Source organism: Vigna unguiculata, chromosome 5 (assembly GCF_004118075.2).
Source record: "Vigna unguiculata cultivar IT97K-499-35 chromosome 5, ASM411807v1, whole genome shotgun sequence".
In the NCBI taxonomy this organism is placed as follows: domain Eukaryota; kingdom Viridiplantae; phylum Streptophyta; class Magnoliopsida; order Fabales; family Fabaceae; genus Vigna; species Vigna unguiculata.
The window spans coordinates 4,730,039-4,836,631 of NC_040283.1; the positions used below are offsets into that span (position 1 = coordinate 4,730,039).

The following is a 106,593-nucleotide window of genomic DNA, read 5'->3' on the forward strand; positions in this document are numbered from 1 at the left end:
TGTTTTAAATAGTAAAGAATACTGTTTTTATTTAATACATTTGTTCTCAATCCTTATCTTTAAATAATTGTTAGTTAATTCAGTAACCATATCTTATTTTAATTTTCATTGACAATTTGATTCATTACAACATTTGTCTAAACTTTTTTCTTCTTTCAATATATTCTAACAGAGACCAATCATGTTCATGATATTGAGATTGTAACTGATGTATGAACTTTTGTATTTGTACACATCATACTTTTATTATTGACTAATTCTCTTCTCTTTTATAAAATAATTTTGACAAAATTTATTGGTCAAAGTTTTGGTTCCTTTTTATTTCATATTTTAAATTTGTATACTTTATGATTTGAATTGTAGTATGTGGAATGTGGGTGAGTTTTTAAATCACCATCCCTGTCTGCACTCTACCCTTACTCACAAACATTAAATATAAATAAAAGAAAGGAAGCAGCCATGGATGTGACTTTAAATAAAATCAAACCACCAACAAAACTCAACATACACATTTCATATTATTTATTCAGATAAATTTTTAATATATATTCAATTTCTTACATTGTTTTAAATTTAAATATGTTTTTCATCTTAATATATTATAAAAAATTATATTTTTCTTCAATTAGATTATGACGTTTTTCATTTTGTTTTTCATGTTGAACATTATTTTCAAAGAATAACATGTGGAGGTAATGTTATAGTTAATTGTAAAACTCTTTTGATACATAAGAACCATTTCAACTATTTTTTGTTAAAATGATATTTTACATTACTTTCGTATTACATAGATACGATGTAAGTTTTGTATCGATTCAAAATAAAATTAATTAAAAATATATAAATGATTATATATTTTTGAAATTATTTTATCTTTAAAATTTTATACTAATTTAGTTTTTCATCTTTAGAAATGTATAGAGTTAGTCTTTCTTATTAAATTTTGTTAAGTTTATTTGACATTTTAAACTCATTTTATGATTATATTTGGTTAATAGAAGCGAAAGCGAAAATGTGTCAAACAGTATAAACAATTCAAATATTATCATGAAATACGCTTGAAACGTTATACAAACTTAACAAATTTGGTTAAAATAACTAAATTCATGCACATTTTTAAAGATAAAGACTAAATTGATCAACAATTCTGAATAAGGACTAATTCCAAATTTCAGACTTGAACATATTTAAGTCAGTTATATTTAAAGTTCAATTTAGATGTTGTCTTATAAGTTTATTTTATAAAATTAAGATAAATTTAAAATTTACTTTTCAGAAAATTAACTATTTATTGACTTAGTTTAGGGATAATAAATTATATTTTATAATGATTTGAAATGAAAAAACATATTCAATTCTATTTTTTATTATAATATTTTATTTTCTCAGATTTTAATATTATGTTTTTAATTTTACTTGCCTTTTTTAAAATAATATAAAATAATATATAGAGGGTAACAATAACATACGACGGTTTCTTTCCTGTCTTTAACATAACAACTGTTTCAATTAATTATAGGTTTTCAAATCTCTGAATATCATTCAAAGTAGGTTGGTGGAGTAGTTTGGGACATAACATCGCCCTCTCACCTTCCTCAAATATGTTTCAATATTCTTATAATACTGTTTTTTCACACTACAAAGATAACATTTAACTTTCTAAGTTGTTTATGGCTATTTTAAGATTATGAATATTTTGTATAAAAATTAATATTTATATTAAGTAAATATGTTTCAACAATATATAAGTTACATTATAAATAAAATTTACAGTATAAATGTTTTAAATATTTAATTTTTTAGCAAATATTTCGGATTATGTTATAATTTATAATTAAAAAATACACTGAAATTTAATTTTGAAATTGAGATGAAAAAATAGTATATTAATACAGAAACATAGTTAAAACAATTTAATGTACAAATAAGGAGAAAAAGAGAAGCTTAACATCGTTGCAGGAAGAAAGTGATTTGACGTGTTTTAAGTACAAACACATGTTCTTTAAAAAATTCTCTTCATAATTTTTTTTGTTAATTTTTTTTGTGTGCATATATTCTACTTCAAAGCTAAGTAAAAGTGCTATTCAATATATTTTATATTACGATAATATTAATTCCTTAACTAATGACATATCATTAACTTCTGTCATTTATTACGTAGTACTGAATCACCGTCTAACGAGAAAAGAAAGGACATTGTTAACTTTAAATAATTTATTATTATTATTTAATTAATTATTTGACTGTATTTATCATTCAAATTCTGTCACATAAAAATTAAAACTTAAATATATTTTTTATCTTTAAATTATTATAAAAAATTGTTTTCACTACTAACTAAATTGTAAATTATTATATTCTATCAAAATTATGTAAAATATAATTTTTAGCAAATAATATGTGGATGTGGATGTTATATTATAAGTACCTAGTAAATAAAGAATGTAAAAAATAAATAAGAAATTTTAGGTTTAACTATAATCGTTAACATTTAACATATTTTATACAGTAATTTGCAACTGGCACCATTATTAGTGAATATAGAAGGATGATGCATCAGGGTCCCAATATCTCTATCAACCATGGCCACATTGATTCTGACATTCAAAACGTGAACCACGCATAGTATTATTTCTTTTAATGATGAAGCATCAATTAAATTATATCAATTTTTATAAGTTTAATATATTAATAAGAAGTTTCGAAAAAAAATCACTGGCTATTATAAAAAAAAATCAGATAAAATCGAAGTATATACTGTCATATTAAATTGGAATTGTACCATAGTTTTGAATATTAAATATATTTGATGTCTAAAAAATAAATGCAGATATATGGAAGGATCCCAACAGCTGTTTGATTGGATGTTTTTCTGCAATTGGTTACAGCAATATATTTCATTTTGAGTTAGATAATAGATGTAATTAGAAGATTAAATAAAAGTTAGGTTATAATAATAATAATAATAATAATAATAATAATAATAATAATAATAATAATAATAATAGTGAGTAATTTGAGGGTTAGTTTAGAATAGTATGTTGAATTATTGTGTGATAGTTTGCAAAGCATGAAACATTGCATTGAAATGGACTTATGTGACAATGAGCATGTGAAGGGAAGATAATGGTATCTTATGTTGTTTTTGGTGTCTCCAAAATAATATAATATGTATGTTTGTGTCTTATTATATATCAGGTTTCATAACCACTCATTAAAGGCATGAATGGATGTGTTCGTTGGACAGGGAAATTATGAAAATATGGTCACAATTGCATGTATTTAGTCACATTTCAAATTATCTTCGTATATTCTTAAAAGCAAATCCTTTAAGGGTTGATATGTAACGATTCCCCTCCTTCTCGGTAAACTTAAATTTTTCAACAGATTTTTTGACAGATTTTATAATTTAACTTATTGACAGATGTTTTCATCGGTTGTTGGTAGAAACTGTTGGCAAGGTTTTGTTGATAAATTATAATTTTGTATTATTCATGGATATTTTTGTTGATAACTTATAATTTCAATTAGTAACGATATGTTTTTGTTGGTTAATCTGTCGACAAATTTATATCAGTTTTTGGTGAAAAAAAAAAGTATATTAAGAGAAAATAAATGAGAAGTAACATTCATTATTTATTCAATTTAAATATCACATACAAGTATCATCTATACACCTAACCAAAGAAAATGGGATAACCATATCTATTCAAAACCAAAATATTGTCTTATATTTTGTTACTTTGATATTCACGTACTCCAATAAAAATAAAAGAATATAAAAGAAACAATCATTTTAGTTAAAGTTGTGATTTAACTCATAATATCGTAAAATCCAACGGTTTTACACAATATTTTCAATTGAGATCCTATGCATCATCTTCATACAAAGAAATTATTAGGATTCTTGAACTAAATCGTAAAATCATGTGGATTGTCATTTCTTCTAAATTGTTCATTATACCACATGTTCACCTTTTTTTTATTGAATGAATTCATTTCAAATAAGACATAAACCTAACTAAAAGTTAATATGATTAAAAATTCAACTTGTTGTGTGTTATCTACCACAACACCATACAATTAAAAATTAATGCAATTAAACTTCACTCTCTTTTTTTTGTCGTTAGAGGACTTATTCGGTTTCTTAGTGAATATGGTTTCAAGTAAAACAAAATCTAAACTCAATTAAAATGTAAAGGAGTTTTGTGTTAAACCATTCACCTTGTTAACTTAATAAATCTTAAATAAATCTCACAATAATATATATATATATATATATATATATATATATATATATATATATATATATATATATATATATATATAACATACTTTTGTAAGAAGTAATCTACTATTCTTGTTATGATTTCTTAATTTGCGATTTTATGAGTCTTTCATGATTTTAATTTTCTTAAAAACAACTTTAAAAGTTTGAAGAGAAATCAAATATTTTATATTTTAAAAAGATAACATACTTTAAATAAATCTATGTAATCTTTATTATTTTTAAATAATAAAATAATCAATACATATTTAATTTAATTTTAAATAAGCCCATGTTAGGTATAACTATCATTACATAAAGATTTTATTTAAAAAAAATAAATAAAAGGACTACATCAAACTCATGATAAAATTACATGGTACACATAGTCAAAAGAATACTCATTATGAGAAAAAACCCATGATTTATGAATACAAAGAAAAAGACACATTCCTCGCCATATTAACAAATTTATCATTAGACAATCTTCTCACATTCCAAAAAACGCTTTTAATTTATAGAGTTTTTTGCTTTGGAGGATATAGTATTAACTTTCTTTAATCTATCCTTACTAGGTTTCCTTATATTTTGAATCGGCTCATCCTCTTCGGTATTATAATCTTCATTCTCATTAAGAATATTATCCCATTTAAAAGTTATTTTCAATTTCTCTGAAAAATGAGCCTCCTTAAATGTCAAAGGATTAAGAACTATCATTGAACTACTATGAGTTGAATTTAATTATTGTAAACCTTACAAGTTATTCACAATAGAATTGACATCCTCCAAAGAAAGCACACCAGTTAAAGAATAAAATTTCACTTGCACACAACCATCTAGATTGTTAACAAGATAAGATTCATTCATAACACAAATATTATCATGATTATCCACGACTAACTCAAGTTGTGACTGAGCAACAAGTTACACCATAAAAGACTGAATTACGGGCTTCACCATAGGCTCCACCACAAGCTCTACCACTTGAACTAAAGAGCCCTTAGTCCCATCTTGTGCACCAATCACCTTTGGATGATAATGTTGTTGTATTTTTGCGGCAACTATTTTCCCCCCACTAGAAACAACATTGGCATTTTGTTGTAATCGTCTATAATTAGATGGATAATGACCAATCATTTTACAATTTGAACAAAATGGAGACACTTTCTCAAACTCCACATCAACAAATTTTAACCTTTTCACTACAATTTGATTAGGCAAATCAGATAACAAATCAACATCAATCAAGACACGTGCAATAAACCTCGAGACTTATTCTTGGTATAATCATCTAAAGATAAATGTGTACCAATTTCACATGTGATTGAGAAAATTGTTTCTGGCTGCCAATACTCTAAAAGAAGGACATAAATACGAACCTAACATTCAGTTTTCGTCTCTTGGAAGTTGTGACAAAATATTTTCTCTAAGAAAAAACACAAAGAATGTTAGAAGATAAATTCCAAGTTCCAAATGCCAAAACCTTATGCATATCTTCTAAATATGAAATAGCAAAATCATAAAACCCTTTGTTAAGTGGAATTGCCTTCCATTGACCCAAATGTTTCTTAGCCACATCAAATTTTTGTACAAGATCTAAACGTGCAAGCAATTTATCCCCTTTTATTAGTAAAATACGCATATGTAAATGACTTTTACACTCCTCCAAACCAGCAAGATAAACATCTTCATAAATCTGCACATAGACCATATATCTCTTTATACAAGGATAAGGTAATTGGAACAAAGAAATATCACACACATTATTAAGGACATGTGAAAATGTACGTCTTTGTGCCCATACATTTGAAAAGTAGTTAGAGAAAAATGATTGTTCGTGATCTTGATAATATAAACAACCCCAAAAAATATGAAATCCCAAAGAAAAAATAATACCTATCTCACCAACCACCTCAAGCATACAATCACAAACAAACACTCAGCGTGATACACGATCAACGCTTCGCGTGTATAGCCTTCACTTCTACAAGTCACCAATTCTTAATTTAATTTAATTATTCTCTTTTAAATTTATTACACAGTCTTTAAAAATTAACAATCATTTATAGAATTTACTAATAGTGATTTTATTTAAGAAAAGTAGTTAATGGATCAGACAAAAGCTAGCCAAACATTCAAAAGTTGTTTTTCAAAAAAAAAAAGTAAACTTATTAGTTGAAAACCAACTATTCTTTTCTTTGTACAACTTAGTTTGAAGCCATCAACTTATTTAATTAGAGATATTTGTTTATTTGTAGATGAAAGCGCGTGTTTAGATAATTATAGTTTGAGATTTTAGTTAATTTTGAACCCTTTTTCATTTTTTCTTTGGAAATCAAATAGTTATTTAAAAAAAATAGAAATTGCAATAATGTAAAGTAAATAGCTTAATATTAACCGGGAAGCAAATGCTAAATTTTAAGTAATAATATTAATAATACTAATAAAAAATAACTTATGCACTTACACGGTTCTTTCAATAATATCTACAAAAGTTATAAATTAGGCATATAAAGCTTAAACTAATTTTTCATCACTCTACGAACAGTATAGTTATGAAAACCACTTATTTTGAAAAAAAAAATGTTTTATCTGGTTTATCACCTGATGTTGATTTAGGCAAGAAAAAATTATACATATTCTTTTTACACAGTCTATTTATTTATTTGATTGATAGCAATTAGGATTGCTATCTTATCATGCTGAAAGAAACTTTCGTATTATATATATATATATATATATATATATATATATATATATATATATATATATATATATATATATATATATATATATATATATATATATATATATATATATATTATCAATACATATAACATTTTTGCAAAATTTAAAAAATACAAATTATAAATTATAATTGACAAAAATATACCAACTAAAAGAAACAAACAACACCTTTACTTTTTCTTTACAAATAATTTCACAAAAATCTTGAACCAAACAATTAACTTTGTCTGGCTTTTGACAAATGATGAATTGACTTCTTTAAAAAAAGTATGGTTGGAGTTAGGTGAGATTAGTTGTTCTAAATTGAATAATTATTTTATTATAAAGAATATCTACACCATCAAGAATGCACTTCATACATAAGGTAATGAAAAGAAGCACTTTTATAAAAAAATAAAAGTGCTTTTTTCTCGTGGTGGAAAACTTATTCGATGGTGAAAACTTAGAATAACTTACCCAAGAGTGTAGCGTAACCAATGAAAAGTAAAACTTATTTTTCTGTAGAACCATATTTTTAAAATGATTCAGTCAAAAGTTCAAAAAAGTTGTATTAACGTTTTGATTAATTTCAAAGTTAACTACATCACCAATAAGACTTCAATAATTACTCAATAGTAGTAATAAAACAATGGATTTAATACGTTCCCACCCACAAATATTTTATTAGGTTTAATTGGAAACATTTTAAATGGTCATTTTAATGCACTGTTCCTATCCTCTTTTATTTTTCTATTGTGTATCGCTGGATACAAATAATAATAAAACTTGTTATTTTAGGAAAATTGTATTTATCTCTGTCAAAAGGCACAATTTCTTTTCTAATTTTAAAATAAATATTCACGGCTGGGCAGTGGCTACATATATATATATATATATATATATATATATATATATATATATGAAATCTATCTCTAATAAACCTTTAATCCTAAGGAGAGAGAGAATTTCTTAACCACGTGACATGGTGTGTGAAATGTATTGAAAGTTATTGAATTCTTAAGCAGCACTGAATGATTATATTATTTAAAGATGACGTAAAATGTGAGGGAAGGATCTGAGTGCAAATGAGAAGGGAAAGCATAGAAACTTGGCTCATTCCCACAAAGATAAAGAAAGGAGAAAGGAGAAGGTACAACATTTTGTTTTAAACGTGTTGCATACCAAGTCTTCTCAATTCTACACGCTTAAAATAAAAAACTTTCTCTTAAGATATAAGCATATACTATTATATTTCAACTTTTTCTTTTCATCATCAATAATGAAACCCACCTAAAATTCACTTTCTGAAAAGCCCAATTCTATTGAAGTTTTGATATATTTTTTTCACTTGTCTCCATCAGAAATTGACCAGAGAACATTTCGCGATTACAAATCAGAATATAACGTTGTTTGGGTTGTTAAATCCACTTTAAAACTCGATCCAAGAAACTAAATTTCGAATAGATTTTATCTGAACAAAAATAGATTGAAAATTCAATATCTGAGAAGCCGAATTTGCAGCTGCTATAGGCTTGAAAAGTTAGATCCTAGTCCTACTTAAACACAAGGGGACAGTTAGGGTTTTATGATTGGAATTGGTTTGAGTCATTGATTGAGATAATAAATGTAGGAAGTAGTGGTTGCTACTTAGACCCGTCACTGCCATGATTGAGTAAACATTCACATCAATCAATGACACTTCCCGTGACCCTGGGAGTTAGGACTCCCACTTCAACCTCTGACAAATACAAGCTTTTTACCCTTTCTCAAATGTCGTCACTCTATCTATCCCTCATCATAAAGAACAACTATGTTCTATGGCTCTCAATCAGTTTACTTCAATTGTGTTCTTTTCATTGTTGGCAACACTCACAACATTATTTAGAGGGTTGAAAATCTTGCAAGTCATGTTCCTATCACTTGCCCAATATTTTATTCAACAGTATCATGATGACCCATTTAGGGCCTCCTCATGCTGCCAATAATACCAATCATAATCCACATATATAATTGCAGACATTTTCTTCAAACCCAAAAGTCGTTTAATAATACTTTTTCACTATGTTTGGATTGGGTGATCCCCATAAAAGCAGAATATTAAAATAAAATAAAAACTTCACCTTTCTTCTTTCTTTCCCTTTCCAGTTCAACTCCAATCCAAACAAAGTATATGGTCTATCTGCTACTTGTACTTTTAGAATTTGATTTACCCATTTTTTAATTTGGCATTCAATATTTACTGAAAATACCAAAATATGAAAAATCTGTGGTGTACATTCACATAAAAGAAATGAAGACACCTGATTTCAGAGGAAAAAAACAAGAGACCAAACTTGAGAAATAGATTAGTAAGAAAAGTGTAATTAAGGAGACAAGTCAAAATGGAAAACGCCAGAAAAAGAGAAAAAAAACAACATATGACATTGTTGAAGACTTGGATGAAAGTCCCTCTTAAGAAAAACAGAAGGCTTGATCAATAAACTAACAAGGTGTGACACGACAAACAGTTTTGTAGTTATATATCAAATAGTGTTACTCTTCTCTTTGAAAATACTATACAGTTAAACTAGAGGTCTCACTTGATGATGAAGACTCCCCAAGAAACTCTGATCTCAATTTCATCAACAATCTGCCAAGATAATTTAAGCCTTCTCCATCTCGCCCTCCACCCCAGAACAGATCATGTGGTGAAGCCTCAACTAGAACAGAACCAGCAGTGGATAGCAGCAATGTTTTCAAATGAGGGTAGGTTGAGAACTTGCACTTCAGTGCCTCGTACATGACATCGATCTTTATGTTCTCCCAGTCAGATCTTATCTGTGTGCCCAATGAAAAAGAAAGGTTCAGTGCTCTTACAATGAAAAGGGAAAGGAACCAAATCAGGATACATGATTTGGACATAGTGACATTAGTTAATGTATATCATAGTTCTAGGACTGACTGGTCAGAAATTCAATTTAAATTTAGAATAGATTAGTGACATAATCCATAAAGGAAATATTGTTGTCAATCAAATCCATGAGCTAGTAGGTCAAGATCCGACAAGAGTTTGAGGAAAACTTGAAAACCACAGACGATGATACCAGATCAGGTTTCTGCTTTTGCATTGACCGTCCAATTCTTGCAGCTTCTTCTGGACTTTTTGCAGATTTAATCCTTTCAACACAATCTTGAGCTATAGGATCATCCACCCCAACAAACTTGTGAGCCTACGCATTGAATTATATGTATAAGAATTACAACAAAACAGCAAAGGAAAACAGAACTAATAAAAAAAATCAAGTACCTGGTAGTAATGCTCAACACTCAACCAAGTCACAGAGTCACCGTTTTCATCACGTATTTGAATGGGATGAGGAGAGAAATTTGACAATGCACCGTAAAGATCCCATGTTTTGTAGAAAAATATGATACTTGACTCATATGGTGAGACAGTAGGATCAACAACAAAAGTTTCATCACGTGACGGGATTACCGGTATCACGTCTGGTAAGGGCTGAAGAAATCCACTAATAAGCATGTCGGGTCCAACCTGCATTACAGTATCCGGTAAAACAACCTAGTCAAAGAAATGTAAAGACATTATACATTAAATATCAAGACCAAGGCAACTCGGTTGGGAAATTACTTCGTCTAAAATATCCAATGCTAGAGATATCACAACGTTTTCCTTACATATATATATAAAAAAAAAAAAAAGATTCGCAGTAAACCATAGACCAAAGCATGTATCTTCTGAAAGGGTGACAAAACCCAGTACTTACAAGGGAAAGACAAACGGATTCCTACTAACCTGCTCGTAGCAAACATCAATTAGATTTAAAGCCTGTGTCATCTCAACCATCCCAAGATCTCCCACAGGAGATGGAGCATTCTTTCCACCAATAATTTTAGGAGCAACAAAAGCATAAACCTGAAGAGCATAAAGATCACAGCATCCGACATATCATAAAAATAATCAAAGCACGATAAGCTAACTACATCAAATAAATTCTAATTGGAATTTGCGATAAGTGCATTCATCTAAACCAATAGAATATTTGGTAAAGGTAGCAGAATACTCGTAATCGAAACCCCCTTGCAGAAACAAAACAATGACTGTGTAGAAGTACAACACAGAACGAGAAAATTTAGACAGAAATGAAGGGGGGTCATCCCATATCAAAGATTTTTTTCATTCTTGTCTGTACTTTTAATTCTAATAGAATTTTATTTTTTATTTTGTCAGTTGCAAGAAAAACAAGTAACTATCATGATCAAGTTAAGCATATAGAAAATTACTTTAGCTCAATAGTTACGCACTTCCCACTCTCAAAAGGCCAAGAAATATGGTATTACTGATCATCTGGGTCGATGATCAAAACATAGGAAAGCATTCAGTGAACGTCTCTTGACTATCCCAAAAGATTGTGTGTAACCCTTCTTTTGCCTATCAATTTTTAGCCTATAATCTACTATATGGCAGAAAATAAGTTGTAACCATTGAAAAGTATCCTAACTATGCTAATAAGTAGAACTTAAATTTTTTTCCAAAGAAAAAGAAAATGAAAGCATGAACAACACCTTGTGAATTACTCCAGATGAAATAGCCGAAGCAGCCAATGTTCCTCCACATTCCCATAAAATTGAAAGATAACCACGATCATGGAAATACTCCATAACTTCTCGGGGAGTTAATATGTCAAACTCCACAACCTCAACTCCTTTAGATGCAAGCAGCTTCTGGAAACTCCTCCTTGCACCCCTTTGTGTTACAACTATGGTAGAAACCTCAGACATGTCCCACAGGTTTGCTTCCTCTGGAAGATCAAGAGTCTGGCTCATCACAATGCGCATTGGCATATGCCCTCCTCCATGTCTGGCTGTTAGTCTTGGATCTGATTGAGTTTCAAAGGAGGTAAGCTATGAAAAAGTCAAATTCAGAGAAATTTGAAGACAATAACAATGATACCCACTGTCCCTTCGAACGGTATTTCCTCCCACAATAACAGCATCACTTCTACCCCGTAGCTCAAACACCAGATTTCTAGACTGCTTGCTGCTTATCCATGACGCATGGCCACTGCTAGCTGCAATTTTTCCTGCAGCACCAAAAGGAGAGTAAAAATTAACCAGACAAATACAAACATCATTGTTTGACTTACTTCTTCCAAGTAAGGGCAAATCAATCTCACCATCAAGGGTCATGGCATACTTGAGAACAGAAAAGGGAACACGCGAAGCAGCTCTACAAATCAAAGGTGCATTGACAAGAAGACACTCTTTCTGTGCATCCTGCAAATGAAACAAAACAATGCATGCATGACAAAAAGAAAATCAATCGACCACACTAGTCTATCAAAAAAACCTAAACATTACATAATATTCTTCACAAGATGTCCTCCTGTTAGATCAGAAGAATAAGACTATTATGTGCAACAAAAACTCTCCTTCCAATATTTTTACGCGGTTGCATGTCAGTTGATTAAGACACTTGGTCGAGCTATGTTACTTTTATTGTTAGATTGAAACAAAAAGCACAAGATATTGAAGCATGGACACACCTCAACGAGATTACCAGTGAGATCCTCTCCAAGAACATCAACATGCAGTCCTTGATTTCTGAGTGCACGCACAGCATTGCCACGGAGATGTTGCAGGGGATGCCTCATTCCAATCACAACTCTTTTGACCCCTCCCTAGTTTGGTTTCACAGACAGGGTAGGATCATTTATCAACTACAAAACACAAACTAGAGCCCAGACAACATCGTATTCGTGAGCAACAACAATATAAGACACACATGCGGGTTCGGTAACAAAGAGAAGAAAGGCAAAGAAGAACCTGGAACAGAGCAGACACGGCACTGTGGTCGCCGTGGCAGTCGCCGGGCTCCATGTTCAGGTATGCCGTGGCGCCTCGGCAGCGTTCACCGGCGGCGTCGATGGCCTGGACCTCCGCGGCTGCGGTACCCTGAGCGTAGAGGTAGCCCTCGCCGGCGACGTGGCCCGCGGGTGAGAGGATGACGCAGCCAAAATTGGGGTGGGGGGAAGTGAAGCCGGCGGATTTGTCGGCGAGGTGGGCGGCGCGTCGGATGTAGGTAGCATCGAGCGCGTGTGGTGCGGTGGGAAGGGACGCTTTGCATTTCCAGATCACTGAAGATGGGTTTACGGTGAGAGTGAGACACGACAGCGCCATTTTTCAACACTGAGTTGTTTCGTTTGCTTAGCTTTAGACTTCGGTGACCAACATGCGGATGGAAATGATGTTTGTGTTTGGATCCTGTTAACCGCTATGCCCTCCAACCCAAATCACATTACAACCTATCAACACCATGCATTTGGAACCTCCATCCTCTACCTTTTTCACCTCTTTATTATTATTATTATTATTATTATTATTATTATTATTCCTAATTCACTTAACAATAAATAGATCCTGATAGTTAGAAATTCGGACAACTGCTACTTATAAGTACGTGAAACTATGATCGATTAATTCTTTTACATTATTTTTACTTTTCTAAGATCGTCACTCATTTGTAACTTCTTATTGTTTAGATATTTAAAAGATCCACTGTTCATTTAATATAACAAAATCCATAAAAAATTAAAACTTGTAAAATATAAATTTATTACCAGTCACTTACACAGATTTTTTAAATATGCATAATATTATATTAGTAGGTGATAATATTATAATATTAATATATATTAAAATTATATATTTTAAAAATAAAGTGAAATATATCAGAACAGATAAAAGAATAATATTGATAAATAAAGAAGAAAAGAATAAGCAGAGATATTTGATTTTATAAAAAATTTGTAAAAATAATGGTCAAATTTTTAAAATTTAATAAATTATTATATTTAAAGAGTAAAATCAGTATTTTGAAAAATGAAAAGAGAAATCTCTTTTATATATTATTATAAATAATATAATTTTTTTGAAATTCCTAAAAAAATCATATGTCGGTACACTCTTATTCTCTTAAAAACAATAAAACTTTTGCAGCATATCTATGATATATTAATCTTAAATGAATTCGGCCTAAATAAATCTCTGTTTTGATATGGGGCTTTAAAATAAAATCCATTATTCCATTAGATTCATCACATGAAACTCAAAATTGAAACTGTTTTTGCGTGGTGAAATACATTCCAATTACCTTTTTACCTATCCATTTTGACAGGGTTTAAATTATATGTTTTCCTCCTCTGCCCGAGTTATTACCGATCGGAATCTGCAAACACGATCTGTGTCAATTGATTCTGTCATTTTTCATCTATAATCACCCAAAAATTGCGCCAAGCACAATTACAAAAGAATTTTCAAAACTAAGAAGCTTAATAATTCTAATACAAATGGAGGAAAATAACTTCCGAAAATAGGCGTGGAATAACTTGTAAACAAATTACTTAAATCTAAAACTATTTGCGTCTACTTATCCTTAATCAATACTAGTTGATGAAAAACTTCAACTTAAAAAATAACGGGAAAAAATAGATGGCCAAGACATTAAAACATAAAGTTAAGTGTCATTAAACATTAAAACATTATCACATTCGCATTGAATTAAAGGTAAGCAAACGTCCAACGGCTGCATTAATGATTTGATGAAACGATAAGTTAAGAGGGACAGTACACCCATTATTGAAACGACCACTCCAGATACAGTAATGCACCCGTATAACAACATATCAGAGTGGCGCAAGCACAGTGATATGTCCCCAAGGGTACAACGAAGCATAGTCAAACACAAAACATAAATAAAATTAACAGTACTACTACGAAGAATCGAGCTTGGGGCAATACGTGCTAATATCTTAGTTAATGGTACAAGAGCTGAAGACAAGGTAATATCTTCAGCCCCGAACCTCCACACAACACTTACTCCTCCTCTTCAGCCTCCTCCAGCCAAATAACAAAGGGTTCCAGCGCCTTCACAAAGGTTTGCCTGTACAAGTTCCAAATAACCACTAATAAGGAAAATTTACATACATCATAAGGAGGAACCAATAAATTACTATCTTAACAGGATACGTGTCCTCGGAAAAATTGCATACCTGCCCTTGGGGTTTGTTCCTTTTCGGAACCAATGAAGAATTGTATCTTCAGCCAGTACATCCTGGTCATAGAGAGATCTAACAATCTCAGGGAACAGCTTCATAAGTTTAGCATCCTCATAGCATTGCATTTGTACTTTGTACATCAGTTCCAGCTCAAGTTTCCCACTGGTACAGAATGTATTCAACAGTTCTGCCCAAGTTTTTACCTTCATCAATACAGAATGCTGTCGTCAACAACTTTTACACAGATAATTATATAATTAAAACAAATCCAACTGTGCATCTCTTAAAACTATATGATAACACCATATCCAGCCCTAAGAACGTGTAAGCAGTACCCAGCTAGCCTGTAATCACACAAATCCATTGGCTCATCAGCAGTTCTTTGAAACTAGGCATTGAAAGTTCACATGAGTCTCAAAAAGTTCAAAATTAAAAAACAGAGGTAAATAACTAACATACAGATTCTAATAAGAATAACCTATTAAGTTTACCAAGGCCATAATACAAGAATTTTAAAAACCCTATCATAAATGAGTCCACAGGGTCCCAAAGAACAAACATGAAAATTCTCAACCATGCAAATACAAAATTGGCATAGATGAAAAATGTCTAAAGAAAACCTGTCGGAGGGCTGCGTTTGCATTCTGTTGCTGGTTTTTCCCCGACCACTGAACAGCATCCATTAAAACATCCCACACTACCCGCACCACCTCAATGTCTGGCAATTTAGCATCCCTAACCCGCAACTTCACGGTCTCAATGACTTCAGCTGTATCAGCTTCCTCAGTTATCTGTGTTGTTAAAGCAGCCTTCATTTCCTTCAATTTCACTTCGAAAATTTTCTTTTCATTATATTCCACCAAGGCCACCAGTCCTTCCTTGCTAAAAAAGTTGACAAAAATATATAAGTTTCCATCGTAGTTAACAGAATACTAGGGAATGATAAAACACAGTGCATTATTAGTCTATCTTAACATCAAAGCTAAAATGTCAGTAAAACTGGCAATTGAATGAAAATAACATAATCAATCATCGTTAAACTGATTACAAAAACTAGCTGTACATGACAACATGCTTCAGCAGATTCAGAAACTACAACTACACACTTCAGATAAAATTGTTAATTGGCCACTAGCATTTTGCAGTATATTCAACTCCATTTCTTTGTCAAAAAGAAAAAATACAGCATGTGCTATGCTAAAGCTTGAATGTTTAACAAAACCCAGGGATAACAACCAAGGGTTGCAAGTCTTTCTAACATTATATTTAAGATTAAGTTTAACTAAGGTCATATACCAAAGACAATAGCTTTAAATTATTATATTCAGCAAAAACAGTACTCTAAGATTGAAATGAGTGCATTAGTATTCGGCAAAAAATAGTTGTTTCACAAAATGAGACCAACAAGGCTGTTGGAACTGCCAAAAGTAAAATTGAATAGAATCCAATCGCCTGTACAAGTAACACAATGATGTAAGAAGCAATAATTGTAAAGCATGTTATTTCTATATAGATACGAGACCTGAAATGCTCAGAGAAAGCTTCATTAGATCTTTTTGTAGGGGGGAAAAAGTCCAAAAGATTATCCTCTACTTTTCCCCGTTTCAGAATTGAAATAAGATCATCAAGGCTGTTGTCAATCAGATACTCCTTAAAGAAGTCAGTCATAAATGACAGAACTAGCCCTTTGGCCACAAGGTTATCTTTAAGCAGTGGTTGGAGAACAGTTTCTGGTGGGAGACCAGACAGCTTCTGGGAGAATGCAAGTGCTGTGAAGATTGCCAACTTCTTCCTCTCATTTTCCTCGAAAAGCTCCAACGACTGGAGGAATCTTCGCATGACATTTTCAAGGTTCTTGATGAGAAATGGCCTTCGCCGCAAAATCTTTTGTATATAGATTACAGATGGTAGGATGACTTCACGCTTAGGTTCACACTCTATTATGGAGTAAGGATGACGGTCCCCTTCATCAGGCTTGGTAGTTCCAGGTTGTGTACGACCCCCAGTGAAAACAACCTAAAGTGATGCAAAATTAAGCGTGAAGAACATTCGTATGTGAAATAAATCAACAGGCACTAAAAATTCAGAATGCATGAAGAACATTATAACGATATAATGATTGTATTAATGCTCTAGTAAGTATGATATCCAAAAAATTATTTAATAAAAATATCAGGACATGGATTTAATGATAACAGTGCCTTGGAACAGTGGCAGCAAAAGCCCAAATCTCCTCCCTTTCCATAGAAAAAAATAATGAAAAATAACAGTTATGTGTAAGCTCACACGATGAGAACTTTTTCGTAAAGTACAGTATCTAAACATGCCACACCATGATAGTTACAGATATCATCAACGAATGAATGCCATAATGCTTCGAATTATGCATCCAATTCATTGTAATCAAAATCCAAAGTAAAAAGATTTCCAAATCGCTCAAGAGAATGCATGGTACTGAATCGACAATTAGAGAACAGAGGTTTTCTGTTGGTTTAGGAAGCTTGCCTCAAAAAAGGTGTCACCGTATCTTGAGAAGTTAAGGTCTGAAGATTCAATGCTCTTAGCAATAAGTTCCTGCATTCACAGATTACCACATCAGTTGTATGAATAAATCAAAGCAAGACAGTGTGTATGCAATGCAGACAGGCAACAAATGAAGACTGTAAATGCACCTATAACATTACCAGATCACCAGCATTATCCAAATAAATCTGGACCACTGCATCCGAGAATGCTGCAGGGTCCAGGGGCGCTGCAATATTCCGTTTGCGGGTCTTAATCCGCGTGCCACTGGGGATGGAGATAAACAAGAAAAGGATAAGTAACCCAACAGACTTGCAAAAATGAAAAGAAAAAAATAACACAATAACAATACGTGTTACATGGATTAGCTATATATCATTGTACATGAATATCAACTGTAGATACCAGAGTCATATCATATGCACAGCACCACTTACATAACCAAGACCGCGGTTTATTAAGATGATAATAACCAAGACCGCGCTAGACGCAAATGTTAGAAAGCATCTTACGCAATAAAAAAAATTGTATGGTTTTTATGGTTCACTTTTCGTGCAACAGTATCATGAGAGAGTAAATTAGCAGTGCAAGAGCATCCGAATCAATTGAAAGATAACTCAAAAGATAGTGAAGGTAGCACAATAAATAAATAAAACTCTCACTTTTAGTTCAGCAAATATTTTACTTACGTGCTAAGGATGTCGGGAAGGTAAAAGAAGGCAAAAAAAAAAACAAAAAATTAAATGATTTTGCATATTACAAGATTAATATCATTTTCCTTCTCTTCAAGGTATGTGATATAAGCATAGTTTACATACTACATAAACATAGTTCATGCAGTAACAAAAAGAACATAACCTATATCATCCATGCAACACAAAGCATAAAACAAGAAAACAAGAAACCAAGAAAACAGGATAGTCCAGCAAAAAAAGAACACGAAACTCACCCAAGAGTGGGTCTCTCCTTCGAGCTGCAAAAAAATAAACCAGAATTAGCAACGGAAATAATTTTGATCCTTATCTAGATGCGAATAACAACAATAATTAAATAAAATAAAAAGGAGCAAGAAATCAAATCGGTGAGGGTAGATCAGACGGCGTTAGGGCAAAGGGTGAAAAGGTAAATTGAGACAATTTTCCGAAAGGAAATCGCAAAGAGGCTATGGATCTGGTTAAATCGCGATGAAAAAACAGCAGAGATTGCTGATCTAATATTTTTACCATAAAAGGCGTGGAAAGAAATTGATAAAGGGGATCGCGATGCGGTGGTTTAGATCGGTGAAATGCAAAACAAGAAACATGAAACGAGAAAGTACGAAGAAGAAAAGAAAGAGGAAGAAGATAGATACCTCATAAACCAAGACGAAAGAGGATCGAAAGATCGGTGAGTCTGTGACTCGGTGCTGGTTGGGAAGAACGGAGAGAAATTGAGAAAGGAGGAAAAGAGGAAACAGGACAGAACAGAACTCTAAGTTTGGTCTCCCACGCCTGTATTTATATTATTCATTAATTAATTAGTTAATCGATATTTATTTTTGAACAAATTATATTAATATTCATATTGACGTTGATTTTAGTGATTAGCATCTTAAACTGTTAGGTCGAAGATAAATATCAATAATCTTAAATAAACAGATATTTAAGAACGTTCAGATAATTACTTAAAAATCCTGAGTTCATGATTTTCCAATTCATGCTATATAAAATAGCTATTTTATAAAAAAAAATTAGTGGTCTTTTATTGTATTTTTTAATATAGAAATAAGTATTTTCATATTCTATTAAGATTGTTTAATTTGATTCTTAATTTGACGGTATTTGATTGAGATTTCTTTTATTTACCATAAGTTTTCTTATATTAAAAAAGATATAATATTGTGAGTTTTCTAGAGTGAATTTGGATAAATTTTATATGACTTTTAGAATACATAGAAATCACATAATTCATCCAATGATTACATTTAAACTATAAGGATTCTTTTGATGATTAGATATGAAAAAGTAATTTATAAAAATAATAAAATAAGATTAAAATGCAATATATTAAATGTAACATAAACTACAAAATGATGTAATACTGGTACATACTATATTGCAAATCAAATAACGATAAGAAGAAATCTAAATGATTTTTAAAATAGAAAATGTTTTTTTTAATATTACAGGTAATCTTCTTAAAAAATATATTTTAATCTCTGTTACTAAATTATACAAAATTATATATTCTTTATTTAAGCAAAACCTTTACTTAAAATTGTAATTACTGTTCATAAAAACTGTTACAAATATATAAAAACAATTACATATATAGTTATGTATATTGTTGTTAATCATGTAATAATCGTTTGTATCATGTTGCGTTTGTTTTTAGTTGGGACTAATTTGTATGTCAAGTTTTTGCATTCTTTTATACAAATTAAAAATACATAAGTAAACTTTTTTCTTCAAAAAGTTATTAATATTTTTTTAACCAGCAAGTCATGTTAACAAGGTTATTTATTTATTTTTCTTATTGGTATGCGAAAACCCGGTCACTCTTATTCATTAACCACTTTGTTTAGGAATCCATTGTGTGCATCATAAAAACAATGTAAAAGTTCATAACATTTTTTAATACTGTTTTTTTCTTTTGTAATGTTTATCTTGTTGAGTTTTTTAAACAAGTGCATCTATGTTCATCTCAAAGTTTATATCCTTTTAAAATTAATGCTTGGATAAAATTTGTGTAAATATATATATATATATATATATATATATATATATATATTGTCAAAAACATTATTACAAATATTAATAGAAAGAGAATTAATATCATAGATACACTTACTAATAATTACAACAATAGGTCATTATAAATCTTATTAATAAAAAAATTAAGTATTATGATTAAATTTGAATATAAAAATAAAATATATATTAATAATTTTCTATTTATAACAATTTATCATATTCAGAATAAAATGATTTTCACAATCATCAATAATCATTTCAAGTTCTTAACTTAGGGTATAAAATTTTGGTTGACACTCATTTTACCACACGATAAGGTTTGCATTTAAAAAAACGGAATTGTAAGATAAGATTTGCATGTATTTATATATTGTAAATTGATTTTGTATTTAGTTGATGTGAGACTTCTAGCACATCCCTGTGTCGATAAGAGATAGAATAATAAACAAATAAGCAAGAAACTTCGTCAAGATAGGCTCTAACTTGTGACTGTCATGTCATGTTAAGAATTGACTTTAAGTCTAACTCAACCTTGCAAGATTAGTTTGCAAGGTGAGGTTTGCACCTACTTACACACTATAATTTGGTCATCTAATTTATTTATAACTGTCAACACATCTCAATATTATTTGCTCTATAACTATTGGCACATACATAAGATCACACTACTACCACTCATATTCCATGTATAACATATCACCAGTCACACTTAGTGATTCATATATAACTTATCATGAATAACACTAAATGATTAAAAGCTTGTTATTATTCATAAAACACACAATATCTCATATCATTAATCAAATAACCTCTTTTTAGACACTGTAATCTACTTGTACACATATACATAATAGTTTTCAACTTTAAACATACTAATTTCATCATGCAAAAGTCAGTTATGCAACACAATCCAATCTTACTATCGCGAGATACAAGATTTGGTCTCTACATTATTTCTACATGAATGAAATTTTGTCACTTGAACAACAATCACTCACTTAAACAATAATATCTGATTTGAGCGAGAATATTATCATTTAAGAGAGAATATATCATTGTGAAAAGCATATTATCTATGTCTTATTTTCACTTGAATAATAGTATTTTTATTAAGTAAGAAGTATTTGAAAAAACAAGAGATACAAAAACACCTCAACTTATTTATCAGTTGAAACATTCTGTTAGGGTTGAGCATTTACCACTAGGCCAAAAGCTATAACCATTAGTCAAGGCAACTTTTTTTTTATTTAATAGTGTAACACAAGCTCAAATCCCTTGATTCGATTGTGACCCGGCTCACTTGGCCTCTACAACGGGAAAATTGATGGCACATGAAACAATCTCCCCCTCAACAATTGCAACAATCTTCCCCTCAACAATTGTCCTAGTTGGAATCTCACTCTTGGATTGTAACTTGGCCAACTTGACCTTCGCCACGTGACAATTGTGCAACTCGCAACAATCTCTCCATTAACAACTGCCCATCAAGAATCAAACTCGTGACCTGATCTCTGATACCAATTGTTAGGACCGAGTGCTTACCACTGGGCAAAAAATTACAGTCATTAGTCAGGGCGCAACTCTTTTTACTTAAGAGTGTAACACAAGCCTAAGCGCTACGATTGTGACCCGACCCACTTGGCCTCTGCCATAAGACAATTGATGGCACCTACAACAATTTCTCCCTCAACAATTGTCCAACTAGGAATCTCATTATAGGATTGTGACTTTGTCCATTTAGCCTTCGCCACAAGACAATTGTGTAACTCACAACAACAAAAAGTGTTGAACTAATGAAAATAACATGTCTTGAAAAGTTCCACATCGCTTGAGATAACCTAGGGGTGAGTGTTAGTGACTATATAAAGGGCTCTAAGTCCATGATGTTCCTTCCCCAGAGTCAAAGACACTTTATGCTTGTATTTGATTCTTCTTATTCTTATTTTTTGTACTCGTGTAATAAGAGCATGGTGATGTGTGGGTTAAATTATTGCTTTGGAGAGTGTAGGTGTACTCGGGGTCAAAACGCACGGGAGAGTTGTCTATGTGTTTCCTTGTGTTTATTTTATTTCTCTATTAAATCAAGTGATTCTCAGGGGGTTTTCCAATAGTGGTATCAAGAGATATGGTTCGGTAGGATTTTTTCTTAGTATGCTCTATAGTTGCAGCTTAGTCTGATCGTCCACATCAGAAAAAATTAATTCCTTGTTAGAGAATCATCCTTGTGTTGTTGAAGTTGCAACAAGAAATTTGATAGAAGGATCATTGTCAGCATTGTGTTGACGCGGGAAATCTGCAGTTGGGTTCGTGGAGGTGCAAGGACTATGAGTCGTGCGAGATCTACAGTGGAGTTCGTGTGTGGTGAGATGCTCCTGGATCTGCGGAGGTGTTTCGATTTTCGCATGGTGGAAGATGTCTAGTGGTAGAGTTTCGCGCGGTGCTTTGTTGGCGACGGGATGTCGTGGTTCCATGGTGGTGCTACGTCAATCGGTGTTACGTCACAATGTTTGATGGTTTTGCGTCGTGGGTTGCGGCATAGTTTCACCGAAGTGTGTATGGTGTTTATGAGCGATCATTGGATAATACTTATGCAAGGTGTGTTGTGATACACGAATATTGGTTAACATTGATATAGAGTGCATGAAAATTCTTAGGATGGTTTGATTCCAAGAGGAAATTATGGGGATGGTTTAATTCCAAGTGGAAATTCTTGGAATGGTTTGATTCCATGTGGAAATTTTTGGATGGTATGATTCCAAGTGAAAATTCTTCGAATGGTTTAATTTCAAGTGGAAATTCTTGGGATAGTTTAATTCTGAGTGAAAATTCTTGGGATTGTTTGATTACTAGTAGAAATTCTTGGGATAGTTTAATTCCAAGTGAAAATTCTCGGGACGATTCGATTCTAAGTGATACATGGTGGAGTATGATGGCTGGTATAGACAATGAAGATGTGTTTATTTTAATCAGGGTGTAGAATTTTGGATTGATGAAAATAACATGTATTGAAAAGTCCTACATCGCCTATGATAACTTAGGGGATCTGTGTTAGTGACTATATAAAAGACTATAAGTTCATGATGTTTCTTATCCCGAGTTAAAGACACTTGAAGATTGTATTTGATTTCTCTTGTAATAAAAGATTTGTGAAGTTTGTGTTAAATTATTGTTTTGAAAAGTGTAGATGTACTCAGAATCAAACGACATAAGAAAGTTATCTTTATATTTCTTTGTATTTATTTTATTTTTCTATTAATAAAGTAATTTTGGAGAGTTTTCCCAGTTCATCCTTAAAAAATTTAAAACATCAGTTAACAATACATTATTAAATTAAATTAAAGGGTTAAATATGTTTTTGGTCCCTTAACTTTCAGTGAATTTTGGAATTAGTCCATTTTAAAACTTTTGACCAATTTAGTCCTTCATCTTCCGGAATACGTGGATTTAATCATTTTAATCAAATTTTGTTAGGTTTATTTGATGTTTCGTACGCATTTTAGGATTGTATTTGAGTTGTTTATACTGTTTGACATATTTTTGCTTTAATGTTAAGTCAAATACTATTGTGAAATGCACTTAAAATGTCAAATAAACTTAACAAAATTTGATTAAAATGACTAAATCCACGTATTTCAAAAGATGAATGACTAAATTGGTTCAAAGTTTCAAAATGGACTAATTCCAAAATTCACTGAAAGTTAAGAGACCAAAAACATATTTAACCCTGAATTAAAACACTCCTGTCACCGTATTAAAATTACTACTTTAAATACAAGAATAACATAAAGGTATCGTAATCCAAAATAATTAAAGCATATAAAAATAAACAAAAATACAATTTTATTGCTAAAAGTTGACAATTCATACGTTTTCATGTTCTCAAATCATATCATATAACCATACTAATTTGTAATTTAAGCTACTCAACAACTCAAAGGTCTAACTTTATGCATCCTCATCACTTATTTTAAAAAATTCAACTTCATACTAAACGTCGACTTAGATAAACTAAGTTTACGAATTCTCTTAATCTCTGGACTTACCTTTTTAAAACATTTGATCATTTAACTTAAATTTAATTCCACACTAAGATTCCAAATCAATTGAGTTAACATAAGTTAAAGTTAATTATTCCCTTTACCTACATTTTCCACCATAAAAACATTTCAGTAGGAAAAAAAAAACGTTTTTAAAAGTTTTGATCATTTGAACAAAATTCAAAAATGCTAAGTGTAAATGACAATATGACCGAAAAATTATACAAATATTACATTAGATTTTAGAAACAATGGAAACAAATGTTTCTCCATCCATTCCAAATTATGTTCCATCTAAAGTTTGTTTTTTAAACAAAAACAACAATAAATGTATCTGTATATAAACTTTTTTAAAATATTCACAATACATCACTCAACATGACTCTTATTCTTAATATGTATATAATATTTTCAATGCATTTAGTGATATTATAAACTTTCATACACTTTTTAATTCTTTTATATCTTTAAGAATTTATTTTTAACTTCCCTTTTTTCTCATTGCTTAAACCTAATATCTTTAAGATTTTTATAACACCTTGTAGGAGTAAGAGAAGGAAGAATTATTTTCAATCCACCAATTTTTCAATAAGAGTAAGTTCCTTTATGCTTTGGATATTATTTATTTTATTTTATTTTTTATTTTTTGGAATTTGTGATCCATCAGGACGAGGTTAATTAATAAATTCTCTCAACTTTACTGAACTTTTATTATTTTTGTTCTTAATGTTTAAATATTCTGTTACAGTTCTTCTACTCGACTTGGGTGTTACTCTTTAGAGCAAAGAGTTACATTTGAGATAAATTATTTATGTTTTTTTAATAGAATATTATGACAAATGATATAGATATGAAATTTTTATCTCCATGCATGAATTATTTTGTTTGAATACCATTTAAATGTTTGAGATTGGGTGAGAGTATTAATTTGGTTATAATAAATTATCATTTTAAAATATTTTGAATATGATAGCCAGTTCTTAAATTATCGTTTTAAAATATTTTTGAATATTTTGAAATATAATTAAAAACATTAAAAATAGACTTAATTACTATTTTCATCCCATAATTTTTTTATTTGATCCATTTTTTTTTCTTTATTATTTTTTTTGTTAATTTGGTCTCTAATCCTTTAAAAAGGTTCAATTTTTTTTATTTTGTTTTAATTTTTTTAATTATTCATTCAAAAAGTTAATCTGCCGTGTTTATGTTGTGCCACGTGTCAACTTGAGAATTTTTTTAATTTTTATTGTTTTTAATTAAAAAAGTGTCACATGACAGGTCACAATTGTGTCACGTGTCAAGGGTTGTTTTCAATGTAGTCCATCTATTTACAATTTTAATTCAATTTAGTTTCCCAATTTTTTTAAATGAGTCAATTTTGTCCTATCTAATTTGAGACCAAATTATTAATTAAGTTTAATTACAACTTATATATACATGTTAAAATAATTTTTAATATATTTATAGATCAAATTACTCCACCTAACTATTGAAAATAGTATTTTTTTTGTACATGTGTACAAAATTTAAAGTGTACAATTACAAGTGAACAAATATAAGAAATAAAATAACATGAGTATTTAGGGAGTGATTTATGTATAAATGATAAAAAATTATTTTAACATGAATATATAAGTTGTAATTAAGCTTAATTAATAATAGGTTAAATATGTTGTTGGTCTCTTAACTTTCAGTAAATTTTGAAATTAGTCCATTTCGAAACTTTAGACTAATTCAGTCATTCATCTTTCGAAATACGTGAATTTTGTCCTTTTAATTAATTTTTGTTAGCTTTATTTGATGTTTCTTACGCATTTCAAGATTGTATTTGAGTTGTTTATATGATTTGTAACATTTTTGCTTTAATGTTAAGTCAAATACTATTATGATACGTGCTTGAAATGTCAAATAAACTTAACAAATTTTGATTAAAAGAACTAAATCCACGTATTTTGAAACATAAAGAACTAAATTGATCAAAAGTTTTGAAATTGACTAGTTCCAAAATCCTCTAAAGTTAAGGGACCAAAAACATATTTAACTCATCATTAATTTGGTATCAAATTGGAGATGATAAAATTGAATCATTTAAAAAGATGAGGCCTATATTGAATCAAAATTTTAAATAAAGGGACTAAATTGAATACAACCAATATGACATAATTCTGACCTGCTACGTGGCAGTATATATTTTTTTAATAAAAAACTTTCAAATTGACACATGTCACAACCATAAAGTGACACCTGACAGTTTAATTTTTTTTATAAAAAAATTAAAAAATTAAAAATTCTACAAAATGACATGTATGTCGACGGTATTAACATCAACTTAACCACATGAACCAAATTGAACCTGTTTAAAAAATTAGAAGACAAAATTAAACAAAAAAATAATAAAGGGACCAAAATGAATCAAACCAACAAATTAGGGTACTAAAATAGTAATTAAACCTTTTAAAATGTTTTACAATAGAAGATCCAGAATACAAAGTATTATATATTTCAAAATGTAAAATAAAATATATATTTTCAACACTACAATCCGAAAAACAAAAATTTGTATTTTTGGAGAAAAACAAAATTTTCTATTTTGAAATATACAATCCAAAATACATTATATAATTCGAAATGCATATGATTTATGTAGAAAATATGAAAGTGCAGGAAGAAAGTGCGCTTCTGACTTGATAAAAATGAATATGTCATCTTATAAAATGGTTAACATACCAAACTGTTCCGGTAAGTGCTCATAGTCCAAAAGTTTTTCTTTTTTTTATGCAATAAATAATTTTAAGTAGAGTATTCTATTTAATTATTATATTTCATTTATAATATTTAAATTTAAGATTTTTGTTAAAATTGATAAGAGATATTAATGTATGATTGTGGAAATTGAAAAATAACTTAAATGCACTTAAATAAAAAAAAATAATTAATTGAACCAAAACCTCATTTTCCACGAGTGCAATTTATATATTGCAAAATAGGGAAGAGAGCGTGTATCCCACGAGTCTTATCGCACCCTCGTTTCCCACGCTTACCTGGGAACGGACTCTATCGTTACCATTTCTCAGTCTTATATATTTTTAAAACCTAAAATAAGAAATTCAACTTTAAAATACCATTCAATCATAATTAGTAAGTTTTTTTAATAATTATTTACCAATAATAATTTTTTATTAATTAATAATATAACATTTTACATATCATATACACATCTTAATGTTTTTTTTTTCACATTTAATATAACTTTAATGGAGCATTTACTTTGTTATTTTCATTAATAAATAATAAAGATATTGAATTTTTATTTAAATATTTTGTAATTACTATAATTGAAATTTTTTACTTTTTGAGTAACACTTTAAAATATTCGATAAATTAAAGTCTTTTTTAAGTCCACCACCAAACTACTTATAAATCTAAGACTAATAATGAGTGTGTTTTGTGTCATATCTCAGATATGATTAAAAAGAGAATGATAATTATTTTTACATTTTAAATATAATTATCAATTGATTTCTAAACTCGTTATCAATCATTTTCTATTAGATGAAATTTGTTTGTTTCAATGCGTTACCCACTCCTATGCGAACATTTGGTTGATTTTTTATCAGATTTGAAAAATCCTTGCCAAACAAAACGCTGTCGTTTGAATGAAGGGTATTGGTTGGTTTATCCATTTTCAAACGGCTTCGGAAAAAATAAAATATTAATGTTTTTCATTAAGCAAAGTCTATTCAAGATGTTGACTTCACCCTTGTTACATTGCTACAACGCCGCCGTTGCTATAATCAACAATGTAGATATTTTTATTTTATACAAAATATTCATTAAATATAAATCATATTTTAAAATAGAAACCTCGCCTATATGTTTATAAATAAAATATATAGAACAATTTATCTATTAGATTTTATTGTACTGATTAAAAAAAAACCCAAAATTGGCTTACCATTACATTTCTCTTTTCAACTGGAGAATTACGTGTCTCGACAAAAATTATTCTCTTAAATAAGTTTTGCAAAATAAGAAATATTTTAATTATATTTCTATTTTCATGTCTGAAAATTGAATCAGCAAACCAAATGAGAAGATAGACCATATAACAAGAGTTGTTTATTACAACAATAATTTTATTGCAAAGAAGAAAATAAGAATAGATTAATGCGAATTATTTGACCATTGAATTTATTAATTTCTATAAATATGTGGTATCAATATATGAAGTGAAGTAATTATGTAGTAAAAGTTTGGTGTTTGGTATTTGGTGTTTTGGTGCGTTGCGTTTAAGGAAGAAATCGAAAATCAGAAAAATGGCACAATCATCGATCGGTTTTACTCTGAGCCAGAACCTGTTTAAAAGGAACGTTGCGGCAAGTGTGATTACGCACACTCCTTCCATTTTCAGAGGATATCGTTCTCTTTCTTCTCTCTCTTTCTCTCAGAGGAGAAGAAGACACCACACACCTCTCCTTCTCTCCGCCTCCTTCTCCTCAACGACCGCCATGGGTGAAACTCCCGCCACCACCGCCGATGCCGGCATGGACGCCGTCCAGCGCCGCCTTATGTTTGAAGACGAGTCCGTTCCTCTCTTTTAATTCCGTTTTTTCACTACTTCTTGTGATTGTGTCATTCATTGATTGGTTGATTGATCTGTGATTTGGTTGTTGAGAACGGAATGCGGTTTTCTCGGTCAACTGTTTTGTTTGTTTGATTGGGCGGCGTTAGTGTGTAATTGGACTGTTGGTATGTGTTGCGGCGCTTTGATTTCTTTAGTTTCGCTAACGTTGACCGAAACGATTTTCTGAAATTTCCATGATTCTCCTTCGTTACTGTTTTACGTGGCGAGGTGTGTACTTTGAAACGTGCTCAATCGTAGCATAACATAAAGTATTAATATGTTGAATTTTCGAACAACAGCTTTTTGTGCGTACGAGTCTCCAACAGAGAATCATCGGCGGCTACTTTTTTTTTTTTTTCAGTCACCGGACTGATTTACTCCTTCGGTGTCTATTATTTCTCATCTGAATTCAAGGAGATGAGTGAGGACTGAAACCTGCAACTTGCCATATGCATGACCTTGTCTTACTCCATTGGATCAATCCCTTGGGTCTGTTGAGGGTCTTTCTCTAATGAAGTTTCGCGATAAGAAAAAAACAGAAGGGGATGAGATGGAATCAATATGGCCGTGCAGGTATAGCTGAGTCACCCTCAACTTGAGGTGCTAACCCGATGAGTGGCCTTAGCACTTCAGGTGTGCCTTTCACTATAGTCGTCTTGCAATTGATGGCTGGGAAAAGTATGTGCATCAGTTCCGGTTAAATTATTGATTTGGAAGATGAATTAGGTTAAATCAGAGTGATTAGGATATTCTAACCTAACCTTTGGTGTTTCTTCTATTGTTCTTAGAATCCCTTCGTTGCAGGTTATGCCTCTGTTATTCAGAATCATGAATGGTTAAGGATGAACCACCATTTCATAGCCTGGGTTTTTTCTAATCTGTCCATTTAAGATTTTTGGTCCATTGAATCTGTTTCTCAATTTCATAGGCTACTTTTGAAGTTTAGAGCATAGATTTGAACAATTGAGCTTTTGAATATCTGAGATGTTTCTGTAATGGGAAGTGACTTTACTTTCTTGAGTCTTGTCTACATTCTTTTAACGAATAAGGCTTTAAAATTCTTTTAAGCGAGTGTGTTTGTGATATATTATTATTATTATTATTTGTCTTGCCTCCAATTTGTAATTGTTTTGGGTTTGGAACATCTGCAGATGCATTTTGGTGGATGAGAATGACCGCGTGGTTGGTCACGATTCCAAGTACAATTGTAAGTGGACTTTTGATGCTCTTAGTTTTCAATTGCAACGGTTCACCTCGCTTTGTGTAAAAAAAATTGTTTTGTATGTTCTTTTACTTCAATAACTTATAATTTGTGTTTTCTGAAAAATGTGCTTTTTTTTTTCTGATTTGGGTGTTTGTAAATTCTGGGATGTACTATCATTAAATTTTCTAGACATATTCTCTGATATGAAGATTTGAGATAAAAAATATTAATATTGCGGTTCATCTAGAAATATTGTGTTCTCCATGTTTGGAAACGTCTTCCTGTGATTAAAAGGAGTAAAATCTAAATCTTAAATATACTATCTAGTTTGGTTTGTAATGATTATGTTTTATCAGTTATTGTTTTGGATTGAATTAACAGCTATGCAGTAATTTTGTTTTCAGTTCTCTGGCATGCACACACATACAGAAGCATGTCAAGCGAGATCATGCTCTAGTGAGGAGGCTTATCCGGACCATATTATACACACATGGTTAGGATGAGCTTCTCTCATGATATGCACCCTACGTATAATGAATGGTTATTAATGAGAAACTTGGAAAAATTAGTAATTTATAATGTAGTAGAGAACCAAGCTATTACATTAATGCGAACAAACTACTGAATACCAATGTGGTAAGCGTTAAAGAGCTGCAAAATTTTTTTTTTGCACTATAGATTGATAGTAGATTTTGATCAACGTCATCAGTAGACAACTGAAATGGAATATAAATTTTCACTGCTTCTACGGATTTTGTCTTCCTAAAGAAATAGTCCTCGAGAATTTTTGAACATCTTTTTTAGATATCTAGTTTTCTTTTTCTGTTTTTCGGCTTCTCCTCTCTGCCTAAAGATCTGGTTAATTTATTCTTTTGAGCTTCATTGATTTTTATTAGGTCACTTGATGGAGAAGATTGAGGCTGAAAATTTGCTGCATAGAGCTTTTAGTGTATTTCTTTTCAACTCAAAGTATGAGTTGCTGCTCCAGGTATGTTTATTATTGATGTTTTTCTTGCCTCATAAGCTTGCAATTACATCTTGTTTAAACTAAACCTATTGATTTCAAAAGCATCAAGCAGAATTTGAACCTCATTTTGTTATATCATATCTCTGTTTCTGTGGATAAAATTTGTTTTTATGTACTGGTTATCAATTGTATCTATATTTCTCATTGTTGTTTCAGTGTTTTGTGCATACTGATTAGAAAGCTTTACATCTGCATGCAAAGCACGAGGTGGGCCATAGACCTAGTGGTCCTCAATATTTGAAGGGGAAATGACCTTTTGCTGTTAACTACTTGAATGTCACTCTTTGCAATTAATTTTAAGCATAAGGAAAATCAATAAAATACCAAGTCTTCAAGGTCATTCATTCACTGAAGTGACAAACAAGGTCACTAGTAACATTCATTTTTTTACCGGTTATAATTGTTCTTATTTGTAATTTGATAACACCTTCATCATGACTTGTACATTGAACTATTTATTGTGAGCAACATTGTAACATTTAATTGCCTCTTGTTTAAATTACTATTGTTGTTACAAAATCTATGTTCACTTAATGCTTGTATCTCTCGGATGACTATTTGGTGAAAAGTTCTCTATGTTGTATGTGTTTTAAAGTCTTAGATTCATGATTTAATTGGGTGTGTTGACTGAGATTCTCTGCTCTTCATGATGAAGCAACGATCTGCAACCAAGGTAACATTCCCTCTTGTGTGGACAAACACCTGTTGCAGCCATCCACTGTACCGTGAATCTGAGCTGATTGAAGAGAATGCCCTTGGTATACACTATGTACCTTTTATATTCATTCAAACGACTAGACAAATCTACTCTGTCATTGCTCCTTTTTATTTACGTTTTTCCATCTTGTGTTACCAGGAGTAAGAAATGCAGCTCAGAGGAAGCTTTTGGATGAGCTCGGTATTCCTGCTGAAGATGTACCAGTTGACCAGTTCACCTCACTGGGTCGCATACTTTACAAGGCACCTTCTGATGGCAAATGGGGAGAGCATGAACGTAAGCCAATTTAATTGTTATCAACTTTTTCAGCAAGCCGATTAAGTTGTATAACTAACCAGGGTTAATTAACAATAATTTAGGCAATGCAATCATAAATCTAAATATGCATCATTAATAGCTCTCTCAGTGCTATTTGGGGCATACGTTTTATTCCAGCTGAATAGGTCCTAATCTGCTGATATTTGTGCGTTTATGTATGTGCAAGGAATGTTAATTATTGACAACTTTTCTTTATCCTCTCCTTGATTTCAGTGGACTATCTGCTTTTTATTGTCCGGGATGTTAACGTGAATCCCAATCCTGATGAAGTGGCTGATATCAAGTATGTGAACCGCGACCAGTTGAAGGAGCTGTTGAGGAAAGCTGATGCAGGAGAAGAAGGTCTGAAACTGTCCCCATGGTTCAGACTAGTTGTGGACAATTTCTTATTCAAATGGTGGGACCATCTCGAGCAAGGAACTCTCGGTGAGATCATTGACATGAAGACCATTCACAAATTGACATAAAATCAGAGAGCAGCTTGCTGCATCATGTAATGAAGGGTACCTGTATTCCCACCCAATAAGAGTCAAAATGAAAACCTATTTTCTAAAGAATTTCGGAGCAGTACCTCAGTATTTTCAGTGATAGCCAGAACATTAAACTAGAAGAATTTGTTGTTGCATATTTCGTATTTTGGGATTTGAATAATTAAGATGGTTAGTGATTTGAATCAAACTTTATCGTGGTGTCGGTGTTTGTTAGTGGATTTTTTTGTTTACATTTTAAACATTGCAATGATTAACGATCGTATCTCTCCAAAACTGAGGATCGGAAAATCCCATGATCACGTGTGGTGCTACAGAAACACAGGATCCAGATTGCGATTCTCCATTCACAGCGAAGCATGAGTTGCACTGCACTTCCACTAGTGGCCTTTGTGATACACATAATATACAGTAAAAATTGATCACCTGCTATGTTGGACCAACTCTCAACTTCTCCATAGATAAACTTTCTCATAAGGTTTATCTATAAATTAAAGAAAATATATAAAATAATTTCTACATATTAACTTAAATGAGCTTTAAAATTATTGTGACTAATAGTCAACATAGGAGAGTTTTTTAATAAGTATGATAAAGATTTTTTTTTTTCAAAATCCATTGGAGACGGAATGTAAGAAATACATATAGTATTAGTTTTAATGAAAAAATGTGAATTAGATTTGTCTTCAATAATGGCCAATTGATGACGTAATCCACGCTTTCTCATCTGTGATACTTGGTTGTGACTCGTGACGAGGACAATAAGTCAAAAATATCAATAGCTTACCAATTTTTTGAATTGAATGAAGTGTTTACGTTTGATATTGAATTAACCAATTCTTTATACAAGAGTTATAATTACGCACTATTTTTTTAACATCTTTTTTATCCTTTTCCCGTTTTATTTTCTTATACCTCTTTATTCAGCCATTTATTTAAATGTAACATTGTTTCACAAATAATTGTTTCATTACGACTTTATTAATTAAAAATAAACAAGTTGACTTCTATATTACAAGCGTGAACTTTTGTATTTTCATTGTAATATTTTCTGTACATAGTCAAATTCATTATAAAAGTTGACAAATCATTTGTGGTAATTTATAATGTTTCGATATTTTTCTTACATTATAATGTTATGTGTGATAAATAAGAATATTTGGCGGAACTTTAATTGTATTTTATAGGTTTTCCAATTAATTTATAATATAAAAGGTAGAAAACTTTTTTCATTCATAAATAGAACGAATAAAGAAAAGGAAAAGTCAATGAAGAGATAGTAATAATTATATTATATATAAGTTAGTAGAATTAAAATTGAAATATTTATATTTATTTACTAATATGGTTAAGACTTAAGATCCGTTCACAAGTCAGAAGCATTTGAGTTGATAATATTGTGATTTTCATTTTCACTCACTATCAACTATCAAATATATTTGCAGTGAGTGGGAAGACAAGAATATCTCGCTCGTACCTCAACGCTTTTAACTCCTTCCGCGTTTTCATTCTCGCCTCTTTCCAACTTCAGATCTATTTCTCCATCGGTATGTCTCTTCATTTTCCGATTCATTCTTATTCGCAAATCGCTCTTGATTTTCGAATCCTTTTCTCGCTCTCTCTCGCTCTCTCTCGCTCTCTTTTTATAATACCTATTCAAATCGTTACTTGATCCGTGTTTTTGGAAGTTTTGAATTGGATGCTTAGGTCTAAGTGTTGATTCACTCTCTGTTTTTATTCTCCCTACGGTCTTCAGCTCTAAACCGCATTGATCCCGCTGTGTTTGTTTGGTTTCGGATTATTATTGCTAATTAACTTTTTTTTTCGTTTATTAACTCTTTGATTTTCTCTCTAGGTTTGATTTCTAATGTTAAGGTCTTGTGTGGCTGTTGATTATTATATTTATGAATTTTCCAATTTAGTTTCGATTGTAGAATGATACCAATCACGGAGAATGAGTTTTGTGATGAACTCCACAGACATATTAGTTACTTGATTACACAGATTGTTGATGGCTTTATGTGTAAATGCAAGCTTGGCTGGTAGACATGCATGTACCTATGCATTAAGAACAAATTGGTTTGGTACCCAGTGTCTTTGTTCTCGGAAACTAGTTTGCTTTGGATATTAGTTAAGGAATCAAATAGGAAATATGTATTAGCAAATTATGAAATAATATTGTTAAGATATCTTCATTTTGATCAGTAGTAAAAACCATAGGACACTCACCAGCAGGACTCCCTGTTCTGCTACTTTAATTGAGCAAATCTTCTTGGGTCATGTTTGGATTAATTTCTCACTCAAAACTGATAGGAGAAGAACACGAAGGTAAAACGAATTAAACTTCTCTCGTAAGTGAAAGTTAGCATAAATATAAGTTAATTCGTAAAATTTTTCTCAAGTAGTTTCTCTAAAAACTGATTTGAAATAGTGCATAATATAATTGTTGCTTGGGTGAGAAACTTAATTCATTTAACCTTTTTCATTATAACGAGTTTATATTAAGAAGTTTAGGCAAGTAGAGCTCTGATGAGTGTCTTGTGAGCACTCATTAAAAATTTTAGTAAAAAACATTAAAATATTCTGATACATGCTTTTAATTACTTAAAAATAGTTATTACATGTTTTTCTGTCTTTTTATATTATAAACATTGTTTTTCAATAAAAAGCAGTTGCCATGGTTAATTTAAAATAAGTTAATCGAGTAGGGGTAGAGCCGGATCTATGACACCCGTTTGTCATAATATTCAATTTCATTCGGTGAACCAGGATTGATTTCCGTTTGTTATACACTAATCTAACACATATGATATATTTTCTTTTTCCAGGTTTTTCAAGTAAATGGCCTTGGTTACTACCGCTGAAGTGTGTGATGCGAACCCACAGTTAGTTTTGAGTGGGGAGCTTCGTGCCCTTCAGCCAATTTTTCAGATTTATGGTCGTCGACAGGTATTCTCTGGACCTATAGTTACCTTGAAGGTGTTTGAAGACAATGTTTTAGTTCGTGAGTTTCTTGAAGAGAAAGGCAACGGAAGAGTTCTAGTTGTTGATGGAGGGGGGAGTTTACGCTGTGCCATATTGGGTGGCAACCCTGTCGTACAAGCTCAAAACAATGGATGGGCCGGTATTATTGTCAATGGATGTATAAGAGATGTGGATGAGATCAATGGTTGTGATATTGGGGTGAGAGCCCTAGCTTCCCATCCCATGAAAGCCAATAAGAAAGGCATGGGGGAAAAGCATGTTCCCATAAATATTGCTGGGACAAGGATCTGTGATGGGGAATGGCTCTATGCAGATACTGATGGAATTCTGATCTCTCGAACCGAGCTGTCTGTTTGATTTCAATTCATGTAAGGACTACATTTATGTGACAGCACGACCTAGTGTAGTGCTTTTGGTATCTGTGCTCATGACCCAGCTCCTGTCTTCTACAAAATTATAACCGATAAAATCCCCTTGATAATGAAAGTTGGTTGGAGTGTTTGTCCATTTCATACCAACATTATCTCTGTTTTTAATTGCTGTCACGAAAGCTTGTTTTCCCCTCATAAATTAAGTTAATGGTTGTCTGTTACCGAGTTTGGAGAGATTTAAGTACAAAAGTATATACATATCCATATTTTGACCAATGATCTTATTGTACTCCGCTGTAAAATAATGTTCCGCTCTGGAGACCCGACCAAGCATGAAAGATTGGTATCTTTTGCTATGAATTTGGTAGGATATGTCTGTCCTTGTCTCTTGTTTCCAATAGCAGATGCAGCATGTGGATATAGAACTGATATAGACATTAACAAGCATGTTCCTCCTGCCCCCCTGAATTTTCATCTTATTCCTGATTATACTAAAACTCTTTTGCATCGGTTTGTTTGCTTACATACAAAGTTTTGTCCTTTATTAAGTAAAACATAAGGATTAAGCTACGGATTTCTCTTGTTGAATGGTGGATTTGGTGTTGAGTATGAGGCATCGTGATACTGCTTGGGCATGGACATGGTCAATTATGACCCTTTTCTGTAAGTTTGCATCATTGCGTGATCTATGCAAATTAAATATTTGAATTTGACAGGGCATCACGGCCTGTGGGGATTAAAATGAGTCGCTTGAGCCAATTTTTTATTCACTGCTCTGTCCTTTTACAGAGTCCCCATCCATTGTGGTTTCTACAGCTGTAAAACTCCTTACCAATTCATGTGCCTAATTCTTAGCGCGCGCGCACACACACTGTGTGTGGGTCCAGAGTTCGTTGATCAATTGATAAATCCAGTAAGTGGTTTCCCGATCTTATTAGAAAAGAAGGTAAAAGACGCTAATTGTCGACTCAGTTTCAGACTGAAGCGAGTCTCGACAAGTGCCCTTTAAAAAGTTCTCCCGAACAAAATGAACCTGCGTTTGTATCAGATGAAAGGTCTTTTTGTTTTCATGATACACTAAAAGAAAAAAAAATTCGTGTTGACGGACCAAATTAACTGCGTCTGTCCATAACCTACCTTCAACTCTTATTTTCTGCAGCCTTCTTTTCTAGTTCATATTTTACTCCACATTCTCCGGTTTCACCATCACGCGCAACTGGCTCACCTCGCCCAAGTGTTTGATCAAATGCCTCACAATAATCAATTTTCTTGGATGGTTGTAGTTTCCTCAAAAAAATGGGTTCTTTTTGTGCCGGGGTGTCATTGTTTCAAAGCTGTTTGAACCGTGGAATTGCACCAGACAGGCTGTCAATGGATGCAGAGATAAAATGAAATAGAAACTGAAGCTGGTTGTGGGATATTGAAGGAATTGAACTTGAGTTGGAAAGATTAGTGCGAAGTGATACTATATGAGAATGCATGCAGATGTGGGAGAATGGTTTTGTTAACAAGGAATTTGGTGTTTTGGGTTGGGCATGCGTGTTTGCAGCTTACTTATACCCAGTCTGATATGGCACTGAAATATTCATTGTTTGAATTCTGAAACCCGGTTCTTCAAAAAGCTGTAGTCGACTTTTACGTGAAACGTGGGAGTCTGGTGTGTGCTACGAGATCATTTTGCAAGAAAAAAAAAACATGTAGTATGCAGACAGGAGTGGTGCTAAAATTGATTTTAACTGAAATTAATTTCATTTAAAATTTGATTTGAAAGTAATGCTGGTTATGTTTGGATGTTTTTATTGTTAAAGTAAGCTGATAATAAATCTTAATATAACTTTTTTATCCGACATAAAAGTTACACAAACGTTTCAACTCAAATAATTCGAAGATCCATAATCACTTTTCTTTATTTGAAACCAAATTACGAATTTATGTGAAATCAATTTGGGATATGGCCAAACTAGAGAAGCTCTGAAGCTACTTGATCACATACTGAGTTTGCTAAAACCTGATCGTATGACATTGATATATTTATTATGTTTTGAGGAAGGGTTAGCCGAAATTTCATTTCAGCCAACGGAAACGGATCAATGCAGTGAGAGTTTGTAACGTGTCTTTCTTTCGCATGCAAAATGACACGACACTATCTTTCATCTCATATAGATGACACGTATGCAACAATAATTCACCTGCATGTGTTTATCTCTCCCTATGAAACTCCACTCCATCATCTTCCATGGAGGAACACCAAGAAGAAGGGTTTCTTTTGCCCACACCACTGGCAAAACTTCTATCCTTTCAAACGGATTTGATCTACAATGGCCTGGTCTCGGTCTTTTCCCCTATCTTCTCTCTTTTTGCCGTGGCCTCAGAATCCTACCACCGAGCTGAGGAGACCACACACAGTGTCGAATCAGCAGTGCAACGTGTTCCTTCTCAAATCACTCACGGTGGCACACTCTTGCTGAAGAAGCTGGGACTCTGCTTTCTCAGTGTCGCCTATGTCTGCATGATTCTGATCTTCCTCCTTTTTCTGGCTACTGTGGTGGGTGTTGGTCTGGTTCGGTTCTGGGTGGAGGAACCCGTTTCCGTCAAGGAAAAATTGCATTTTGACTACACCCAACCTCACCCAACAGCTTTGTTTTTATTCAATGGATTCACAAGCTACAAGGGTCACCTAAGGAGAAAGCAAATCAGTGTTCCAGTTGGTCACACCTTTTTCGCTTCTCTTCTCCTCCTGATGCCTGAATCTGACTTCAACAGGGAGCTTGGCGTGTTTCAGGTATGATAACTTCAATTGCTGCCACTTGATCATCAATTTCTGTATATGCAAAAATAATAAAAATTTAGTTTTTTGTCTGATACTCTTTCTTTAAGAACTAATTTTGGAAAAACATTTTTGCAGTTAACTGCAGAACTAGTTTCTGTGGATGAACATGTGATAGCAAAATCTAGCCAGCCATGCATGTTGCGGTTCAGAAGCTCCGCGATTCGACTGGCCAGAAGCTTTCTGATGGGTGTGCCTCTGGTAATGGGAATCTCAGGGGAGACTCAGAACATCGATGTCGAAATACTGAGACACAAAGAAGATTACAGAAGAAGCAATGCTATCAGAGTAACTTTGCATCCAAGAGCAGGAACATGGAATCTTCCAGAGCTTTATGAAGCTGAAATTGTGATGAGATCGAATTTACCTTGGACTAAAGAGTTGGTTCGAAATTGGAAGTGGACATTTTACGTTTGGATGTCCTTGTATGTCTACATTGGTCTTCTTCTGACTCTCCTATGTTGTTACAGACCAGTTCTTTTTATGGTGACACCACAGCACTGTTCCAGTGAAGTTGCAATTGCAAGGGGAGAAGATGGAAATGAGGTTTGTGAGTTGTTGAGGAAATGGAGAAGAAGCAGAGGCAAGAGAAAAAGTAGGGTGACACATGGTGGTGTTGCAGAAAGTGTTGTTGGTTCATCAGCATCCTCCATTAGCATGACTACTACCAGAGAAGATGTAACAAGTGTGTCTGTGGAAGATGATGTTGAAGATTCTGAATCAGTTTGCTTAAGTTAGAGTGCTAATTTTACTCAGAAACAGGGGATGTAACTTCATCTTCACTTACTTTCTATATTATGGTCGATTATAAGTTTGTCAACTTTTATAATGTTTAATTGTGAACATGGTGTTTTCTATTTTTAGTGAAAAATGAGAATGAAAACTACTAGTAATTCTCTGGTTTCCATAGAGTAAGGAGAGACAGAAATAAAAGGAAATAAATGATAGTTTGACTATTTGACAAATTTTCACAAACAATTCTAAAATTTTATTATTTTACTTATGTAATTTCTAAAAAAAAATTAAAATTTTATTTTTTAACTTCCAAACAAAATTCTAAAATTTTATTATTTTATGTTTTTTAACTTTTAGTATAAAACTATTCTATTTAATAATTTTGTCAATAAAAATGTTGTCAAAAAATCATTTCCATATTTTTTTAAGTTGGCTAGGAGTCTGTCAAAATTTAGATTTTGTCTTTTTTAATTTTAATTAATAATTATAAGGTTATGAAATTTTTATTTATCTTTTATTTTACATATTTTATTTTACATACAATAGATTTGTCCGAATCATTATATGATGTATTCTTTACGAACCATCTTTTATTTTACATATAATTTTACATATAATGGATTTGTCCTGATCACTGCATGAAAGTATCTTAAAATATGAAAATTTTAAATTAATGTAATTTGAATTTTTTATTCCCTTCCTGTTTGTCAATTTTCTGCTTGTAAATTGTAATTTACTTTTTATTTTTTAGTTCATGAGCCTTTTTGTATTTCCTTATATTCTTTTAGGTTTTGTTTCTTGTAATCAAGAGTAACTGATTTTTTTATATTTAAATAAAAAAAAGAAGTTGGTATTTTTTTTCTTAACTTTCGTTGGGACTTCTTCCTGCACTCCTCCTAAAAAAAATTAAATTTTTACTTTATCCCTCGATAGATAATTTTTTTTTTTCTATTTAACTTATTCCACCTTCAGATTTGATTTGGTATTTTATTATGTTTTACGTAAGTAAATATTTGGTATTGTATTATATATATATATATATATATATATATATATATATATATTACAAAAGTCGATATTCAGTATTTTATTTTATTTTCTAATAATATTTGGTATTTTATTTTGTTTTTTAATCTTTTATCCATTATAGATATCTGACATTCAGGGTTATATATTTTTGTATCTACGATCGTATGTTTGGTTTTATTATACGGATCCTATGTTTGGTTTTAGTAAAATGATTTTTTAATACTAAATTTTAAAAAAAAATTTATTACAATTTTTGGTGTCATGGTTTTTCATCTTTTCTAATACAATTTTTTTCTATTTTTAATATTACAAAACCATTTAAAATATAACACATCGTAAAGAAAAAATGTTAATAGTCAGTAGTAAAAATATCATTATTTAATATAATTAATTAAATTAAAATTCAAACAAATAAAATATATTTTAATTCGTATTACTAGTGCCATAAAAGTTGATGAGATCCTTTTCGATGGAAAAGCCCACTTACTTTATTATTTTAGGTGAAAAGTTATAACTTGTAGTACTGTAATTGACACATATTCTTATAAAAATCAATCATTTGTAAACCTTATTTGTAAACATTTCAAGGAAACAACATACAATAAACTATATTGTTTTATAATAATTTAAATTGATCTTCGATGATAAACTTAATCAACCCTAAATATTTATAAAAACTTACTATTCATCAAATTCATCAAGTATACTAATGAAGTCACTCTAATCATGTTAAATAAAATTGCAGCATAATCATACATCTTAAAACAATAACAAAACAACTTATATAATTTATTGTTCTTTAATATATCAATAAAGAATATAAAAAATATTATCACACTGAAACAATAAATTTAATTACTGTTTTCCACTTGTTTAAGCAACTTTTACTTTAAATTTTTTAGAAAACAAATATTAAATTTTGATTTGTTTTACTTTTACAAAACATGTTAATGTTTGAATTTTGCACACGCATATCTAAAAAAGTATAATTATATCTAAATTGCTAAAAAAATATAATATTCATTTTAATTGTTGTATCTTTTTCTAATTTGTTGGTAATGTTTATGGTTTTCTCAGCTAACTAATATTTTATCGATTTTTTTTCTTGCAAATTTATCTTTTAACTAATTCTTTTAATTATATAACATAAAAATAATAAAAGTTATTAACATATTTGATTTTTATTCTCTTTAATATGCATGATACTATATGAATAGTTGATGATATTGTAATATAATTAAGTTAATAAACAAAAGAAAATTATATTTATAAAAAATGAAGTGAAATGTATGAAAAAAATATGAGAAAATAATTGTTAATGAATAGGAAAAAAAAAAGATAAGTAAATAGTTTTATAAAAATTATTAAAAATAACCGTTAATTTTTAAAAATTTAACAAATAATTATATTATAAAGGATAAAGTTGAAATTATGAAAAGTGGACACAAAAGAGGGAATCATCTTTATATATAGTTATAGATTAAATCTGAAGCAATTAGTTTTTAACTCACTATTATAATTATTTTAAATTTTGTATTGTTAATATTTACTAGTAAAAATTTGTTAAATCTGAAGAAACTGGTTTTTAGTTCACTATTATAATTATTTTAAATTTTGTATGGTTAATAATTTACTAGTAAAAATTTGTTAAATCTGAAGAAATTAGTTTTTAGTTCACTATTATAATTATTTTAACTTTTTATTGTTAATAATTTACTAGTAAAAATTTGTTTTTTAACATAAATTAAATGTATTATTTGCTGTGGTTTTAACCGTTACTATTTTTAATTCTGTAACTCTGACATAAAATGTAATGTCATACAAATTGTAATTTTGATTTAATATAGTTACTTTTAAAATTATTAAATTAAGTTTTAAATATTTCTAAATTCATTTTAAAATTTTGTAAAATATATTAAAGTATATAAAGGAAATGTCTTCTTTTGCATCAACATTTTAAAATACCAATTTTACCCTTTAAATATAATAATTTATTAAATTTTTAAAAATTGATCGTTATTTTTATAATATTTTTATAAAATTGTCTATTTCTGCTTTTTTTATTTATTTATCAACGATTGACTATTTTATATTTAACTTTATTTAATAAATATAATTATATTTTATATATTAATTTAATAACATTATAATATTGTCACCTATTAATATAATATCACGCGTAAAAATGCGTACAAGTACGGTAACATCTATATTTACGCTAGTATTACGAATAGTAATAACTTGTTGTATCGTCAACAAAACCACAATTTTAATAAATTATTAAAAACAGTTTAACCGTATGTAAACTAATTTTAAAAATTTTATATGCAATATTTGGATCATTGTAACCACAGACTTTTCTGTCTTTAAATTAGTTTAAAAATTTTACATGCATATTTGGACCGTTGTAACCAGTAATAAAATTGTGACTTTAAAAATTATTTAAGCCAATTTTAACTCCTTTTAAATTAATTTTAAAGAGCTTATGTTTAATATTTAACGACTGACTGTCCGTTAAATCGTGATTTTTTAAAATAAAAAGAAAAAAAAAATCTAGGAAAGCAAAATAAAATACAAGAAAGAAAAAATATAAATATGTATACAATAAATATATATATATATATATATATATATATTTTATATGATACTATTATATAAAGAATTTATTTTGTGTACAAATTTCGTTTTCTAATTTTATTTTTAATAATTAATTTTTATAAATTAAAATAATTATTTTATCAATTTTATTTTTTAAATTATCTTTTTTAAAATTAAACATTTATTATTTGACTGATTTTTAATTAACAACTTTTTAAAATTAAAATAACTATTTATAATAAATCTATACCATTATACAAAAGCGGTTCACTACACATTTTGTTTTTCAATTTTGTCTTTAATAACTAATTTTTTAAATTAAAATAATTATTTTACTAATTTTTTCCTTTAAATGATATTTTTAAATTTAATTATTTTCTGTTTTTATCATTTTCTTAACTGAACCATTTTTTAGAACTAAAATAACTTATTATAATAAAAAAAATGTTACAAAAATTATTTATTTTTAATTTTATAATTTTAGCAAGTATTTGCAGTAGTATATATAAAAAAATTTATTTATTTTGAGTACACCTTTATTTTTATTTTAGCCTTTAAGCAATGGTAATTTTAAACTAAAATAATTAAATTTCTATGTTACCTTTTAAATGTCCCCTAATCTAAATTTAAGCATTTTAAAAATTACCAAACTCATTTTATCTTTTCAATAATAACTATTTTTTCAATTCTTATAATTATTTATAATTAAAAACTATATAATAATAACAAATTATTTTTTAAAATTTTCTAATATTTTTTTAAAATTTAATAACTTTTTACTAAAAAAAATAGAAATACATGCACATAACATATGCATTTTTACCGATATATATAATAATAGTTATTTAGAACAGTTTTTACTCATGTGAAAGTTTTTATTGAAAAATATATAGATAAATAATTATAAACTACGTTTATCAAAGTCATTTACTTAAAGTCATTAAATTTTGTCTCACTGTATTCTAGAATGGACAACTCTTAAATTTCAAACATAAACATAATATGCAAAAGTAAAAAATAATATATTCACACATCAATTTTTTTCAAATATTCTTCTAACACTTTTATCACTATTTGAATGTACAATTTCCTCACTATATCGAATCTCTATCACTTGATAATTCAAACCAAATTTCAGGTTTAAACCAAACATAATACATTAATAACTTAACCAATCTAAATATTCCAAATTGTAATCTCAATAATTCTAAAACAAACAATATTCAACAGTGCACAAAACCAAATTGATCTATATTTCAAAATAGTTTTTTACTTTAAAGGTATTTATTTTTTAAGTAATAATAAACTGACATGGTGAAACACACAGCTAAACTTTTAAAGATTGGAGGAACATTTACTAAATCACCCAAAATACTCATCAAAAAGATAAATCAATTGAAAAATTATCTTTCTCAAATTTTGGTGAAACCTTAAAACAGTAAATACCGAGACAGTCATATTTTATTCCTTTAAATCAAAATTTAATTAATTCAAAATAATTTATACTTTGTCATTTTTTTTTTCAAAACAGTGAATCAATTCAAGAAAAGGATGAAAAAAAGTAGAGAAAAGTACGGGAAAAAAATATGTACATATAAAAAAAAGGAAAATAGAAAATGGAGAAAAAAAATAAAGAAGAAAAATCACACGATAATACGTTTCCTTAACATTTTATATGAAGAGTACCCACAGAAAGCATCATTATAAGTTATAAGATTTCAACTAGATTGTAATTTGAAAACATAACAATTACTTGTTATTAAAAAGGATAAGATATTATATATTAGTTATACAAAATATATTATATTATTAAATTATATAATTAATTCTTTTAATTTGTTAAAATATATTTTGATATAAAAAATCTAGTATACTAAAATAAAATTTTGTAAATTCCATAGGTCCAAGAGCTGGCTATAAATAAATTACCTTTGTTAGAATTATTTCGTTGCTTTATAAGTGTGGAATTTTTTGAAATAAATCACTTTTTTTAAAATTAAATATTAATAATTATTTTTATATATTTATTGTTGATATCAATGAAAAAGAGAAATAAAATACCTATAACTATTTATTAAAAATTAAAAGATATTATATTTAGTTGGTTTCTATAAAAAAAAACCATTAAATACATCAAATGACACATAAAGCCGAATAAGATAGATTTTGGTCAAGATAATATTGTATATAGTGGTCAAGACATACGTTTCTTTAATTTATTTTACCTTTTTAACCTGACTATTTCTAAAGGATATTCATTTAAGTTGATTTTGCGTTTTCAATTATATTTTATTCTAGATATCAACAGTTTTTAGAAAAAAAAAAACTAGAAAAAATTAAATGATTTTAACTACTTTTTAAAACCATAGGATAATTTCTTGATTATCTTAAATTGATTGTCTTGTATGTGAAACTGAAAAAATAAGTTATTAACTCTAAATAACAATTTCAAATACAGCTTACATTATCCTTAGGACCGATCTAACTCTCCATCCAACCAAATTTGATTTTTTTTTTAATTATTTCCACAAAAAATATGGAGTTTATGTTTGTGTAATTGTGTGACATTAAATCATTTTAAATTATAATATGTGAATTTAAGTATATGAAATTTTCAACAAAATTGATATATACATGATGATATAGGATAATGAATCATAGGAGTGGATAATGTGGACTGGTCCGGTCCGTTTAGGTCCGGCCCGTATTTGGCCCACACAAAATTATTAAAGCAAAAAAAATTGAATGATAAATTGGTAATTCAACATTTTTATCATATTTATATTCGTACTTTGACATACAGGATGTACTCTTCAAATTTTAGTACATTAAATAATACATAATATTTGTCATTTTTCGTCATACAATAAGTTAAAACATTAATACAATAGTCCGGAGGAGAGTAATTGATACACACAAGTGCAGATTTTTTTTTATGCAAGCTTGCGTGCCGGCCCGTGCGGGTCGTGGGCTAACCCGCGCGAACTGCGGACTTTGACGGACCTGTGGGTTCACTGTCTTAATCCGCCCCATGTTATTTTTTCGAATTTGTGGACTGGTCCGACGACTTATATTTCCACCCCTGATAAATTATAATCCCTATAACCCCGTACATATTATTGGATTTTTATGTATAAGATTAAAGTGTAGAAGACTCGTACCCATAATTTTCTCTTTCATTTTTCTCTATTTCTTTCTTAATCTTTTAACTAAAACTATCCACACGTGAATTGTGCATCATCTTTTTATGAATTATGTTTTCTTCAACAATAAACCGTTAAATGTAATAACAAATCTTAAAAATATTTAAAAAACAAATTATATAAAATATATTAAAATAAATTATTTTTGTATAAATATAAACAAATAGAAACCAAAGCTCTTTAGAGATACAAAACTCCTACCATAGATGCAAATACAACCTAAGTAATATGCATAAAAATATTTGTGAAGCTTATAAAAGTAAATAAATAAATGTAATTAGTTAAAATTTTGACTTGAGGAAAAAATTAAATGAAACTGTATGTAAATGAAGAAATTTAAAACATTTAACATTTTGATAATTAAAAACTTGAAATTAAATAATAATAAACCCTTTTAAAATTATAGATATGCATTCAATAAATTATTTATTATTTATATATACTCAGAATATGAAACTGATGGCAAATAAAGTTTAATATATTTCCTATTATATTATGTACGGGCTTTACATTTTACTGAACGTTTAAAATATTTCATAAACTGCCCTAAATAATTTAAATAACACTGATGATAAAATAATTTAAATAATTAATTATTTAACATGTCTCCTAAATTAATTTGTGATGTGTATAAAATAAATAATTGATAATAATTAAAATTTTGATTTAAGAAAAATAAATAAATTTTAATTAAAGAAAACTAAAGGATTTGATAAATTTGAAAATGAAAATTAACAAAAAATAATAATAAAGTTTTCGAAATTGTAAAAATATTCACGCATTAAATAAATAATTTATATTAAAAATACAAATCTGATTAAATGTAAGGGTCCGAATTTATCAATATTAGAAGAGTGAGTTTAAAATTGCTAAACAATAATAGTTTTATTTTTAAATTATATTCTAGAAGTATTAAATAGAAAATGAACCAATTTTAATTATTAACTACTAAAAAAATATGTGCCAGCATATATTTCATTTCTTAAAATAATAAAATTATTATTATTATTATTAGGATTAGATATGTTTTTGGTTTCTTAACGTTAACGTTAAGTGAATTTTGAAACGCGATTTGAAATGTCAAATAAACTTAATAAGATTTAGTTAAAAATACTAAATCTATTTGAAAGAGATAAATGACTAAATTGTTTCAAAATTTCGGAATGAACTAATTCCAAAATTCACTAACGATTGAGGGATAAAAACATATTTAACCATTATTATTAATATAATATAAAATTAAATACAAATAATTTTACAGTTTTATTGAATTTTTATTTATTTATTTTATATATAATTTATAAATAAAAAATATTAAGTTTAGAAAAATCGTTAAATAAAAAATAATGAAATTTAAAAATACAATAAAATTATAAAAAATAATTATTTAATTTGAGAAAAAAAAACTATATAAAGAATAAATTTAGAAAATACATATGAACACTGAAATGAAAAATCACTTTTATAAATGTATCTAAATTTACTATCTTTCTATAATTTTAAATTATTTTATTTTTCTTTAACTTTTGGAGATATAATATATGAAATTAATACGATCTTAACAAAGTCATCTGTTTATTGTTTTTCATTATAGTCTCTCTTTTTTTTAAGCATAACGAGAACGATCACATGCTCATAAAAAATACGTGGTTATAAATATAAAACAATATTTAGGACTTATATATATATATATATATATATATATATATATAACTTTGAAATTTAATCAATATTTTAAATATTTTATAAGTTGCTAAGGGATAATTTTAAATATTTAATCCTATGATAAAATTAAAATCTTTATGTGATTAATATCGGTTTATAAAAGACATTTGTGCTGTGTATAAACCAAATAAATAGATAGATAAATGCAAGGTTGCAAAATTTTAATTTAAGAAAAAAATATATGAAATATATGTAAATGGAAAAAGTATAAAAATTAATATTTATGAAAATGAAAAGTTAGCATGGAATAGTTAGTCTTTTTTAAAATTGTAAAAACATTCATGCATTGAATAAATTATTTAATAAATAATAAACTGAGAGTAATTAAATTTCTATTTAATTAAGAAGAAAAATATTTAAAAAGATATCATTAAATAATTAATTCTAAAATAATAAAATAATTAATATGTCATTAATATTGGTCAAGTCAAATTTTGTTATACATCTGATATATGGATATGTAGATAGGTAAGGATGAGCTATTACACGCAATATTTTAATTATTTTTTTAAGAGAAACATATTTTTATTTAAGTAAAATAAGATTATTATAAGCAATTTTTTTTTAACATTCAACGCGTATATCTATTTTTATTACTATTTAAAAAAATGACCGTTTTTATCTTTTTCAATTTAGTTGTTGCATTTTCTTTAAGGTCAAAGAAGAAAAAAAAAGGGTTTGTAGAGTATCATTTGAAATTGTGAATTTATTGCAAGAAATAAATTAAAGATAAAATAGTGTGATAAAAATGTGTAACTTCGTAACTAGTCTGAGACATTAAAGGAAAAAAAGACACAATCCATATAACAGAAAATAAAATTGGTTAGAAAATAGAATACAATAAATAGCAGATTGAGATCTAATCTAAGAATTATGATCCGAAAAATTCTGCATGTAGATTTGAAGAACAGAAACTAAATTTCGCAAAACAAAAAGTGTTTTTTTCCGATGTAACAACAACGTGTGTGGTTGTGTTAATTCGGATTTTTCGCATGTCATTTTTTTCTGAAACTAGTGATTGCAATTTTGTATTATGTTACATAACCTTCTTTACTCATCTTTACTTAAACTTTTACTTAATTCGCCCTAACCTTCATTAATTAATTTATCAACCTAACATCGTTATATATTTCTTTTTGTTTATTCCAACTAAAATCTACTATTAAATAAGCATCAATAATTAACATTGATTCATATATCTAACCATGTACTTCTTCCTTCTCGATTTATCAAACCTTTATGATAAAACAATAAATCTTTTGTTTTATTTTTTTTAGAATTGTCATTTTAAAATTCAAATAAAAATTTTCTTAATTTATTTCGTGAGTTAGAAAAAAAAACAATACGCATGAAAGAATATATCAGGAAATTAAATTTATTTATTTTTTTGTAAAAACTATGATATTAGTTTTATTTATTGATCCTTGTATAAAGACTTTAAAAATAAAATAAAATGAAATGATATTTTTTAGAACCTAAAATATTAATCAGAGTTGTTAATGTTATCCCAAAACCTTAAATGGCATGGTGCAAAAGAGCAAAACTTTAAATTAATGGAGTGCAATGATTAATACGAAGAGTATGAACTTTGTTTACTAAATTGACACTAAGATGGTAAGTTTTATTTATTAGTTTGTTTATTTATTTATTATTTAGATTTGGTTTTTGTGCAAAAAGACAAAGTTTGTGTATATAAATGCATAGAGATTAGTGTGTGTGAGAGAAATGGTGTGTATGATGGTTGGGTTGTGTGTTGTATGTGGAAGCAAAGATTTCACGGCAGAAACAACTTCAAATCTTCACTTTCATTGGTTTCAGCTCCACAGTCCTGGAGCTGAACCTAACCTTTCGTCGTATCAATCTCCATTTCCAATATAAATTCTGATTTTTGTCTTTCAAAATGGAAGAAAATGATCTAAATAATCATCACAACAACAATGGTAATGAAGAAACAGAATCAAAAGGTGCAAAGAGAAGCCTGGCTGAGAGAAGAGGTTTCAATTCAAATGCTGCAAAAATCAACACAACACTCTTTTGCAGTGAGACTTCAACCAACCCTTCTCCTTCTCCTGCTACTCATCTCACAATTCCTCCTGGCATCAGTCCCACTGCATTGTTGGACTCTCCAATCATGCTTCCAAATTCTCAGGTTTGGTTATATATATATATGTATGCGTTTTTTCATAGGTACTTTCGGTGTTGTTTTTCAATCAAAATTCCAGTTTCTACCCCAATGATCCACAAAATATGAATTTGCATTAAAGATCATAGATTTTGTCTGGGTAACATTTCAATCTTGATTGGAGAACGGTTTGCTGCATCTGGGTTTGTTGTTGTGTGATCACCCTTTTCCTTTGTTTTGAAACTTTCCATGGAGGTTTGATTTTTTGTTTTTTGTTTTTTTTTTTGTTTTCTAATTGGTGTTGTAGGCAACGCCATCATCACCCACCACGGGGAGTTTCTTCGTGATGCCAACTCTTCCTCCCTATTCTGCTCCTCTGAATCAGGTATTGTTAATTATTTTTTGTGATTATTAACGAATCCGAAATGCAATTGGGGTTGCGTAGTGCTATCTGTGTCAGAAGCATGTAAACAATTTATTAAATGGTTGATGCCGGTTTCTGTCACGGGCATGACAATGAATTTTATTAAATTGTCGATGCTTGCTGTTGCAGATGCATTACTTCTGCAATCTATTCCGCCATTTTTCTGCATGATCTGAATATTGAAAACCATTCAGTTCAGTTGGATGTGTTTGATGCAGAGAATGGGGAGTAAAAGTCTGTGCCAATTAAGTACTGTGACTCACAATAAGCTTGAAACATGCTTTGATAATGTGTGAATCCTTTTAAACAAATATCAATGAAGCCGAGTTTTTTGTGTAGTATTTGTTGACAGATCCCGAGAGCTATAATTTTTCTGAGATATTATCCTAAATGAATCTATTTAATTTATATTTTTCTGACAATACTAGTGAATTTGGTTGGTAACATTGAACTCAATAGGTTTGTAGTAATTTCCACTCGGTAAAAGGAGGGAATAGAGAAAGCCAACTACTTGCTCAAGTTCAGAAACCATTAGATTTTTCATTCCCAGCAGATTTTTCAAAAGGCCATTCTGTGAAAAATAGTGAAGTGAATTCATACAATGACATGAAAATGGTAAATGATAAGATTGTTAATGCCAATAATGTTGAGAGGCCAATCTCTGGGTCTGAAGAAGTAAGCGATGAAAGTGGTGTGCCGAAAAACGGTATGAATTGTGAGGATATTGGAGGGCAACCTGGTTCAGAAGGAGAACTGAAAGAAGTATCTCATGCAACAGGAAGTGTAAGAACCTCAGAGGATGGTTATAATTGGAGAAAATATGGACAAAAGCAGGTAAAAGGTAGTGAGTATCCCAGAAGCTATTATAAATGTACACAACCTAATTGTCAGGTCAAGAAAAAGGTGGAACGATCCCATGATGGCCAAATTACAGAAATCATCTACAAGGGTAATCATAACCATGTAAAACCACACTCTAGCCATAGGGGATCTGCACTTTCTACAGATGAGGTTTCAGACATGGCTGAAGAAGGTGGTGCATTGGCTAAAGCTGATGGTGGGTTCATGTGGAGAAATATTCAGTCAGGAGTAAAAGATTCAAAAAACAGCTTAGATTGGAAGGCTGATGGTCAGGAAAGGACATCATCAACTTCTGTTGTGACTGAGATTTCAGATCCTTTATCAACCAACAAAGCTAAATCTCTATCTATGTTTGAATCGGAAGAGACTCCAGAGCTTTCTTCTACACTTGCTAGTCATGATATGGAAGAAGATGGAGCCACTCAAGGAATTCCGATGGTTGAAGATGAAGTTGAGAATGATGAATCGGAACCTAAAAGAAGGTATTATATTCTATCTGATACTGTCTTTATGGCTCCTTCTCAAGGGGAAAGAACTAAAATTTTTGTGCATTAATTTGTCATTTCAGGAAGAAAGAGAGTTATCCAGCTGAATCAAATTTGCCTCCTAGGTCTGTTCGTGAGCCAAGAGTGGTAGTCCAAATTGAGAGTGATGTGGACATACTTGATGATGGTTATCGCTGGCGTAAGTATGGACAGAAGGTTGTCAAAGGAAATCCAAATCCTAGGTAATGATCTTGCCTTTCTTTCTGCATTCATTGTGCTCAATGGTGTCATGTGTCCAAAGACATTCAGTTCTTCATGTACCTGATTTCATTTGTAATATAAGGAGTTTGTTTTTCTCTTTGTTGGGCTATTGTGATCTCAGATGAAGTTTCAAGTTTTCTACTATTTGAAGAGTTTTAGTAGATTTAAAGAGATATGCATATTGATCAAATTATTCTAGATTCTTATTTCTTATGGTTGAATGCTGATGTTTTCTGTTTCTTGTCCACTGCTCTTTTTGAAGAGTAGACAATTTTCATTCTTAAGTTGAAAGTGTGCTAAGAAGATCAGTGGTTTATTCTGCAGATTAGCTTGATTCTTTCTCTATGTTTTTCATTCACATCACATCAAGCTTTTTCTCAATAGTAATGCATTTTTCAGTTGAGCTTATAGGCTGATATGTATTGAACATTTTCTGATGGATCTGTTGAATTTCAGGAGCTACTACAAATGCACGAGTGCTGGATGTATGGTAAGGAAACATGTGGAAAGGGCCTCACACAATCTAAAATTTGTCCTTACAACTTATGAGGGAAAGCACAATCATGAAGTGCCCACTGCAAGAACCAGCAATCAGATAAACTCAAGTGATGGTGGTTTACACCCCAATGGTGTGAATGGGCAAGTGGGTCTTGCTTTACCAGGGAGTGGAGGCATTAAGCCTGATACTCATCAAACTCTTGCACATCATTTTGACAGAAAACCTGAATTCAGCAGTGAGTTTCTGAGGCCTAGTTTGATTGGAGGTTTCAGCAGTGACATGAAGTTTCCTCCTTCTTCCCTTTGCCAAATGAAGTATCCTTCCTTGAATAACACCATGCCTTATAGCTCCTATGGACTCAACCCTGATCGTTGTGCTGCTGCACCTCAATCTGGATCCATTGCTTCAATGTTCCCTGATTTTCCAATGCCACTACCATTGAATCTTCCCTCATCTGGAAAATTTTCAATTGCTGGACTTAACTTCAACTGTGCCAAACCAATAAATCCTATCCAATCTTTCCTTTCTGGGCAGCAAGTGAAGGACATTGATACAGTGTTTCTGAGGCCTAAGCAGGAACAGAAGGATGATACTATATATGGCTCCTGCATTCCCTCACTAGATGCAAATGCTTCACTCTCTTCTTCTTCAGCACCACCATCCATTTATCAACGAGTCATGCAAAATTTCCCTTCATAAACTCCTTTTGCAGCTATTAGCAACACCAGCAGATGCTGAGTTTTTTTTTCTTTGTTTAGTATTCCAGTGTCTTCCCTCCTGTTATAATTCTTCAGTTGTTTTGTTATTGCTGAAAAAAGCTATAATCTCTTTATACAAATTGCTTACCAAAGTTCTTGGTAAGTAAATTTCATTTCCTATGGCTCCTATTGTTTCATTTCTTTCATAAACAAAATCTTAAATCTTTTACATATATTTGTAACTAGTTTTACTGGTAGGAAATTAACATTATTCCCTACTGGATTCATTTTCACCTTCTCTGTCAACCATGTCAGTCCCTTCATACAGGAATAGCATTTGTCTGAACCCTTTCCCCATGGATCACTAATGCAACACACTATTATTTGTTTTGGTTTAAATATGTTTTTAATTCTGGTAGATATAGTTAAGTTATTGAAAAACGGTTTGATGTTAGAAATTAAAGCACAACATATGTTATGACATGTTTTACATATGTTGGTCATCATTCTTACTGTTTTCTTAGTTCAAAATAGCATCCATTCAAGTTCATTTTGTACAATCAAAACATAAACATGCATAAAAATAATACTAGCTTCCCTTACCTAGACTTGGAGACTCCTAACCTCAACTGTTGTTCCTAATAGCTTTAACTTTCATAAATTGCTCTATCTACAAAAGAAAAAAACCTCATATCAATAATTGAAATATTCCCTAACGATCACAGACAAATGAAGATTCATACAGAGCTCTCTTGAACCACAGGTAAGCACCAGAGTTCTCTTGAGCCACATATAAGCACCAGAACTCTCTTGAGTAAGTATCAACAATATCACATGCAAAACAAAAGAGAAAATGATTCAAGAAAGAGACAAAAAGAAATTTACTTTGATTTGAAATTTAAGAGAAAAAAATAAATTTACTTTGATTTGAAATTTGATCAGATGCATATGTAGAAATTTTAACAATACCTCTTATCCAATCTTCAAATGAAGGATGTGGTTAGAAATTTAGAGAAAAATCTAATATGTTAATTTAACTTTGACAAAAGCTATGACTTTATTTTCTTGACTAAAAGTAATTTGGTAGAGATTATTCTACATGACAAAACTTAATTGATTATCCTATGTGAGAATTTGAAAGATTAGTTTAGTTTAGTTATATTGTTCCACTAATAATATGGTATAAATACATATTTGACCACTGAAGTGAATTAGTAGCTTGGTAAAAATGTAAGTTAATCGAGTTATATTTTTCTAATAATACAAGTATAATTTGGTAATAATTATCTTATACGTAAAATCTTAATTGACAAAAAACCTCTATATCCCCACATCAAGTCCAACCCAGAAAAAAAGTGGTTTTCGTTATTCAAATCAATTGATAACACATATAGTAATATTATAGCAACAAGCATCAACAGTTTAATAATATTATTTACGAATTATTAGCAAATAATAATAATTTAAATTTCATAAAATCATTATTTCTATAGAATTCGTGCTAAAGAAATTGTTTTCATATCTTGAGTAAACTACACACAAATAACAATGAAGTGATTCTCTTACAATAATAGTTGGTATTTTATTAGTACGTAGATTGCATAACTAATAAATTATTTTAACCTTATAATGTTAGTTATCTAAGTTTTAAAACATTTACATTCCTTTAATAAATTTTCTATGCAAAACACGTTTTTAAACGTTAAAAATTGATTTGAATGTTATTCAATGTATACAAACTTTCCCGCCATTCTTATTTGAAAGACCAAATTAATATAAAATAAATTTTAAGAAGAAAAGGAGAGACAAGGTTTAATATTTTGATCTAAAAATAAAAGCGTTAAAGTTTGAATTATAAACTATTTTATGTACATTACATTTTTATATTATAGTAATTATATATATATATATATATATATATATATATATATATATAATATTAAACAGAAAATATCATAATAAGTGTCGTTAATATTTATATTGAAAATAACGTTATTTAATATTATAATTGTGGGAGACATTACTTTTTGTTATTTTATATTTGTAAATTTGTTGATAGTAGTAATGAATAACGTGGAAGATTTGCTAATTTCAAAAAATAATCTGTCACAATTTCCTAAATGGAACTGATTCAAAAATAACTAAAAAGTGATATTAAAAAAATAATAACCAATTAAAATAAAAAATGCCTTTTTTTTAAAAATTGAATATAGTTCAGTTTGATTTGAAGTTTGATTTTAAATATTAGTATATTAGATATTATTTCATTCATATATGAATGTGTGTCCGAGAGAACTATAACGTGTTTAACGTATCAGTGTGTATGATTTTTCAAATATTTATAAATTATTTAAATTTTAAAAGTAATTAAAAAGAGTAAAATTAGAAGAAAAAAAATTCTATATAATTATAAATATACTTATAGATAAAATGTATTTCAAGTTTTAGAATAAAAAATTATAAATAATATTGTATAAATAATATTAAGAATTACTAAAATAATAAAATTGAAAAATATATTTTTGTTATAAACAATTATTTAAATTTTAAATTATAAAGATTAAGAGAATAAAAATAAAAGATGACAAAAGCTTATCTCTTCCGTATAGTTATAAATTGTTTGTCATAATATATAAATATAACATAACCACCACTCGTGTTTTTTATTTTATTTTTTATTAAGTAAAAGAAAAAGAACAAATACTTTATTATAGTACAGTAAAATAAGAATATTCATTATATAACATTAAATAAAAAATACAAATAACATACATATATTAATAAATAGTTATTTGATAAAGCCACAAAACCATCCAAATCAAGCCTCAAAAGTTAGTTTGATTTGTTCTGATTTTATTTAATTTTATGTCCAAACCAAATTGAAACAAACTAAAAACTCTAAAATAACATCCACCAACACTTATCTGAATTATTGTTAAGTTGGGAAGGCATTTTGATAGATTAAGAGATAAATATATGTAACAGTTTAGTTTTTTACATCAACTTCTGAATAATTTGAAATCTTTTATAAGTATTGAATTAAATATTTCGGATGACAAAAAAATGTATAAAATTCGTAACAAATATTAAATAAATACTTAATGAATGTCCGATTCGCGAATATTCATTACCTACTTATAATTATTTTTTTATATATTTTCTCTAATAATTATTATTAATAAGTTTTATTTTAGTATTTTTTAAATCAAATAATTAAAATAAAGTTATTAGTTGTTTATATTGAAAAAATATTAATTATTAAAAAATTCTTTAAAATTTAATTTCATATACTTGTATTTTTATTAGTCTATTAAATTTAAAATTATTTTAAAAAAATAATTTTTTGAAAGTTATATTTTGATGCAACTTATTTAATATTGCATTAAAAATTTTGCCTTAATATGTTAATGAGTGATTTTATTTGAAAAATTATACTTTAAAAATAATTTAGACATTAACATCAACATTATTATTAATAATTTGTGTCTACCATTACTATGACTCTGTTTGTTCACACAATCAGCCTTCATTGTTGACATGAGTCACCAACCTTCCTGGCAAGTAATTTTGTTGATTGTGTACAGACATGTTTTGTACTTATTTACTTAGTCTTAATCTAGGGATCCATGTCACATGACTATGGAACAATTCTTTGATATGATTGAGACATTGTAAATAAGAAATTGATATATGCAAAAATAAATCTTCTAAACTTTAGTCTTTATCAAATCTACCAAATTAAGAAAATATATATATAATAAATGCTCTCTCATAGTACGATCATGTCATATCTGAGTTTGTGATGAGTTAGATTTCCTAATGGAGGGCTCAAAGTCTGTCATGGATAATATTACTCTCTCTCTTTTAGAAAACGTCCAAACTTATAAGCAATTTATGCACTAATTTCAATTATTTTTTGTCAAAATAACAAAGAAGAAACTGGTCATGATCCCAATTTCTATGCAATGTATGGAACACTATTCTAAATCCAACCAAACAAGAGCACTCATCATAACTTAAGCCTACTGGCTACAGAGAATCTAGATATTAGATGTTGTGTGCTTCTGCTTTAGCAACATAAGCTATAACTTGTCGCTTCTGCTGTGTTGCGCTTTCTAATAGCTGAAGCATAAAAACCAAATCTATGTAATCTTTACACATTTACAATATCAATACCAACCAGAAAAAAGGATGTAAAATAAAAAGTGATATAGCCCAGTGTTGGAAGATTTCTCATTATAACCTGGCCAAGATGTAATATGATCATGAACAATAAAAACGAATGCGGCTATAGACACATAAAACTGCACAAATTCAGCATCCAACAGAATCTATCACCACAAAGAAATAGAAATTGAAAATTTGCAAGCTTCAGAGTCAAAGTCACAAGAACACAAGTATCTAAATATGGATTTTACTATTAAAACAAAACTGGTATTTTGAATTCTACTGAGGCAAGACTAAGAAAATCACTTCCTTCTATTGATATGAAATATGAAATTACTATAGCAAGGGTACACATGAATCATATCACGAGGGAATGGGAATCATTAAGATGCTTTGTACAGTTAATCTCTCATGATTAAAAAATCATATATTAAGAGTTCAAATTAATCGTTGGTAAAAGACAATAGTCTCATTGACAACCAAAGTATTTCCAGATTCGACCAGAATGTATTCAGTAAAGAATTCTTTCATGAAGGTTAGTTATTCACTTAGTCCTTCCAATCAAGTAGAGAAAACTTTCTAGCAACATGAAACCGCTGCGAAAGTCTTCCGGCGGTATCAGCAAATTACAGTTTCAGTCTTCCAAAAAATACGCCTAGAGTTAAAAATACAGTGTCTCTTTTCCAAAATCTAAGCACAATACTAACATTGTTTTTTCCGAGCTAAAACTTAAAAGAGAAAGCCACTGTAAGAACCAAATAAATTATTTTACCTTTGGCTTACCTAACTTCTGATCCTACTCGAGTAATCAAAATTACCTGTTCTGCTTCTACATTATAATGAGTCTTAAAAGAAGAGTGGCAAAAACAATCACATCACATTACCCATTCACTTGAAACCAACCCTAAACCTAAACACAATCCATAGGATAGCAGTTATTGCACCACTCCTCATTTCAACATATTCATCATAACACAAAACCAATTACCTCAAAAAACGGACAATCCAACAGAATCTATCACCACACACCACGTATTAATAATAAGTCAATAAGTCCACTTTAACTTTCAATATAGGGAACAAATATACATTCGATCATTGAAAAGAAGGGCTTCCATACAACAAAGTCAATCTCTTTCCAACAAAAAAAAACCCTTCTTTGTCCCTTCAGACACACCATCATCGCATTCATACATATTGCATCATAGTCCCTTCCCTGGATAAAACAACTAAGCATACCCACGTCCCGCAATACTCAACAACACCCTAAAAGACTTTTAACTTAGACAGATAAAAGGAAAGAAAAATAAAAACCAAAAAACAGAGCGTGAAGGGGCTATAACATAAGCGATGATAATGACCGATTGCGATCACTTTTTGTGGCTTCCGCGAACGCCTGGACGCCCCTTCGACGACTCGCTGGCGATTGTGGCGTGAAGGTTCACGACCTTGTCCTCCTCAAAGGGGATCTTAGGGTGACGCGCGTCGTGATGAATCTGCATCGATTTCACGTCAGGCGCCGTGACTTTGCAGTGCGGGCACTCGTATTTCGCGTGCCCACCTTTCTCCACCCCAGACCGGTCAGCCAGGCCCGCCTTGCCGCCGCCGCGGTTGGTAGTGGCGGCGTCGATCTTTGCCGCGATCTCCTTGGCCGTGTGCTTCTTGGGCTTCGCCTTCCCTGTCATCGCGTCGAGATGCGGCTCTCTCCTTCCGAAGATCAACGAATGATTCTCTTCCTTTTGTCCTTAACGGTTTGGATTTTGCGGTGGAAGAGAGTGATTTGGAATAGGGGAAGGTAAACCCTAGGGATGGGAGAACCCTAATTTGTGTTCGACCACCGAAAGGGGTTTGTTATGTTGTAATGCGTTGCGTTGCGTTGCGTTGCGTTGCGTTGCGCTTGCGCGTTTGTGGAATGGATTTTGGTTATTAATAGGCACGGAACGCTCGAGGCTTATCTGGAACCCATTATTTTCAGCATTTCTCATGATGTCTGAGTCCGGGACACGTGGGCCTCTCTCATTCGCTAATATTCGGAGTTTTTTGTTTGGGCCAATTGCTTTTGGACACCTCCCCTTCGTATCAACTTGGGCTTAACGCAGTGTATTGTATTAGATTCCTCACAATCTTATCACCTATCATTGCTAGGGTTCTTTATTTTTTCAATTTTTTTATACATCAGTGCGTTTCATTTTGGATGCGTCTTTAACAAATAATTTAGTGGAATTAAGCATAATTTAAAGTTTCTCTAAAAAGCTTAATTTAGAGGTGTAGTTTTCACAATGGGGTTGGATTAATAATATCGATAAAAGTACAGATATTTATCTATCATTATTTACGAATTTTGACACAAATGGATGTCAATTTTTTTCCATGGTCAATAAACTTGTATTTTAAGCTAGTTTTACTATAATAAGTTCCTTAATCAACTATATAATTTGGATATTTAAAATTATATGTTCGTCTTTATAAAAAAATATAACTTTAGGTAATCTTATAAAATTAAATACATGTTTATAAACGCTTTGAATGGATTATAAAGACTATGTAGGCTATGATGCACAGATACGATACGTGTATCGGATATGACACGTATTCCGTATTCGATACGTTTATTCTCAAAATAATAAAATTTGATAAGTGAGATATGAATATTAGAAAATGTACAATAATTCTTAAAAATATATAATAATTATATGATTGTTATTGTGTGAATCCAAATTTCCTAATTAGAGTCCAATTATTTTTGTAGTTAAAACCTAATAGCTAATATTAGTGACCAATTTAGAAACTAATTCATAATTGAAACTATAATAAATATCGATTTAAAGACCAATTATAATTTTTTAAACTATTTTACTTGTCAATTTGGTCATTATATAATTACTAATTATTTTTTGTCACTAACTTTGGTCATTATTTCAAATATTTTCTTGTAGTATACTTTGACTTTATAAATTAGATATTCATTGATAAGTATTGATAAAATATCCTAAAGTATCGGACATGATACGTGTCAGACACGGATCTGTGACCTAAATTGAAATATCGGTGTATCATAGCTTGTCAATAAAAGACAATGACTAATATAGTAATTTTGGTAATATCTTATTTTCTTAATATGTAATAGATTAATCAATATACAATTATTTGTTTTTTTCCTTTTATAATTAGTCAGTATCCAATTATTTTTTCAATAAAAAAATTTACCGAATAATTTTTTTCAATAAACAAATTTAACTGTTATTTAGAATAAAAAAATATATGGCCTATTAGTTCAATTGGTTAGAGCGTCGTGCTAATAACGCGACGGTCACAGGTTTGAGACCAACATAGGCTATTTGTTTTTTCGTATCCAATTATTTTTCCAATAAAAATGTTTATTGTTAGAGTGTCATGCTACCATTGTCTTTTTTGTTTTTTTTTCTTTTTATAATTATTCAATATATAATCTATGATGCACAATACGATACTAAAGTAAAAAAATATAAATTATTGTCATCATAAAATTACCATTATAAGAAAACTCTTAAATAATAACAAATTTTAGTAACCATAAATATGTTAGAGACCAATTTCCTGTTTAGATACCAACTATTTTGGTAGTCAAAACCTTTGTAGTTAATGTTAGTGACCAATTTAGAAACAAATTATTTTGGTAGTCAAAATCTTGGTAGCTAATGTTAGTGACCAATTTAAAAATCAATTTGTAATAGAAACTATTTTAATTATCAATTTAAAAACTAATTATATTTTCTTATAATTATTTTAGTTGTCAATAATTTGACTAATTATTTTTTGTCATTAAAATTTATCATTATTCAAAGATTTTCTTGTAGTGTACTACGATTTTATAAATCAGATACTTCATTGATAAGTACTCTAAAATATCAAACACGTATATGTGTCGGACACAAATACATGACTCAAGTTAAAGTATTGGTACATCGTAGGTTTTTTTAATTAGATAGAAAAGTTAATTTTTCTATAGTTTAAGCTTTATAATTTGAACAATAAAGTATATATCTATTGTTTACTTCTCTTTTTTTTCTTTTTTTTCTAAACTAACCCTGTGTGAGATTATTTTTAAACATTATGTTCCTTTAGTTTATTTGATAATGATGCTGTAACCTAGGGTAAAGCATTAACTTGAAAGTTTTACTCAAAGGAGTATTCATATGTATAGTTAATTAATGCAATTCTATGATTTTCACTTCAATTTTATTTTTAAGATGAAAGAGAGCTATTCTAAGAAAAAACATTGGGTAGAATCGGAGGGGATGGTCAGTGTGCCAAAGAGCAATAGATGTTTTCTTTATTTTGGGCTTTACTATATACAGCCCATACTTTATTAAGTTTACATCCTGTATTTTCGGCTTCTTTTTTTTTTGCAAAAAAATATTCACGGCAAAAAGAGAAGTAAAATGTGCTTCTCTTATTTATGAGTGCACAAACAATACAAAATGTTTTTCTACTCTGCTTTGTTTCAAAATGTAAAATAAAAACACATCTGTGTGTTGTACACTTCACAATATGAAAATACATACATATTTATTTTCGTTCACAATTAATTCAAAGTACAAAAAATGTCTTTGTTTGATATTTTAAATTATTATTATGATTATTATTATAAAATACTAATTCACATTTTCATTACGCTAAAATATATCTAATTTTAATATTTTTAAAGAATTAATTAAAAATAAAAAATAATATACTTTATATATATATATATATATATATATATATATATATATATATATATATATTATTCAATTTTATAACTGTCATTCTTTCAAAAGAGAAATTTAGTTTTTCTTTTTTTAAATAAGAAAACTTATTAAATTTTTTATTTTATTAGACAATAAGTAAAGAAATAGTTTTTATTTATTAAAATGTAAAATTATATCATCTATATTGTTTCGAATTTTATCTTCCTCTAAGTAACATTTTTTTTTTTTGGATTAAAATAATTATTTTACAAATTTCACTATTTTTTTTAGTTTAACTATTTTTTTTCAATTTGATATTTCTTACAAATTTAATATTTTTTTAAACTAAAATAACCATCTATAATAATATAAAAAATAATTTACAAAATAAACAAATAAATAAATAAAATTTATTTTTATAATTATAAAAATAATAATAATTTAATTATTTTCTTATATTAGAAAAAAAAATACTCATAGACATCCTTTTTACATAATGATGATAAATATCTTTATATCTTTATTTAATACAAATTAAAAATATGTAATAAAAATGTGATTTCAGTGTATATTTTTTTATTCCACAAAATCCTTTTTGTTTTCTGTTTACTAGCTGTGGATATTAAAATTTAATATAGTTACACGTTTTCATTTCTAAAGTTTTTGGTTAAATGATATACCAAGAAATGTTAAGAAAATGAAAAACAGGATTTGCCTAATAAAACATACAGTAGAAAAGGAGGCTAAAGTATATACAGAAACAATTCAAGAAATACGACATAATAGCATTCCTTTACATCGATCAAACACTTCTTTTCTTGCTTTGGAGTGTTTCATTGCCATCCACAAAGCAAAAGCTTATAAATCAAAAAGGAAAACGATACACTGTTTTTCTTCACGAATTCCTGTTGGACAAGCTCTTCTACCTTTTCACTTATATGGACAATAAAAACTAAACTCCAACATTCAAATATCAAACGCTAACCACTCCAAGTTGCTCCCTTCACTATGCTGCTTACCCCCTTCTTACTTCAGAAGGATCATGACAAAATATTGATGGATCCATTCCTTGGAACTATCAAATCAAATTTTCTTATACACTAACAATGGTTATTATTTGCTTACAGATACATGACCTCAGAAAACTACACTCACAATTAATGGTAGACCCGTTTCTATGAATTGCTTGCACGACTGTATTTCTATAGGTGCAAGACCATGTAAATAATAAGGGTAAATGGGAAGGTGGAAAAGAAAAAGGAAAAGAAAAGACCACACGGTTTTCTTTAGCAGTAGTAGTAGTCTTAAAAGATATTTGAAATGACGTTGAATGAATCTGAGGAAAACTATATGAAGTATGAAATCTACCAAGTAAAAGGAAAAAAATTAAAATCCCGTCACAGCTAAAATGATGTCAATCGGGGCTTCTGTAAATTCTCATCTTTGTACAACAACCGACGCTTTTTTGAACCATATCCATGGTACTGGTAGATTATGCTGTAAAGGCACTGGCTCAGGCTTAGAATGTCAAACATTTCTATAAATGTTAAGTCCATTGTCCTGGATTTAGCACCAGCAAATCGTTGGTACTCCTCAAATACAGAAGACAAACACCAATTCTGTAATTTTCGCAAGCAACCAACAAGGCAACCAGTTCTATGCTGCATAAAAGAAGAGCCGATTCATCAGAATATTTATTTAAAACAACTAAGAACAAAAAAGAATTATAGATCTGTTTTGTTTCCTTCTTATTTTTCTCCTTTTGAAATAATTTCATCCCATTGAACAACCAAATTATCCTCCAAAATCTATTAAGTTAGAAAGCTCTTTTAAAACAAATTAACAGAGAAAGCTTGGGGAATTTTTGTATGACCCTCTTCTACTTTGTTGTCCTAGTTTAAGATGATGTTCTTGGAGTGGTGAACTCGATGTGTCTGTCTTTATATTTTCTAAACAATAGAGACCGAACACACCCTAAATTTACAGTTTGTGAATCTTTTTATACCTTTCCTCGCTTGCAGTGGATCAAAACAGGGTGATTTCTCACATCTGAAACAACAACAAAAATCAGGAACTTATTAATATCAAATAAACGAGAGACAATGCAGTAACACCAAGAATACATATACACACATGGAAAAACAAATCTATGGTTGTTATATTTGAGTACCAATTAGAACTTTCAGTGCATCCATGACAGAATCCTTCAGAATAGGGGTAGAAATATCCTGCACACAGTACAAAAACTTGTTATCGCTGGAAAATAAATGAAAGGTTAACAAGGTACCAACACTGGTTCCTTAATTCAAATGCATCCATCAGCAACAGGTATCCTTGATTGACTCAAAATTCTTCCTTAACGCAGAAAGATACTCACTCGATACCGAAACTAATAGTTTAAGAAAAAACCAGATCAAGAGTCTGGCATGATAAGTACCAAAAGAAAAACTGCACATGACAGAACCAAACTTATCAAGTCTTTGCTCGAATAAATTTCACCATAAACACTTACAAGGCAAAAAAAAAATAAAAAATTACAAACTATAGTGAATCCCACTTCTCTCCTGGCTGAAATCAACTAGAACATTTCAAATTTTAAAGAAAGTAAATGAGAGAGTTTTCATAAAATTTAGACGCAAAAGTTGATTTTAATCTGTAGAAGAATTTAGTCTTTTTTATTTTTCTTATTCTGATAGTGAGAATTTATCCATCAGTATAAACCTTGACCTGACAGGCATTTCAATAAAATCTGTCACCAAAATCAAGAGAATCCAAATATCCCATATCGTAAATAGAATCACTTCAAAACAACATGAATCACATACCACGCGACAAAAACACCTTTCAACGCAATATATGAACATGAATAATAATAATAATAATAATAATAATAATAGTAATAGTAGTAGCAGTACGGGAGAATAAAAAAATTACCGTTTTCCCCTCAATTGCAAATTGAAAGAGCCGAATATTCTGCGACCGAAGGAACTCTAGATTTTCCTCAGGATAAGGCTCAGGGCACAGGTATCTGCACCAATTCGCAACCTCGTATTTAAGTTTCACGCTAAACATTAAAAAACACAACATAATCTGCGGAAAAATAAAAATATGAGACACATTACAGAATTCTTTAATTTAATTCTTTATTCAAGGAAAACGGAAGGGAAAAACCAATGACTAGAAGCGTGAAAAAGAAACTTTAAGAATGAGAATTGAAGGACGGGAGAGACGAACATGATGGAGCGAAGGTTTAGGGTTTGGAGAAAGGGTAAATTGGAGGAGGTAGGAAAGCCGGATCGGAAAATGCAGTCCTCGACCATGGCGAAGTTAGGGGGCGGAACCAGAACGGCGTCGTTGTCGTCGCCGTTCTCGACCTCCACGATCAACCCCATTGTTGTTGTTCCAGGCCTCAATGCTATGTCTGAATCTCTCTCGAAAATATGAAAGATTGGGTTTTTATTGAATGTGTGTTATATAGAAAACGGAGAAGAGACGATGGCGAAGTTATAATTTTCAGAATCTCTTGTTATTGGGATTCTTCTATTCCTCCTTTTAAGGAGGTGGGAACGTCAATACGACGCCGTTTCGAACGAATTGGGGGTTTTCCCCTTCTGATTCCAAAACGGCGTACAACTAGATTTTGCTGTTGGCGCTCTTGCGAGGAACCCGCAGTGAACTACGCTTCCTTTATTTATTATTCTTTCTTTTAATATTATTACCGTCACCCTTTCCTTACATCACATTTTCCTCCGATGTATTTTTTAATATTATAAATAATTTATTATTAATGAAATATTTTAAAATTATAAAATCATAGGACATTTTGTATGGTATGTAATAACTTTATATTTATTTTGCGTACTTCTATTAAATATTTTCGATATTTGTGTTTTGTATCAATGTTATATGTTATGTTAACAAATAGTGAGTACAAAATGTTAAACCTTATTAATAATGAAGATTAATTTGGTATATCAGTAATGGTGTTTTTAAAAATGTAATTAAAGTATTTGATTTTATTGATATGTGATGTTACAAGTGTTATGTTAAGGAATATTAGAGAGAATACATGCTAAATGTTTTATGTGATTTATAGTTTGATGGTATAAAACTACATAACTACATATTTTGTTATAATATATATAACGTTACTCGACTAAATTAAGAAGAATTTCCTTAGTTATTTTCTATATCAAAAGCTATTTTACATTTTTAGTCATCCCAAATAGTTTAATGTTGTAAATTTATTAATTTAATAATGATTGTAAAATATTATATATATAATTTGTAATATATTGCGAAATATTACAGCTGTAATTGTTTAAAAACATTTATTGCTTTCCCTTTCATCAATGATATATTAAAGCTTTCAAGGAAATAAACGCACCCATAACAATACAATATTTTAGGAACATGAAAGGGTTATTTTATTTTTTGGGTTTTTTCTTGATATGACTCACATGTAATAATTTTATTACCGCATATAAACTAATAATTTAACTTAGGGAACATTAAATCATTGAAAACGTTTTGTAAGTTTTACTAATTAAATTAGTAAAATCTTAATGAGTGAGGGTATTGCAGATAATTTTGACATATAATAGTATTAAAAGTACAAAAAATAATTATCATAAAATAAGGTATTTTAATTTTATAAATAATCTAAATCACATATTATGTTGGTTAGAAGTTTAAAGATGTTTCTTCATTAACTTCATAAAAACTGTGATATAAAGGAATTGAAGTTGAATTACCAAGATGAAAAGGAGATACAAGTAACGAGAGAAATAAAAAAAAAAAATCTTTAAAATCGTAAGAGATAATTAGCGAAAAGATATAATAAAATAGATAATTTGTTTCTCAAAATAAAATTTTATAGAAGTAATGTCTACCGCCAAATATATTATCAAAATTATTAAAATGGAGAATTTTAATTTTAAAATTATTAAAATAGTATAATTTTGAAGTTATGACTTTATTTTAAAAAGTTGTATTATTTTGGTGCGATTTTATTTTGTTGTATTTTTTTTCTAATTTTAATTGAACTCATGTCATTTTATTACAATTTTAATGTAATGAAAGCTCACAAACTTTAAAATTATACCATTTTGCATCTTTTAAGTGTTTTGCCCAAATACATCACACTTTAACCCGTGAAAAAAATATTATAAAAGAGATAATTACAAGTTTTCGTGATTAAGATAAATAAATACATAGTACTCCAAACTAGCTAACCAACAATAAAATATTATTTATTATTTATATAGTAAAATTTGAATTGAGTATGATACAAAATATTCCTCGTATTCACGTTGAGTCAAACTAAACCTACTTGTAGAAGTGTAAACCAACCAATTGTGGTAACGATTGATTGAAACGTGATGTATGAACAGATGTTACTATGCATTGAATCAAAGGTTGTTGTTCCTTTCAACAAGATCATCTAATCCATTGAACTATGTTTATTATTGGTTTATGTGATTTTTTTAATGTAAAAAATGATGAACTTTGCTAAGACTCAAAATTCAAAATGGGTAAACACGGAGTGTGAAGGGTTTTGATTCTAGCATGCAAGTATGATGTGTAGTTTTATGCTGATTTATTAGAAGTAATGCAAGAGATTGTTGTATATTATTTCGGTATTTGTCATTGGTGTTGGATTGATTTTAAAAAATGGTTTTAAACGATTGGTATTAGTTTAAAATATTCATGTTTTAACCTTTTTTCTAAGGCTAAAAAGTAATGTGAACATTTTCTTTAGCTCGAGGGAAAAGTTACTTTTTTTCTGACTTCTAAACAAATTGAACTTTCTCAAAAAATATTTTTACTTTAAAAAGTTAAGAAAACAAAGTATCAAATGCATATTCATTTAAATAAACTTATGTTAAATATAAATTTATATTTTTCAGATTTTAAGTCTAATATTTCACTTGGGTTTAGATTGGGTATATAGTGAATAAGTTTTTAGATTTTGAAAATCTCAAATTAATGATTATCTAAATCATTTTGAGTCATGTAAAATTAGGTCGAATCATATATTAAAACAAAGTAAAATCGATTTATACTTAAGTTATTGTGCTTTTTTCAGGTCAGGTTGAGCAACCAGGGATAGAGTCAAGTCAAGTTAATTTGAGCTCATTCTAATTGAGTCGGCTCAATGTCAAATATAGTTGCATTGGTCCAGGCTCGGATCAAGCCAAGTTGACTCAGGTTTAGATCGAGCAAAGTCGACTTAGACCCAAGTCTAGTCGAGTTAGAATGAGCTAACATTCAATCAAATTGGAATGGGTCTAAGTTAATTTCATTTGAGGTTGACTTACATTTAGTCAAGTTGGGTTAAGACCAAATTGTCATAATCTTATTAAGATGATCTTAGGCCATGACCTATTGAAGCCAAGTTGAGCCTACCCTAAGTCAAGTCAAAGTATGATCATGTTACGAATGATAATATGGGTCGTCATGCCCATTTCGGCTCATTCCACATTTGATCCACAAAAAGTGGGTCGAGTCAACCTTCTCTGCATAGGAAATATGGACTATTTTATTTGGTTTGTCATACATAACATTTGGCTTGTGGACCTACAAACTAGACCACATAAGGAATTATTTGTTTTATAATTTTCTCTCTTAATTACATATACAATATCAAGATGCAAAATTTTAATAACTTTTTTTATTTAAATGTATTAATATAAATAATAAATTTTTCAAGCTTATTTTCGAAAACAGGTAATATTTATAATTTTATAATTTTTAATTTTTAAGTATAAATTTGTTAGAAATTTCAAAACAAATTATATATCTAAAACAATAAAGGAAACTAAATTTCAAGTAAGTCGTAAAATTTTGCTGAGTCTCATTGAATGTCTCTTGTGCACAAATCCAACTTCATCCTTATTTTGCACTCTTCCAACGAATTTAATTACTCCTTTTGCTTTCCCTTTTATTTTTGTTTACGAACACTAAAAATACCTATTACGTTTATCACAAAAAGTACATCATATAATATAAAAACAAAATTAGAAGTAACAATAACCAAGGTGACCAAGTAAGATACTAACCTCATAATCTAATTTATACGTAATTTAAACACTCAATTGACAAATATACAATTTTTTATTGTTTAATAAACTATACAAATTTGATAAAATTCAATTGAAAATATCCAAATTTATTAAATCTCAAAACTTATTATAAAAAATATTGAAAATAAGATACAATATATCTTTAAAAATGATTTAATTTAATAAAATTAATATCTATATTTCTTAAAATATAAAATACGATTAGAAGAAAACAAAATTAAAAAAACCGAATAGAATTTGTGATAGGAAAAATATATTTTAAAAATCTAAATAAATTTCGAATTCATAAAAAAAAAGTTATAGAATTACTTTTTTAAAAAATACATATGTATTTTCTTTTCACACTCAATTTAAAAAAAAATGAATTAATAAAATAAGGAACGATTTATTTTGCATCTCAGTCAAAGTGAGTCATCGCCAACGGTGAAGTGGGACTATGAATTCTTCGTCAGCTCCTTTCAATATTTTATTAAATGAAAATGAAACTTGTCTTGTCAAATCAGTGACTTAGACTCTTCATGTTCAATCTTTTCCTCTCAATTTCGGAAACTTCGTATTTTCTATTTCTTATTTTTACACTAAAATATTTTCTTTACGTCATGAAAAGATGAATTTTTTAGTACATATAGAAGAGATGAATTTTAAAAGTCCGTTATCTTTTGAATTTCTCATCTGGTTCCAAGAATAGTTTTGTTGGATTGGATAAAAAAAAATACAAATTTGCCACCATGTTCTAAAATTTTATGACAATTTCACAAAAGTTAACCCCTAAATAACGACACACCTAAAACTGTAACATCCCATTTAATAGTTTTTCATACTATCAAACAAAACATTATATTATGGTCAAACATAGCAGATAGTAGGAGCAAACAAAACACGCGTAAAAAAAAAACATCTCTAGTACAGTCCTCCACGCGAAAACGTCTACGAACTCATATACATCAAGTAAGAGGGGGTAGAATGAATACTAGACTACACCCAAAACCTCAAAATAAAACAGTAAAGTCTAAGTACAATGGCACTCCTTGCCAATCTCCAACTTCTGCTCAAAGGGAAGCGTCTCCACTTGATTTCAGCTCTGCTCCCACCAAACATAGGTGATCATTGCAAAGGGGTAATATGCAAAAGCAGACACACAACAAGAAGGGTAAGCTAACTGAAAGAAACAAATATCAACACACTTCGCAACAAAAGATGTCATTATAGCATGTAATTCAATCATAAATTTTAAACTCTATATCCGGATTGTGTAAGTGACGTTGGAGCTCTTGGTGGCTTGCACCTGCAATGATTTCCAGACTCTGCAGAGTCAGGACACATGGAGTATTCACCAAACCGTTCCCAGGGTAAGTCCCCTCCACGTCTAAGACTTGATCAAGTCCGACGACGAGGACCTCCTGCTACTCCTCACGACATAATTCATTCTACTCTATCTGAGCTTGAATGATTATTGGAGTTTCAGGATACCAACCATTTAGATTCCTCACATCCTTACACACACTACCACCCCACTTGAATTTCCCTTGAAATTCCATTCAACTTCCTCTTTTTCAAATTTAAACTCATCTAATTAAATCATTCAACACATTAATGGTAGCATTCCAATCATACTATGTCTAAATTGCAAAAAGATGCTTTAAAACATATATTTTTACTGAGGAAAACAGATTTAAAACACTACAACTACAGTACATCTCGCTCAGGCTAGAAAGTCTAGCTTAGGCGAGGAGTCATCTCGCTTAGGCGAGGCACTAACAGGGGCAAAAAGAAAAACCTGGGCGAATTCTCGCTCAGGCTAGGCTGGTTCGCCCAGGCGAGATCGCTATCTCGCTCAGGCGACCCCAGCTCGCCTAGGCGAGTCTTCGCGCAGGAACAGAGGTGCATCTCCTAATGTTTTCGCTCAGGCGAGAGTAACTCGCCTAGGCGAAAATATCAGGTCACACATCTGTTCCCACATGCAACAAATCAGATTCTAACAAACAACGAGTAATTTTCACTAACATACGCATTACAAACACGAAATCATCACTTAATTACATAATTCATACTCATCCATGGATTTTCTACACAAATTTGAGAAGAAGAATTAGCTTCCCTTACCTCTATAGGATTTTTAACTAGTTAGAATCCTTTCAACCAAGAACTCCTCAATTGTACAACCTAATAAGCTGGAAATGCAGGTTCAGAGAATAAGAATGATTGTTGGTTCTCAAAATTGGCTCAACAGTAAGGAAATCTTTACAATTTTCGAATTGAAGAAGAAAATGTAAAGATTAGGTACAACTTACATGGAGGAGGGGAATGGCAGTTGAGATTGGGAATCACGAGCTAGCCTTAGGTCTGGGCTCTAAAATGGATGAAGAGTAAAATTTCAGAATTCTCTTCTTGGTAGAGAGAAGGTAGAGGAAAAGAAGAGAGGAGAGGTGCTGTGAAGAGTGATGAAGTTTTGAGGAGTGGTGTGGCAGAGAGAAAAAGATTAGAAGCTGAAACTTTGGGTCTCCACAAAAACAGTGAAATTTTTGCTCATTAATAGTAGTAAACAGGCTCAATCAACACGTTTATGAATTTTACCTCTTTTTTTTATATTTTATTACTATTTATTTTTTCACTTCTTTAAATTCATCTCCAATTCAAATAAAATATTACGAATTTCATCTCCCCAATAAATATTATGGACATTTTTGGAATTAGTGACAATGGTGAATAACAAATGAACCAGAACTCATTAGCTACATCCACAAAACATCTATTGAAAATGAAACCTTTAGAATCATGAATTTTGGAAAAAAATTAAAAGATTTTTACCAACATAAATTTGAATTTTTGAATGATTCACGCAAATTATTTATGAGCTAATCACACTTAAGATAACAACTAAATGCATGGAAGATGAAGACTAAAACCAAAATCACATTATAGAGAGTAAAATGATACCTTAAAAAAAAACATATTTGAAAAACTAAAAATTTGACAAACAAGAAAAATATCATTTTGTAATATTAATTTTATAATGTAAACAATTTCAAATTCTAACCTATATAAGTAAGATAGTAAATACATAAGAAAGAGAAGTGTTATTTATGTGAAAAACACAACCTAGACTCTTATATTTAGGATGTGTTTGAAAATACTTTGAGAAAATTGATTTTATTTGATGTAGGAAAATCAATTTTGGTTGATGAAGAAGTTAGAAAGAATTATTTCTCTTTAATGTAAATTTTTCATTTACAATTAGTTTTAAAAATTGATTTTAAGTGTCTCTGAACAATTTATTAACAAAAATTGATTGTAAATATTTTAAAAATAAAACCAAACATGCACTTATTCAATGTTATATCGCTGTAGAAAAATTAATATCATCACGAAAAAAATTCTGTTTTAAGTTTGAACTTTGTATGTCCTACTTTATTATTATTATTATTGAACTATTAGCGTAACATGTGAGTATACAATTTTTTAGATATGTGTGATATTATATTAATAGATGATAATATTATAATGTTATTAAGTTTATATATATATATATAAATTATATTTATTAAAAATAAAGTAAAATATATCAGAATAGATAAAAGAATAACCATTAATAAATAAAAAGGAAGAGAAAAAATAGAAATATCTGATTTTATAAAAAATTATAAAAGTAACAATCAATTTTTAAAAATTTAATAAATAATTATATTTAAAGAAATAAAATCGATATTTTAAAAAGTAGAAAAAAAAAACTGCTCTGTATATATCTTTATAGATTATTTGCATTATTTTAAACTTATGCACCATTTCCATTTCTGCTTTCACCAACGTTACTCTTCCACCGACTTCGATTATATCCAATCAATTTCAATTTTTTTATCCAAATCAATAACTACAGACACGCTTTACTTACTCACCAGCCCCTTTCAGTAGGACGTTACACTCTTCTTCTTCTTCAATCTTTTCCCTTCAAACTCCGAAGCTTCCTATTTATGTATTACATTACACTATTTTTAAATATTTTCATTAAAATGCATATTCTTATATCCCATCATACAAAAAATTAAATTTTTCGGTACATATAGAAAAATATTAACACTAACCTATCTTAACCATGACTAATAACTTGGAATGAATCTTTCAGCTATATCTTATTTATTAGGAAAATGATATTTTAATAAAGTTTTTAGATAAATTATTTATTTGGATAAAAAGTACAACTTTATTACTTTATTTTAATTAAAAATAAAATATTTATTTATTTTAATTCTATTTATAAAAATTTTACGATGAATAGTTGTTAATTTTATACTTAATGACTTTTGTACTGTGTTTCGAGTGACGTAAGGAAGAAAATCACAGGATAATTGATAGAAAAAAAAAGTAAAAGATTTAGCCATTTGTAAGAAAGTAATATGAAGGTGAAGTTAGGAATCATAAAAAAAAAGAAGGTAAAAGTGTCGGCTACTTTTTTCTCTATAATTTAGAAAACTTTTTTTTTTTCTGTGACTAGAACTTGAATCCGTGTGATGCACGGAATATTGTTTCATTTCTATATATTAGTTTCTTTTTTCTTCTAAATTTATGCATGTGATATTAGATAGATATCTTTATTTATTTATTTTTCAATGAGTATGAATACGAAAAGTATAAACGAACAAATCGATTTACAATGAAAAATATGTGAAAATTTAGATTTGCTTAAATTCTAAAGACATTAAAAAGTTTAATCTTTTTAGAGAGAAGACTATGATTTTTTTTTGTCTTAAAATATTTGGATTGAATGATGCCAGTTATTTATGTGAGTTATATTTGTATTTTTAAATAAGTGTATTAAAATCGATGATTTATCTTCTTGAAGTGATTCAAAGTTAAAGAATTATAAATGTTAAAAAGCCTTTTATTTCAAAAGAAATTTTGTCAAAAAAATTTGGACAAGTGTATCCGTTAAATTTTGAATTGGAATATTGTTAATATTCTGTGTAAGTTGAGTATTTCGTTAATATTATATTCTTTTAATGAATTATTTTGAATGACCCGTAATTTTATCATAATAAATATAAGAATATTAGTATTTTGATACTATTTTATTTTATTATCGTTTGATACTATTCTTTATAATTATTTATTTATTTTCTTTTAAAAATATAAAAGTTAATTTTTATTAAAACTATTTTATTTTTATATAAGTTGTTAAATAGTGTCAAACATTTTTTTATTAAATACAAAATTTGAAAATAGAACTATGAATAATCAACTTACCTAGTTTTATGTGTGTGATTAGTTGAGGCATATCGACGAAGTGGATGACCTAATTGCTTATGTGTAAAACTTGATGATGAAAGGAATGAGTTGTTTTGGATGGTCAAGATAATGTGGCATAACAATCAAACGTTGTTGTCACTAACTTTGTCTTTCTCTTCCCAAGAAAGCAGCCTCAACAAAAACAAATTCATAACAATGAAAAACATTAGACCGACAAAGTTGTGGGAATCCAAAAATTAAAAAAAGAAAAAAATGAAGTTTCTGGCATTGAACAAACTATGGAGTATGGAGCAAGTATTTGAATTATTGGTCACACTTTTGACTCGGTCTTCATCTTTAACTCCCTTGACTATCACTGGATAACCTACTGCTTTCATAATTTGACCGACATTTCATTTTTTTTATTTAATATTTTCTTTATCATGTTTTAAAACTTAAAAGATCAAAACTATATTCAGGTTTATTAGATTAATATATCATTATAAATAACGAACTCTTATTTTTTATATATAAATTGATTCAAATTTTTTATATAATATCTTCCGATCAAGATTTTGGAAAAGGTTTTCTGTATCACAAATATGTTATAGAAGGAGTTTCTTTTGCGAACTAATTCTCCTTCTTCCTCCTCTGTCTGAAGCAGGAATTGTGACATGATATAATGAGGAAGGGTATTGTAGTCATTGTATCTTATTAGGGGGTGCATTTACTAATAATATGGGTGCAGAAAGAAAAATCGGAGGTGGAGTTTGTTGTTGGACTGTGAAGTGTTGATGGGTTGAAAGAAGCATGAAGTGGGCCTGCAAGATGGGCCCAGGAAGCGGAAAGAGGCGATGAAGAGATAAAAATATCCAGTGAAGATTGAAAGGTTGGGTTTTGGATAAGGGATAAGGTTTTGATATGCATATCAACCAATGGGAAAAGAAGGGCTTCAAGAGCCACAACCTTGATGTTGCAGTGAGAGATGAAAGTACTTAGCCACTTCACTTCCTCAATTGGGACACTCTGTCTTCTACGAACTCTCTCTCAGAAACCCAATCATGGCAGCTTCTTCTCCAATGGCGATTCAACTCAAGTCCACCTTCACTAGGACTCTCGTCTCACCCAAGGGTCTCTCTTCCTCTTCTCCACTCCCTCTCTTCCCTTCCAGAAGGCACTCTACCTTCACCGTTAAGGCCATCCAATCAGAGAAGGTACTCTCCTTTTTAATCTTCACAATCAAAACATTCAATTTTAACTCTTTGTTGTTCTCATGTTTATGGATTTGGTGAATGAATGCACTTTTTTTTTTTTGTGGCAGCCAACGTATCAAGTGATTCAGCCCATCAACGGTGACCCATTCATCGGAAGTCTCGAGACGCCGGTAACATCCAGCCCATTGATCGCCTGGTACCTGTCCAACCTCCCTGCTTACAGGACCGCAGTGAGCCCACTCCTCAGAGGCATCGAAGTGGGCCTGGCCCACGGCTACCTCCTCGTCGGCCCATTCGTGAAGGCCGGGCCTCTCAGGAACACCGAGTACGCCGGCGCAGCGGGCTCGCTCGCGGCTGGTGGGCTTGTGGTGATTCTCAGCATCGTCCTTACTATCTATGGGATCTCATCGTTCAACGAGGGAGACGCATCCACGGCCCCTTCCCTGACCTTAACGGGCCGCAAGAAGCAGCCCGATCAGCTCCAGACCGCTGATGGATGGGCCAAGTTCACCGGGGGCTTCTTCTTCGGAGGCATTTCGGGTGTTATTTGGGCCTACTTCCTCCTCTATGTCTTGGACCTTCCTTACTACATCAAGTGATTTGTTTCTCTCTTTATTACTATTTCATTCTCTATGAAAAATGGACAATGAATGAAGAGTTATTTGTGCAATAGAGATGCATGTAAATGATGATGTATTTTATGACTCTCAACATGTTACAAATGCTAAATTCTCTCTCCTCTTCTTACCATCTCTTAATGCTATATATATATATATGCATGAAACCCTGACTTGTTAACACGAAATCGACTTCAAGTACTAACGTTTTCAACTTACAACAACTTTTGACATGTTAAACATTTCCTTTTACAACTTTGTGGTTTTATAGGATCGAACAAATTAAAACGAATGAGGATTAATTCGTGGCAAGGTTTGGTTTTTATTATTCATTTTCACACCCGTATTTATATTTTCCAAAGGTGTTCAATGCAATGTCTTTTCTGGTATTCAAGAAAAATAACACTTACGATGAGTTTATATAGAGAGATAATTGACGTTGGTTTAATTATACATTTACATAGAAACTAAAGCATGACTAACAACATAGTAAATTGAACTCACCAAAATATATATATTTTGAACGATTAATACATGAACTCACATTTCTAGTTTGACATATAAGAATATTCTTAAAAGAGTGAAACATTAATTAGGAGATGACGATGATGTTTGAAATTTTTGATGTTGAAGAGATTGAGACGATAGAGAGAGGAGTTGTGGAGGAATGAGAGGGTCATTATTAGAAGTTGCAATGCCATCCCAACCAATGTGTGTGACATGCTGCACATCTGTTGGACACCCTATTTCCATGTCTATTTCCATTTCTTCATATTCATCTTTCTCCACTGCACATCAACACAACTTTTTAACAACATTGTTCAATCAAAACTTACAAACTAAATCCAGAGATGAATTTTATGAGGTTATTACGTACCAAACAATTGAGAGAAATTCTTGAAACCCTTGAACAGTCTGTTGAAGCCATTGGAAAGGTTAGGCTTTGGAACAACGTCCAGCAACCTCAACGAGTTCTTCATGTTTTCACCAGACAAAGTCTCTGAATCCTCAACACCCTTTGCTCCTTCTACACTTGTCTCGTGCAATATATATATAATTATACAAACCACGTAATAAGATACAAATCAAACAATTCAAATAATTCATAACAGACTGAAATTTAAGAAGATAATCTTTTTCGCTCTAATTTAATTTTATAAAATTGATTTGTAAATTAAGATTTAAATTTATGTCATCTATAATTAATATAAAATTTTAAACATATATCCACACGAATGTTTTAAATTATATAGTTTATTTAAAATTATTTTTAAATAATGTCAGACAAAAATATATTCGTCATAGTAAGAAGTACAATTAGTTAAATTTGTTAAAAATCATAACAAAATCTCCTTTTATTTACAATCATACCATTCCATGACTTGTTGTAATGAATATATTACGATCATAGTCAAAAGTTGTTTTTTAACTAATCAGTCTTAACCGAGTCTAGATTCGTGGTTGAATTTTTTTTATGTTGTACTCTTCTGAATATTAAAAATATATTAATGTTGGTATTTTATATTTTTTAATATATTTAAAATATCAAAATCAATACATTTTATAAAACATAACACAAGATCAACAAATCTAGTAGAAAATCTAAATTCAACATGATTTGACTAATAAATATAATCTTTACGTTTTATGATAATGGAGAAATAGAAATAAAAATAGTAAATTTAATTGAGAGAGAGACTTATTGTAGGAGGTGATGAATTGGTGTCTGGTTTTGATCTTCTGGGTTGAGGAAGACCAACAGCAACACTGGCCTCAGAGATGCAACCAGCAGAGAAAGGAAGAATCACAAGCCTTTCCATTCTTTGTCTCATTATTCTTTCTTCGAGCAATGCAACCTTTCACCTTAGATTTCACTACTACAATATATAGCCCTACCCACCCTATATACTTCTTGTTATAATACAATTATGAACATCTTATCATTACCTCTACAAAGTCAAGCTACATCTTATAAACAAATCCGTTTGGTGAATGAAAGTGACATACACACATACGCAACATTTCAATATATATATATATATATATATATATATATATATATATATATATATATATATATATATATATATGTATTTTCTTTTAACCTAATTTGTGTCTCTAACGAACATCACCTTCAAAAAGTGGGTTTGGTTGAGTAGTGAGTGACTAAAGCGAAATCAAACACTATGAACCAAAGAAATATAATATCACATCATAATTTGCTCCTTCAAGTGCTCCTCGTTTCTTCACTTACCTCTCTTCTACAATAAGTCACCAATCATATCTTATTGTTTTATAGTTTGTTTGTAGTGTACATTCTTTTTTTCTCGTTAGAAAAATAAAAGGGCATTATCCATTTTTTTATTGCTTGTTTTGGACTCGATCTAGAAGTAGTGATTCCGAAGCGAAGCTCCGAATGAATCTTGAACTCGTGGCGATGGAGACCAAAATTGATATTTCTTGAATGCAAAGAAGAATGGCATCATTGATTGTGAGAATTGAAAGTGGATTTGTTGAAGACAGGTTGAGTTGTCTCTCTTCATACTAAATTTGATGTGAGTTCATTAACGAAAGCTTAGCAAGTTAATGAAGCTTTAATCAACTCTTACTTAGGGATCAAATTATGTCACAACCTTACCTACATTAAACTTTGTTCAAATTCAACTCATTCACAAAATCACTTAAAAGTTTCTTTAGTAAAATGGAAATATTAAACCTAACAAACTGAGTTATGAAGTTATATAAATAATAATACTAAATTTATTAGCTTACGTTAAAGGTCTTAGCCTTTGAAGAAAAGTCTACGTGAAATAAATAAATAGGACAAACCTTATATTTGAGATTTAGGTGTGAAGTATTTTAGATAAAGTATAAGTTGACTTATCTCATTTTTAACCTTACACGTTTATTCCTAATGAAAATCATGGATGGAGTCACATTTTTAATGAAAAGTAAAAGTGTAACCTATTTTGTATTCCTCATTCAATAATTTAATTAAATTACTTTAAGAATTTGATAATTAAATTAAATAAGTGAGACTCGATAAAAAAATAAATTATGTATGTTGTCTTTTGCTTTTAATCATTATGTAAATATATTATTAGGCACAAGTGTCTTTACAACACACTTTTCTTTTTCTTAAAAAGTCTACTTATCTCTCTTCTCTCCTTTTCATCTCACTTATTCCCTCTCAAAATCATTCATTATTATGAGGTAATTTGCAGCAACAGGAATAACTTAACAGATGAATGGAGACTATATGAGGGGTTACACTGCACCACGTTCTAACCAAACGACAAAAACTACTGGTCTAACAAATTCATGTTCATGATAGTAACGAACATAAACTGTTCCTGGAATGTGATTTAAAACATTCAAAATAGTGGTTATCTTATTCTTATCACTATTTGAACCAATAATAGTGTTCATTTTGTCTGTGATTAATGTAAATCTGTTAAAAACAAATGATGCGTCCATACAGTATAACTGAGAATTAACTTACCCTGTAGCCTATAGGAGACAAAAAGTGTCAAGTGGTTCTTTCTTAAGCTGTGTCTCACCTATAACGACCACAACAACTTGCACAATAAAACACGATCGAGTCCTTTTCTACCATTGCATTTTTCCCGTGAGATATAATGTTGATTAGTAGAGAAGTTAAAGCATGCACAACCACACATCGAAACAACGAATTGCCCATATAATTTATTTGTTTATTTGCCATCCAAAACAGAGAAAGAAAATATCAGTGCTGTTTCTTCTGTTTGAAATTATTAATTGTACTAACTGCTACATTTTTCATTTGCTTCGATTCAACAACTGCTTCTGTCAGTTCTATTCTACCAGAATTTGCCATTTTTGTGGTACGGAACAATGGTATTCAAGATTTTCTGATGTTAAGAACTAGATTGTGCATATATGACTCTTGCAGAACAAATTGTTAAGCCACAGAGCATCAAAGAAATTCCAATTTGCAGAATTATCGATACAAAAAAAAAGCATTGTGATTTGCATGATTATAGCAGATATGAGAATAGTGCAAGCAATAATTAAAGCGCTATTGGCCTACATAGAAGCTACGAAACCAGAACCTAGATAACTAACGAATTTTGCCAGAGCTTCCTTGATGTACAAGACCTTGAGTATCAAGATTCAGAGTTAGGTGAGTCCTATGTATGCGAGAATATGAAGAAGATAAGACATGATAGGCAAGTGTAAAAGGCTTTACCTTTCAATCAAGTGCGCAATGAAGGTTGCTTAACATGCTGGATTGAACAACGCAGACAAAAGGGGCTTAGATTCGGTTCCTGCTCGTGGTCTTCCATTAGTAGGTCATCTGTAAGTATCAAGTTCTTGCTTAGGTTTGTACCATGCAGCCTCCTTTCCCTGCTAAATTTTGTTCCACGAAAAAAACTTCAAAGTTGATTACTGAACTGGACAAAGGTGGAAAATACGAGAGATCTGAAGTACTAGTACATCAAACACTGAAACCATTCCAATAACAATGATTTATTTTTGTCAGTTTGTGACATAAAGCTAGTAACTGGGAGCTTTGGAAGTTCCACAAGTTTTTATGAAACAAATGACCAGAACCCACAAGCTGCTTCAACATGTTACTTATTTTTCATGTTTAATTTATTATGATTTTATGATACTTAGTACTGAGAATTAAACACTTCTTTAACCTGAAATATAAATTTCCCTCTGTTTACCTAAAACATTTTCTATTTTCATTATTTTTCAATTTTCATTCATTATTTTTCAATTTTCATATATATATATATATATTATTTTGGGTAGACTAAACAGAATATCAGAATATAAATTTCATTTGTTTTATCTGATCTAACGCAGTACTTCATCAATTACCTTGTAACGGCATATGGAGGATGAAACATCATAAAAGACACCAGGATTGAAATGATTGGTAAGTCTAACATGTGGTAACAAAATAAATATACAAATTAGAATCTCACAATAAAAAAAGAAATAGCTAAAAAATAGGAACCAAAAAGTTTATGTAACTTGGAACGAAAGTCTCGGAATATTCCCCGCTGTCATTTTCACTCTGTTGCAACTAGTCTCAGATGCACTGATACATGTACGTAGCACAAATGAAGACATCATGACTGGTTTCAGAACATCAAGACTATATCGTATACTTAATAATAGTAATTGTATGTTTTACCTATGTCACCAATAATCTTCACAAGAGCAACTACCATGGTTAAAATGATGGTACCTATGAATATCTCTTACAATTATTTCACGATCTAGAAGCTGAGAAACATGTTTAATGAAGTTATGGCAATCTGTACAAATGCGGAGGTTCTTTATAATTCGAATCGGGAGCCTATGGGCAGTGTTAATGATGCCAAAGACTACTGCAAGCTTTTCACTGTGATGACTAATAAGTACTTCTCCTTGCTCTTCTTCTACATCCTGCATGACCAGTTTGGCATCAGGGGAATACCCAATTTCCTTCAACCTTCCGATTAAAGTGTCCAGATATGAGTATATCTCCTTGTCTTGATGGTGAGACCTATCTCCCATGACAAAAGTATGGATTTGATCCTTTAGTTGAATCCAAGATTGACCAGGCTGCTTCTTGACTCCTCTTTGATGCATTAAACTTCTTACCCTAGCAGCCTCGTCCCAGCTATGGTTAGAAGCACACATATTTGATAGCAAAACGTAGGAGCCTGGATCAGATGGTGCAACTTGAAGCAGCATATCAGAAACCCACTTTCCCATTTCAACATTTTTATGAAGTCGACAAGATGATAAAAATGATTTCCAGACAGAAGTCAAGTGAGAGAGACCATTTTCAAAAATGAAGTTCTTTGTCTCGGTTAAGCAACCTGCTCGACCATAAAGATCAACCATAGAAGTGCAGTGCTCAACTCCAGGATTGATGCAATAAGCATCTTTCATCATCCTAAAATATTTACAACCTTCGTCAAGCAGCCCAGCATGGCTGCATGCATTTAAAACCCCTAGAAAAGTAACCTCATTTGGCCTAATACCCTGATTCAACATTTCTTCAAAAAGACTAATTGCCTGCCTTCCTTGACCCTGTAGCGAACAGCCAGATATCATTGAAGTCCACAAGATAACGTTCGGTTCATTGATTTGTCTGAAAATCATCCATGCACCATCCAAGCTACCACATTTAGAATACATATCAATTAATGAAGACCCAACATAAGCATCTACTCTGTGCCCTATTTTCTGAAAGTAGGCATGTATATGCCTTCCAAAATCCAAAATTCCAACATTAGCACAAGCAGAAATAACAGTTGTAACTGTTCGAATATCCACTACAACCAGTTCACGAACCATTAACCTGAAAGCTTTCAAACCATCTTCATACTTCCCATTCCAAACATAACCAGAAACCATTGAACCCCATGAAACTATTCCTGCCTTTGTTTCTTTGCTAGTAACTCCAACATTCCCTTTTCTCCGGAAATCCAGAGGAACATCTCTGAGAATTATAGATGCCTTATCTATTCTCCCACACTTACAATACATTTCTACAAGTGAACTCCTCGTAAAACCATCACTACCAAAGCCACGTTTAAGGACCATCCCATGGAGTTGTCTCCCAAGCTCCAAAACTGATAAAGAGGAAGCCAAAATAAGAGCTATGGAGAAAGTGACATCAGAAAACTCAGTCCCATATTCCACCATACAATGGAGTTGTTCCAATGCCCGTCGTTCATAACCACATTGCATCAACCCATCCACGATAGTATTCCAACTTACAACATCCTTACAAGGCAAACTCCTGAACATGTCAAGAGACTTCTCCACATCTCCAAAACGCAGATACGCACCGATCATTATATTCCATGACACAACATCCCTTTCATCCATCAACTCAAACAACCTTTCCGCATATTGAAAAGCATTGCATTTCAAGTAAACATCAAGAGCAGAGTTCCCCAGCACGACATCTACATCAACCCCATGTCTGAGCATCCATGCGTGAACTCCCTTGCCGAATTGAAGATTGCTGTCAAACGAACAACACTTGTAGACACTGGACAAGGTGTATTGGTTTGGGCAAGCACCCTTTGCCTGCATTTCTCTGAAAAGGTTAAAAACCATTTCTGAAGAGCCGGCTCTGGCAAAACTTGATATAAGGATGGTCCATGTGTGAGTGTTTTTGAGGGGAATTTCATCAAACAGCTTCTGGGCATGGCCCATGTTGTTGGATTTAGCATAGAGAGTTAAAAGATGGTTAACCCAGTTCAAAGTTTGAAAAGAGCCATTCTTGACGGAGAGGGCATGAAGGATACCCGGCGGTGGTGGACCATTGGATATGGTGGAACGAAAGAAGGAGCATGATTGGCGGTAACGAGGGTGAAATGGGATAGTAGTTGTAATGCGATAATTGGTCACTAAAACTAGATAAACATGGTTGCCATATATCCGATAACATGATCCAAGACCCATAAAAGTAAGTGCTTTCACCCAGTCTGAAGCCCTTTGTAAAGCTCGTGCGTTGAAACAACTTTCACCTTCATATTCGTATGGTTCGTATGATGTAAAACTTCTCAAACGAATGTTTCAGTTCCATAAGAAATAACACCACGACCGAGTTTATCCAAGAAGAATTTCTGTACGAGGAAAAAAGTTGCAAGTTAATGCAACTTTAAATAAAAGTATAAAAATAACTTCTTCAAATTAATTTATACATAAACTAATACTAAATTTGCTTTAGAGAAGTTAATTTTAATTTGTTTTTCCACTTTCTTCTCGTTAGTGGATATTTAATCTATTTAAATAATGATGTTGCTTACATTAATCAACAATTCAATTATCATTGAGTAAAAAATAAATAGAGAATAAAATATTCAATCATTGCTACAATACAAAAAATACTATCAAAGCATTTATTAATATAAAAAACTTAAATTAGTCTTCTAACTCAACTTGTCCATATTTCTCGATAGCATTGATCTTCCAATCAAGAAGGTATTAAATTGTAATGAAAATAACTACCCATGTATCCTAGATAATACGTTGACAACAACTCAACTAGCACAAGATATGCCAGTTTAATTTTCCTCTATTTTAAGTACTGGGTCTTCTATGTTGGGAGGAAAAAGCTGGCTTGAGTGCTGTATTATGTGGTACTGCTACACCTGGCAGTGGTGCAAGAATGAGATCCATTAGTACCAGAGGTAGTGTTACAACACCTTGAAGTATGGGGAAGAATTCTCTTAATGAAACTGAATGTAGATTTGACATTGGATAAAATATTGTCATACGTAGGAAGCTAATGTGAAGGCCAATGTTAGCTCTAAATCATGTGCTCTAAATTTGGAACACAGGTCATCTTTAAGTATCACATACGATGATAGACAAAGGAATGAGAAGTAATAATAAAACTATTTTACAAACACGACTCAATGGAGAAATTATAGTTCATCTTGTACTTACAAAATGGTTGAATTTGAGCATGCTTATCACGGTTAGAAGAAGGATTACGAAATTACGAAAGCAAGGAAAGTTTGATAACGTTTATAATTAGCGGTTGAGAAGATATACTTCTACACCGGATTTGTTTACTTACAATGTATCAATAAACTCTCTGCAAATTAAAATAAGTTACAAATCCAAATTATACACACACACACACACTCTTTGAACATATGAAAATACATAATCCAAAAGCAGAGTAAATTTTAAGTGATAACAAGCCATTGTTTTCATTATCGCGTTTAGCACTTTCATAGCACAAAACTAAAACGAAAACCCAGGCTCAGAAAGTAATAGCGGCAAACGAGAATAAACTTTCGAAAAAGAACACCGAGAGAACACATCAAGAAACTAACCACCGACTATTTCGAACCACTAGGAGGGTTATCCATCCTTCAAATAGTAAGCCGATCAGGCCACAAAACATTATCCTGACTATAAGCAATAAACCATTAGTCCATAGTGAAAATCCAGAATTAGGTGTCCATCAATCATTCAATCTCATGCTCAAAGCTAACCCGCAGTAAAAAGGGCCAATTGTGAAGGCACCATGAAAAGAGGGCGATACTTTCACCTTTCAAAAATAATGATAAATAACAATGGCTATCTATGGGCTATTGTGAGGAAACAAAAACGTAACATATTTTACAAAAAAGAATGGGAATCAAAATCTTATGTTCCAGTTAGTATCAAGCTTTCCTAGGGAACAAGTACAACAAAATCTACAATTGAGACAACTATGGGGAAAAATAAAGCGGGATAGGAAGGCCACAAGCCATTACGAATCAGATTAATATGCACTTATACTAATCATAGAGGCGGGTAAAAGTATGAAGATATGGAAAAGCCGAGAAAGAGCAAGCCACCAACAGTAGCTACGGAGCGTTGGGAAATTTTAGATGCCAACATGCTTCCTCCCACCACTGCCAGCGAGGTACAGAAGGTGTGACCCAAAGAGGCCCCAACTGCTACTCCCAGAGCATTTTTGTGGGTCGCCAGCTGCAGAAGGAAATTAAAGGTCACGAAATATGTAGGGGGGAAAGGCTACTAATGTTGCCGACAAAACCTAAGACATAAAATCAGTCACGAAAGCATGAAATGTTCAATGATCTACAGGGGACCAGTTTTCTTACTGCAATTGTCGCTATCTGGCTACGATCACCCCACTCAGCAAGGAATGTTAAAATAAAGGACTGCATAAAAATAAGATGGTATAACATGTGTAAATGTGACTATTGTCTGTCAAATAATTGATGCAAATCAAAAAGTGTACTTGCCTCCAAAAAAATTGGTGTACAAAATCTTGAAAAGAAACGCCGAACTGAAGTTTTCCCTTGTCCGCCTTCAAGTTTTTCTTCAACCTAGTTAACAAGAAGAATAATTCTTAGCATGTTCCATATTTGACCAGATAGTCTTTTTTTTGTTTAAAAAAAGGAACTAATTAATACATCAACTATAGAATCCTGCCAGCTGCAGCAAGATTACAGTTAAATAATTGAGCTTCCCTCCTTATGGCAGGTGTTAGGGGAAACTACGATTTAAAGAAAAAAACAAAGCAGCAACGAAACTAACTTATTTGAAGGTGTTTCCTCTTAAGTGCAAGCGATTCATACTAATACACATCTTTCAACATATTCCCTTAATTAAAATTTATTGAAAACTACAAAATCATGAGTAAAATTCATTAAACAAGGAGTAGAACCCATATACTTTTGTGATTTTCCACAAAATTTAGTCAACAGTAAAAAGTACATTAGGATAAGTGTTAGAGTGACTCGCAAGCATTTCAGGCCATCATCGGAATTTTCCTATAAAGCCTTAATAAAAAAAACATACTTCTTCCATTTCTTTCTTCTGGGAGGATTTTGAATCAGTTGATCTCCATGCAATATATAGTAACCTTAACCCAAAGAAAGCATAAAGAACTGCAAGTGACAGAGAAGAAATAGAATCAGCTTCACCTTAACAAAAATTGAACTTACAAATGACAATAACGCCATCGTTAAACACAAGATAATGAATAGAAATTTGGAAACTGGTAATCACTAAGTTATAAATGGCAATCCAAAAAGCAAATAGCTCACAAATTGTTGAGTAGCATATAATTTTGACTTATAAAGACACAAACAAATTTTCAGGCGCAAGCTAACTAGAATTCTAAAAGAGTTCATACAAGTAAAAGAAACCATATTTGGAACAGACACACAACACAAACAAACGGCCAATGAAGCTAAATCCATATAATTTATTTATACTAAACACCACCAGAAGTTTGTGTGAACCACAAAGGCTGGGCACAAATGGATGAAAAATTTGCAACCAACTAGTACTTAAGCATGGATATAAGCAGCACCACCAGTCAACTGCATCCTTAGACTCCTAAACCATTTGAACAGAACTAGTTGTAGCTTCTATAAAAAATGCAGCGTGCAGAATCTACAACCCTTGTAATTCAAAACAATTACTATGTAAACTGCGTTTTGCAATTTCACAAACTATGCTAATCAGCTCAGTAATAAGTATCAAACCGAGAAATTGTACCTGTAGCCGCACTATTTGTATGCTTCCTAGAAATCAAGTTTGGGACAATCCTGCCTAGCCCAGTAGAAAGTACCTAATTGCACGCACAATAACTTTAATCCAGATAACATTGATAAGAAAAGGAAGAGCGCCCCTTTCTGGGTGCTCTCTAGTTGCAGAAACCATTCCATCACAGTACTATGAAAAAAGCATCCCATGATGAGACAACAGAGCAAAAATACTAAACCTGCTAGTTAATTGCTGTGGCACTTACCGTCATTATAAACAGGGCACTTAGTGCACCAGACAAGACAATTGACTTAGGATGACGCATAGCCATAAGAGCTGCTATTATAAACGTCTCATCCCCGATCTAGCACAAAAAAAAAAAATCAGTTAAAACTTAAAAGGCATTACTCAAACATGAGAGAGAGGTATCATATGAAACAAGTATTCTTAATGACTTTATAGCTCCTATTTCTCATAATATAGTCTAAAAGAAAATTTGAGCTAGTTCGCAGCAATATCAATTAGCAATCAATTGGTTATTTTCTCTATATAGCCTATATAGGTCGCACACCAGCTTTCTATCACATGCTTCACTCATTCAATGAAGTTTGATTCTAGTTTATTCTCACAACACTCGTCTTCTACATTTCACTAGCTCTCACAATCCTTCACGAACCTATACAATTCTATAAACACAAAAAAATATATAAAAAGACTCTTGTTCTTGAGATCCAAATTGGATCCGCTGAAAATGCTTTACAACACACTTGCTATAAATATAGTCAGCAAAATCAAACAACGCAGTTTCGTTAAACTAACCTCGCTGACAAGGATCATCGATAAACTGGCGAAAAAAGCATCGAAGATTCCAGGACCGGTGGATTCCAAGCCAAGAGAAAGGATCGAACCATTATCTATTTCATCCAACACAATCTGTTCACAGAAAGCACACTAAAATTAATTTCCAATTTCAACACATTCGTTTGAGTTTTCTCCACAATTGAACGTCACGACAAATAACGGTGAAAAAGAAAGAAAGATTGGCAACGGAAGCTTACTTTGCCGCGGCGACCGAGATCCACAGATCCACCGACTCCTTCCTTCGCGTTCTGCAAGAGAGAATCCTACACATAGAAATAAAACACGTTGTGGCCACGATTCGAGAGAGAAAACGCAAAGAACGAAGGACGGGAAGTTGACCTGAGCGAAAGTGGATGATAAGTTGAAGAAAAGGGAGAGTAGAAGGAAAATGCGAAAAGCGGGAAGGATTCTTCGTTTGTTGAAGCTTGGAGCCATTGTGAGCCCGTGGCAGTTGAAATTGCGAGGAAGAAGGAAGCAGCAAAGAGAAAGAAGACGGAAAATTATTTTCTCGAGAAAGTGGAAAGGGGATTTGAGAAAAAATGGGATGAAAAGTGAGAGGAAGAGAATAGTGATCTCAGTTAGCGAGATCTGGTTTTTGGATCTGAATTATGCAGAGAGATCCTGTTCAGATCTCCGAACATTGAATTCATTTCACTGAGCATTTTATACGATGCAGAGAGTTTCTGCTACTACCGAGGCAAGAACCACATAACGCGCTCTTTCCTTTCTCTTTGTCTCTCTCGGGTCACCAAGGCCAAATCCCACTTCAACAAATCCACCTAAAAACTTTGACAAAGGGATACAACGCATTTTAGTAAAAAGTTATTAGAAAAATACTGTAAGAACATTAATAACGTGTTTTTGGTAAAAGTTAATTTTTTATTTTTTAACTCGTTAATATGGGGGAAATATAAAACAAGGTATCACCACATGAATAATATATATATATATATATATATATATATATATAGCAATTATGTTTTAAACTTTTTCCGTATCTTATTTTAATTGTAATGATGGTACTTTTTATATCAATTGTTAATGACTTTATTTACATATTTTTATGATTAAGCGGGTAAAGTAAAATTGTTGTTAGATTAGATATGAATAATTGAAAATTTGTGTTAGCGTTCAATTATTTAATTTAATTATTTTTATTTTAGACTCGTAAAGTTAAAGTTCTTTAAGAGAAATTGATTTTATTTTAAAGTTATGATTTGTGCATTTAGTTGTATTTCTTTTAGAGATTCATTTTATTTGTATTAATGTTTTTAAAATAATTTTATTTGGATAAAATTATCCGAGATTATGTTCTAAAAATTAAATTTATATACTTTTGTTTGAAATTCTGGCATTTACAATTTTTTAAAAATATCAGATTCTGGTAATTTTTAAATAATATTCTACGAGTAATGTGACATGTAGTGAGATAATTAAAAAAATATATATTTAGGACAGTATTAAGTTTCTTATTTGCTGCCATAACTAGTCATTTAAAAATGTTTTAATTTTTTTAATTTCAATTTTATATAGAGAACTGTATCATTTAATTTAATGTATTTTATCAATTTAGTATTTTAATATGATAAAACACTCAATTGATCTTTTTATGGTGGTAAGTTTAGTTATTTGCTTAATGAATATGTTTTGTTTAAAAGTATTAATTCTAATACATTGTATATTATAATTAACGAAGTTATCTTCTTACACGCGTTGAGTGTCTTTTTAAATTATTTTATCATAATATAATACGATACATCAATTTCATATGATTATAATATTTACTTTTATATTTTTCTTTATAGATAATATATCAATGATATTACTGGAACATTTATATCAGATGAAACATTCGTCATGACCAAACAAACATATTAACTAAAAGACTAAAATAGTATATTTATTTGTTGAACATTAAAATTAAAGTCTTCGTGGGATACCATATTACTCGTAGTATATACGGGTATCGATTAAATATATATTTTTCTTTAATTTTAATCGAAAATTGAAATTAGCTTTCCTTTAAAATTTTGGCTAGATTTAGTTATTTTAACCACATTGTGTAAATTTAATTATTTTAACCAAATTTTGTTAAGTTTATTTAATATTTTAAACGTATTTCATGATAGCATTTTAGTTGTTTATATTGTTTAATACATCTATGCTTCAACGGTAGATGAGAAACGTCAAATAAACTTAACAAAATTGGATTAAAATGACTAAATCCACACATTTTTAAATATGGGGGACTAAATTGGTTCAAAGTTAAAAAAAAAAACTAATTTCAATTTTAATAGTTATTAACACATTTAACTCATAGTAATTAATGTTAAAATAAAATTATGTTAAGATACAATGTTAGTTAAATAATCTATTTTTATAGGACTAACTTGTTCTCCTTTTATTTTTTAATATCATTTATTTACTTTTTTTCAAGCTAAGTTAAGCTCATGCATACTAAATTATGACAATGATGCTTCAACTAGGGTTTCCTCTACTCATAATACCTAAACTTTGTCGCTTGTACCATGAGAACCTCCATTTTTTCATCACTACCATACTTGTGAGAACCTCCATTATACAACTATATATGATGTGAGAACATTCACTTGGTCTTTGTCCATGTTGTGATTTGTCTTTGTTTGGTTTCTTCTTTGCTCACCTCGCCTACTATGTCATTATCTATGTCATGAGAATTCTTGTTCCTCTTTGTTAATTCTATATTAGGGATGATGCATCTTCGTAATGTGAGTTTTCCTATATTGTTTGTCTTAATTGCAATTTGATAAAACAAATTTTCCATTTTTTAAAACTCCAAATTTCAAAAAGAATGTTTTTTCACATCAATGAAACTTTGTTGATCATCAATAGTGATACTTACAAAAGATACTAGTGAAACAATGTCAACATTCATGTATGGGACTTTCATGAGTAAAAAGCATTTTTGAATTTGCAAAGAATCACAAAAATAAAGAATAATATTGACTAGTATTGTGATACATGATTAAGATTTTATCTCTATCATTATTTGATAAAAGTTGATATTATTGTTTTTAAGAGGACATGATCTTTGAGTTTGTGTTGCTTAAGAAAGACTTAAAAAGATCTCCATTGGATATTAAGATGATAGTATAATTTAAATGTGAATGTTCATTTCATAGATAATCTAAAGAAAGACAAAGGGATGGATTCAAAATAACAAATTACCAGAAAAAAGAAGAAGAATAACACAATAACAACACATGACATAACACAAGCTAAAAATGGAAATAAGAGATGGAAAATAAAGAAAATGGAAGAGTATGGAAAGGGTGACATGCCACTTGGGGGGATGACCAACTCAAGATGAGTGGTGGTTGTCATCACTTGAACCAAAGCTTAAGATAAGACTATAGATAAACTCAATCTAGAAAGAGAGGCACACCAAACATAACTATAATAACTTATTTTTTCATTCAACGACCCTTTACAAGTAGAGAGTAGGTCCTCATAAATATGTCAAGAGAAAGACCTCCTAGCAATAATACTAAGATGAGGGATATAATAGCAAAATCACAAAAGCAAACCTTAAAATGAGACTCAAGAGAAACACTCAAATATACAAATAAAATGCAGCCAACTATACATACTGAGAAGACTAATAAACCTACAAAAAAGGAACTAATTTGCCAAGCTCATCACACAACTTAAATTGTCTAATTCTACAACCAATTTTCATGCAACTTTTAGGCTATTTTTGTTTGCAAATAGGTCAGAAGGCTCTCATCCAAGTTCTCAAAATAGTAGCCAACAATTTCAAATTTTTGATTTTGGAATGGCTAAAAGATGTGAAATAGTTGCTAGATGAGAATGAACATTTAACTCCCATGTTTTGGTTCAACCAATCAATTTAATATACATGCATACTAAGCTAAGTAAGAATTTTATCAAACACATTCATGGAAACAAGGACAAGAAAACTTCATATGAACATATATGACATTTGACTCAAGCAAATGCAAGCACGTTTAAAGACTCGAAACAACATAGACAATGACACGAATATGTAGTTAGCATACAATTTAACTTGAGATAAGACCACTCTATGGCTAATGCATAAGCATGTTATTAAACATCATTTGAGCATATTTAGAAGACGCAAAAACAATGGCCAAAACAGCCAAAACAAAACCTGGTAGCAAAACTTGCGTCAAACAATAAGAATCACAACCAGTAAAAAGCAAGTCGGTGACATCAACGGAAAATAGTGCCTAACAATAGGGACACAATGCCTAGTGACAACGAAGTCAGTAACCACTGCCTAGGAATTTTGCCCAGGGTGTAAGGAGGAGCCCAACGGTAAAACAATGTCATCAACTCATTTTTGTGAAAAAAATGTTCCAACTTAGCCAAGGAGAGGTTGATTTGGACCATTTCAAGATAGTTACACAAGACAAGATTAAACACAAACACAAAATAACACCTTAAACAAAAAACTCTTATTACCAAATGATAAAAGTTAATCTTGTAAATTTAAAGAAGACAGGTGTTTGTGTTTATGTTGCTTAAAAAAGTCTCAATAAAATCTCTATTGAACATTAAGATAACAATGTTATCTGGATGTGAAGGTTCACTTCATATAAATTCCAAAGAAAGAAAAAATAATAGATTCAAAATAACAAATTTCAAGAAAAAAAAAGGAAAACAAGAACACAATAGCAACATACAATGTAACATAAGTTGGAAATGGAAATAAAAGATGAAAATAAAGGGAGTGGAAGAGGATGGGGAGGGGGTACACACCATTTGGGGATGAACCAACCCAAAATGAGTAGTGGTTGTCGTCACTTAAACCAACTTTCAAAATAAGACTAGGGATAAACTCACTATAGAAAAAGAGACACAAAAATGGCTATAATAACTTTATTTCTTTATTCAATAACCCTTTACAAGTAGGCAAGAGGTCCTCTTAAATAGGTTAGGAGGTAGACCTCCCAACAATAATACAAAGAAAAGAGATACATAGACTAGTAAAATTGCAAAATATATTCTAGAAGCCCTAACAAAGAGGTAGGGGGAGAATATTCTCCAATAGTTGAAAAAATCTTCAAAAACTACATTTTCTCTCCTTCAAGTGTGCATAGTGATCCTCACGTCCAAGATGCGGTCTTTTTTGCTTCTAATGAGTTTTTTTAGCAAAACTAGGTGTGTGGCAAGAATATTGGTTGGGCTCATACTAAGTCCTTCATTCCTCCAGAAGGTAACAATCTTAAAAGCATATGTGTCAGTCACTAGAAACCACAAGAAACACAATAAGTCTAAAATTTATTTAAAAGCCTAACAAACTAAGAAAAGAACGGTGAAGGAACTCCCTTCCTAATCATGCTTAATTTTCCTAGACACTTCCCTCCATCTTTGGTAGGGGTTAAGGTTCATTATTATCCATGGACACTCATAAATTTATTTATAATATTTTTCAAATAGGTGCACAACAAGTAAATATATGAGTTTTTTTTTTTTTTTATAGAAACGCAACGAATAACTATTTGACTTGTTCACATTCCTAATCTAAACATTAGTCAATAAGGTTGTGTTTGATTTGTCCAATTCTTTTATGAATCATGAAGTTGTAAATTAGGTACAAATTATCCATTAAATAATACTCTATTTGAATGAACATCATATCCTCATAGTATTGATGTAATATGAGTGACGAGCTAGTGAAGATATATGAAAGACAAATAGTTGCACAAAATGATGAAAGGGATATGAGTACCGAAAGATTATGTTGTTCATTGATTTCACTCTATTTTTTGTATGATTTAAAAATTCTGATAATTTGAAATTCATAAAGATTTCAATATATAAGAAGTTTTAATAAAATTAAAAATAATTATAGCCATTTGCATGTTGTATTTTGGATTTTACCTATTCAATAAATTTTTCACCTCAGATTGTCCAACATAAATACTATATTTCTAACTTTTGATAATTTGATGATAATTGGAAATTGATGTATTAAAGATATCTCAATTGAAGACATCAATGATCATACAAAATTCAATAAATCTTTCGATATATTTCAAATATTATTATATCTTAATTTTATTTATGCTTCACTATTGTTTTCAAAGCAAAGATTAAGGAAAATTAAATTGAATTTTATTGAACAGGATAATATTAAAATGAATTATAATTTATTTTTACCAATAGTTCGCTATAAATTTAATCCATAAAGTACAGCTGAGCACATATGTTCTGAATACAATAAAATAAATTCACGGGATTGTTAGTTTTGAATAAATTTTTTATTGACTTTATAAAAAAAATATTTATATTTATACTTACTCTGATTAAGTTTCATTCAATCCCTACTTATAAACTGAGTGAATTCACTTCCCATTAAGAGATTAATAATACCACTATTTCTTTAAAATTAAATATGAAAATATCATTTTATTTGAAGACAAAAAAATATTTATTTTAAAATAAAGTGTGATTTATTCTAAGTAAATATATATATTCTTTTAAATAAATGATTGAGATAAAAAAGACTTCTGCCCTTTCATACAGCTCTCCAGTTATACGCAATCAGTTTCAAGAAAACAAGTGATGTTTATTTCCATAATTTTTGTTAGTTGTTTTTCTTGTTTTTATTTTCATTTATTTTGTATTTTGTGTATTAATATGACTCTTTTTTTGGGGCGTCAACTTCATGCTAAAACTGCAAGCCGTCTTCCACAAACTTTTTTCTGCTTTCCTTTCTAAACCAATGGTTCCAAATTCGATTATCCACTCCTTTCACCTTTTTTTTTTCTTTTTCTTTATGCACCAATCACCACTCACCACATGATAATAAATATCAACCCATGCCTTTTATTTTCTTCCAAAAACAATTATTTCAACTTTATCAACACCTGCAAATTAAAAATAAAAAATAAAATTAATAAATATACAGATTTTTTAATATATAAAAAATGGTTATAATATAAATAATAACTATCTTTCACTTAAAGTGGTGCAGAACTTGAACTTATTATTAGTGGTTAAATTGAAATAATTTCACATTATTAAAAATCACACACCTCTGTTATACAATTAAAAAAGTATTATTCTATATAACTTAAAAAGAAAGAATAATTTATATATTCTCAAGTTTCATTATTTAAAAATTTGGTGAATAATTTGATTCTAATCATACGATAGTAGCATATTCATTTTAACCTTCCTTTTTTAATTTCTTTTGTACCTTACTTTTACAAATAAATTTTTTTTCAACATTTTTAACAAAATACTTTTTTTAAAATAATTATTATAAAAGTGAATATATTTACAATACACAGTAATTTGCAATTAAACAATTTTCTCTTGTGCTGAAATTTTTATTTTCAAAATTTAAAATAGATAAACTTAAAACCAACTTTTCTTTTTCTTTTCTCTCTACACTTTTTAATATTCAATTCTTCTCATAGCAAACAAAATTTCTTGGGCTGTGACAGAGAAGCACTAGGTCACGTGGGAGTGAAAAATCATTTTACCTTTTTATCGTTTCAATGAAGAATATTATTACATGGTGTTGACGCAAAAAAGTTCGAGAAGTCAAAATTCGTGAGTTAAATAAATAAGAAAGAAAAAAGAAAAGAAAAAAAGACGTGGAAAAAGGAAACGCAGGACTAATAGAGATAAACTATCGTGTGTTGTTGAAAACACGGGGTGGAAAAAAGCGAATAGCGTTGCAGTAACAGTAAGAGATGATTGGCGATGTATGATTGGTTGGTTTTTATTCCCTGTTCTCGTTTGTGGAGTGGAGAACACAAGGCCATCACCTCCTTTGTTTTCTTTTCTCTCTTTCTTTCCATGAACTTTTCTTTTTTTATTTATTTTATTTTTAATTAAAAGTTTGATAATAATAATAATAATAAATATTATTATTATTGTTCATATCAGTTTTATTTAACTGTTGTTGTTGTTGGTGGGGTGAACCGGTGAAGGGTGATCGTAGTTTAAGTGAGTGAGGGAAATGGAATGTGAAGAGTGAGTGACAGGGCGGTGATGATAGTATTATTATGCGTGTATGGAATTCGATGCCGCGATTCCCGTGTCCCGAGAGCACCTTCCTCAAGGTCCTTTGCTTTTTTTCTCCACACTTTTTTTTTCTTCTTCTTCTTCGATTGTGATGAATAGCGTTGTTTCAATCTCGTTCGTTCGATCACGTGCGTTTTCGTGATCCCTGTCGCCGCCGATGATCGACGATGGATGATCGTCGCGCTTGTTTTTCTTCATATTTCGTTCTTCTGAGGTCTGATTGCGTGATTCTGAGATCTGAGGTGCTTCGTTTCATGTTTCTGTTTCTTTTATTTGTTTTGTAGACGTTAGGAGTAACTTGCAATGTTTTTCTTTCTCGGATTTCACTTCCCTGTGCTTTTGTTTTCTTAACCGCTTTGAGAATGTTTGTGTTTATGTTCATGCAATTTGGTTGTTCTGTATGTTGACTGGCAATAGAAACTGCAATCGGAGCTACTTTTTTTTTTTTTTTTCTAGTTCTCTTAAATTCAAATCAGTAATGAATGGAGTATAGTTTAAGTTTAGATGCTGTGGAGTACTTTCGTGATAAATTGTTATTACTGAACTGAACACTTTGTAATAATTAATATAGGTGCAATTTATGGAAACATTTAGATTTTGTTTTTTTAATGAATATTTTAAAACTTGATTAAACCTTTTTTCACTAATTTCTTTTTTAAAAGAACCTAGTGTGCATAAAGCATGGCAACTTTGGAAAAGCCTTTGGCTTACAGCATTCACAAACGGATTTTTCGTGAGGCTTGGATAAAAATATCAGACTGTAGAAAGTGTTCTTAAAGTTAAATTTCATTCATATTCATAAGTCAAAGCCGAATTGGTATTACACTAATTAAAGTGACAAATGGAAATCTGGATTATAATGATGTCTCTTATGGAGAAATTGACTTGTTGATCATGTTATTTCAGATGCAATGTGGCAAATTAACTTGAGGTCAAGTGAAACAATGGAATCTGGACCTTATCCCGAGCATCCAGGAGAACCAGATTGTTCATATTACATCAGGACCGGCCTTTGTAGGTTTGGAGCAACATGTCGATTTAATCATCCTCCTAACAGAAAACTGGTATGATCCATGCAATGCTTTTGGACAAATTCTAATTATTAGTTGCATGTGTTAGCAGACCCAGACGATACATATACACACTCACTTGAATTTGGATTCTCAGCTAGGTTGTTTTGTGTTGTTCCTTTGCTGTGTCATCAAAATTCACTGATGACCACTCATTTTTAAAATTTTAAAATATATTAAAAAGATTTTAAGATACTAATATAGTGTATTTGTAATACTCAGCAAAGACCAAAACCAAAAAACTCAGTAGAGAATCTGGACTCCACTCACTTGGATGAATATAACCTGCATTTGTATATGGCTTTGTTTTTCTTTACGCATCCTTGATCTTTTCACGATTAAATTTATTTAGCTGTTTTCACCTTTTTTTAAAACAGTTGTTGCTGGGTTGTAGATGGTCAAAATTATCTGGCTGTACTGTTGGTACTTTTCATTTTGATCACACATTAACTAATTAGTATGGTTATCTGATAGTTTTTTCCTTTGAATAATATCAGGCTATTGCTGCTGCACGGATGAAAGGTGAATTCCCAGAAAGGATAGGACAGCCAGAATGCCAGGCATGTACTTGTTTCTCAATGAATGCATAAGGTGCTCATTGCTTGTTTATGTGCATGGTCTGTGATTTTTTAAGGTTGAATTTTATGTTTTCAAATTGTAGATATTGAACTCTTTAGGGTGCTTGGAATTTCTTGAGAGAATCCCTCTTAGCTCCTCTGAATTTATATCTAAATCTGATTGCAATTCAAACCCCTAATACAAAATAGATCCTAAACTGTTGGGATAAAGCAATAAGGATATGATCTATAGGGGACAGGTGATTTGGATCCTTGGTGAACATAGAAGCTAGCTGATCATTACAGTAAACAAATGAAATAGTGATATCCCTAGAATGAATCTTCTCTTGTATAAGTTGGCAGTCAACACTGGTGTGTTTGGTTAGCCCACGACTGCATATGAGTCCATTTGAGATGCTGCTGGATTATGACTATATGTCTTTATTTTCTTAAACCAATCCCTTTCTGGGAGACCTCTTGATTATCTGTAGATCTGAATTACTGTGGTCCATTAGCTATCACATGGAAAGTGAAGGATTTGATTTGCAACAAAGGAATATCTATAGCCCAGTCATGATGAGATGGAGTAGCTATCCCACTAATCTACATTATCAGCATAAGTCTGCTGCTCATGATCAGAACCCCAACATTTAAATCCATAAGAGCATAGCACTTCAGTCTCTTATAAAAATATTGAAAGCATGTTTCTTTTGAAAAATGAAAATATCTGTAAATTTGGTTGTTTTATTTTAAACACTCTCGGGAATGGAGGTGGGGAAATGAGATCAAGCTGTCAACAAGTGCAGCATGTAGGCCATCAATTTACTGTACCGGTAGTCTCTGGAATTATTTATCCTGATTTATCTGAAACATGGTATATTTTGGGTTGGAAACTTAACAGTATTTTGGATTTGTTTTCTACATTTGCTTATGAGGTAGTTATTATATTTCTATAAAACATTAGTTCACTTTAGCATTCATCTGTCTGATAATCATTTAAACAATTTACTAGTTAAAGCACACTTTTTCTTTTTAAATTATTTGTTTGTGTTAATAACTATTACTCTATGTAGTTATGGGATTTACAACCTTTATCTTCTTTTTTCTCATCTTGATCATTCATATCTCCATGAGTTACAATGACTTCATATCAAACTATAAATTATTTTTTTGAATGATTTTCTTATGAGAAAAAAAGACTATGTACTGACAGGGTAAAATAATTTTACATTATCATCAATCACAAACCACTATATATGGTAAGTTCGTTGATCTTTACAAGAACTTCCTGAAAAATCATAGCCATATAGATTTGTGATTGGATAACAATGTAAAACTGTTTTAAACTGTCAATCCACAGCCATTAAACTCTTTTCTTATTTGATTTTACAATGTATGATCTTTATGGCTATTATCAATGCTAGCATCAACCTTCTACTATTAAGAATATTACAGATTCTTATTCCCTTTTTTATGCTATCCAGTACTATTTGAAGACAGGAACTTGCAAATTTGGAGCCACATGCAGGTTTCATCATCCTAGAGACAAGGCTGGGATTGCTGGAAGAGTTGCCTTGAACATATTAGGCTATCCACTCCGCCCAGTTAGTATTGAATATTTACCTCTTATTTATGTCTTAGATACAACTAAGGAAGTATGTGTTTGTTGGCCTTTCTTGTTGATTGACAATTTGATTTATAGCATAATTAAAATGCCTGGCACACTTTTAGACTTAAAAAGTTTTAATTCAGATGCTGCTTCTTTCTATTCCGTATATGATAGAGTACCAATTAATAAAAGTAGTAAAATATAATATTGAACACTGAAATCACACACAATACAGCAATACACATACTGTCCCACAAATAACACTTATAATACAGCAATACACTTGCTGTCCCAGAGATAAAAGTCTTCTATGAAGATCATTCTCTGTCCACAAGCTACACCTAACTTCATGCTGCTTAACTGCATGACATATATAGTCCTTATACATAATTTTTGGCAGTTATTTTCTACAAATGACTCTCATAAGTTCATAACAACCCCCGACTCTCAGTTTCCACCGGCATTCATTTTCTAAATTGTGGTGGCTTTGCATACTTCTATTTTATGTCTAAATTTGAAGTTTTGATTGGTTGTTGATACTGGTGGTTAATTCTATATTTTCTTTGTTTCTTGTTGATACAGAATGATCCTAAACAGATTATTGTTCTATTTAAAATCTGACACCTGATTGTTTTCTGTTGTTGTTGATATTAATAGTTAATTTTGTATTTTTGGTTCTTGCTGATGCAGAATGAGCCCGACTGTGCTTATTATTTAAGAACTGGACAATGTAAATTTGGGAACACTTGCAAATTTCACCATCCCCAACCAAACAATATGGTGCTTTCCATGAGAAGTTCTCCTGTTTATCCTGGTGTCCAATCTCCAACTACACCAGGTCAGCAGTCTTATGCAACAGGAATTACAAATTGGCCCAGTTCATCGTATATTCCTAGCCCACGTTGGCAAAGTCCTTCAAGTTATGCTCCTTTAATTCTACCTCAGGGAATGGTTTCAGTGCCTAGCTGGAGTGCATACAGTGTAAGCTCGTCCATTTTTTTTATGGAAGAAATAGAATGGTTGTGATATTCTATGCTTGTGACAGATTGAAAGACACTTTTTATCAGGAGGAGAGTCTTTTAAGTTAAAAATGTTTTTTTTTTTCCATTTTCTATAAAACCATTCACGTGCTTTAATCTAATGTCTGAGGTTTTTGGATACTTCGTTCATGATGACATGGTACGCTTTGTAGTTTAGAGTTAAATTCCTGTTATCCCATGAATGAAAGTTAAATTTTCAGCAGTAAGTGAGTTTATGCTTAACTCAATCTCAAAAAACCACTTTGATAAGGTAATGTTTTCACCTCACTTATATATTATAATTTGATCTTATCTCTAGTCAATGTGAGATTTCCAAAACACCTCCTCATGATAAGGATTGGTCATCTTTAGCGTGGGAATAAATATTTATGCATGGTTCAATAGGAGTCCAATAGTCAGTGGCATGATAGTCCCATCAAATCTTGCTAGGACAATTCTTTTGGATTTTATATGCTCTGATAGAATTTTAGAAAGTGTGGATTATGCCTAACTTAACCTCACAAAGTTGGTATGGTAAGGTGAGGTTTGCACCTCACTTATATATTATAATTTGGTTTTAGTTTTAGTGGTTGTGAGATGTCTAATACTTTAAACCCAAACTATTCATGTGTGACGTCGCTTTTAGATCTTCTCCCTTTAGTCCTTATTATAAGGGATATTGATGGTCTTTTTTACAAGGCATTTTATAGTTTCTATATAATATTAAATTTCTTATTCTTGTTTCCTCCTATTAAATATTATGAGTAGGTGTATTTTTTAATAGTAAATAATGAAAAAGGAAATTTAAATGCTATTAATGATGAGGGTAAATTTGATATATTCATATTTAAATAATCAACAAAGTGAGCTAAATTGATTAGTTTTATTTGTCTGTGTGATTCTTTTAGAAGTGTTCTATATTAAGGACCTGAGGGAGTACAACAATTCTGGTGCTTTCACCTTACAACTTAAACCTTTGAGAGAGTTGGTTCATTGCACCATTCATATTTCCTTAAGATTTTCATTTGCCTTTGTCAAGGGCCATTTGACTCTGGCAGTTAATTTTATTGGGCTAATATATTCCCATCCAATGTTCTTGTCTATCAAGGTATTTTTGTTATGGAGAGTTGATCTTGTAACTTGTTGGAGAGAGATTTTATTGCATTTATTTTTCAAATAATACATTGGTGTCATCTATCTGATTTTATAATGAAAAATTATTAATTCATGCCACATGGCAGATACGTGCTGAACTGTTTTTACACAGATCTTGCTGTTACTAGTATGTACCAACATCTTGATTAAACATTCATTTTTTCCAGGGTCAAATGGGATCAGATAGTTCACAACAAACAATGGGAAATGGCCAAAGCTATGGAACCAATCGGCAAAGTGAACCAACAAATGCAGGATCCCAGGGAGCATATTCTCAATTTCGTTCTGGCTCTGTTCCTGTAGGTTTCTATGCGTTGCAGAGGGAGAACATATTTCCTGAGAGACCCGATCAACCAGAATGTCAATTCTACATGAAGACTGGAGATTGCAAGTTTGGTGCAGTCTGTCGTTTCCATCATCCACGTGAAAGGATGATTCCTGCTCCTGACTGTGTTTTGAGTCCTATTGGCCTTCCTTTACGTCCTGTGAGTTGAATTCCAGCTTTTGGATTCTACATGTTAAGTTTATATTTCATTGAGATAGATTATTTTTTTCACCTAAATATACACATATGATAGTTCGCATAGACTGTGTTTAGTAAGGATTCGAATAAGAACTAGTTATATTGTCGTGTAGCTTATTTCATTTACTACTTTTTATTCTTTATTATTTACATTTTTCCATTATTTGAATTTAAATGATCTAATTCTAGCTCGTTTATAGATAGACAATTTTGTGGGACTAGATGCAGGAATTTTAGGAGCCTGTGCTGGAAACATGGGTCCTGCTCGTTTATATATAATGACTAAATCAATTTAGGAGCTAAAGTGAGGAATATTGTAATTTGTAAGCCAAAGTGTTGCATATTTTAAACCATTTAAGGAAGACAGTTATACCTCTTGGTGTTGTGTTTGATAATAACTTTTTTGTGGGTTTTCATAACATGTCTCTTGTTTAAAAGTTAGGCCACTAACTGATTTCAAAAGTTATCGACATAAGGGAACATGATCTCCTCAAGAGAAGTATAGCTTGCTAGCAATCATAAAATGGTTTTAAATAAACGCTTCTGTCATCGAGAGAAGTATAACTTGCTGGAGATAAGCTCCCAAACTAAGGGCAGGGACTTTGGGGACTGACTAATATCCTATGGGCCTGGATCTCACGTTGGAAACAGGGAAAGGGAAGAGGAAGTGCAGGATACATGGGATCAGTTTCTGTCAGGTTTCTATAGCTCGCAATTAACATTTTCTTGAAATGAAAAAAAATCCAAAATCTAAATCAATCTATGTTGGAAATGGAGTATTTTTATATTTAAATATTAATTAGTATGTCTCAGTTCTATACGTCCTCCTATAAAGGGTTTAAATCACAATAGATGAGAAGCCCTATTGTTGAATCATGAAAGTCCATTTATAGATGTTTGTATCAACATAGACATCTATTTTAAGTGCAACAATAATCTGAAGACAACTTAATGATTTGCAACTGTCCAAGTGAAGACAGAAGAGATGATGAAAATTCTTGAACTTGGCTAGCTCTAACTCTAGTCCAAAAGTTAATGAAGGCTTAAACCTTTTAGGCCCTACTTTGGTCATATGTTGGGAGAGCTGCATGGTCAGGTAGGTTGCAATAGGAAATTCACGAGGTTAGGTGGATTTTTGTTCGACTGATGGTGGTAGAATATGAAATATGTGATAGATTATGATATCATCTTAATTTTAGGCTGGATATAACTCAACTTCAAAATTTAACTATTGAGATGAGGGTTGTATAAGATTTACCTTTGTCATATATATAGTCGATTTGGGATCTCAACGAAAATATTATCATATGAATTATTTCAAGTGTGAGTCCCCTTTCATGTCAAAATCAAATTGTGATATATGATGGCATTGGTGTTGCTTCCTGTACTTAGCATTAATATGAATTATTTCAAGTCTGTAATTCCCCTTTTATGTCTAAATCAAATTGTGATATCTGATGGCATTGGTGTTGCTTCCTGTGCTTAGCATATCATTCATTCCCAAAATTGTGTCTGATATTACTCCTTTCAACCGTGTGAAATGCATCAAAGTATTTTAACTAGATTTATGATTGTTTGTTGATTGGAAAGAGGACAATATATGCAATTATTTATCACAGTATTCTCTTCACATTGATTTGATCTTTTTATCGAATTTGGTGCATGCTAATAGAGATTGTGTTCCATTTTCGTGCAGGGAGAGCCTCTTTGTGTCTTCTATTCACGGTATGGCATATGCAAATTTGGTCCAAGTTGCAAATTTGATCACCCAATGGGAGTCTTTACCTATAACATATCTGCATCACCTTCAGCTGATGCCCCAGGGCGGCGAATGTTAGGTTCTTCATCAGGAACTTCTGCATTAAATTTATCATCAGAAGTACTTGTTGAGTCAGGCTCAGCAAATCCAAGGAGGCTTTCATTATCAGAGACTAGACAGATTCCTTCTGGTGATGATAACATTGATGAAGAGGGATAATGATGTCTCTTGGAAATGGGTTACTTGCTTTTTACAATTTTTTTCAGGGGAGAAAAGGGTAATCTGTAAATTGATTTTCCCATTGCTGAAGATGTACAGACTACAGAGTTCATGTGAAGCTGATTCTATCAACGTGCTATTTAATGCAGTTGACAGATTCAGTTGTTCTGAATTTCATGCTGTCACATTGTATAAATTTTACAAATATTTGTCACATTTGGTGGAAACCAAATGTGAACATTTCTTCAGTCCTTAAGTCAGTCTATCTATTTAATGTTTTCCCAATATGTAAAAATTGTTTTTCTGAAAATCTGTAATGATCAATATTTGGCTCCTGTGTCAATCTTTCTTTGGTGCAGGTTTGAAATTCAGTGCAAAGACTATTCTATATGCGGTCTACTGTGCATAATAGAAATCTTTTTCAACAGCAAACCAACAGTATGATCAATATCCTTTTATTTTTTCACATTTTTTGTGTATTTCTAGTGTGCATACAGATTTTTTTTCACACTCTTATCAGAATAGAAGAGCATCCTAATGAAGTCTTAATTGTTGTATGTGTGCATATTTTCTTCCGTCAAAATAAATGCAACTGTTCTAAAATGTTATCTGTACCTCTACTTTCCCATGATATATTTATTCTTTTTGCAATGATTGATTGTCCTAGATAGAATTCGTTTTGCAGAAGTTGAAGGGAAAGAGTCTAAACTGTGAACTTTGTGGGTGGCAGAAGCCCGCTAATTTATGCTGTTTTGCAGATGCCAAACCTCAGCTCGAATGTGACTTCTGTTCAGGCCACAAATTACTTAACTTAATGTTTCAATTAATTTTGGTGGGTGGATGGTCCTTCTGGCTTGGAGTCCGATTATCAGTTCACATGCAATGCAATAACTAAATCATGGTCGGGAGTTTAAATCTTCTCTTGAGGCTTTATTAGAAGCATCATATCAGTGGCTGAATATACATGTATTTGATGTGTAGCTCGCTGATTCTAGTATGTGTTATCAATATGCTTACACAGGTACTACGTCCATTCTTTCTCCTTTTATTTACTGAAAAAACGAAACGGTGTGTAATGATCATTGTTACGATATGCACTCTTTTACAGTCCTGTGCTATAACCCAAATCTGTAGAAGCGTTTTTTACTGCTCTAGTGTGCTAGTTTTCTAAATCTGAAAAGAATAAGGTAGTGCTTTGACTATTTTTAACACTCCCGTTTTTCGAAAACTATGAAAATTAAAGAACTTCTTTTATCAACTTGTTTTTAAAGTGTATTTTGTTCTGCATTCCTGTTGTGATTTCTCTTTGAGCTAGAAGTTAATAGTTGTACCTTTCATATTTTATTGGTGGAATGTACGTCATTTTTGGCTTGTGACGAGTTTTCAAGCACACACCGTCAGTTTGGATCAGGTCTATTTCATTCAAAACCTCGTCCATTTTGTAGTTGACGTGAAAGGTAATAATACTAGAAGTGTCAGATTTTGCATGTCCCGGATGCACGTTTTTACCTGCCTGTGGACATGGAACCAAACAGTTTATTATGAGTCAATTTGCATTTTCAAGGTTCATTGGTTAATAATAGTCCATAGAAATGTGCAAGGCTTCTATGGGATACTTCCTTTATGTAGTTGGTTGGCGAGTCATTTGGGCTAAAATCTGAACTTCTCAGATTTCTTTTTCTTTTTAACGGGAAAATTCATCCAGATTGGATTTTTCTTTTGTGGGAAAATATTATTAAAAGTTTAAACCGTTGATAACATTAAACAGATGCCACATATTAACTTTCTAAAGCAAAAGGATAAGCAAATACGATAGATTGCTTATTTGCTATAAGTATTTCTGTGATTGTCACTCTCTAAACCATTATTTTTGCCTCTGATTTAGTGCGTGCACGAATTTAAAGCTGTGTATGTCCCTAAGGAATAAATCTGTTACTCTTTCTCCCTTTTCTATATTTGGTGACATGTGGACACGGAAGCCCTCTTAATGAAATGCATCCAAAAGGTGAAAAAAAAAAGGAAAGTTGACGCTCAAACAAAAACTTTACAAATACAAAAAAAGGTGTTCTAGAAATTTTTATTCATTATGAATACTTTTACGCAAGTCAAAAAGTTTCAACTTTTCCTTAATGTATTGTGACTGCTTTATGATTTTTTTTGTCTGCTATATTTATCATATCC

The 106,593-nt window shown here is 30.6% G+C and overlaps 13 protein-coding genes across 21 annotated transcripts; 6 read left to right on the forward strand and 7 right to left on the reverse strand.

Annotated features, from left to right (window-relative positions):
• Positions 1-9,337: 9,337 nt before the first annotated feature.
• LOC114183162 (riboflavin biosynthesis protein PYRR, chloroplastic) lies at positions 9,338-13,318 on the reverse strand. The gene is made up of 9 exons (XM_028070075.1): positions 12,818-13,318; positions 12,538-12,672; positions 12,169-12,268; positions 11,950-12,075; positions 11,558-11,871; positions 10,788-10,907; positions 10,281-10,526; positions 10,078-10,203; positions 9,338-9,811 (listed from the first exon to the last, which is right to left on the reverse strand). Exons 1-9 carry the CDS (start codon positions 13,169-13,171, stop codon positions 9,548-9,550), a joined length of 1,785 nt encoding a protein of 594 aa, XP_027925876.1. The 5' UTR covers positions 13,172-13,318; the 3' UTR covers positions 9,338-9,547.
• Positions 13,319-14,517: 1,199 nt separating this feature from the next.
• On the reverse strand, positions 14,518-19,068 carry LOC114184268 (basic leucine zipper and W2 domain-containing protein 2-like). Its single transcript, XM_028071559.1, has 8 exons — positions 18,923-19,068; positions 18,521-18,544; positions 17,733-17,838; positions 17,554-17,622; positions 16,571-17,064; positions 15,669-15,930; positions 15,043-15,251; positions 14,518-14,933 (listed from the first exon to the last, which is right to left on the reverse strand). Exons 1-8 carry the CDS (start codon positions 18,925-18,927, stop codon positions 14,867-14,869), a joined length of 1,236 nt encoding a protein of 411 aa, XP_027927360.1. The 5' UTR covers positions 18,928-19,068; the 3' UTR covers positions 14,518-14,866.
• Positions 19,069-28,575: 9,507 nt separating this feature from the next.
• On the forward strand, positions 28,576-32,933 carry LOC114185005 (isopentenyl-diphosphate Delta-isomerase I). The gene is made up of 6 exons (XM_028072473.1): positions 28,576-28,925; positions 30,119-30,174; positions 31,068-31,159; positions 31,854-31,956; positions 32,055-32,192; positions 32,448-32,933. Exons 1-6 carry the CDS (start codon positions 28,660-28,662, stop codon positions 32,699-32,701), a joined length of 909 nt encoding a protein of 302 aa, XP_027928274.1. The 5' UTR covers positions 28,576-28,659; the 3' UTR covers positions 32,702-32,933.
• A 1,138-nt stretch (positions 32,934-34,071) lies between these two features.
• LOC114185074 (putative 4-hydroxy-4-methyl-2-oxoglutarate aldolase 2) lies at positions 34,072-36,362 on the forward strand. The gene is made up of 2 exons (XM_028072573.1): positions 34,072-34,269; positions 35,551-36,362. Exon 2 carries the CDS (start codon positions 35,564-35,566, stop codon positions 36,062-36,064), a length of 501 nt encoding a protein of 166 aa, XP_027928374.1. The 5' UTR covers positions 34,072-34,269; positions 35,551-35,563; the 3' UTR covers positions 36,065-36,362.
• Positions 36,363-38,273: 1,911 nt separating this feature from the next.
• LOC114185073 (seipin-1) lies at positions 38,274-39,808 on the forward strand. Its single transcript, XM_028072572.1, has 2 exons — positions 38,274-38,860; positions 38,984-39,808. The coding sequence occupies exons 1-2, from the start codon at positions 38,315-38,317 to the stop codon at positions 39,641-39,643; spliced, it is 1,206 nt and encodes a 401-aa protein (XP_027928373.1). The 5' UTR covers positions 38,274-38,314; the 3' UTR covers positions 39,644-39,808.
• A 10,125-nt stretch (positions 39,809-49,933) lies between these two features.
• Positions 49,934-53,935, forward strand: LOC114185303 (WRKY transcription factor SUSIBA2-like). Its single transcript, XM_028072960.1, has 5 exons — positions 49,934-50,344; positions 50,625-50,702; positions 51,201-52,084; positions 52,171-52,329; positions 52,805-53,935. Exons 1-5 carry the CDS (start codon positions 50,096-50,098, stop codon positions 53,544-53,546), a joined length of 2,112 nt encoding a protein of 703 aa, XP_027928761.1. The 5' UTR covers positions 49,934-50,095; the 3' UTR covers positions 53,547-53,935.
• Positions 53,936-58,747: 4,812 nt separating this feature from the next.
• Positions 58,748-59,625, reverse strand: LOC114185304 (protein METHYLENE BLUE SENSITIVITY 1-like). Its single transcript, XM_028072961.1, has one exon. It carries the CDS (start codon positions 59,395-59,397, stop codon positions 59,083-59,085), a length of 315 nt encoding a protein of 104 aa, XP_027928762.1. The 5' UTR covers positions 59,398-59,625; the 3' UTR covers positions 58,748-59,082.
• Positions 59,626-63,152: 3,527 nt separating this feature from the next.
• On the reverse strand, positions 63,153-66,079 carry LOC114185940 (tyrosine-protein phosphatase DSP5). Of its 2 annotated transcripts, none has more exons than XM_028073907.1 (5): positions 65,656-66,079; positions 65,356-65,449; positions 64,592-64,649; positions 64,427-64,470; positions 63,153-64,082 (listed from the first exon to the last, which is right to left on the reverse strand). In XM_028073907.1, the coding sequence occupies exons 1-5, from the start codon at positions 65,811-65,813 to the stop codon at positions 63,825-63,827; spliced, it is 612 nt and encodes a 203-aa protein (XP_027929708.1). In that variant the 5' UTR covers positions 65,814-66,079; the 3' UTR covers positions 63,153-63,824. The 2 variants fall into 2 exon arrangements, with proteins under 2 accessions (XP_027929708.1, XP_027929709.1); XM_028073908.1 differs by having other exon boundaries at positions 65,356-65,511; positions 65,656-65,890.
• A 9,561-nt stretch (positions 66,080-75,640) lies between these two features.
• Positions 75,641-76,690, forward strand: LOC114184990 (photosystem I reaction center subunit XI, chloroplastic). The gene is made up of 2 exons (XM_028072446.1): positions 75,641-75,940; positions 76,048-76,690. Exons 1-2 carry the CDS (start codon positions 75,788-75,790, stop codon positions 76,537-76,539), a joined length of 645 nt encoding a protein of 214 aa, XP_027928247.1. The 5' UTR covers positions 75,641-75,787; the 3' UTR covers positions 76,540-76,690.
• Positions 76,691-77,047: 357 nt separating this feature from the next.
• LOC114184991 (CRIB domain-containing protein RIC4) lies at positions 77,048-78,503 on the reverse strand. Its single transcript, XM_028072447.1, has 3 exons — positions 78,257-78,503; positions 77,435-77,584; positions 77,048-77,345 (listed from the first exon to the last, which is right to left on the reverse strand). Exons 1-3 carry the CDS (start codon positions 78,387-78,389, stop codon positions 77,146-77,148), a joined length of 483 nt encoding a protein of 160 aa, XP_027928248.1. The 5' UTR covers positions 78,390-78,503; the 3' UTR covers positions 77,048-77,145.
• A 2,033-nt stretch (positions 78,504-80,536) lies between these two features.
• Positions 80,537-84,193, reverse strand: LOC114184989 (putative pentatricopeptide repeat-containing protein At3g23330). Of its 2 annotated transcripts, none has more exons than XR_003604710.1 (2): positions 80,786-84,193; positions 80,537-80,694 (listed from the first exon to the last, which is right to left on the reverse strand). XR_003604710.1 is itself a non-coding variant. In XM_028072445.1 (2 exons), exon 1 carries the CDS (start codon positions 84,016-84,018, stop codon positions 81,751-81,753), a length of 2,268 nt encoding a protein of 755 aa, XP_027928246.1. In that variant the 5' UTR covers positions 84,019-84,193; the 3' UTR covers positions 80,537-81,649; positions 81,746-81,750. The 2 variants fall into 2 exon arrangements, 1 of the variants encoding a protein (XP_027928246.1); XM_028072445.1 differs by having other exon boundaries at positions 80,537-81,649; positions 81,746-84,193.
• A 1,394-nt stretch (positions 84,194-85,587) lies between these two features.
• LOC114185471 (GDT1-like protein 3) lies at positions 85,588-89,218 on the reverse strand. The gene is made up of 9 exons (XM_028073205.1): positions 88,777-89,218; positions 88,635-88,700; positions 88,396-88,509; positions 87,842-87,940; positions 87,589-87,661; positions 86,884-86,972; positions 86,325-86,408; positions 86,181-86,240; positions 85,588-86,046 (listed from the first exon to the last, which is right to left on the reverse strand). The coding sequence occupies exons 1-9, from the start codon at positions 88,870-88,872 to the stop codon at positions 85,858-85,860; spliced, it is 870 nt and encodes a 289-aa protein (XP_027929006.1). The 5' UTR covers positions 88,873-89,218; the 3' UTR covers positions 85,588-85,857.
• A 6,880-nt stretch (positions 89,219-96,098) lies between these two features.
• LOC114186235 (zinc finger CCCH domain-containing protein ZFN-like) lies at positions 96,099-105,511 on the forward strand. Of its 7 annotated transcripts, none has more exons than XR_003604995.1 (8): positions 96,262-96,539; positions 97,408-97,565; positions 98,069-98,131; positions 99,613-99,732; positions 100,428-100,718; positions 102,079-102,396; positions 104,131-104,850; positions 105,098-105,511. XR_003604995.1 is itself a non-coding variant. In XM_028074275.1 (7 exons), the coding sequence occupies exons 1-7, from the start codon at positions 96,182-96,184 to the stop codon at positions 104,410-104,412; spliced, it is 1,239 nt and encodes a 412-aa protein (XP_027930076.1). In that variant the 5' UTR covers positions 96,099-96,181; the 3' UTR covers positions 104,413-105,511. The 7 variants fall into 7 exon arrangements, 4 of the variants coding, with proteins under 4 accessions (XP_027930076.1, XP_027930075.1, XP_027930078.1 ...); XR_003604997.1 differs by having other exon boundaries at positions 105,143-105,511; XR_003604996.1 differs by having other exon boundaries at positions 105,171-105,511.
• Positions 105,512-106,593: the final 1,082 nt, after the last annotated feature.

Excerpts from the sequence above, each read along its gene's own strand:
- LOC114186235 (XM_028074274.1), top strand. The coding sequence starts at position 96,491 with ATGGAATTCGATGCCGCGATTCCCGTGTCCCGAGAGCACCTTCCTCAA. Across the intron at positions 96,540-97,407 it reads CCGAGAGCACCTTCCTCAAG|ATGCAATGTGGCAAATTAAC; the intron begins GTCCTTTGCTTT and ends ATGTTATTTCAG. Across the intron at positions 100,719-102,078 it reads CTAGCTGGAGTGCATACAGT|GGTCAAATGGGATCAGATAG; the intron begins GTAAGCTCGTCC and ends CATTTTTTCCAG.
- LOC114185304 (XM_028072961.1), bottom strand. The coding sequence starts at position 59,397 with ATGACAGGGAAGGCGAAGCCCAAGAAGCACACGGCCAAGGAGATCGCG.
- LOC114184268 (XM_028071559.1), bottom strand. Across the intron at positions 17,623-17,732 it reads TGGATAATGCTGGTGATCTG|GAACTTATTGCTAAGAGCAT; the intron begins GTAATGTTATAG and ends CTGTGAATGCAG. Across the intron at positions 15,931-16,570 it reads GCTTTCTCTGAGCATTTCAG|CAAGGAAGGACTGGTGGCCT; the intron begins GTCTCGTATCTA and ends CAACTTTTTTAG.
- LOC114183162 (XM_028070075.1), bottom strand. The coding sequence starts at position 13,171 with ATGGCGCTGTCGTGTCTCACTCTCACCGTAAACCCATCTTCAGTGATC. Across the intron at positions 11,872-11,949 it reads AAATACCGTTCGAAGGGACA|ATCCAAGACTAACAGCCAGA; the intron begins GTGGGTATCATT and ends AAACTCAATCAG. Across the intron at positions 10,204-10,280 it reads GTGTTGAGCATTACTACCAG|GCTCACAAGTTTGTTGGGGT; the intron begins GTACTTGATTTT and ends TTCAATGCGTAG.
- LOC114185073 (XM_028072572.1), top strand. The coding sequence starts at position 38,315 with ATGGAGGAACACCAAGAAGAAGGGTTTCTTTTGCCCACACCACTGGCA. Across the intron at positions 38,861-38,983 it reads GGGAGCTTGGCGTGTTTCAG|TTAACTGCAGAACTAGTTTC; the intron begins GTATGATAACTT and ends ACATTTTTGCAG.
- LOC114185471 (XM_028073205.1), bottom strand. The coding sequence starts at position 88,872 with ATGGCTCCAAGCTTCAACAAACGAAGAATCCTTCCCGCTTTTCGCATT. Across the intron at positions 86,973-87,588 it reads TACAAATAGTGCGGCTACAG|TTCTTTATGCTTTCTTTGGG; the intron begins GTACAATTTCTC and ends TGTCACTTGCAG. Across the intron at positions 86,241-86,324 it reads GTACACCAATTTTTTTGGAG|TCCTTTATTTTAACATTCCT; the intron begins GCAAGTACACTT and ends ATTTTTATGCAG.
- LOC114184990 (XM_028072446.1), top strand. The coding sequence starts at position 75,788 with ATGGCAGCTTCTTCTCCAATGGCGATTCAACTCAAGTCCACCTTCACT. Across the intron at positions 75,941-76,047 it reads AGGCCATCCAATCAGAGAAG|CCAACGTATCAAGTGATTCA; the intron begins GTACTCTCCTTT and ends TTTTTGTGGCAG.
- LOC114185074 (XM_028072573.1), top strand. The coding sequence starts at position 35,564 with ATGGCCTTGGTTACTACCGCTGAAGTGTGTGATGCGAACCCACAGTTA.
- LOC114185303 (XM_028072960.1), top strand. The coding sequence starts at position 50,096 with ATGGAAGAAAATGATCTAAATAATCATCACAACAACAATGGTAATGAA. Across the intron at positions 50,345-50,624 it reads TCATGCTTCCAAATTCTCAG|GCAACGCCATCATCACCCAC; the intron begins GTTTGGTTATAT and ends TTGGTGTTGTAG. Across the intron at positions 52,085-52,170 it reads GAATCGGAACCTAAAAGAAG|GAAGAAAGAGAGTTATCCAG; the intron begins GTATTATATTCT and ends TTGTCATTTCAG.
- LOC114185940 (XM_028073907.1), bottom strand. The coding sequence starts at position 65,813 with ATGGGGTTGATCGTGGAGGTCGAGAACGGCGACGACAACGACGCCGTT. Across the intron at positions 65,450-65,655 it reads CTAAACCTTCGCTCCATCAT|ATACCTGTGCCCTGAGCCTT; the intron begins GTTCGTCTCTCC and ends GAATTGGTGCAG. Across the intron at positions 64,083-64,426 it reads TCCACTGCAAGCGAGGAAAG|CATAGAACTGGTTGCCTTGT; the intron begins GTATAAAAAGAT and ends TCTTTTATGCAG.
- LOC114185005 (XM_028072473.1), top strand. The coding sequence starts at position 28,660 with ATGGCACAATCATCGATCGGTTTTACTCTGAGCCAGAACCTGTTTAAA. Across the intron at positions 31,160-31,853 it reads AGTATGAGTTGCTGCTCCAG|CAACGATCTGCAACCAAGGT; the intron begins GTATGTTTATTA and ends TTCATGATGAAG. Across the intron at positions 31,957-32,054 it reads GATTGAAGAGAATGCCCTTG|GAGTAAGAAATGCAGCTCAG; the intron begins GTATACACTATG and ends TTGTGTTACCAG.
- LOC114184989 (XM_028072445.1), bottom strand. The coding sequence starts at position 84,018 with ATGGGTCTTGGATCATGTTATCGGATATATGGCAACCATGTTTATCTA.
- LOC114184991 (XM_028072447.1), bottom strand. The coding sequence starts at position 78,389 with ATGAGACAAAGAATGGAAAGGCTTGTGATTCTTCCTTTCTCTGCTGGT. Across the intron at positions 77,585-78,256 it reads TTCATCACCTCCTACAATAA|AAGGAGCAAAGGGTGTTGAG; the intron begins GTCTCTCTCTCA and ends AGACAAGTGTAG. Across the intron at positions 77,346-77,434 it reads GAATTTCTCTCAATTGTTTG|TGGAGAAAGATGAATATGAA; the intron begins GTACGTAATAAC and ends GTTGATGTGCAG.